General features: G+C 37.8%; 4 protein-coding genes across 8 annotated transcripts in view; 1 reads left to right on the top strand and 3 right to left on the bottom strand.

Annotated features, from left to right (window-relative positions):
* Positions 1-3: 3 nt before the first annotated feature.
* Positions 4-8,980, bottom strand: gmpr (guanosine monophosphate reductase). Its single transcript, XM_028461970.1, has 9 exons — positions 8,611-8,980; positions 5,847-5,966; positions 4,460-4,543; positions 4,194-4,367; positions 4,026-4,107; positions 2,798-2,904; positions 1,775-1,817; positions 1,549-1,708; positions 4-592 (listed from the first exon to the last, which is right to left on the bottom strand). The coding sequence occupies exons 1-9, from the start codon at positions 8,695-8,697 to the stop codon at positions 412-414; spliced, it is 1,038 nt and encodes a 345-aa protein (XP_028317771.1). The 5' UTR covers positions 8,698-8,980; the 3' UTR covers positions 4-411.
* Positions 8,981-11,360: 2,380 nt separating this feature from the next.
* On the top strand, positions 11,361-94,340 carry dtnbp1b (dystrobrevin binding protein 1b). 5 transcript variants are annotated; one of them, XM_028460944.1, is made up of 7 exons: positions 11,361-11,508; positions 13,351-13,407; positions 13,532-13,565; positions 42,377-42,457; positions 85,091-85,258; positions 90,347-90,490; positions 92,531-94,340. In XM_028460944.1, exons 5-7 carry the CDS (start codon positions 85,210-85,212, stop codon positions 92,893-92,895), a joined length of 558 nt encoding a protein of 185 aa, XP_028316745.1. In that variant the 5' UTR covers positions 11,361-11,508; positions 13,351-13,407; positions 13,532-13,565; positions 42,377-42,457; positions 85,091-85,209; the 3' UTR covers positions 92,896-94,340. The 5 variants fall into 5 exon arrangements, with proteins under 5 accessions (XP_028316745.1, XP_028316744.1, XP_028316742.1 ...); XM_028460943.1 differs by lacking the exon at positions 42,377-42,457; XM_028460941.1 differs by lacking the exons at positions 11,361-11,508; positions 13,351-13,407; positions 13,532-13,565; positions 42,377-42,457 and adding an exon at positions 57,362-57,786 and having other exon boundaries at positions 90,356-90,490.
* Positions 19,632-33,328, bottom strand: mylipa (myosin regulatory light chain interacting protein a). The gene is made up of 7 exons (XM_028460939.1): positions 33,083-33,328; positions 31,119-31,309; positions 24,123-24,308; positions 23,060-23,257; positions 22,804-22,968; positions 21,714-22,137; positions 19,632-21,016 (listed from the first exon to the last, which is right to left on the bottom strand). The coding sequence occupies exons 1-7, from the start codon at positions 33,167-33,169 to the stop codon at positions 20,819-20,821; spliced, it is 1,449 nt and encodes a 482-aa protein (XP_028316740.1). The 5' UTR covers positions 33,170-33,328; the 3' UTR covers positions 19,632-20,818.
* A 13,418-nt stretch (positions 94,341-107,758) lies between the features above and the next one.
* The window catches only part of jarid2b (jumonji and AT-rich interaction domain containing 2b), a 138,775-nt gene continuing 124,817 nt past the window's right edge, over positions 107,759-121,716 (bottom strand). Inside the window, exons 7-18 of the mRNA XM_028461162.1 lie at positions 119,671-121,117; positions 116,664-117,202; positions 115,523-115,615; positions 115,302-115,420; positions 115,139-115,209; positions 114,935-115,049; positions 114,238-114,343; positions 113,951-114,133; positions 112,489-112,619; positions 111,540-111,726; positions 111,358-111,465; positions 107,759-110,038 (exon numbers count right to left, since the gene is read on the bottom strand). Of these exons, the coding sequence (XP_028316963.1) occupies positions 109,808-110,038; positions 111,358-111,465; positions 111,540-111,726; positions 112,489-112,619; positions 113,951-114,133; positions 114,238-114,343; positions 114,935-115,049; positions 115,139-115,209; positions 115,302-115,420; positions 115,523-115,615; positions 116,664-117,202; positions 119,671-121,117 (3,330 nt within the window). The 3' untranslated portion in view covers positions 107,759-109,807. The remainder of the gene's footprint in view (positions 110,039-111,357; positions 111,466-111,539; positions 111,727-112,488; positions 112,620-113,950; positions 114,134-114,237; positions 114,344-114,934; positions 115,050-115,138; positions 115,210-115,301; positions 115,421-115,522; positions 115,616-116,663; positions 117,203-119,670; positions 121,118-121,716) is intronic.

Genomic DNA, 121,716 nt, shown 5'->3' with positions numbered 1-121,716 from the left:
CAATCAGCAGTTTGAACTTCTGCATGCATTTTATTGCAGCTCAATGTTGAGGTTAAAGGGACAGTCTCTGGATCTTGCATATTGAGGTGCACATTCAGTTTAAATCACAGTTTCACTGATTCTGTTTTCCATTTGTGATCTGACGATTAGCCTCAGACTAGAGACGGTTTACATGTAGTGTAACTTTGTGTCAAATCACACAAATTCACATTCCAGTTCCTTTAGACTGATTAAATATTAGAGGAAATTCCAGATGTTTGGTGGTCACCCTCCAGATGATAAAAACAGACTTACTGTGAGATAAAAATGCTACAATCATCGATCAGGTGGGAGAAAAAGTACAACTTTTAGTTAAAAGCAGAAACCTGAGAGAAACCGATCAGAGGTACATGCATGTGAGAATGTCTCGTCCTAGGTGAACATGTGGCTGGATTGTTGCGTGACACGAATGAAGGTGGTCCTCCTGCTCAACTCCTTGAGTTTGGCTGCTCCGACGTAGGTGCAGGTGGAGCGGAGTCCTCCCAGCACGTCACGGATGGTGTTCTCCACGTCTCCTCTGTATGGCACCTCCACGGTTCTCCCCTCAGACGCCCTGGGGCCCAGAGGCAAAGGTACAAAGGTAAGGACTTATGGAAGAAGACCCCTCAGGGTTAGATCAGCAAAATTGAACACAATTAATATATAATTATTGATGTTAGGTGTTTGATTAAGCCAGAGATGTTCTTTATCACATGGATGGGCACAAACATGTGATTGTCTAATCCAAGGGATACAGTATCATCATTATACATTAAAGATCAAAGGGTTTTGTTTTTGTTTTGTGTGTTTTTGGAGTCATTTTGACTTTGTGTAGTTTTGTTCTGAATTTTTTTTTCTTTTCTTGCGTTCTGTGTATTTTGATTGGTATACACTGTGTATGTCATCTGAATGTTATTAATAATAGTACATGAAACTTTATTTAAAAATATGTAAATCTAATGTTGTCATTGCATCATTTTAAATGTATATAAATGTAATTAAGAAAAAATATTTTGTTTATCATTTGTTCAAATTTTATCTAAGTTTTACTGGCTTTTAACTGAGTCTATCACTTAAAATGTGCCTAAAATATTCTGTAGCAAATGTGAAATATATTTCAATCTAATCTAGAAAGTTTTTTTGTTTTTTTTTAAATTAAGGCTTTTTAACTGATGTCATTAGTTTTTTTTATACTTTTTTTTTTTTTCAAGAGTAAGAATATTAACTTTATTTAGGTATTTGTTAAAATAAAAAAATAGCATAGAAAAATGTACTCTTTGATATAGATTTTTGTTCAAAATATTTTCTGATCTTTGTGTCCATGATTCTGTAGCCTGGTGATAAGACACTTCCTTACTTTTTGTAAGAAAGTGTTTAGACCTACAGGTTGAATTAAACGTTTAATAATATGGATGGATTCCAGGTTAATGTTTCTGGTCCTAAAAATAAAAACCCATTCACGTCGACTTTTCTGACACTGATATTTAGTGTTATAATAATAGTGTTATTGCCGCTGTCGGTCTCTCTCACCTGTACTCAGCCACTCCTCCCACATATTTCTTCATGGCTGTGTCGGAGCTCATGCCGTAGAACAGCTTGTATTTCTTCCCGTTCTTCTCTATGAGTTCTCCTGTACATTGGTCGTGACCTGCCAGCATGCCTCCCATCATCACAAAGTCAGCGCCCGCACCTGGAAATGGAAGCAGGTTATTCCCTGTGGCTTTAAACCAATCAATAACGGCCTTTGATTTCTCACCAAAGGCCTTTGCTACGTCTCCAGGGCAACTGCATCCTCCATCCTACACAGAGAACACACATTAGTCTCACGATGAGGTGATTCCGACCAGGGTTGGGGTCAATAATTAATTACAATTATGACGTAATAATAATTGTAATTGTGATTGACAAAATCTGTTGCTGTTGTAATCATAATTTAATTGCAATTGCGGTCAGATAATTGACTTTGAAATTGTAATTGCCTTGGACATTTTTAAAAATAAAATGTCATTTACTTTGTAATTAAACGTTAACCTGTGGAACCATGTTCCAGTTCTATGGCTTACACATATGTAGTTAATAATTATTAAAATATGTTTCATATCAACTTTTTCCAATACCTGTCAGTTCTCTTTAGGATCATTTTAGCATTTTTTAAAAAACATTTAAATCAAGGGGTATATTGACAGAAAAACAGCTCAAACCAAAAATAATAATACCCATATTTTCATGGATAAGGAAGCCTAACAAATACCAAGAGATGAAAAACAAACTGGATGATAGATTACATTTTTTCCCTATTTTTGGTCCATTTTTGCAAGTTCTTTTTGACACTTCAATACAATTTTTGTCCTTTTTTTATTTTTTGGGCCACTTTTCATCCAAATAAGCTACATTTTCCCCAATAATTACCACTTGTTGTCATTTTCCCTACATTTTGTGTTGCGCATTTTTGCCCTTTTTCACTATTGTTTGCCCATTTAAGCTAGCCTTTAACTTTACATACTGTACCACTTGGTTCCTCAAAACTGACCAGTTATCATAAGAGATGCTAACAGAAAGCTAACACAATTATAAAAGCCTCTGTGATTCTAAACTTTAGAAATTGAAAATGTAATTGTAATTTACTTTTAAGGGGAAAATAATAATTGTAATTTCAGTTGTGATTGGAAAAAAATGCCGGTCACCGTAATCATAATTGAGTTGTAATTGAACATGGATAATTGAAGACGTAATTGTAATTGACCCCAGCCCTGATTCTGACGTGTACCAAACTGCTCACAGAGATGATGTGTCCTTTGAGGCCGTGGGCGGAGTCTGCACACTCTATAACAGCACTGAGCTGAGGGTAACCCACACCGGTCTTAATCCTTGTCGTACACACTGATCCTGCAACAGATGATCAATCTCTTACTTCTCCACAATTCAAAGATTTCATTTGTGCATTATTTATTATTTGGTAACACTTTATTTGAAGTTTTGTACACAGTATAAGGCTGACATTATGCTGTCATCATTATGACATGACACCTGTCATTAGCATGTTTAAGGTGTCATGAAGGCTGTCGTTAAGTGTTGTTTGTTACCCGAGCCCAAAAAATGCCAACATAGCTGCCAAGGTTGACATAATTTTGAAAATGACACAGCGAACGACAGCCTCCAATGATACCTTGTTCATGCTAATGACACCTTGTTCATGCTAATGACAGGTGTCATGTCATAATAATGACATAATGCATAATGCAGGGGTGGACTGGGACTAAAATGCAGCCCTGGCATTTTCTATCCAGACCAGTCCACTACATTATCAGTGACACCACGTAGAAGCCGTTATGAAGTCAGTGATGCTCAAAACCTTAAAAGGGGGAAACTTTTTATCCCCTTTTTCCTTTGGCCCTTTTGCAACTTCCTTTGTCCCAATTTTGCCCTTTTTAGCTTCCTTTCGTCAATAAATATCCCTTGTCTTCCTACTTTTTCTCAATTTTTGCAAGTGCTTTTGACACTTGAATCCAATTTCTGTCTTTTCTTTAAATTTTTTGGCCCCTTTTCATCCAAATAACCTAACTTTTGCCCAATAAATACCACTTGTTTCCATATTTCCCTACATTTTGCTTCTTTGTGTTCCACAATGTTGCCCTTTTTCACTATTGTTTGCCACATTTTACTCATTTAAGCTACCCTTTGACTTTACATACCACCTGGTTCCTCTTTATTTGTCCATTTTTTTGGCCACTCTTGACAGCTTTTGGCTCATTTTAGTCACTTTTCACTCTTTTCTTGCCACTTTTGGACCATTTTTGGCCACATGCTAACATGTCTGCCTCCACTCGCTCGTCAAAAAAAAAAAAAAAAAAAACATAGCGGAGCGAACCGACCTACTTCGAGTCAACGGCCCACCGGGACGATTCCTGGTATGCCAGATGGCCAGTCCACCCCTGGCATAATGTCAGCCTTATGTGTACCCCTTCAAATAAAGTGTTACAATGTTTTGCTTCTATGTTTGACTATACCTGGCCCGATTCCCACTTTAATGATGTCAGCACCAGAAAGAATGAGTTCCTCCACCATCTCTCCTGTCACCACATTACCAGCCTGCAGACACATACACACACATACACACACCACATTAACACACTCGCTCCAGTGTCTGTCATAGTGTTGGCATGTTTATCTCTTACCATGATTGTGTGTTGGGGAAACTTTCCCCTCACTGACTTGACGAACTCCACAAAATACTCAGAATAGCCATTGGCAACATCCAGGCAGATGTATTTGAGGGCAGGAACGGCTTCCACAATGGAACAGAGCTTCTCGAAATCTGCGTTGCTGCTCCCAGAGCTTGCAGCTAAATGCTTGGTGGGAAAAAAAACCCCAAAAAGCACCATGAGGCACGGATAAAGACATAGGGGATCAGATTGAGCCTGCGAAACAACTACACACTTACCTCTAAACATTCTGGGTGACTTGCAGCAAAGTTCTTCCAGTCTTCAACAGAGTAGTGTTTGTGAATAGCAGTGAAGAGAGTGTGCTGAAAAAAAATATATAAAGGTTTCAAGAGATTGGTTTTCTTCCAACAAATAGCTCTGTCACTATTGTAAGCACACACCTTTTCCCTCTGTTCACTCTTATCTGTATAGTATCTGACCTTTGAAATGTTTTCCCTTTATATTCTCTCAACATTTGTCTCTTCAGTGAGACAGCAGATTTCACTCCTCTACACAATAGTAGCAGCTCATTATACCTACAGCATGACTCAAATACCTTCTCTTTTGTCCTCCATTTTACTGTCCTCCCTAACTCCCTTACCTGTGTTATCCCCCATTTCTTTTTGTATCTTTCCCACTAATAAAGTTAAGCTAACACTTTTTTAGTGAGGGATGGTGACGGTCACAATTATGCATTATATCAGTGGTTCACAGACCTTTTTGGCCCAAGTACCTGCTTTCTCTTATTTCTGAATTCAAGTACCCCCTTTTACCGACTACAACATTTTGCTTAGAAAACTATTTAAAAACTACTATAAAACATAATGATGGAATGATTGAGAATCTCATTTTGTAAATAAGTGGAAAGAAACAGTGTTTAGTGCAGTGGTTCCCAACATGTTTTTGGATCGTGACCCCATTTTGATATTAATAATTTTGGGCTACTCCAAATATATATATATATATATTTTTATCATGTTTAAACTCATTTTTTTTTTAATTTAATTTTAGTTGAACTAGATTCACAAAGTGAAAGTATTGAAATACAGTTGTTTAAGATTGTGTTTATTTTTCAGAAATTTCAGGTGACCCCAGTTAAACACTAGGTGACTCCATATGGGGTGCCGACCCCAAGGTTGAAAAATGCTGATTTAGTGGCTTCTGAATATATTTTTTTTTTATCACTTTCATCATCTCATGCCCGTAGTGGGCTCAAGACTGACACTTCATTTATTAATTTTCCACTCTATCTTTCAAGTACCCCCTGTAGTACCACCGCGTACCCCTCGGGACATGTAGCCCATTTAAGAAACACTCAAACCAAAAATATAAATACGTATATTTTCATGGATAAGGAAGCCTAAAAAGGTAACCAAGAGATGAAAAACAAATTGGATGATAGATTTATTTAGTTCTTTTTGACACTGTACTACAGTTTTTGTCTTTGTTTTTATTTTTTGGGCCACTTTTCATCCAAATATGCTACATTTTCACCAATAAATAATGAATTTAAGAAACACTGCATTAGAATAAACTTAGACATTCACAAACATTGTTAAATTGACTAAATTATTAAAATCAAGTCATTCATGAGGTCATAAATCACATTGTCTTGTTCAGACTCACTTTGCTGAGGACCTGTGCCATCTCAAACGTCCCTGTGGTGTCCATGTTGGCTGCGATGATGGGGATGCCATTGTACGTGTGTTTGGAATTGCGGAATGTAAAGGTCCTCTGAAGGTCCACCTGAGGGTGAGCAGTAGCACGTGTTACAGCAGAGCAAGGAGCTCACATTCAGACATTGTGCACTTCTCACAGTGCTGCACTATCAACTGGTTATGGAACAAATCAATATGGGTGTACAATATAATAAACAAATATTAAAAATTAAATACAATATTACAATATTACAATATACCCCTGCTGACCTACTTGGGGGCGTAGCTTTAGACGAAGTGCTGATAGGATCAAATCATTTAATTAAGAAAAAATATCATTTATAAATGTCAGTCTAGTTTTTTTAAAATGTAGTTTAGTCAACAAAATTAACTGTAGTAGACTACACTTTAAAGTGACATATTAATACAAATTGTGAAAATGGAAATAAAAATGGCAAAAGCTGAAACAGAACGTTTAATTATGCCTATTTTCTCTTTTTTTTTGTCTTTGAAAAGAGCTCCAAAATTTAGTATGCAGTAACTGGAGGCAGTGAGGCACAAACTCACTGCAGCAAATCAATATGGGTTGTACTACTTGGTCCTGTGCAAAAATGCTGAGTCAGGACTTAGTGTTTATAGACACTGTGGTTCACGCACGCATCTACTGGGAGCTGGGGTTGGATTTGTAGCACCGTGATATCTGTGGGATGCCTGGAATGTAGTTTACACACACACACACACACACACACACACACAGTCCTATTTTTGAACAGGTTTTCTGAGAAATCTGCATCTCATGTTGCTCGCCACCTCCCACTAATTCACCTTCCTACTGTCGAGGTACGACTACACAGTTGACTCATTATTACCTTCACACTGAGTCAGAATATTGTATGTCTCAAATTCAGTGACACACAGAGAAGGTTAAGAAGTTTTATAACAACACAGTATATCTTAGAGACCTATTAGGGCCCTATCTTCCAGGCCGATTACTCCGCTCTCAGTTTGCTGGTCTTCTGGAAGTTCCTAACATGTCCATAAGTAGAACAAGAGGCAGAACGTTCAGCTCCCAGGCTCCTCGCCTTTGGAACCAACTCCCAGTCTCAGTATGGGAGGCTGCTACTCTCTCCACCTTTAAAGCTAAACTCAAAACCTACTTATATGCTGAAGCATATACCGTATAATAGCATTAACTTAACCGATAGAACGGACATGGACTCGAACTTAAACGATTGCATTTACAGTCCTTGGAGTTGCTGTTAAATGTCATATAAACGGGAAAAGATTTAAATTCTGATGTAGCTGGTTATGATTTACATAAACAGGACTGAATAATAACATAACCTAACCACTAGAGCGGACATGGGCTCGTCTGTGAATGGTCCCATTTACAGACCTTGGAGTCGCTGTTAGCTTACCAATAAATGAGAAGAGATTCATTACCTTTATAATAAGTGCTGACTAGGCCACTGGGAGTGAGGCCCAAGCCAGGCTGACTTGATAATACTGTATCATGTTTTTCTGCAGTCAGTGCCTTCTCCCTTCTTCGCTCTTCTCTCTCTGCTCTGTTTCAGGTGTCGTGAAGCTGATGATGCAGTTCCTGATCTGTGGGCGCCACAAATGGCTGCTCCGGTGTGTTGATGTGTCTTCTTTCACTGCAACTACCAAGTCAAATTCCTCGTATTGTTCTAAACTGTACCTGGTCAATAAAGCTGATCCTGATCTGTGGTTCACGGCTCAACTAGTCTATTACACTCTGATGTTCTATCTCTCTATCCTGTTCTGTTGGTCCTTCTGTCCACTAACCCCAACCAGTCAAAGCAGAAGGCTGCCACCTCTGAACCTGGTTCTGCTGGAGATTTCTTCCTGTTAAAAGGGAGTTGTTTCTTCCCACTGTCGCTAAATACTTGTTCATGTGGGTCTTTTTGGGATTTTTCTTTTTTTATTAGGAATTTTAGATTTTGAAAAGCACATTGAGATGACTTTGTTGTAAATTGTGCTATACAAATAAAGTTGAATTGAATTGAATTGAATTAACATTAAACATACAGTTAAGTAACATCACACAATGAGACAAACATTAAACTGACTGATGACAGAAAACATGATACTACATATACTATTTACAATAAATAAAAAAAAACAACAATCAGTTAAAAGAGCCCAAGAAAAAAGTACTATATTATCTATGGGTGTATGACTGCTTTGTTTTCAACCAATTTTTGAGAATTGCTTTGAAGGTTGGGGAACTGCCACAGTTTCTAATGTTTTCTGGAATTTTGTGCCTCTGATAGACACGACTATTTTGCTAAATGTATCTATAGATCACTGTTTATTCATTTTAGTTGTTCATTTTTAATCCTAACTCTGTATTTTGTATGTTTCTTTCCATATTCTAAAATAACTTTGTGTATCTGCTCTCGGCCTAGCAGGCTGTCTTTGTTTTTGTCACCTTTAGAAGGTCACTGTGCACGTGTGAACACCTGATGACTCACTTTTACCAATCAGTAAAGGTAAAGTGTTACAATGTGAGACATTCTCTACTGTTAAAGCTGCTCTGAGTGTTTTTATTTCTTGTTTTTAGCCTTTACTTAAAATAAGAGGGAAGTAAAGTAAAGCTTCCCACACATGCATTATGTATGTTTGATGTTTTCACACCGTGGTGCTTCTTCTTATTCTGAATATATAGGAGAGGAAAGTGAGTACAGTCCCCCTGAGGCTTCAACACTGACCTCTGAGCGGCTCTTCAGGCTGCTCCTCTTGGGTCTGAAAAGGACATCCTTGAAGTCCAGCTTGAGATCTGCATCCACACGAGGCATCTTGGATGGCCACAAAACAGATAAACAGGAGAATGAGGATGAGGAGAATCCCCTGTGGAAAACTGAAACAGCAGCAGCAGCAGAGGTGGTCGTTCCACCCAAGACCCAACCACCAAACCCGAGCCTGCAGGCGGCCAGTGTATTTATAGCAAAGGGGGGTCCAGCCCAGCTCTGGCCTCCATCACTTTATTTGGGCCTGGATTCTCACACCTCCTCCTCCTCCTCCTCCTCCTCCAGCCTCGCTCTCCTCCAGAATCAAATCCTTCCCCTCCCTTTTCCCCTGCAGACTGGCAGCAGCAGCAGTTGCAGAGCTGTCACACATGCTGTCTTTACACACACACACACACACACACACACACACACACACACACACACACACACACACACACACACACACACACACACACACACACACACACACACACACACACACACACACACACAGTCAGGAGGGCTCTGCAGTGGAATGTCTGCTGCAGTGCTAAAGAGCACACCTGCTGTCCAGTTGGGGCATTGCTGTGTCTGTCATGTACGGACAAAAAGAGACAGTGTCATAAAATTAAATATTTTAGTCGACAAAACTTTTAATCAAAAGCTGAAGTAGAAAGTAACATTTAAAGAGAGGTTCAATTACGCCACTTCTTTTAATTGAAAAGAAAATCTGAAAACTAAAGAGAAAATTTGGGAGGGTTGCATGTTCTCACTAATCAATGCCTGCTTTTTCCACAGTCTAAAGACATACATGTTCAATGATTGGAAGCATTTGTATGGAGTGCCAAATGTAAAAACAGCGTCACTGTTTAATAGCCAACATTATTTGAACATTTTGCTCACTTCTCTTTCATTTGAGTCACATTCGTGTAAAACAGCATGTTCTAAATAAATTGTTAAAAATGTGTAAACATGAAAAAGAAATATACATGTTAAATATAATGTAAAAGTTAAATATAAATGTCAAATGTAAATCTAAATATTAAATCTAAATGTTAAATCGGTCGACAAGTGTAAAGCTAAATGTTTAGTTATACAAAGTGGGCAGGTCAGCGCCTGACGCCTATTAAGTTTGTCAGTTTGGAGCGATTCCGCAATGTCTCACTCTTCCCCTCTCTTCACTCAATGAGCTGAAGTCGGTGGTGTGGGCGGGGCCTTGTGATTGACAGGGGCTGACCTGTCCACTTTGAATAACTAAACATTTAGCTTTATACTTAGCAGCCAAGTTAACATTTAGGTTTAGATTTTACATTTAGATTTAGATATAAATTAAACATTTAGATTTACATTTAATATTAAGATTTAACATTGACATTTTGATTTAACATTTGCATTTGGATTTAACATTTACATTTAGATTTATTTTTCATTTAACAATGATATAAAACATGCTGTCTTACATTAATTCCTGTCTGAAATAAAAGAAAAAATTAGCTAAATGTGAGGAAAGTGAGCTCAATGTTCAAAATATGTTGGCTATGAAAAAGTGACAGAGTTTTTACATTCAGCACCCCATCGTGTGTGCATGTGTTTCAACTGTCTACAGTGTAGGCGTTTCTGGCTATAGGCGGACTACGAAATTGCAGGGAGCCCCATGAGCGCCAAGGCGGCCCCAAAGTCGAGTCCTTGTCCTCATTTCTAGAGAATATGCAACTGTCTGTGTCCGGAGTATTCTAATGACGGTCAGCCCATGGACTGTATAACAATGTGTTTTTAAGTGCACTGTATTACGGCGCAAAATTAACGTTTTTCTGTAATCTAAATGTTTCCTGATAATGACTTTGAGAATGTAAATCTGATAGTTTTTTTCTTCTGAGGCATGATCCAGTAAATGTTAGGAGTATATTTAATATTAGGTGGGACCCTCTTATAAGCCCTTATAAGCAAGTGCATCTTTTTCCTAAGGTCAAACCTTTCTGACCTGTAATTATCCTGTACTATTCTTTATACGACTATTAACTAACAAACCAGAAGATAGCTTTATTTATTTTAAGTGTAGTTGATTCTAAAGATTTTGTTGCTCATTAAGTCCAACCTATATTCTAAACATGAACTTACAAATATGTGGAGCGATGTCTATCAGAATGTGTATTTATTGTGTATACATTTGCATTGTTTTTACTGTAATACAAACCACATTATAGACATCCATACATTCAGTACAGTTTATTATATTTTCAGTGTTTACATTCAATTATGCCAGTCTCCAGTAGAATCATAAAAATGTGTATATTTTTGTAATGTATACAAACCCAATAGATAGTGAAAATTGATTTAAACCCTTTTTTTCTGTTTTTTTTTTTTTATAGGGTGTTCAAAAATAAACAAAATATCTTTATGAGACACCTGTATTATTATTATTATTATTGTTGTTACTGTTGTACTAATAAAAAGTGATTAAATGAAATTCAAACGCTTTAATTTAACAGTTCATATTTCTTAGAATAAGCTCATAGGAGTCGCTGTTCAGAGTTTGGCCGCATGGTGTCAGTATAGTCAAAGAAAGCAGCAGCTGATAATAACGCGGCCCGCTCTGTTAATTAAAGCGTTTCCGAGCAACCGAATTGGCGACTTTTCAGATCTTCTTGGCGACTGGATTTGTCAAAAGCTACTAGCTACAAATCTAGCTACTTTTCCCTGTGTTATTTGAGACTTTTCTGATGTTTTTTCAGACTGACGTGACGTGAAGGCACGTATTGCTCTGCAGTTACTCTCCTCAACCAGCAGTGGGTGCTGCCGTGAGCCCCTCCCTCCGTTCCAGAAACGTCATCACTCCCAGCTGCAGTCAGAGCAGAGGAGACCCGGACCCACATCACTCAGGTCCAGACCTACTTTCTGTGAGGTGTTTTGTGATAATACGTGTTATGAATTGATGCAATACAAATAAAGATCGATTGATTAGTGAAGTTCTTTTGATACGTAATAGCCTCTTTCAATGGCAAAGTAAAAAAAAAACAAGAATAAAAAGAAAAAAGTTCATTTGTAGTTCTAAATATACAGTATTTAAAAAGAAAAAAAAAATCGTCTCTCCAATGAGGTTATTCTTCTCCTGCACCGTCAATTACAATTACATGCAAATAAAAAATAAAAATTACGATTATATGCAAATAGAAAGTTAGGTGATGACGTAATTTAGTGACTTCTACCATGGGACAGGCAATAGAGGGTTTTCACGGCGCGCGTCATTAATCGCGTCATCAACCCGGAAGTAGCCATTTTGGCGGTATTGCAGCAGCAAAACAAATGCAAGCACACAAGCAAATCCAGGATTTTGTTGAGGAAATGGTGAATTATTGCCGTGTTTTTGGTTATACCAATCGGTCAGACCGTAAAAAAGATTTGGAGCTGTATAGACTGCCAAAAGTTATAACAAATCAGGGAGAACAATGTAAAAAACGATCAGAGGAAAGGAGGCGCTTGTGGTTAGCGAAGCTAAACCGGGATCTACGAAGCAAAAATCTGGACAACATACAAATTTGTTTGGCTCATTTCTTGTCAGGTAAGTGAATTGTTGATAGCAGCGGCTCATAACTAATTTTCTAGTGTGATTATGATAATATATTTCATATCAAGCTACTGCATGTGGCATTATCGACTTTATATAATCACATTTAATAGCCTGCTACAGTAGCAACACAGTTGTTAAAACGTAGAGCTAAAATGTGCTGTATTTCTTATTGTATTCCTGGTAAATTACTTACTTTGCTTGTGTGCATGCGGTTTGTTTTGCTGCTGCTTATCGCTAAAATGGCGACTTCTGGGTAGATGACGCGTCGCGAAAACCCTCTATAGCTACTTTTTTTACTGAGGTGTTGGCAACCATGATCAAGATGTTCCAATGTGATATATTTATGAGGAGAGCTGGAAGGTTAACTGCCTGCTTTTGTTTAATGAGAGGAAAGAGACAAACATAATAACACTTTTACAGCCCATGTAAAATGAGCACAAACGGTGCTAGGTGGGGAAAAAAAGCTCTTTAATTGAAGTCCAAAAACTTAGTTTAGACGTTATATAGTTATTATATTAGTTTAACTGTTAATAATGTCTGCATATGTTTTTATCTTGTTTTTCCCTGTCCTTCAAGATTTCCATTATACATTTCCTTCTAATTTCTTGGATAATATTTTCCAAAATTTAAAATTTTTTTTTTTTTTTTCATTGTGAAATGTATTTGTATGTTTTAAATGTAAGATGTCTCTGTCATATATATTGCTAGTTTTGTACATTTTCGGCAAAAAAAGTAGATATTTGATAACAGAAAGCAAAAAAGTCAGAGAAACCATGAATCATTGTGTAAATTACCAAATAGTTTAGTTGTCGATGTCTCCAAATTAATACTAAAATTCAATGAAACTCCATAATATTAGCAGGGTTCACATTTCCCCCATGCTTATATCACATGATAGCATTTTTCATCTCAAATTGTTATAATCCTGATATTTTCTATAAATTATTCCACCAAACTTCCCCAAATTACATAAAAATGGGTCAAATTCAAATAACATGAAAGTGAAGATACTGAGGGACTGATATCTGTCACTTACTGCTTTGATATTATCAGTGCCGTACATATTCTATAATTTATATATATACGTGGAAGTGCAAACTTAAGTTAAATCACCTGGATTAGAATCACACTGACTCATCTTCCTTCTATTGCAGTGCTGGATGTGCTTCACCAAAGCAGGGATTTGACCTCATGCATGGTTCCCAGCGCAGGTGAGTTCACTGAGCTGTAAACCCAGTGCTCTTTAACCTCTGGTGCTCGTCACTGTGACTGCTGTTAGGACTTGCTGCTTGCTTGCTGCTAAGGTCTGCACATTATGACTCTTTATTCCCACAGGACTGATAAGCAAACCATGACTTCTCCTCTGTGGGTGAGTTCTGTGTCGGCTTGTGCTAATCACAGCTTCACCTACAGGTGTTGGTCTGTGCACTCAGTCAGCATGAGGTCAAAGTGCAACCACAAGGTTTCTTCCACTGTGCACGTTTAGCCGCTTACAGAACAACACTCACTCACTGTTTTCCCTTCACAACACTTCCCTTATACAGTAAGTGTTTGAACTGTGCAGGAATGATCACACGCGTCAACACACCGCGTGTTATTGAGATGCTTTGTTGGTTTCACATTTTGTTGAGAAGCAGGTGGAGAACAATGCACTTTAGTGTGAATTTGAAGGTTGCACCAGTGATTCTCTAAAAAACACTTATTTTTAGGCCGGGTTACCGGACTCAAAACGCCTTGTTGTTCTTGTTGTGTACACTAGTTAAAATCACTACTCCTCTGTTATTCGTGAATGGATCGGGCTGGAATTTGATAGGTATAATCTATGGATGTGTACGCATCGACGCTCTGAGCCCGATTTTTGATTTCGGGGCCAGGGGGCCCACAAAAAAAATACATAATGAAAGTCAATTTCTCATTTATTTGCAAGTCAAATATTATGACGGTTGGTGGTACCAAATCATTGGCACATACCAATATATAAATAGGGCCCATTACCCCGTAATTTTTTAAATGACTACTCCTCCTTTAGTTCTCATTAGATAGTAATGCAGTTTGGTATGAATATGATGAGAAGGTCGGAGCCCTTTTTTTTGGTAGTTTCCAAATTTATGGGAACATATTCGTGTAATATATCGTTTCAAAGGTAATTTAACGTAGATTACGATTATGGCTCGCACAATTTGATTAGGGGCCTGTGGGGCCACCCCCCTTTTTTGGCAATTTCCATGAAAGTAATTTTCTCATTTATTTGTGAGTCAAATATTGCGACAGCTGGTGGTACCGAATAATTGACACATACCAATATATGAATGGGGCCCATTACTCAGTATGTGCCACGGGGTCGCCAATGCTTGTTGAATCGGGCTGTAATTTGACATGGATATTCTATGAGCGGTTGTCAAGAGCCTCTCGGAGACCTTTTTGAAAGGAGGTGGGGGTTTGATTTGTTTTACTCGGTGGAACCGAGTCATTTGACTGAATTCTCGGGAACGTGGTATGTGCTGTTCGGCGTGGAGACGTTCCGCGGGCCCGGCCGTAGTTCATCAGAACTTGTTTTCAATGTGGCTGCTTGAAGCACTAGCAGATAAATTGAATATGTTGATAAAAACCTGAGCCATCTGCTTCAAAATGATGCTGCAGCATCAAATTTAGTTTCTTGAACACCACACAGTTGGCACAAGATATTGGACACTGTCTTGTATTTGCTTCAACACATGAGCAGATGTAATAAGTACCAACACTGGAAAGAGTATTAGTTTTTATTTTAGATGGGATTTTTTTATTTCTTTCTTTGGCAACAGATGAAATGACAGGAACTTAAGAATTCTGCTTGTTTTCAGCTCAGGTGTGGAGGCAGAGGCAGAAATAGCGTCTGTTATATTTTATTCAACGTGTGAGATGAGAATTTGCATCCAAACCGATCAGTACACTTTTCTACGCTCTTAAGAAGGATGAGTTGCTGTTTTTAGAACAAAGTTAGGAGTTAAAAGGGCCCATAAAGTGAGAAGCTTTAGTAAAGTAGGTGAAAAGTCAGTTTGAATAATAACCACACCCTGGCATTAGCACACATACACAGTCTGACAGCCATAGAACATGTTTATTGTAACCTATTCTCAGACACACTCTTGTTAATTACATTCAATCGGGAATAAGAAGATGTTTTTTTCAAAATCGAAGAAAGATTATTATTCACAGTATTGAGGGTAATTTTGGCCCCTGTAGTCTAAAAAAATGGGAGCATTTTAAAAATAATTTGGGGCCATGAAAAAAACCCTGTTAAAGCTTTGATATTTTCATAGATTAAAATGTAAATAAAGGAAAAGAAGTTTGGAAGTACCATATAGCACGGTAGCTATTACAGACAGATGAAGATAGATGTAGGGAAACTACAGTTTTATTTAGCTTTTAACAGCCTGTAAATATTACACAAAAGAAAACCTTAAAAAAACAGAATTATAATAGAAGTTTATTAGGCCTATAGTTTCTAAAGAAATGTGTATATATACATTAGGGGGCGGATTCACTAAAGGATTAGGGGTATTAAAACATGTGCAAACGTCACTCCACGCGCTAATAAGGGGTACAAACCCCAGTGAATCAAGACTGCGCGTGTTCAGCGTGTCACAATGCGCCCACAATCCATTTAGTGTGTTTCCCTCTGATTAATAGTCCTTGTTTCAAAAATGATAATGCATTAAATTAAATTCTGCTATCAAATAATGACAAGGTCAAGGCTGTAATATTTTCATTAAAAATATTTCACTTTGGCCCTCATTTTTGGAAATACTGCATATTTAGTGTTTTTCCTGCTGAATAAAAATAGAGGTTCTCATGATAAAAAAGTCCATATGAACATAAAAAGGGATTGAAAATCATAATAAATGTTATATCTATGGATAGGTCAGAAGTAGTTGAAAAGATCTGTGACGTGGTGGAAGTAAAAAAAATAGATAAAAATTCATGGAGTATATTTTTATTGCACTTTTATGGACAGACCATTTGTGGCCAAGTGTATGTACATTTAAAGGAGTGCACGAGGGTTAAATGACCAATGGAAACAAGCAGGATTGTTTGTATGTTAATTATATCAAGTGTGTTCGGCCTACGCTAACTTACTTTGTAGCCCATAGTTTTGCATTTTTGCCCGCCTGTGTATACCATTTGCTTTGCGTCCACTGTTAGTCAGTGCTGGGTTTTACTAAAACTGCACACTTGCAGGAAAATGTCAGATTTCTGCATGCCTTCACTGAAAATATCGTCCACATTTTTAACCAGCTCGCCTTCTTCGCTCTGAATACTTATGACAAAGGAAGAATTTATGACTCCCTGCATTTACAGTGATCCATAAAAATACATGAACCCTGGGAAATGTCCTAGTTTTCTGGATGAACTAGATACACAACTTGTAGTAAACTTTGTACGTTCAATGTCTTTCTTTACTTCACACAGCAATAAATGGTTTACTTTAAGGTGTTGCTGGGAACAGTTGGCCTGAAATAAAAAAAAAAAAAACAATCAGGTCAGAGGTTAAAAAAACACTGAAGTTTCTTTACTAACATGCCCCAAAGCAGTTACTGAGTAACCTCCAAGAATTTACAAGATTTCCAGGTTCTGCTTGGTCTGACACATCACAAAGAATGCGGCCAAGCTTTGCATAGATCCAATTTTCCTGATTATCTTCAAAGTGGAACCCTTTCATTAAGAGGCCAGTGGAAGGAGTTACACAGATGGTTCATCATATCCTATATTACAACTTATAATAACTCATCTGTCAAATAAGGAGGAGGGAGCATCATGGTCTGGGGCTGCGTTGTTGCATGGTGTCATACGGTGTGCGTGCATGCGTACGTGTGGCTCAGTACTAGAAAGTGAGAATCCCTGCATGGTAATGTATATTTAGGTAATTTGAGTACTTTTTGAGTATGCCGGATATTACAATTGCTATTACAGGAAGTTTTAGTTTTTTTAATTTTATATTTTCTAGATTCATGCCTACAACAGAAAAAGGTAAAGGGACAGGTGATAAAGAGTTAGTAGATAATATCCAGTTAATAGTTTGCGTAAATTTGAAATGCATAATCATCTCATAACAGGAAATGAGAACAGACTTTACACCATTGTTCTTCTACATCGTCTTTCCTGATGACTATTCTAACTCACGTCTACATGTCAGTGGGTCAGGAACGGGCAGTGTTGCACGAGCACTACGTGACCTGTTGGATTGTTTATGGCCAAGCTTGCATGCAGAACTGTGCCATGAAAGTACATAACATGTTAACTATTGATACAAAAGGCAGCAGCACGTGAAACTGTTTTCTCCTGTTTGATTAATTTATAGTTTATAGTCTGCTCTGAATAGTGACACCTGTGCGAGCTTTAAGAATAGATAACAGTTTTTCATACAGTTCTATGGAGAACTCCTCTCTGAGCTTGTACATGTGCAGCCAGGAAGGATGAGGCTTTTTCAGGTAAAAGTTTATGATATACTTTATTGGGAGCAATTGTCGGTCTGAAGCTACTGTTTTATTGTGTTTTTCTTCCAACCTGAAGCAATACTGGAGCTCTGCATGACTGGCTAAATAGAAACCAGAGCCTTCTCCTCATCCCACGTCTCTTTTCCACCTGTCATCATTGTCCTTGAAAAGGAGTTTATGGCAGTGAAGCCTGAGAGCACGAAAACAAATCGAAGACGAAAGGAGGGGGGGGTGGGATCTCATCTTGAAGGTCACAAAGAGCCAGAGAGGAGAAAACTGGGATCAATCAAAGGTTTCTGTGCTTTGTAATCTTTGCATTTACACTCTGGATGTGCCTTTCAATTATAATCAGCAAAAAGAGCCTCTTTGCAGCACATTTTGTTGCTTTTATTGTTGCCTTGTAAAGAAAACATTAGGCTGACTTTTCAAACTTGAAGTGCGGATTACAAAAGGATTAGAAGAACAATTGGATAATTATTTTACTTTATTAGTGAGAATGCATGGCATAAATTATTGTTTTCCTGTTTTTTGTATATATATAGTATTCTATTCAGAGTTTCTATTAAGGAAACTGTTTTTAAAGTTCAAACTAAAGGATGGTACCTTTTCAGGTCTCGCCCACTCATAGTCTCATGGTTCGACAGGATTAAGATTTTTTTGTTTTTAGAAAAAAAAAAAACTGTAAATGTGCCTCTTGAAATCTGAAAATAGGGAACATTGATCCATGTTTCACTGAGCAGAACAGGTGTGGGCTTAGCAGTCGCCCAGAGAAAGTCAGAGCAGGTTCTTCCACAAAATATGGAGCTGGTGTCGGAGTGCAGCTCCTTTTCAATCGTCTTTGTGTCCTTAAGAAAAAAAAATCTGATTTTGTTTGATGTTGGTTTGCAAAGCCATTTGTGCAGATTGACAGCCAATCTCCAAAAAGACTGACATTTTATCCGTCAAAAAAAGCTCCATAAACGTTTGTTTTTGTGCTTTCTAAGTTAAATTTTTAATCCTGTTCTGTATTTTTATAGAATTTTAAATAAAAAGGAAAATCATCAAATGGAGTAAAGAATGATGGTGAATCATTTTACTATTTTTTTTTAAAAAATCTATTTCGAACAAACAAAAAAAAAAAAGGTAGATGAAAATGAATAAACAAATCTCAACAGAAAAAAATGCCAATTTCAATATAATACGTATTTGACTCGTTCGACAAGGGATAGGAAGAAGTCTAGGCTTGTCAAGTCCTTCCCCCATTCTTCATCATTAACAAATGCAAAAATCCAATAAAATAAACTAACTGGGAAATGTAAATAAATTCTTTAATCTTGCTATTGAGAAAAATTGAAAAGAAAAAAAACAAAACTTTGGGTTTTCAACATGCACTATCAACATCTGTCAGATTTACATTCTCCTTCATTTCTGTACTTTTCAAAGATATATCTTTTGTTTAAATAAAAATTAATGTACATTATATTCATACTTTGTTTAATCGTTTCACCAAGATCATCCCACAAAAGGAAATTCAAATACTTTTAAAATTGATCCAAGCAAGTTTAAGTTAACATCCCCCCCCCAAAAAATGTCCTCATTACCAAAAATATTAAGTGTTATCCACAAATAACACAATTTTAAGAGGTTTGACACTATACATATATAATCAGTATACAAAATAAAAAAATTTTGGACCCAAAACCGACCCGTGAAACTCCACAATTTATATCTAAGCATGTTGATTTGCAATCCCATATTTGCACAAACAAATGACGATCAATTGTGTCAAAAGCTTTTTTCAAATCTATAAAATACACTCAGCAAATTTATTATCGTCTATGGAACTGGAATGTCTTCAATTAACTCCATTAATGCACAAAAGCTCAAACATTTCACTCAAAAGACCAGTACATTCATTTGTATTTCCAGTGTTGTGTGTTGGAGCTTTGGGGATGAGTAAGAAACACATGACTCGCCAGTGTTTTTTTTTTACAAAACAGTTTTATTAATACTTTCTCTTCTGTTAAAAGCAGAATGATATAAAAAGGATTTTATTCCAAGAGTTTTCTCACAGAGCATAGTGGCTTTTGCTTCACAAAACAGAAACAAACCTCTATTTGTACAAAGTGGATAATAAAACAACAGCCTGTGTTGACTGAGCTCCACAGTGTCAGCCTGAGAGCGACAGCTTTCCTTTTCTTACCAGAAACAAACACTGTCTGTGGAACGTTTGTGACGATAAACATTTGTGGCTGCTACATTAAGGCCCAACCACGCCTCCCTGGTAAAGTGACAATGTCAGTTTAGTCCTGTTTAAATAGATGATTTGAAATTAAATAAAACTAAAAAAAAAAATAATTAACAGCTTGGCAGAAAGCAAGCAATTATTGCACACACTGATCTCAACTGAGATCATTAGTTTACTGCAGATAGGAACATGGCCGAGGTTTTCAGAGGAAGCAGCTGCTGCTCGACAAACCCAAGCTGACGTCTTGTTGTTTTGGACAAAGTAGGTGCTTTGAGGTGAGCGACCGCGGGCGTTGGTGAAAAAAAAAAAAAAGAGCCTTTCAGACCAGCTTCTTATTCAAGAGCAGCACTGCTCGCTCTCCAAAAAGCTCCACATTGGCATCGAAATGCAGAACACAAAGAGCTAAATATCCGATTTTAAAAAACGCAGTTCGATCCATTGCAAAGTAAAAGTTTAGATCTCAAATCCGAAATTTTAAAATAAGAGAAAGCTCTAAAGAAATAATAAGAATAAAGACTTGTTATGCACAGATCATCCCACAGTTCAGGACACAGGGCTGATATGAATCAAAACACAACTTTAAATGCACAATTCTGGATCAGGTCAACTGATGCAATAACTTAACAAAAACGTCATTTACAACCATGACAGAGGTTTAAAAACTGTTTAAAAGAGAGACAAAGTCTTGGACAGTGTTAAACAATAAACATAAAACACTAGGCACACTGATGGTCCAAAACAAACTATAAAACCACAGAAAAACTGAGTGGATTCAGAGTCAACCTTTGCTTAAGCTCAAGAGTCTATTTGGTAAGGTTACAAATCACACAGCAAAACCAAAAAAATAAAAAGATCCTTGGTTATGAAATCTGACGGCTGGTGCACACTAGAAATGGAGTTGTGTTGTTGCGGTGGAGCAGTCTATGTGTGGTAGAGTTTGTGTTCGTACTCGTTGTTGGAGCACGTGTGCGGGGAGGACAGGCCTCTGTGAATGGGGGTCGGGATGCTGCTGCCGCGTTGCCGGTGGTTGTCGGTCAGCGTCAGGTTGAGGAGGCTGGTGCACGTTGGCAGGTAGACGTGCTGCACATGGTCCACGTCCGACCGGCACACGGGACACAACTGAGGGAGAGGAAACAGGAAGATTTAGAATCCTAAAAACCCACTCGATGCTTTTCTCATTCTCATGTTCATTAGCCCAGTCATGTTTCCCAGAGATTAGACTGGCAGCTATAATCCCCTCATCTCACGCACACACACCATCTGTTTCCCCAAAGATGAGCTACATTTAGCTGATTAACTGTGGGAACGCTCAGGTCAGCAGAGTGTTTTGGCTTTGGATTTTGTTTAAAGTACCATAAAGAATGGGATAGTAGAACCGAAACTTAATTAAAGGGCTTTTAGTAAAACTGCCGACTCATCGCGTGAAAAGCCACCTGAAGCTAGGATCAAAGGGCGTTTTAACTCATCGTCCCTGCATTTATCATATGCAACATAACTATTTTTTAATACTATGTTATGGCAGCGTTTATTCAGACAAGACAAAAATAACTTTCTGGAACTGTTGCACAGATGTCAAGGACACATCAAAGCGATCAACAGACGCCTCTGAAGCAGACTGGCAATTGACAGTCGAAACATGTCAGGAGATCAAAGTAAACTTCCTGAGAAAAAAGTTGTCCAAATAAATGAAACCTTAATATATTATTCAAAAAGACAAAAATAACTTGGTGGAGTTATTACAGCTAATCTGTTTTTTTTTGTCTACGATGTGTGAGCTGCTGTGTCCTAACTAAACACAGACAGTTTGGAGTCTCACCTGAAGTTGATTGGCGCAGGCCTGGCAGCACACCATGTGTCCGCAGGGACAGAACGCGGCGTCGATCTCCTCCTCGCAGCACAGCATGCACAGCAGCGCCTCGCGCAGCTTCTGCAGACGCACCTCCAGGGCGCGGCTCTGCTGGCAGCTGCTGCAGTCCAGCTCCTCCACCTGCTGCTGGTCTCTGCTGGGGGAGCAGGAGGGAGAGGAGCGCTCACCACTCTCCGAGCGTGACATCAGGTCCACCACGCCGGAGTTGTAGAGCAAACGGCGAGCGTGGTCGTACACTTCCTTGGAGGTGCGGCGGATGTCGAAGACGTACTTTTTTCCCAGATTGATGTTCTCGTTGAGAAAGAGTGACGCAAGGTGTCCCTTAAAGTCTCTGCTGTACTGCATCATGACGGCATCGGTCACTGTGTCACACCTGGAAGAAAGACCAACAAGCACAGTTCAGTCAGCAAAGTCACTCATCTTGTGCTTCATGTGAATTAAGGACATCAACAGAAGCAAATAGCTTTGAAACTCTGCAGACTTGTCCCTGAAACAAAGGCTCAGCACTGTCTATTGTACCTTTGTACTACTGCGAATCACAACTATTTCATAGCTCAGCCATTTGAATTGTCTCCGCTGCCTGCCAACACATGTCAACCATGGACAGTCAATCCTGCTGCCTCGAAAAATTAAACTTCATCCATGTTTTCACAATCTCTCATTCAGGTAATGAGAAGAGCAAAAAATGCTTGAGCTATGACTTCTTTTCTTTAAGCATTCAATGTCAGGAAAAACTTTTTAAGCTTACAGGATTTAAAACTCTCCCAGCTGAAAATACTCAGTGCATTTGCAAAACCTTTGCTCGCACATGCGACCCGAACAGGAGAAGCAGGTTTACAGGACGGGATAGATTTTTAGCAAGTCTCTCAAAAATCTCCAAATGTGGGACTGAGTTTAAAAATGTTGCATCACACCATTGGTGAGTATTTGCAAGCTCTGTTTATGAAAAACTGTGTAGCCGCGTGTGAAATAAACCGTTTGAGCATTAATACAAGAAAGTATAGCTGCAGCATCAGATGCATCTTTGCATTTCTCTCACCTGTAGAACGCATGAGTCTCCGTGATGGCCCGGTACAAACCACTGGCTGCCCGGTTGCTGATTAGCTTGTATAGAAGAACCACGCTGTCATTCATGTCCTTGGTGACCGTCAAGTAGACGCTTTTTCCCGATTGTGTGGCAATCTGGATGATGGGGTAGCTTATCCTTTAACAAGACAATAATCCATAATCAGAAACTCATCAAAGATAGAAAAATGCAACAGTGGGACTGGAAGTGGACAGGAAGTGCTGCAAACCTGTTCACTAGGCTGAAGTCCTCCTTGCAAATAGTGAGGCCCTCAGGTCCGACTCCGATGGCCAGATGCTGACCATTCGCATCCCGAGCCCAGTGCCACTCCACACCGTAATGCTCCAGAGACGAGATCAGCTGCAGGGCCTGGTACTCCACCGAGCCCTGGCTCGCTCCCTCCAGAGCCTTGTGTCTGGAAATGATACTGCGGGGGAAATGAGGAGGGAAGAGAACTGCTTTAATGAGGATAGGAACCACACAAATGGGATGAAACAAACATGACTCGGGCAATGCAATCCGCTGCACTGAGCTCACACATTAAAATAGTAAGAAGAGCTTGGATTATTAAACCAATAAAAAACTAAAAGAAACTGTTCAATGAAACTTCAATCCAGTTGGGAATTACATCATCCTGCTTACACTTTTTTTGTTGTGGGGTGGAGTCAGAGGTGTAACTCGCTCTGCATGTTCGTCATATAGCACGTGTCAAATCAGTTAAGCTCCCTAGAGTTGATATGTGTGCATGAAACTTTGACACTAAAGGGCACGGCACGCTGCAAAACTGCCAGCAGCAAAATTAGAAAAAACAATTAGGGTTACATCTTAACAGCTGCATTGTAAAAAAGAAAAGTGAAGTAAACATGTGCCATTTACTTTTTCAGCTAAACACCTGATGATATTCTCAGGCTTTCTAAAGAACCCAGTCACCCCAATGTTGTTTACAGATAAAGGGCAGAGCCTGTACAGTGGCACGCTGCACACACATGCCATCTGATCCCTGACAGCTGCTCTGAAGGCTGATCTGTGCGTGTGCCCTTAAAGCAGGTGATAACACACATCGACCAATCTTCACTTGCGTGCCCTCAAATGAACCCAAAAAATATTAAAATCACACGCTGAAAGCTAATATTGTAATTAGAATGATTCATTTCTACAGTCACAGTAGGAAGGCAGGAAGCGCATCATCGCCGCAAAGTTTAAACAGTGTGTCACAAGGTTAGAGTCATTCAGCTTTGTGCAAACATACTGAAAAAGCCAATATGAGTTTGTATGGAGCCCTTTTTTTGTACCTGTCGATGGTTGTCGAACTGGGTTCCTCTCCACACAGCTCTGAATACCAGTACTGGGCTGTGTTTTGGTTGTAGTCGCCGAACTCGGCCTGAGCCAGCAGTGCACTCAGCTCCTCAGCTTGTTCTGAGCCCATACGCAAATGTCCTTGATGGAGGTCCTCCTTCACGTGCATGAAAAAGATGTGCCTGTTGGGACAGGGGAATTCCAGTTACTGGTGCAACAGAACCCACAGGGGCTCAAGTTTACCAATTCTATATAGAGAGCCACTGTACGATCAAATGTCATGTGGAGTTCGAACATTATGTAGATGGCCTAACTCTTCACCACAAAGTATGTGTCAAACTCTTTAATTGAAAATTCTCTTTGTTTTTTGTCTCTCCCTTGAATTGGACAAAAAAAAAAAAAAGTGATTTCCGTGGTTGTTCTAGAAACCTTGGAAGAGAAAGTCAGAGAAACTGAATGGCATGAATATAAAACCTAGCAAGAACTTTTAACCCAATGACTCAGTGGGCAAATGCACTCTACTACAACAGTTGCCCTGACAGTTGTTAGATGGGTGGATGGGTTACATTGAATGTATGGCCCTTTCTCTGCTGCTCAGTGTGAAAAGCACACACCACCAAATTAAAATCCACCGGGCCTGTTTTTGTCTGAAATGAAGAGAGAGTTTGTGCTGACATTTAGAAGATTTGTGGTATTATCCAACCAATAATTATAATTTAAAAAAACCCCAATTGTTATTGTTTAGACTGAATGCTGCTTACAATGAGAAGGCCGTGTTCGGGTGGCGTGGCCAAGTAAAACAGTTCATTTCTCCATAAAAGAAGCCAGTGCAGGTCTTTTCATTGTTTTGACCAGAAGATGTGAGGAATTCTTTCCTTCTGGCAGCGGGAGACAAGACGTCAACAAGGAGTAACACCCTTACTGTCTCAGCCCTGACATTAAGAAAAGCGTTGGACTCTAGTAACCACCGTGGACGGTTCATGGAGATGACCTATGGCACAGTAAACTTTTAAGGAGATTGTATGTAGAGGATTTCCCTGTACAAACCAGATGGGTAGCTTCTAAGTGGTTGTTTACATCTATATTTTTTTCTTTGTGACACCTTATCCTCAATACTAGCCAATTTTGTACTCTCTGACAGAGTAAAGTGACAGCACATCTCAGGAATCTGAATCTAATCTTAATTACATTTAAAGAAACATCTCTTGCATAGGAGTTTACTTTGAAGCCTGATTAAACGAGAAGCTATTTCATGTTTGCAAATGAGGTCAAATCATTACTTGAGGACACTTTAGGAGGGTTTGGATGTGGAGTGGTAGCATACATTACTCTTTTCATCAAGTTACAAACAAACAAACCGTTTCATCTTTAAATGAAATTTATTTTCTCAAGGCATCGTTTAAGAGAAGAAAAACAGATTGGTTCCTTCAGGAACAAAATAAGAGCCTTTGTTCATCTTAAACAGCAGTAGTTGGCTGTTACTGCTTGAGAATGCAACAACAGCGACACACCTCACCAAAGTTACACAGCTCCAAAACAGTATCAACATCAGCCCAGAGATCTGAGGTCCAAACAAAGTCGGTCTACACCACCCCTGATAAAGCCAGACTATCACAACGAAGCCCCATAGCTGACCGGCCCCTGCAATAACAAACTTGTGCTTTGATATGGTGTTAAACATCCCATTCCCTCAAACAGACACGCACAAACACTGCTCTCTATTGTGTCAGGCCCAGCAGGCATCATGTGATGGAGTTAGCTACCTGCCTGACGCAAACAATAGGGCTGATTTGACTGGGAGTTTTCTACAGGTTGCCGAGCGAGAGGTTACTACAGGGCATTCAGCAGAGGTTACTATAGTTCAGTCAGGGATTGGCAAGGGGTTAATATTGGTCACCTTACCACTGACAATAGCTTTAGGTTACATCCTGCACTCAGAGCAAGTCTGGGCCTGTTCATGTGGAACGGTGATGACAATATTAGAAACACAAGGAGAGAAACCCAGTTTGTGTCTGAGGTCATCGGTGACACAGCAAGCCATTACGTGCACTCATAAATAATCACTGGTAGAACTTTGCCGAGTCAAGGCAAGCAAACATGATTGGCATCTGTATATAGTGTTATAGGCTAATCAGTTAACTGATTGTCTCAACGCTCTTAATATTATCACTTACATCCAATACTACAAACTACTTTTAACACTGTGATATATACATCCTTGTGTATTGATCGATACCAATCTGATCATACATTGGCACGAATAATGCAGTTTTATTTAGAGCTGGGTATTGATTCAGATTTCCCAAATCAATTTGATTCACAAAGGCCCGATTCAATTCCACTCCAATTTTTGATTCAGTTAAGGATATTTCAGTCACAGTACGTACTTTACTTAAAGGTCCAGTGTTACGCTATTTTTCAACATCTCCATATGTTCTAAGAACCCTAACAACATAGTATTCAAGGTTTATTTTCGCCTGTTTTCTGGAGTTTTAGCCCTCTGAAAAACCCCTTTAATGACGTTTCTAAAAGCAGTCTGCTTTGGGGCCTTCATGCATATGCATGAGTGGCCGCGTCTGTAGACGCAGACTTCATGCCTCGCTCTTGCGAGGTTGATCAGTGATCACCAGAGCGATTGTATTTTGCTATCCACACGCTGTTATTGTTTTTAGCCCCAAAAAAAACATGCATAAATCATATGAATTGATATAGGGCCAATCTAGTTTTTCCCGACCCAGTTTCTTTTATAAGTTTTGTAAAATGTTTGATCAAGTTATATTCAAACAGAACAATAGTCAGCAACAGTAGGTATGAGAAAAACTGACCTATTTAGTATTAACCAATGGGTTGTATACATTTAAACTATAAATAAAAATAATTTAGAAAACCCTGAAAATAACCTGAATGAATCCAATAAAACCACTCTGTTATATTGAGGATTTAAGATACAGGCCAGTGTGACCAGATACACCCAATGACATTGTAATTTATCAACAGCTTCAATCGATCTAACTTTAGGACCAAAAAACAATAGTCATCCCAAATAAACTTGTCTTCTTTCCATTTAGTGCTTCCTGATAATGTGGTATAATATGAGAATATAATAAGTCCTACGACAAAGTTTATCTGCTATACTTTTACGTTTGTACACATTAATAAGGTAACCCGACTGTCCTTTTACCCTGGCCTCTTTTTTTTTTAAACATTAAACCATTTAAAATGATGCAGAGGTCATGTGGGAAGCGGCAGGAATGTTTGACTGCCCAGCTGGAATAATTCAATTAAAGCAGGCCTGAACAATAAGAAGGACCTGTTAAATATAGGTCAGCAGCTGCAGATGTGAGGAATTAAATATATAATATTTTTCTACCTGCCATTTAAAACATTTAAAAGACAAAAAAGATTAAATGAGAGGAATAAAACAGAGGTTTTGGGTTAAGTAACTACTACACTGCTACATTCCCTCCAGTTCCTTCAATAAAACTAGAGTGATAATTTAGGGTCTTCTGACCAACTCCAGAGCTAGGCAGAAAGTCAGGCAGTTCACTATGAAGGAACAAAACGTCCCCACAAACTGAAACCCAACACCTCTGCTCTGAGACCAAAACTCCTCTGTTGATTGGCTGTGGAAGGCGCAGACTTCATTGGCTGCACTCAACAATGTGGTTTGTAAGCTAGTCAAATAGCAGGCACGGCCAGAAGCTATGCACTGTGGGGTTACCATCAGTCGTTGAACTATAGTTACCTCTGAGACGCATCTTTTGTGTTTCGTTTAATTCAGTCTTACAAAGTGATAATTTTCCAGTAGCAAAATCTGCCTCTGCACTGGGACAAGTTGATCTGTAGGCTTTGCTGCAATAAAACAAAGAGGCCGTTTGTGAGCTACATTCCTCTGGATACAGGCTAGTGTTGTGTACAGGATGGCAAAACTGATTACAGCACAGCATCAATTCAGTTCAGGCTGCAAATAAATGCAACGGCATCAGAAACAATAGAGAGATGGAATGGGTTAACTTAAAAACACAACTAGAAAGAAAGATCTATCAATTTAGACACTAACAAGTGAATACTTTCAACTATGGGATATACTAATAACTCATCTGCATCATGTGCCACATGCAGTGAGATGATGAAGAACATGCAGAGGTACGACATGTAATATCTGTTCAAGTTGTAAAGCTTTCCTTTTTAATGCTTGTATGGATTGAAAATAGAAACATACCATAGATAACCAAAGGGTGAAGTGGTTCACAATCCAGCCTTTGCTTCAGTTTGTTCCCAGTAAAGGTACCTTATGTTCACATGAAGGGAATGCTACCAAAGGGGGCTAATGAAGAGGGAACATTCATGTATTTAAGCCACACGCTCCCCCCAGGCCAGTCGTGTTTAATGGCCCAGATATTAGTGGCCATTTTTAAGGCCTCGAGTTCAGTATCCTTTAACAAAAAAAAACTAAAAACATGTTGTTCCTCTGGTCAATGGCGAAAAAAAAAACCCACAGTTAAATCCTAATTAATGAAGTGAAAAGTTCAGTCCGTTTTTTGATTGATTTTACCTTTGATGGAAAAGAGGGCCACCTTGTATATAAATCAATTTTATGCATCTAGAAAAGATGCTATCAAGGAGTTTTAAGAAAAACCCAAATTTAAATTTGCGTGGGCAGTGAGATTAAAAAGAAAGGATACTTCAATCAGCTGTGGACTTAAAGCCCACGCAGCTGAAATTTATCTTATGGTTGGAAAATATGGCACAAAAAAGTGCTTAAAGGCGAGACATTGAAGAAGTCATTTGACTTCTTTGAGCTGTATGAACTTCTGAATGGATTTCTGCAAGAACACAAACCTCTCCTGCACACAAGTGCAAAAACTCTTAATTCCAAAATAATTCCCAAACAGCCAGCTGTGTGTGAGCATTAGCACTCAAATGGTCAGCCAGCTTTTTTTTTGCATAACGTTAAAGTACACAGTATCTTATATAAGCTGCTCCGTGCAGATCCAGCGGGTTATGTAATATGGCCTATAAAATGGATGTAGAAAGAGGGGGCCCAACCCCTCAGCGCATATGAAACGTGTGGCTCTGTCTAAGCCTTGGCTTTGTCTGCCAAGAACATTTACCACAGCTCGCACACATGTGTCATAAGAAGCTGTTGGAATTGAACACATGCATGGGCATGCCCCAACGGCCTGCAGACAGCAGTGTGTCATGTATCAATAAAAATGTGCAGAAGGGGAGTGTTTGGATGAGACATGCAGGGGGAACGACAGGTTGTGATAAATGGGTCAGAGTTGGTGGAAAGAGGAACCATCAATAAGTCACTCCAAGAGTAAACCTAGAGAGAGGTTTGTAGTTTTGATTGGCATGTTGTTGCTTTTATTGTAGCACCACCATTCCATCCACATCCTGCACCTCCAGAGAAAATAAAATCAAACCAAAGTAAATGCATGGCACTTAAATAAAACAACAGATATAATAAATTGGTGTTACAACCATTCACCAACATGCACCCCCTTACTATCTTTATCTTGTTTTTTTTTGCAACCCCACCCTCTACCCACCCAAAGCCAGCCATCTGCTGATAACCCCAGCTAATTCAGCAGAGGTCAGAGTGCAGGCAGACAAGTGTCCTCCACGCTCACCGTCATCCCCCACGTTCCTTTCACTTTTCCCTTTCAAAGGTTGCCAAATATGGGCCAGAGTAAGGGAGGTGGGGTGGGTGGAGGGTGCGAGGCAGACGGAGGGGAAGCGTGAGCAGGCAGTTCACTTCAAAGAGTGACAGGAAAGTCACAACACAGGGTAAACTGATATATTTGTGTTTGAATGTGGGAGCACTTGAGATGTGACGGATAGGACTCACAACATCCACAACCATGTTGTATGTATTAACACCTGGGGGCAATCACATCCACAATATTACAATAAAAACAGTTTTTGGACTGGCTCTGAATGGCTGAAAACTTTCTATTAATATCTTCAAATGGAGTTGGCTAAGGAGAATGCCGAGTCATGATCTTGGGTTTTGTTACGACTGCAAGTCTGTGTTGGTTCAGAAAATTACACGAGATTCCCTTGCAATACAGTCACTAGCTTATGTACGTTAGAGTTGTATTTTAGAGCCTCCGATTTTTCCTTTAGCCTTTTCACTAATTCCATCTCATAGTTTACCTACTTCAGGCTATTAAGCTTCTCAAAAATGTGCCAAACCACGCGTGTTAAGCACTTGTTTATGGGAAGAAAACTGCGAGTAAATGCATGATATAGTGTCAAAACATGCATGTGAGAGTATATCACGTGATAGATTGACATTTTCATTCTAGGAAGCAACTCTAAATGTGTTTTGGAACGCTGCCACACAGAACACACAAATTATTGTGGTGAATAAGATGTAAAACTTTGTAAGTGGATAAGTGGATGAAGGGGAGGTACTTTGTGCATAATCTAAACCACAAAACTGACTCACAATGATGACATATGTGTAGAGAATAGAAAACAACAACCTGTTCCCAAACAGCTTCTGCAAAAATGTCACGACTGCTTTTGTTTGGACAAAAATGGCCTCCAAACAATCGAAACAAAAAGTTATTTCCAGCTGAATGGGAGCAGTGTTGAGGGGTCCCTACATGTCACACGGAGGTCCCCCCCGGGGGCCGGCTCAAAGCAACACACATAGTCCCAGAGCTGCAGGATCACACTTCCTGCTTGGTGCTCCCCCATCAGAATGACCTATAGTAACCTCACACGCTGGAGGAAGAGGTTACTACAGTTCATTTGCAGCGCGTTGAAGTGATCAGATTAAAGTTATTAGTAGCTGGTAACAAAAGCCTGACTTTTCCGAGCACACGCCTCCAAACACAGGTCAAATGAACTCACGGGTGATTGAAATATTATGAGAAAAAGAATTTAGTTGTTGCAAAAAAATATCCCTTACTTTTAGGCTTGATATGAAGGTCACAACAACAACAACTGTGGAAAAATGTCAGAGCAAGTGAACACACCTTGTCTGTTCCTGCAGAATGAGATGAGGCTCCACAAAGAACTTGACTCGCAGTCGCAGTCGACACGGCGCCAAGTTATCCATCTGCTGGCAGATTCGATTCCTCAGATTCAACCACAGGTTCTCGCCTTTGCTGCCCGTGAACTGCAGCCCGAAATAGTCGACTTCAATCACACCCAACTTTCTGCAAACCTGGAAATAAAAAAAGGGTGAAATTTAAAACTTTAATAATACTAAAAAAGTGTCCATTTTAAGAAGTTTTGTATGCTGACCTAGGGCTGGGTGATATGGACCAAAACTGAAAGTGGCGATAAGTGCTGTAAATCTAAAAAAAAACTTTTTTAAAGTCAAATAAAGTCTGACCAGAAAAACAATTCTGAGTTGAATTTGCTGATGAAAAATGCCACACAGGCACATTCATTAACAAACAGCAGCACAATATGTGCCGCTTGTTACTTTTTCCGCCATTAGGGACAGCACGTGTGAGTGAGTTCTGTAATGTGGCTTGTTTAGGGGAAGATCTGGGTTAAAACACACTCAGTAATCCATCTAACTGTGCTTTTCATGCTGTTCTGAGAAGGAGCAAATGCAGCGACTCCTAAAACAAGTATTTTATTACAAAATAAGCTATAAAAAAAGATATATTAATATAGGCAATATTGTAATTTTTTATTAGGCCAAAATAGAAATCTTGACATATCTTTAATCTCAATATATTTCTTAGCCCTACGCTGACATTTTAAAACAAAGCAACTAGGAATTGCATTGCAAATTAGATTTAAAAAAAACCCAAAAAAGACCAAAAATTAAGTTCAAGGAGTTTGTTTTACTTGTTTTTGTTTTAGCATTTATGTCACATAACTACTTACAGGCCTGGAGTGATTGACACAGCATCTATAACATCTGATCAACATGCATATAAGAGTTTTAGGAGGCTGCAGGTCTCCATTAGTATGTAGTCATAGAAACCCTTCAGACAGCTTCACTAAGTAAGTGCGCAGGAAATGTGTGTGGATTAAAAAAAAAAGTTCACTTTTCAAAATAAGAGTGCATTTAGATTATCTTCCCCATTGTTCTAGTTTCTACCATCCTTCCCCTGAGATTGGAGTCTCGCCAGTATCCTTTCATTGACATGATGCAGATTTATCAACACTTTTCCCACACACACACACACATATATATATATATAAGCTCCATTCATATTCTAAAGCTCCCCATTGCCTGCAAAGCCAACTTGGAGCCTCTCCCGGGGTAAAGGGGCTCACCAAACCTCCAATCCCACGCCCCCTCAGCAGTACCCGGCCACGGCCTCATTACATAACCGTTAGTGCAGCCACTGGGAGGTTGGTATGAAACTAAGTCAATACTAATGCCAAAAATCTAAGTGCATTCAGACATTATTATTTCCTGGAGTTGAAAATATGTGAGTCACATTAAAGTTTCAGTCACAAATGCTGCGTTCAAAGACATAAGAATGAACTGAAGTAACCCCGGACAAAGCCGCTGCAGGTACAGGTCAGACAGGTACACGCGTTCTAAATATCACAGATTCACTTTGGATGTGCAAATGTCGGTTTAATAGTGAATTTCCACAGTTACTGTGTTATTGTTAGGATTTTGCAAACTTTTTTTCTGCGTGTAGCGCGCCAGACATAGTGTTTCCGAGGTTCTCGCGCGCACACGCACGTAACAATGAGGTTTTTCTTAATTTAATTTTTATTTATTATTAGCGCTGTGAAGCAAATGAGTGAAATATACCAATGATGAACCACAACGCACTCAAATGCACACACTAACCATATAGGTTCACTTTGTGTGTGTTTTTTTTTTTTTATTTTAGGGATGTGTCTATTGATACGGAAACGTCCTTTCTTAAGCACGTGAGTGGAGGCTAAACCTGAGCTAAAGGTGCATTAAAGTTGTCACTCCTCTGTCTGATAGTTGACTAAAACAAACGGAACCTACCTTATTTAGACAGTCTTCTCCATTCGCTTTCCCATCAACTTCCACTTCCATCACCACCGAGTCCGGACGAGTAACGTGGCAGAGCATTTTGGTGATTCTTTGGTGTGCCACTATTACAAACAAACAAACACAGCGACTCTTCTTCTACTTCTCCTTCTCCTTCAGTGTAAAAGCGTCCGACATCAAACCCTCATCACTTTCTCAGCTCCTTTCACTCCGTGCGGTGAATCTGGAAGCACCAGCTGGAAGGTCTTTCAATGAAATACTAGGCACAGCACCGCCCACAGTCACATGTCCAATGGCATTGCGTTTGACATCATCCCGGTCATATTCGGTCCAATCAGATGCCTTCTTACATTTCCACGCTGCTCTTCCAGAGTTGTAGGAGTGTAGTGCGCCCTCTTCTGGCTAATATATGACATGCTGCCTGGTCTTTTTTCCTCAAAACCTAAAAATCTAAATTGTACATAGTGCTGTATACTTGGTGTGCAACAAAAATAGCACACTACATTAACACTTTAATGAGTGCAATGGCATCCCCTCTTGCACAGTGTTTCTCAAAAGGGGCTACTTGAGAAAGAGAAATTGGAAATTAACGAACGAAAACATTAAAAATATGGGGTTGTATAATGTTTATTTTTAGTTAAATATGATTAACACAATAAAGATGATGGAAATGATCTTGACTAGAACATGAGTTGATAATACAAGGGTCAGTCTTGGTCTTACACCAAGCAGGAGTTGACTGGAAATCTATTCAGGAGGCATAACCATTGTTTCATTTTACTTATTTACAAAATGAGACTGTTTAAAATGTGTGTTATCATACTCATTCATTCCATTATTATGCTCTATAGTTGGTTTTTCATAATAATCTGAGCAAAATGTTGTTGTCGGACAAAAGGGGGTACTTGGACTCAGAAAAAAGAGAAAGGGGGTACTTCAACCCAAAAAGAAATAATGTTCCAGTAGAATATTTGAGGTCAGCTAAAATGGTTCGTTCCATTAAAACTAGTTGTTTAATTTCCATTAATACAAACTAACAATATTTCAATATAACACATCTTGTTTTTTTTTTTTTTTCTTGCAATTTGTATTGGATTTCTATTAGATTTAATCCCGATACATTTTGTTCTTTTTTTGTCTTGTTTTCTTTGTTAGCATGTTAATTGAGTTGTTTCTGTAACACAAAATCCAGAACGAAAGCACACAGAAACAGTTTCTGTCTAAATAAGGTAGGTTTCACATTTAAATGAATAAGTCAAACAGTGGTGTGAAGCTTTGAGCTCTCACCAAACATTTTTATTATTATTGTTAGGGTGATCGTTCTTATTTATTAGTGTGTCTTAGTACTTAAAAAAACAAAAAAAAAACATGTTTCTTTGTTTCAGCGTGACAGTGCGACACCACTAATTTCATTGTATATTCTATGAACTCTCTCTTGATTAAGTTTATCGAAGCATATACTAAAAATATTATTTGGATGTAAATTTATATGCAGCCTTTAGTTCTTGAACTGATCAGATACACAGTGGCAATGTACATCTTTTAAATGGGCTTTTTTTTAATTACTAAGGATAAATGTGTGTTTAGCACTGGTGTGTGATAAAAGTGTTAAAGCCATTTGGCTCCTGAGCACATTCCATATCTGTTCAGATCTGCCTTCAAAATATTTTATGTGACAGAAAGTGAAAAAAGGTCTCGATTAGGAAATAAATGCTTAGAAAGCATTGGTTTTAGTAAAATAGTGATATAAAAATATATGAATACACTTTTGTTCTGCCACTTTCACTAATATCCATTATATACTTTCTCAGCACAGGGATGGACTGGTCCTTAAGAGCTTGCAGAAAACTGCAGCAACACATTAACTCACAATAAGGATGCATGGAGGAACAATAACAAAGTCAAGCTGTAGTTCAGTGTACCAGGGGACATTTTAGAGCCAAAGCTTCATCCTCATCCATATTTGTGTGCTTTCCCAGTGCTGCATTATTGATGGAGCATCGGTGAGTCACAAAGAGCAGTAGGAGACCCTGGGCTGGCTCTAAACACGTTCACTGTATGACTGAGATGCTGTATGAAGAAGTTGTTCTTGTGATTGAATTTCACATGTCAACCTTTTTTTTTTTTAATATTTCACGTTGTTCAAAGTAAATATAGGATTCATCAGAAACAATCCACATTCAGACTTTGACTGAGTTTGTTTTGCTTGAATCTACTTTTTATTATGATTGTTTTTCCACTTCAAAATATGATGCATTCATCATAACACTAGTGCAAATACTATACAAAATATGGGCTATACCTATATTTATATCTAAACTTCACTTGGCATTTTTCTTCAATTTTTAAAGTTGTAAGGCACTAAAAATGTTAAATACAAGTGTATTCTAACTTTGTGCTTTAATATTACATAACATACCCTGTGTCAGCCTTGCGTAACATAACGCGCAAGGTTGCATTGTAATATTGTACATTAGTTCAGTTTCTCACTGTTATTGACAGGCATTATTATTCTCCGTGGTATGAAATTTACGTTTTGCTTCTCAGCATTTTTAGTCTCTTGCTTGGTATTGTTATTATGTGCATTACTTCACTGCTGTCCTCTGAAGTCCTGCAGCCTGTAACACTCAAGAGCTTTTATCAGCTATGGTGTCTGTGTGTCTTTCGCTGTGTGATAAGGTCAGTCACCCTGCAGTTGGAACTTGCTACTGTCCTTTTGCCCCGAGGTGATGTAAGAAAGTGCACCAAGAATGATCATAGAGTCATGTGGCCTGAGCAGCCAGCATAAAGCCATAAATGGGAAAGTGAGATAGTAAGTGACCTAACATCTTCTGCTGATGTGGGGCATGAGGTTCGTGTGTGTAACCAGCATGTACATGTCGTACGCTGCTGTGCTACTCAACGGGAGATAAAATGCATTTCTCTGATATGTTTACTAAATAAAGCATATCTGGCAGGTTAGGATGTAAGTTTATAACATGAAGCTATTTATAGCAAAAAAATAGTCAGGCAGTATCTTCAAAGAGTCATTCGTTGCTGTTCTTGAATTGAAGGCTCAATTTTTTCTTTTTAGATCCATTTTTAAGGGTTTGGTATAATTTCCTTCTCTGCCATCTGGGCTCCTTCTTGAACAAAGTTTATTTCCAGATCTCCGCTTTTTGGCTAGGTAAGACATCATGTGATCGGACATTGCTTCCCTAAGGCAAGTCAATGCTCACTCTGTTGCTGTGTGTGCGTTTCAGCCTGTGTGTGCATGACATCACAGCATCATCACTGCCCAACTCCACAGCCAAAGCTGTGCCTCTCCATGCAGAGATTATGTCAGAAAGTGCCACGCTAACAGAGCTGCTGCTGCTCTGGTTGTTGATGTTTTTGTCGCTCTGATGGCATCCGTTTGTTTACCGCCTGTCGCCATTAGGCCAAAAGACGAAAAGCATTGGAGCAATTGACGAATTGAGAAAAAAAGAGGAGTATTGTTTAAGGATGAGCAGAAGCCAGAGGACAAGCATCTCCTCCGGGTCTGCAGAGAGTCTACAACAATGGTCAGGTGATTCAGAAGATCAGACGTTGCCGTCTGAAACCTCCTCTGATGAAGACACTTTCTCGGTTTCAGACGTGGAGGCAGAAGGTGCGATGAAGAGAAGTCTGAGCTTCAGCAGTTCTTTTAGCCTTGAAGAGGATCAGAATCATCAGTCAACTACTAAGGGCAAAAAAGAAGAGCAGTTTCTGAGGCAACCGAGTGGAGTAAACCTTACAGAACCTAAGGGATGTGAGTTCAAAGTTGAATTCAGAGGAATGGAGAAGAGGAGCGTGTTGTTTGACACAAATCCATCAAGAGCAACCTTCTTCAAGCCTCAAGCTTTATGGTTAGCAGTGACGAAATGCCTGTCCCTCCGATGGCCACCTTGTCTATCCACCAACAGACAAAGTAGCCGGAAATTGACTTACCAAGAGAAAGTTGATCAATCAGAGGACACACAATCATCTGAAAGCTCTGAATCAACCAATGGGAGCTCTTCAAGTGCATCTTTTGCCAATAATCAAGATGTGCCATTGGTGAAACATGAGGAAGAGAAAGCCAGAAGTAAAGTAGTTATAGGTGGTCCACCTCCTGGAAGAGGGATATCTCAGTCGTCACCCAGATTACCACGGGCCAGACAGGCCACAGGCTCTGTGTTGGCTTCAATGATCTTGGAGAAAGAGATGTTTCTAACGGTTGAGCTGATAGATTCAGGGGGGGAGAGAGAGGATTTTCGCTACCATGCAGAATGGAAGTTGTCTGAGAGAACGAAAGAACTTGCAGAGGGAGTATGGCTCTCTAGAAGCCAAAACACTCTGGATTGACCTTTGAAATGAGAGATTTGATTACTTTTAATAGAAAGGCCTTGGTAGTCTGCACTCATCAAGCTCATTTTATGGGTACAAGCATCAGTTAATATAACCATATACCGTGACTGCTGATCCGGAATGACCTAGATTTCAGGAAATACTGACTTGTTAAGCGGGAAGACTGTAAACCAACATGTCCTGATATAAATGGGACTGTAGCTGACTACGGTAATTAGAATGGCTATTTTCAGAAGCACAGCACTGCACAGTGAGTGGTAATGGTTCTTTTCCACCTTTATTCATCTCTGAAAAGAACATTGTTTGCATGACTGGCTCCTGTTAACAAGAAGATGATGGAAATCTAAAGAGAATGTGCCATGCATTGATGTATTAAAATGTATTCATGGTAATATTAGTGGTTCTTTTTCCACTCATATTTTGTAGTAACTACATGTAAAATTGAATGACAAAAAGGTTGTGGAAATAGCACTTGCATGATGGGATTTATTCATTCATGTGTCAGAATTTCAGCTCTTTCATTACTGAATGGTATTGAAAAGTGAACATTTTACTTACCCATGGACCAAAAGAAACCCCAATAGATGCATATAGAATCTTGTTATTTTGTGCATATAGTAATAATATATAAATATATACATATTTTTATTCTTTATAGATTATGATGCTGTGCCTATATACAGTAGAGTTATTTCCACTGTGGCACATGGCTAACCTTTGTGTGCGATACTTTGAAAAAAGGCTCATGTATACTGCTATTTTTAGCACGTATGCAGTGCAGCTTACTAGTCCTGCTTCTTACCAATCAGGAGATTTACAGTCTTACGGCCTTTGTAGATCACTATGTTTTTGCTTCTACCTATACCATCTTGTTTTCGTCACATTTTTGTGGACATATATAAAAAGCTGGTAGAATAAAAACTGTGATGTAACATGAACCAAACCTTTCTTAACAGAAATATTTGTTTCTTTTTTTCATGTCCCTATGACTTTTAATGGAAGCTGCCTGAGAATGGCTTACTTGTTTACAGACCATAGCTAGCATGGGTTAGGGTTAGGTGTGAAGGGCTAAAGCTACTCGCTACGTCAGTATTAAGAAAGAGCCTTGGGTGAAAAAAATGACAAACGTTAATGCTCAAAGAAAAACAGTTACATTCTAATTCAAGAATGAAACACACACAGCTTTTGATGCTCGTAAATTAGCCTTGAATTACTAAATGTCCAGTTTAGCCTCGTTTGACTTTGTTTTCAATATGACTGAGCCTTGTATTCATACAGCTCTTGGACTCAGGAACAATCACAGGGATTTTGATGCATAATTTGAAAAAGTTATTGACCTTGATGTGAATCTGTAGTGATTACATTTGTTGTTTGTGAACATTTATTACCTCCATTAGCAAGCTAATGTGTGTAAATGACTGGACAAAAGCAGAAATCTCTTCTGTCATGAGTGAAGATCGAGTTTCCTTCATTGAAGCCAGATAACTGGCAACCCATCATTGTTAATGATTGTCTCATCAGGCAAATAATAGACTTACAGCAGACAAAGTTTCATATAATTTAATACATAATATAATTCTATTTGCTATGCTGTGATTATGCTTTGAATGAATACAGGTCATTTCGTAACAGAGTGATGGAAACTAATAAATACCCACTATTATAGACTATATGGACACCAAGGAATATATCAGCGTGACTTCTTATTAATACTTCTCTTGTTGTTGTCCTTGTATGAATTTTATAATGTTACATCAACATTTAGTCGGAATTTGTCATAATTTTATGTTTCACACATTTTATGGTTTTATAGACATTAGAGATATTTAGTCAGTATCAAAGCATTTTACTGGCCTGCCATAAAACAGGCAGAATTGTTGGAAGGGAAATGTAAGAACATCACATCATTGTACTCAATAATGATGATGAAAGTGGCTTCTTAAAGTTATTGAAGTTGCATTTTCTCGACAATTTACACAATTCTATTCCTAATAACTGCCATATACTGTGAACTTAGCCTGTGAAATTAGTGGCCTTTCCTACACATAAATAGTCTTTATGTCTACCATGTGCCTGTTTTTGGACAAAGTGTCCACAAAATGACCTTCAGGAAACATAGTTTGCCTCAAATATAATTGGGACATTGAGATGAGCAGCTGGACATTAAGTCCTTCTTATCCGGTTCATTTTTCACATTGATGCTAGCAATGTTTGTAAACTCTGCTACAAGGAGTGGATCTCAAATATAGTTATGTAACATGATGACGGACTGCAAATCCCAGCAGAGGACACACGTTCCTCTTGCCAGAGCACAAATGTGACTTCATAAACATTAAGGTCTTAGGATTCCAGCCTGCCAGTAATTTCTTCACCTTTTTGGCCTTTTGCTTATATTCTGGTCAGAGTTCAAAAGAAAAAAAAACCCACTATGTTCTCATGAAAATGGAAGACAGCTGCTTTGTGCTGCAACAGCTTCGTTTTTCCTCTTAAATTCAAAGCAATACTCAATAAAACAATATTCATCCACCAATATTCACCTAAAATAATAAAATGTATATTTTAGTGGGGTGGCAGTCACCCCAGTGGTATCTGTCATTGTGTCCTTGGGCAAGGCACTTCACCCACAATGCCTAGTATGAATGTAGGGTGTGAGGGAGTGTTGGTGGTCCGAAGGGCTGATGGCGCACTATGGCTGCCTTGTTTCTGTCAGTTTGCCCAAAGGCAGCTGTGACTACAACAGTGAAAGAATAATCCCTTAATTCTGTGAAGCGACTTTGAGTGTCTGTGATAAAGCGCTACATAAAAAAGAGTGCACCAGTCGAAGGTGAATAGTTTACAGATATAGACAGTATACAAAGACCATTTTGTGATGCATTGCATTTAAAAAAATCACTGAAGGCATTAGTTGCTGGTGCTGAACCAACCATATTAGCAGTTGTGTGATAAATATGTATCTATATAAGATTTTCTTCAAGATGACAAAATAATCTTCTGCTTGTTTTTTGTTATACTGGATAAAATGGTCCTTCCGTCCTGAGAGTAGTCAAAACATAATGTATTCTGAAAAAGGAACAAAAAGAATCAGACCTCTGTAGAAGCTCCAATCTTCTGTGACTAATCCCTGCCATTCAGTCCGAATGGAAATAACCAATCAGATTCCTTCACGTCTCAACTTTCCCATGCCCACCTCTGTCCCTCACTTCTGTGTGGACACGTCCCGCAAAAATATCGAGCACAAATGATCCAACTGAAGGGCCAGAAAAATTATTCAGAGGTTTCTATATTTCTGTTGAACAGAATGTTATTTGTTTTGCTTATGGTGGATTTATTTATATATAATATGTGTGTTCAAGATTGTGGAAGCATTGCTTTGGACGAAGCCCAGATGAAAGCATAAAAGTGGGGGAGGAGGGGGTGTTGCTAGCTGAAATCATACTAGCTTTCCAAGTTTGCAGACAGCAATAACCTATTGATTCATGTAAATAATTATATCATGGAATATGAATGTGGTATAAATGAGTTTTGCTACTGTTTAAGATTAGTCAAGCTAAACAAATGCAGCATATTTTAGTATTTTTAATAACATAATACCATGATTGAACAGATATTTGATAATTATTTTACAGTTTTAATTGTACAGCTGAAATCTGGGTTTTAATTCTATGTTGTTTCAGTTCTTACCATGATAAGATGTGTTCAACCATCTCATTGTTGCTCTCAAAGCTGTTAAAACTCTAGGACAGTGTCCTAGATGCATTAGGTGGTGTGGTGATGCAAACAGACGTGGCTGTGACTCAGCCTCAGCTGTGAGCTGCAGCTGAGCTAAAATAATGCAAACAGTCGCACGGAGCAATACGTGCACCTGACTCTGGATGATTTGACTCGATGTTGGAGGTTGCTGGAGTGTGCATGCATGCAGTGCACGCCTATGTGTTTGTAGAAAACAACAGATTGTGATGGGTAAACCTAGCTCTGCACATGTTTGACTGTGGGAAAGAAATGTATAGCAATGAGAGCTTTTGTGCACAGGCAGACCAAACAACATGAATACAACGTTCATTTGTCTTTCCTAAACAGTAGTTTGGGATGATGCATCAGCTGTTAATTTTAGTCCTCTGTGCGTTAGTGGACATTGCTGCTGAGAGCAGAATGGCCATGACTAATCTCTTCTAACTGTTTGCATTATTCTTCTTTCATCTTAGCCCAGAAATTTCATTAGCCTGAAGGGGCAGAGTTTGCTTTATAGTACGACATGCTTTCCCTTATCTAAGAGTCGTCAGCCAACTTAACTCATCAGAATTTTTTAAAGTAGTTTAAGATCAACATTGATATACATCCCACAACCCAGATCACAGAGATTTTTCATTTTTGTTCATTTAAATATTTTCAATACCCGTGGTTTGGTATTATATTTGCTCTGGAGAGACCCAGAGGATTGATTGTTAGATTATGTAATTATAATTCAAAAATATTATAACATAGTATGTTATTTCACTTCTGCACTTTCCACATAGCGGGCTTGAATGTTGTAATAGTGGCATATGTTGGATTTGGTTTTTGCTATACAAGATTATTGCACAAAAATGATTTAAACTTCAGTTATTAGGGTTAATTAAGCATGACCTATTAACAAACCATAAAAACAATCCCAAACTAGTAAATGGGTAAAAACTAAACGTACATCATCAGAGACAAGTTATATTAAAAAATGAAATAGCTTTATTTATAGGCACAGTACAGACAGAGATTAAAAAATATATATATATAAAAAAAAAACAGATTTCTAAGCACACAAAGCACTAACAGCAAGCACTGATTAAATTTAATGTCTCACAAAGCTAAGATTAATAATATGTTGGATTATATAAAAGTACATAAGAATTCTGAGAGAGGAGGGCTATTTCTGGATTGAATTGTGTAATGCCCGATCTTTCTCACAAGGACAAGAGAAAGCCTGCAGTGTTGAATCATGTGGAAGTCCTCGAGTCAGAAGCAGATAAAGACCAGATGGGGACGAATACGGTAATAACCCAGCAAACAGAAACTGTTTCATTTCATCTGCTGTCTTCTTCACAAACACAGCAAATGATGAAGTGTGCATCACTAAACCGTTTGCTGGAAAAGGGGGACTTAGCATAAACTGCATGCCTAAAAAAATTAGACAGGCCGCATGCAGAAAAAATACACTGAATCACTCCAAAAACACATAAAACAACATCAATAATAGACAAAGACCTCTGTTCTCTCCTGTATTAATGGTCATAATGCTGTAATGTGACCCTCAGATCAGATAATCACATATCTGTGGCCCTCAATGTGATTAAAGTTGCCGGTCTCTGTTGTAGATTAAAGGAGGTCATGACAAGGTTGACGGGAACAATCGCAGTTAATAACATAGTGATGAGTTGCTGTCATTCAGGATTTCCTTTTTAAACAACAGTCCTCTTTACTCTAAACATTATGTGGCAAAAGCTGTAATCCTGTTTTATTCCTCTGTTACAGGAAATTACAGGAAACAGAGACAATCAAAGGCAATCAAAGGATAACAAGAAAGTGACACATGTCATAACTGCTTCATACATGATAATGGAACTAAGATTATAGCTGCAAAGACAGGAATCTTCTTTTTAAGTGGTAAAATAACTGAAACATGCATATTAATGCTTCCCGTTTGGGTTTTTTGTTAAATGGGCTTCGACTTTTCAGCATGGTTTTGGTGCCATTTTTCCTGGAGTTTACAGTCACCACATTGCTACTTACCAACACACACACACGCACACACAAGGGGTACACAGACATAGAATCAGCGCAAACACTGCTGATAACATGAATAATTCTCTGCACAACAGGATTATACATATTAGCTGTCACCACCATGCTGTGCTGTGCTGTATACTGTTCGCCAGAAGTGTAGAGAGTACTAATATACGTTACTCAAGAAGAAGTACTGTTGCTTGATTGAAATTGTACTGAAGTACAAGTAAATCATACATGAAATACTCAGGTACAAGTAAAAAGCAGCTCAATTTAATAGTACTCAAAGTAAAAGTTACTAGTTACTTTCACCCCCCACGTTTATTTTTTAGTAATAAATCTTGCCACGGTTCCCTTGCATACAGTAAACATGTCATGTAGAAACTTAAAAAGGAAGAGACAAATTCTTGCACAATTGGAACTTTATGTTTAATCTGGTTGGTTGGCTTTGATGTGATGCATTTGATTGTTGTCTGGTCATTTCATCTTTTGTAGTTTCACAATGTCCGTTGATCATTTTAAAAGAAAAAATAATTTTATCAGTAACTGTTTTGTGTAGAAATGTCACAAATTACTTTACTTCTTTTAAAATATACTTAAGTACAAGCAAAAAGACTGATTTAGAAAACTACGTCCCCATAAAAGCAACTTAATTACAGTAACGTGAGTACTTGTAATCTGTTACTTTCACCTGTGCTGCTCGCAGTGCAGTTTAAGGTTGACATTGACAAAGGCAGAAAGTGGCAAATTTGAGCTTCATTTTTGAATCCAATGAATCTAATGTAATTCTGGTCAGCAGGCTCTTGTCTTTGGTTTGTTACAGAAGGTGAGAATGAACACTGTGAGCCAGATTTGAACATGCTGACTTGATTAAAAAAAAACCAATGCAAGAGTTTTTATGATGCTTATAAGAAAGTGAATCTCCGAATGCACTGGCGGAGGGGTTTATCTCTACAGACAGCCACAGTCTAGGCCTGAAGGCTCTGGTAAAACTCATTTTCTACCGAGTGAGTCACTCATTGTCAAAGTTTCCCTCCTCTTATCATCATTCCTGCTTCTGCTTCAGTCAGACTAATAATTTTCTACCTTAATTACTAATCATGCAGGGAATGGGTAATTTGGGGATGGGATGTTTTCTGAGGTACACCTGCTGATTTGTACCAGTGTACGTGTATCCTGAGAGGGAAGTGGGTTTGCGTTAAAGAGCAGAAATTGCTGAAAGGGGGCTTATCATAGAAAAGCCATTCAACTACTTGGTACTAAAAGCCACTGTCATGCATGCATCCATCCATCTGTCCAATTTCTATACCTACTTCCTCCTGCACGCATAGAATTAGTATTATATAGTCTGTTCAAAAAACCATGTTGGGAAACATAATGTTTTCATTTTCATTCAATATTTGCAAGAGGTGTAAAGAGCACTGATATATCCTACTCAAGTAGAAGTACTGTTAATTGATTAAAATTGTACTCAAGTACAAGTAAGTCATACATAAAATACTCAAGTACAAGTAGAAAGTAGCTCAATTAAATAGTACTCAAAGTAAAAGTTACTAGTTACTTTCACCCCCTCCATGTTTATTTTTGATAATTAATTTTGCCACAGTAAATGTCACGTATGAACTTAAAAAGGACAAGATGAAATCCTGCACAATTGAACAAAAAACACAAATGAATTCAATTCAAAATAAAATCAATTCTCAGAAAATAACCAGCACTCAATGCTGTTTTGGCACAGTGCTTTACGTTTAATCTGGCTATGATGTGATGTATTTGATTGTTGTCAAGTCATTTCATTTTTTTGTAGTTTCACAGTGTACGTTGATCATTTTAAAACAAAAAATAATAATTCACTCAGTAACGGTTGGGTATAGGAATGTAACGAATGACTTTACTTCTTTCAAAACATACTTAAGTACAAGTAAAATGACTGATTTAGAAATATACTCAAAAAATTACAAGTACCCATAAAAGCAACTCAATTACAGTAATGTGAGTACTGTTACTTTCACCTTTGATAATCAGTCAGTCAGCAGGTTAGAAAAAAGAAGAAAGGTTAGAAAGAACACTCTTGAAAAACTGTACAGGCATTTCCTCTCCATCTATACTGTAAAACATCCGCCCGCTCATATTTTGTCTTCTGATCCATCACCTCTTACACTCTCTCACATGCCCTGAGCAGTATCAGCCACTGCTTTGTTGCAGAGGACCTTTCCTTTCTTTCATTCTTTCTTGTTTTTTTTTTTTTCTTTATAGATCTTTGGTTCACAAAATCAATTTAGGAGAAGCATTTTCTCATGTTTGCTGATGGGCATGAAAAGATGGTCAGACAAGTGTAGTTCAAAGCTAACACGCCGGGTCTTGATTCACATTAAAGCTTATTCAGTGCTTTCTACATCACCTTGCCTGAGGCAGAGACAGAGTGAGGGCGAGTGAGTGACTTAAGGGAGAGATATTCATGAAGAGGGGGGGAAATAGGGCAAGTGTTATATGTGATAAAGAACGTCTATGGCTGGGACAAGCTAGTAAAACACACACACACAAAAATAGAATACTGGATTTCTAAAATAATATCACAGTAAACTGACGTCGTCAAACGCATTGCCACATCACATATCAGGATCCCCCTTTGTACCCTGCATGTATCCCAGCAGATGTTCTGAGGATCCAGAGCAGAACATCTGGAGCATCTTGTGTTTATGAGCTGCTGCATTACGAGCGCTCTTCCTGATTAAGGTTCTTGCCCAAGCTGGCTTGCATCCAACCTGGCAACCTTCCCACTCCTATTGACTCTGACAGCTACTGCACACAGGGGTGGGTAATATTCAATATAGATTTCACTAAACCATAGGGAAAATCTTTTACTCACTGTGTTGAAGGCCCCCCAGCAATTCCCATCAGGACCAGTATTGAATGAAAGGGGAAAGGCCGTCCTTATTTACTGGTGTTCCAGGAAGAAAATCCCTGCGGGCTAAAGCAGAGGTTCTCCAACTTTTTTGGCTCAAGTACCCCTTTTTTCTTATTTCTGAATCCAGGGGTACCCCCTATGTCTGACCACAACATTTCACACCTCTAGTATTTAGTGTCTCCTGAATAGATTTATATCTATAGTTTCTATTATTTCTTGTCATCTCATGCCTGGTGTGACCAAGACTGACTCTTGAATTTTCAGTTCATGTTGTAATCAAGATCATTTCTATTATCATTAAATTATAATTGTAATATAATAATAATATAATTATCATTGTAACTAAAAAACAAGCGTTATAATTCCCTATATTTTTATCTCTCCCTCTCTCTTCCCCCCTACAGTGTTGTTTTTCTGAAAAGCGCAGCAGAGGAAAATGTGAAATTTAACTGAATAAAACCTTGGGTTTTCTCACCTGCTTGAAAAGATGGGACAGAAGTAAGAAAACTAAGATGCAAGCAGAGCATTCAATTCCTAAATGATCAATGAAATTTAATATACATGGAATTTACTCTCATCAATCCTTGAGACATTGTTTAAGAGGTGATACACGTTCACTGTTACAGATATTACTGCAACTAATGTGAAACCCCAAGCGGTTGTGAGGTGGTCCTAACAGGAAGTTCTGTCCAGGTCCTGAGTGATGCTGTCGACTACATTTCACACTTCCCACATCAAGCACTAAAGTCCCCCTGACACTATTGGAGTAAAACTTTAGTTTGTCCAAGCTCACTGAGCTTTGCTGGTATTTCTAGGTCAAAACAAACATGTAATAAGTCTATATTTAAACCCTGTCAGCGTTGGAGGGTTATTCTTTATTTAGATAGAATAAATGTTAGCACCAGGAAGCAGACTTATTCTTGTTGTATGTCACTTTAATTATTGATATCTACGCCAGCATGCTACTGGTTAATGTTTAATGCTTTGAATTAGAAACAAGAATAAAGTCTATTTTTAGCTCCTCTGTAGAAAACAGCTTCTTCAAACCAACTCTACATTGATAACCAGTTTAATTTGAAAGATTTTAAAAAATCAAATTCCTTAATTTGTATTCTTTAAAAAAGAGGTTAATTTACTTTTAAAGCAAAAGAATGTAGTATTTACAGGTTTGGTACATATACATTCTGCATTAGTCTTTAGTAGACACACAAACTAAAATAATAATAGTGAAAAAAAGAATTATTATTATTTACATTTAAGTAAATTCAATCATCTATAAGTGTATATCTAATAAAAACAAAGCAGGTCAAAGCTGAGCTTCAAAACAACATTTTAGGTTATGCTGCCCTCATCAGACACAGTTGTGTAACTGTAACTATTACAAACAATGATGCTTAAATAGTTCTAGTTTAGCTTTAGAGCAATATTGTGAAATCATTTTTAGCATTACATCTTGAGTTTAATATATATATATATATATATATATATATATATATATATATATATATATATATATATATATTACAAAGAATTTTTTACATTTTTTGTGTATTATTGTAGTTATTTTGTTTTGGGGTTTTTTCCAACTTTGAATGGTGCATTTAGATTTTTTTTTCTGAGTTTGTACATGTAAATATACTTTACCTAATGCTGAAAGTATGTCCTTTTTGTTCTTTAACATGTTTTAGTTATGAAATTGCTTTAAAAATCAATATACATACTGTATAAAACACATACTGTAATGCCCCCATTAGTCCGCTAGAGGGAGACATACGCCCTTTAAAAACAATCTCTGAAGCTTTCCTCTGTCTGTTCAGACTGCATTGCCTGTTTTATTGATATAATACATTTAATATTTTGTAGAATGAAGATTAAACTAGATGTGACAATTATATTTCAAGCAAAACTATTTAGATTTTCTAAAACAGAGTCAAGGCTTCAAAGTTGGGTTGAAGTTTTGAAAATAATTTAGAAAAAGTGATGCTTTTTACCTGATTCAAAAAAAAAAAATACACCTATGAAGGAATTCTACAATGAATGTAGTAATGAGTTATATTACCTCTCTGTAAACCTTGGGATACTTTATCTTTTGAGAGTGGGTGTACAAAACATCTGGGTTAGCGAGGTTGAACATGTGTTTTTTAAGGCAAGGCAAGCCTTGTTGTTGACGTTTTCAGCAATAATTTCAGAAAAGTATAGCTGCCTCACTTTGAACAAGCCATCATTGAAACTTTACTCAGACTTATTTTGTACAGCTCTAGATGAATTTGGATTTTTGTTCTCTATTCACGCTCAGCTCTTCCACAATCAGATTTCAAATTCTGCATTATCTCAGTCCTCCTCCAAGGTGTTTTCTGTGTGTTTGGTTTTCTCTTCGTTTTGATTGGAGCCATCAAATCTATGACATTACATACTTTTGTATTAAACTCATCCAAGGCTCAAAGACTGTTTGCACATTTGTAATGTTTTCTTTCATGGACACTAAAACTGATGGCTTACAAATGTTTGAAAAAGACTGTTTAAGAGTTGACTGTAGCAGTAAATGGTGCAAACTGTAAAATCTATCAAAAGCTTCTGTATAGTCAGCTAAAAATTGGAAAATTTTAAAAAGAAATTGTAACTTTTTTGGGGTGTCATTTAATTCAGTGTGAAATCGCCCCACGATTGAGAGAATGTGTCTGTTATATGATGGACTGCGGTAAATAGTTTAATAAAACAACTGGTGGTGTGCATGTCAAAACCACATGAGCATGAAATGGCATTGGGATAGGAAATGATGAAAAGGAATGAAATGATGATCCTGTATTACAAAGGATGTGTCAGCAAGACCCCCTTACAATACAGATGAATCATGAATGTGTGTGTGTGAAACCTTGTGGATCAGACACGCACAGGGCCTTTGATTCAGAATGAGGCACAGCAGCCTCAGTGGAATACACTGTGACAGACCCTCTGCCAAACAAGAAAAGATGTATGTACGCAAACCCCAAGGGCTGGTGTTCTGTATTTTTATAACTGTACTCACATTTTTCCCTTTGTTCTTTTTGCTTTGTCACATAACTCCCACACACCATTGCAGTCTGCAAAGCTAACTGTTTTTTTTTTTTTTCCTGACATGTGAGCACGCGCACACATTCACACACTGTTTTTCCTTCATCTTTCATGCCTTGAGTGCTAATGTTATCTAATTTTTGAGTGTGAATTCCTGCACTTTCTTCTCACTCACTCAGTCAGTCTTAGTGCTCATATACTTTCTCTGTGGTGGGACAATTAGTGAGAAATGCACATTCTCTGCATGAAATAAGCCAAAAACACAAATCTTAGAACCACATGACATCAAGAAAACTTCCCTCGTCACCTGATATGAAAGGAAATAGCTCTCTGTGTACTACAGTGTACTCCAGATGTTCGGCCTGTACATGAATGCAACCTTTTGACACACAACATGACAGTGACACCTAATTAGTTGGACTAATGGCACTTTCATTACATACCTTAACGTGATTAATACAGTAACCTTCATGTGTTGCAGGCAGCAGCATGATTAATTCCCATCACAGTTTGCCAACATGTTTTCTTAATGCAGATGTTTCCATATTCTGACATATTTAACATGGGAACTATGCATTATTTATGTTATGTTGAAATATTGATTTCCATTCTAACTAAACTGATATTCTGCTCCAATATGCCATTTAAAATCATATAATATATATATATATATATATATATAAAAATTCACGGTGGACCCATAGCTAGTTTTCACTTATTTTCAAACTCATTGAAGATGATCTGAGTCTGGGTCGACTGGAGATGTTATTGGTAATATTGTTTTTTACTGACCTCTCATACTCTTGATCTAACTGTAGCATGTCTGTCCCAAAAAAAAAAACTGTGCATCGTGCACAACATTTGTGGAGGTTGTGCTATGTTTATTGATCAGCACTCAGAGCACTCTGGACAAAGAACAATAAGCACCTCATGCATTTTGCATGAGACTTTATAATTCTCATGATTGATTTATTTTATGTGTTTGGAAATTCAAAGCAGATCATCGATAACAGTCTGCGGTTGGAGCTGCAATGCATCACACTCAGACATGGCAAAACAGGGAAGTTTGGAAGTCTTAGTAATCACGCTTAATAACTAACTGGTGATCTGATTGAGCGCATTAAAAAAAAAGCCTTGAAAATGCAGGCGATCTGTCGTCAGAGTGGACTGGGACAGTCAAAAGCAAAGACTTCAACAACCCTTCTGACAACTGTAATCTGTGAACTCACAGGAAACAGCTGATCAGCTGACGTAACTGCTCAGTGTTTGGTGTTAACATATATGGACCACATAGCATTTACAAGTTGGACAATGATCTGCATTCCGACTTTGTAGAAAATTGCAAGTCATGCATAGAATAAATCGTGAAATTATTCAATTATGACGGCTCTTATGAGACGTAAAACCACAATCCAAAACCACACATTTACTGCTATTAACAGTCTAATAACCCCCAACCCTTCCAAAAAACCTTTCTTTGGAAACTAGAGCACATTACTCTACTACAACAACCATTTTATTCTTGGCTATTGTACTGTAATACCCTGGCTGCTCACCAAGCCATACTTTACCATCTAGGATAACTCTGTCTTTAAGAAAAGAACCATTGAATACAACAAGCTCCTGGGCCTCTCCAAAGAAATGGGATATAAAAGGGTAGAATAGCATATTACCAGCTTTAAAAGCTTTTTTTTTTGGTCTCAAAAAGGTTCCCTGTGGCAAGTAATGAGTAAAATGAAAAGTAATAACAGGAATAGGGGAAAGGTCTGACCATTGCCCCTGGCAGTAGTATTAGGTAGCTGAATCAAAAGATGAGAGTTTACAGGACAAGATGCTTTGACGGCAATTTTCTACGAAGAGACCACACCAATATACAAAACAAAAGCTTCACGCTTCAATAATTTGATTTATTTACACAAATTATTAGTATCATTATTGTTGTTGATGAGATTTTGTGTTAATGTTGCCCTCAGTGTACTAACATGATTGCGTATTATTGCACAAAATCCCCCTGTACACTTCCAAATATGAATTTCATTTCTTTCTCTCCTCACCTGCAAAAACATTCTTCTTTTTATGCATTCTCCACAATCCACCAAAGTGCTATGAAAATTGAACACCAATGTTGCATTCTTGAGCAGATTGTGAATAACAAAGAGGTCTGACTTCCCTGGCACTCACTGGCTAATGTTCAATGGAAATGACAAAGGATGGTGATTAACATGGGAGCCATATTGTATCCTTAATGATTCCTGAGTTTCTCTTCCCTCAAATTGGCCCATGCAAAAGCAGATGGCCCCATGGGTAAAAACAGTGGCAAACACAAAAGACTCTGTGACAATGTTGAAAACTGCATTTGTGAATCAGTTTTTTTTGCATTTGTCTCACAGGCGATTGCTTTGGAAAAAAAACATATTTGTAGCCAGTGAGTTTTTGTTTAATGTTTCTGTTTTTGTGCGTGTTCTGCGCTGCACTAATGTGACTCAGGGCTTTATCAACACCCTGACCCAATATGTGATAAGAGGGTACAAAGGATGAATGAATAAACCATAGTACAGTAGATAAAACAAGGTGAAAATGTATTCAGTTGACGAGCAGAGTTGCCTGGCAACAAATTTCTGCCTTTGATTGAGTTGGCCTTCATCATTTTGCAGTAATAAGATGACGCTTTTTGGTACCTCAGGATGAAAGTTGCTTTGTTGAGATGAAACACACACACATCCACACATAGAGTTCATTTCAAATGTTTATTTGCCCAATCATGTATGTTACTGAAACTGCAGGAAACTGTTACACCCTAACAACATGGACAGACACAGGGAGAACCTGTAAACCACCACTTAGCATCATGTTTGTTAATGTTGCGTTCAAATTCAAGTATTTTGTATTGTTAGGCACAAATGTGCAGTTTTTTATAATGTAAGGGAAAAGATAATCATCTTTAAGACACAAAATGTGGAAGAAGATTTGGGACATTGCGCCAAAACATCACATAAAAGTTCATCTCTCTCTCCTTTGTTGATGTGTTTTGTTCTTCTACAACTGGCGTTTGGCCTCCAGCATTTTGATGCATTGCCACCACTGGTTGAAATAGGAATTTGCATTGCAGAACTTGACCGACACATAAAGCCTGTGACCTGGTAATTTGAAAATTATCAGGTAATTTTGACAGTAATTTATCATGTCAAATTAGTATCCACAGGAATTACATCCTCAAATGCAGTTGAGATTTGGCTGCACAAAATTTTACCTGTGCAGCCAATTGAAAACCGTACAGGCCTCAGAGAGAACATGCAGTCTCCACACAGATAGGGCTAGGACTCATGAAACTAAATTGTAAACTAAAACCCACACTGATAATTCATTTATGTAGCTTTGTTGCACTTTCCCACTGCAATGTTCCCCCTAGCTCCTTCTGCCATCCTCAGGCCAGCTGGGAGGCGGATCCCTCTGGCGCCGCTCCAAGGTCGTTTCCACTTCACTCGCTCCATGTTCGCGCTGTATCTGTGGGGAAAACTAAGCCACTGAACGGTGCTCACTGTGAGGAAAAGCCGGGATTTGACACAAATATCTACTTTGCAGTGGAATGTTATGTCAACCCTCTGCTTGAGGATGTCAAAAAAGTGTCTGACATCAAGTGACTCACCAGTGTCACGGAGCGTTTTCATCTTACTGTAAATAATGACTGATATAATCAAATAGTTTGAACCATTCATCATTTGGAGTGAATGGGTTTGTAACTGCATTATAATAACTAAACAGCTGACTATTGTCCTGCTCAGGGTGTACCAGCACCAGATTACCCAAACAACCCTGTACAGGATGATGGCATACAGTGAATAAACCCTAATTCTCATCAATAGAGAACATGTTATGGGGCAACCTTTCACGCAAAATGCTAAGCTAACTAAGCTAAGGGCTAAATTAACTGAGAAGCAGAGAAGACAACAGTGTGCAGGTTTGCAGAGCGTAAATCAAAGATATCTGGAATGTTTGATTCCTAATTAGTTATTCCTCGCTTCCTGCAGATTGAATAAATAATAAAGCAAAAGTGCAGTCATCACTGTTATTCAGGGGTGACATCAAACTTTTATCAGCATGTCAGTAAAAGTAAATGGACACCCGTAATTTATCTTTACTTCCTGCATGTCTGTGTTTATAGCTGTGTTGCCATTACCCTTGGAAATGCACAAAATCTAAATAGTGCAATAAAAACTAGTAATGGAAACACCTGAATAACACTCAAATATTGCAAAATTTTTTTACGCTTTCATGAGGAGGAATTTCAGACGTTTCAATATAGAAATGTGTCATAAAAGCGCTATGGAAAAACACTTTCTCCGCAATTGTGACGTACCTGGTCACATGACCAGGTCTCTCCGAGAAAACATGGCGTGGTACGTGTAAACAGAAGATGAGACCGGGACTTTACTTAGAATTATACTTGAAAATGATTGCTACCACATTAGACGTGAAACAACAAAGAAATAACACAATACGTTCAAAGCGCAATTATACTTTGTCGACATTTACAAATATTGCTTTTATTTTGCAAAAATCTGTAATGGAAACCCAGCTTGAGATGAATGTTTAGTAGCAACAGATGTAGCCTACGGTAACATTTTATAGCACTGTTAAAAGTAGAATTAACTTTTTGTTGTACAATAGTTTAAGCAATCTTCTTGGGTTTTTTGTTACACAGTCCTTAAAATAACTAATTCATCCCTTGCCTCAAGGTCAAAGCAGCTTTTCATGCTGAATTATTGTCATTGTTCTTGTTAAAGTGTCTCAGAGGAGGAGGCAAGGACCAGATAAAAGCTTAAACTGAATGTTAGATCTGATCATTCTTTGCTGTTGAGACTTCCTTTCAGTCATAACTGTCAGACTCCAGCATCTGATGGTTGCTAAAGAAAGAAGCACTGCTCCCTCCTATATTCGCTGCGATTGAGTTGAAAAGTTTGTAGAGAATCTGGCATGTCTCTGCAGGGATTACATAAAACTGGAAAGCAGGCTGTCAGTTTCCAAGGCAACTGTTTTTTTTTTCCCTTTCATTTTTTTTTTTTTTGTGGCTTTTCTCCTTTTTTTCCATTTCCTCTCTGTCCCATTAGTTTTGTAAATTGTTACTTCTCAGTTCGCATTGGTAATGGGTGATTAACTTTCAAATGGTACAAGGCTACAACCTGGGCGACAACTAAAAAAAAAAAAAAAAAAAAAAAAAAAGCAGTAATAGTAGATGTTTTGGGAATACTGATGTGTGAAACAAATGATGTAATAAAAGGTAAAAGGAGTGAGGGGAGGTTTAACTATTGAGGTGCATTTATATTTATGTGTGGTTCCCACTGCAGGCATTTAGATTATTACTTGCAAAACAATGCTGTTTGATTAATACTGGAGTTGTTTTTTACCTGCCAACGAATGAATGGAAAACACCAGTAAAGATGTGTTTTTAATTCATTCCACTGATTCAGCCAGTCATCATGTTGTATCTCTTGGTATTGTTTCATCCACTGTTTAGCCACTTCAATATGCAGTGAAGTCCATATTTTTCTGTGCACCCACACAGTTTCAAACCACAGCATGTTGTGTTCAGTCTAAATTATTTATTTTATTTATTTATTTATTAAACAGACATTCTTCAATTTCTATATGGATAGAGAAATAGTCAGTGTCAGCAGCACCACCAAAATAATAATTCACAAGAGTCAAAATCAAACCATCCCAATTTCCCTGAGCTTCACTGTAGGAACACAGCTTTAATACACCTGAGAGAGATGACCCGATTAGTTGCAGCTGGGAGACACAGGTGAGTTGAGTGATAATGGATTCTACTCCTTTTGGTGAATGAGGTGTGTTTAAAAAGGCCTAGGCTTTGTTTCTAATATTTTTATACTGCTAAAATAGCATCTCGCTCACAAGACAGATATAATAGAAACTTAAAAGAATACAGTTGGCTCCCTCTTTTTAATCAAACCCTAGCTACAATTTGTGAGTGCTGCTTTTGAATAGAAAACCTTATTAGATTACATATACATACCTCATTATCATTGATCAGAGCTGAGCGGTGCCCAAATAAAGGCACTGAAAAAAAAAATGCTGGTTATATAAGCTTATTTTTAGCATGTGCAAAGAAAAGAAAAGGAGAGCAGGCTGGTCAGTGATGCTGAATCTAGGGTGTAGAATCCAGTATGCTCAGATTCAAGATCACACATGATTTGATAGTGAAGAAAACCAGAGTAATCTGAGAAAATCCATGCAGGCCCAGGAAAAGGGATATATGTATATATATATATATATATATATATATATATATACACTTAATTAATCTCCAAGTGAGACATTCAACAAACTATCGCTTTAAGGCCAAAAAATGCGAGCAAGTGCTGAAGCATGCACTCTCTGTTGTTGCTCATTTATGTTTTCGTTCAATGTTGCTTAAGTCCCAAAGCTCCCTATAACAGCAGCTAGAATCAAAGTGCTTTGTCCACCTCTCACTCCTCCCATGGTTGAATCAAGGGCTCAACTATAATCAGCCATAGCTAATTAGGCAGCTTATAAAATTTTCATTGAGCCATTGAGTCCTCTGCAAGTGTGACAAGCATCCATATCGAACGCTTATCGATAGCAGCTGCGGATGCTTCCATCCTCTTGTTTCTGGATGATGGTCCTTCAGTCAGTGAGGGTAATGATGGGGTCCTCATAGCCTGGGGCGGAAGTTATATGTGTGTGTGTTTGTGTGTGTGTTGGAAAAAGCTTCAGGGATCTGGTTTCTCTTCAGAATGATTCACTATCTTTCAGTGACTCTTGAGTTAAATGCAATTTGACTGCTGTAAAGCATTATTCTGATTTGCCTCTCAAGTGATTCTATGCTGGGCGCAGAAAAAAACCTTCACGTCATCTTCTCAACTCAACACAGCTTTACAAACAACACTTGTATGTTATGGTAGCTGCTGTTGTAAGGAATCCGTGTATCATTCCTTCTTCATTATGTAACAAAAACATGAAAAACAAAAAAACACTAATTATTTGATATTTGTTTCGTTAGCTCTGCAACACTTAGGAGTCTCTAAATCCTCCGAATTGTCCGTGAGGAGGTTCTGTGCCCCACACCAGCTAAAGCGAAAAGGACACGTTTCGGATGCACAGTTGGAAGCAGCGATCTTGTCATGCCGAACTGCCGTTAGCATAGCCGTTAGCGTCGGATGAGAGTACACTTCCGGTTCACGTACTTTGGCCAATCGGTAATGGAGAAAACGAATAAAGGTGTTCGTTTTTCATTCCTTTGTTTATTCACGTGTATCTTGGCAGCAATAATTTTTAAGTATAATGCTAAGAAATGTCTCGGTCTCCTCTTCTGTTTACAGGTACGCACCATGTTTTCTCGGAGAGAAGTGGTCATGTGACCAGGTACAACGCGTTCTGTGACCGTGTGTTTGCGGAAAAAGTGTTTCCATAACGCTATTGCGACCCATTTCAATATCGAAACGTCTAAAATTCCCCCTCATGGAAGCGTAAAAACTTTTTTTTCCAATATTTAAGTTTTTTTCAAAATTCAGGTGTTTCCATTACCAGTTTTTGTTGCGCTATTTAGATTTTACGCATTTCCAAGATAATGGAAACACAGCTAGAGAGGCTTTTGAGGGGAACAAAAAATAGGAGGGGTTTAGTGCAGGACATGAGAGAAGTAGACAAGAGGAGGTGGGTTTGTGTTGCTCTTCACAGCATCTTGCTAATGAGGAGGATCGTTATGTCCTCCCCTCAGGCAGTGGAGGCAGACAGAGTGGGTGTGGGCACAAGTACGTTTCACTCTGTATGTGGTCATGTGTGTGCAGCAGCAGATGGTAAGAGACCCTTTGAAAGACATTGTCTCATTGTGTTGACATGGGTTACACAGTACAGTCTGGTATATATTCAGCACTCACTCACTCCCAGCACGCTCCACCTGACACACAGTGTATAAATAACTGTCTAAAGTGTGTGGACTCCAACACCTGGCACTAGCACGAGTGTAACGCTCGGAACCCATTCGTGATTACCATTGTAGATCATGCACAGCTCCACAAAGAAAAACTTGCAATCATCTGTGATTCTTATTTCTCTTCCTGCTCCCACACACACACACACACACACACACATGGAAACACACACACTCCCACCATCCTTTCCCCCTCTCCTTTCTCTTCTCTCATCCAGTTCCCTCCTCCCTTACTCAGAAGCAGTGGTATGCTCCAATCATCTTAGCTCACAGTCTTTCTCTCTCTGCTGTCAGCCTTAGCAGTCTCCTCCACACTGATGCAGCTACAATCCATAAGTACATGTGCACATTTTGAGAATGCCAGGTGGATGCGTTTGAAAAGCACTGAATTGGATTGAGTGGAATATAGCGCACACCGAATCTGCTTGACAATGTGCGCATGAGTGTCTCTGGAGCATCTTTTCAATGGAGGGGAAGTGTGTGGACTGAGAGTCTTTACAAAGATGCATGGTGGGCAGGTGTCGTGATCGCTGGAGTTTTTTAGTATACTATCGTGCCGCTCTCCTCGTTTTGTCTTACTATAATCTGCTGATCCTGTTGGGGAAAAGCATCCAGCTGGGATGTCTACCTCTCCTGGTGCAAGAGACCAGAGCCAAAGGAACTCTTGTAAGTTATTATTTCTGTTTAAACCACTGACTGGTGATATATGCTTGTTTACATATGCTGAACGTGTGCGTCGTAAAGCTTTTGCTTTGAAACAGAGATTCACTGTTGGACAAGAGACCAAATTCCAGACAATGAAACATTCTGGTGAAAAAAATACACTCAATGCTATTACAATTGTTTGATATTTCATAGTATGCACTTAGACATAAATACTAAGAGCTCAACATCTGTTGTAAAATAATCACTGCAATAGGGCTGTAGTGTGTTTACATGCAAGAGAAAACTCATAGCTGTGTGTGCGACGTGCATACGTGTGTGTGTGTGTGTGTGTGTGTGTGGTGGGGGGGGGGTTTATGCAAGATAGTGTGTATGTCTTCTCTAGAGTGCCCCCAGCTGTCTAATCTAATGTAAAGGTGCTGTACATGGATCAATAAGCAGGCGAGTGTGATGGTTTCACTGGTAAAGATGAGTAGATATAATTTCCTTACAGTCAATGAGTGTTGTATTTATTTGCACAGCAGAGAGGAAAATAGGTTTTTACTACTACGGTACTTAGTCACATGGATGAATCCTTTTTACTGATTAAGGTAATGACTGATTAAAGATGCTAAAGTATTTGTTGTATGATGACAGCATTACTTATACAAGATAATGTACATGATTAGTTCTTACACTTAAAGGCTCAGCTATTAAAAGTATGCTTAATAAAGTGATAGTTAATATGCTATTCAAAGGAACAGAAGATGGTTTTTGTTTTTTGTTTTTATTACACGTATCGTTTCAGATTTTATGTTCGATAAGCTTGGGGAACTTTAGGAAGATTTAAAAGATGTAGCTGTTGCAATTGTAACGTTGAAGCATTGTCTGTATGGTAAAAGTGTGTGGGATGATTTCATTCTGGCCTCTGGTAATGGTAACACACACACACACACACACACACACACACACACACACACACAACACAGGTGGGTGATTGATAAGATGATATGACTCATTTTGACCAGCCAAGAACTCAGTATACACACACACACACACACACACACACACAGTATCACATCAAACGTCATATGAACTGCTTCGATTGAGGCTCAGATCACAGCTGGGTAAATATGTCTCCTTTTATTGCCTCCCCTATTATTACACCACCCCCTCTTCCTGGTTCCTTTCTTTTTCTCGCCCCCTATTTCCAGGATGTTATTTACAGCCCAGCCTCCCATAAAACACACCAGCAAACCAATTGACTGGGTGATGTCCTAATAATCACACACAGACGCACCCTCTTCCAGTAGCTCCTAAATGTGTGTTTGTAACCGTTTATTTCTTTATCAATTGGTTGATGTATTTTATCATCCTAACAGCACTGTGGGTTTTTTATTGTATAACTCATGTTGGCTCTTGGTCGTATGTGGCTCTCTACCAGTTTGTTCCCTGTCAGGACACATTCATCACATTACCTTCATATACAGACTCGCCTTCACATGAAAATATCAAGTAGCTGCAAGCAACAGCCATGGATTTACACAGCAAACGGTTACATAACTGTAACAGCATCTCAGACGAGTCCATAATGTCATAAGTGTAAAAACTGAAAGTGTACGGATAAGTCAAAGATAGCAAATAAAACTGTAATATGAATTCACATCATAACAAATAATATTTCTCTCCATTGTGTACTGAAGGAGGAAGTGGTTAGGAGAGGAAGAGGTTAGCACCTCTAAGTCTGAGATCAAGATATTTTCACAGAAAATGAAACTCTGCTCGCTTCTGGAAACTGATCACAAGCAAGTGGCTGCAGAGATGCTGCAGGCACTTTACGCTTCTGAAAAAATCCAAGAAAGCTGGAGTTAAAATAGTTATAACGCAACACATTCTCTCATTGTCGATAAAAGTTTTTACGCTTTCATGAGGAGGAATTTCAGACATTTTGATATTGAAATGTGTCACAAAAGCGACATGGAAACACTTTTTCCGCAAAAACACGTCACAGAACGTGACGTACCTGGTCACATGACCACTTCTCTCCCAGAAAACATGATGCGGTATGTGTAAACAGAAGAGGAGACGAGACCGGGACATTTCTTAGCATAATACTTAAAAATAATTACTTCCACATTATACGTGAAACAACAAAGAAATACAGAGTGTTATAAGGAGGTTTGGAGCGTCCACCTTCCTGCAGTGAAGTCTCTTAAGAGTTACGAGGCTCCTGCTTAAAACACAACCTTTAATGGAAACACATTCCAAGCGCAGTGATACTTTGTCGACATTTAGAAATGTAACTTTTGTTTTGGGAAAATCTGTAACGGAAACCCAGCTTGAGCGGCTTCCTGGTGAGCTTTGTTTGGACATTAACGGCCCTATGCTCAGCTCAGAACCTACTTGAGACATTTTTTCTTCTTTAGCCCCGGATTCCAGAAAAAGATCTAGAAGAACCTGCTGCTTCCAAAACTGACACTAAACCTCATTTAGATTAAGAAGGCATGAAGATTTGAAGTAATTATGATAATGATCTATTTTCAAATTAGGACCTTACATAATCCCAAATTAAACAAAGACACTGGTTAGATTTGTGTTTAAGGTTTCTCATGTGTTTAAAACGAGAGGTATTTTTAGATTAAAGAGGTATCAGTATGATTTTAATCTGAACTCCAGCAGTGTGAGTCAGAGAAGTATTAACTGACTGTAGTGTGGCTGTAAATCTCCTATTCTTTTTTCATTTGGTCCTCCGTAAAGGAGCAACAACAGGCAGCTGCCACGGAGATGGATGTGCTGTGTCATCACTTCCGCTGCCAAATGATGGGTAGCCTCACAAGTCCTCCCTGCTACACTCCATATCGACTCCTCCATTCCTTTTCATTTGTACCTTCTTTTCTCTCGCTGCCTGCTCCCTGCACACATCAGCTCTCCTTCTGGCTAATATTTCATTTTTTAAACTTAATCTCCTCTTCTCTGCATCCTGCACTTTTTCTCCTCGCCCTCTCCTTGATCTCTTTTCTACTCTCCATCTGTTTTATCTAGGTTCATATGAAACTTTAATTGCATGTAAATCAAAGCTCTGCAGAAATAACTTTCTTTTGTGCTGCTAAGAGAATTTAGATGACAGAAATATGGCAGAGAAGTTGACTTCTTCACTGCCTCTGATATGTAAAGCCACAGGATTAACCTGACGTGAGGGTGAATACTTGGATAGATCCACATAAGCAAGTTAAGTTCAAATCTAGTTCTTTTTTTTACTTAAAAAATCTCACAACACCCTACCAATCCAAAGCACTTATAATAACACGTGTCATACCAAAATAATGTCTGAATTTACTCATGGGAAACTCATGCTTGTTTAGATCAACATAAAGCTGATATCCTGATTGTATTGTATCATCAGTTTTGGACACAAACAAATTATACCAGTCTGTAAAAATAAAAGCAAAACTGTGTCTGTAAGGTGGTCACAGACCTGCCAACTGACACCGTGGTCTGAGCAGTTGAACCACTTATTTGTAGTACTTAGAGCAAGATTTGTTTCGTCTTCTTTATTTTAACAGACTGGCATTTGACAGTTGAAACATGTTGGGAGATAAACATTTCCTGAAAAACCTTGTCTGAATAAATTAAACCTCAACTTAACATACTGTTAAGAAAGAAGACAAAATGAATCTTGCTGGAACTATTGCGTGGAAGTCAAGTGAAACTTCAACTGAACCATCAAAGGCGATCAGCAGAACTCCTCTGACGAAGACTGGCAGTTGACAGTCGAAACATGTCGGGATAATAAAATTTCCAGAAAAAACTTGTCTGAATAAACAAAACCTCAACATAACATACTTATTTGTAGCTTCTGAACCAAACCAGTATTTCACATCCTGAGCCAAACTTTATTATCTGTCTGAACATGCAGGTTTAGAATTGGGTTCAGCAACTTGCACAGGCATGGAACACCGCTGGTCTGAGTGAAACTGTCCTCAGATTCATAACATGTGCCTTATGATTAGGATTAGGCACAAGTTGAATTTAAACACCACTTGTTCCTCATTGAAAAGATTAAATGAGACTTGAAGGCACACCGTGGATTTTTTAATGGTTAATGGTCCACTAATCGCAGCAATAGTTCAGTTAAACGGATACTTTAGTAAAGGAAGTCGGCAAGTCAGATCCGTAACTTTGGGATAAGGATTGGCTCTAAGGGATTGGCTCTAAGGGCTGGGCTCGCGCCGCAGCTACAGTCTTTGGGCTGGAGGAACAGCCGGCCCCCTTTACCGAGGGTCAGCGCGGCGGCCGGGGTCAGGTCGCCCGTCCCCTCCGAACCCCGGCAAGGGGGCCGACAATGGCGGTGAGGCCAGGGAGTCGGGGGGAAGCGCCACCGACACAGACCGAGCACCGGGTCTGCGACGCCGGGGAGAAGAGTGCGGCGGTGGGGGCTGCTCCTCCAGCCCATAGACTGTAGCTGCGGCACGAGCCCAGCCCTTAGAGCCAATCCTTATCCCAAAGTTACAGGTCAACTACTGTCTGCAAACACAATCAGAAGACAATTGAGGCTGGCCCGACTGTTTGATGATTTTTGCGACAGTGCTGCGGCGCTTGTGGCCACGACGGGCGCTTGCGTGAAAGTTACCGATCTAGCGCCCCTAGTTGCCCGAAGTTACATAGTGTGCCTTTAAAGTCCTACAGTTAGGCATCCTTTGTGTAAGTTTGCAAAAAAGTGTTTAATGTGGCTGAACACAAAACATTTAAAAGATGCAATAAATTGCAAGATTTCTAACAGGGGTTACGATGCATAATTAATGCTGTATTTTAAGACTGCAAGAATGCAGAAGCTGGAAGCGCTAACACCACATTGTCTGTGATACAGTAACAGCAACCATCGTGCTATTAAAGATTGACTTCCTCTCTCATATTATTGCTGAAAAACCCCTGCTCCGCTCATTACTCTCTAATTATACTATAATCTCTGTGACTTGACATGGGGCTAAATACTTTAACACATCTATACAGAGTGTAAAGTCACGAATAGTGACTGATCTGTTTTCCACTCACAGTCTTATGTCAGTTGACTTGTTTTACAAGCCTCCCCTTAGACACCATTGCAATGAGTGATTAGTCGGAGGAAGATTCATGAATTAAAGCTGTCATATCATCTCAGACTCCTCTAAATGAGTCATTGGAGGATATATTTTGCAGGGTAAAGATGAAAGTCTGCCAGTGATTTTACAGAAATTTTTGACATGCATAAACTACTTTAGCAAATGCCTGGAATTCAACATAAAAATTAATGAAAAAAGGAAGTCAAAAAATTCTTGGATAAATAAATTAAACATTAATTTGCTTAACTAATGTTTTGTTGCCTCACAGATGGTCTACAATTGCACCTTTTCCCACATGTGTTGTATCTCAGTAGGTGGGTTATTACCTCTTTCCCCCCCTCGCTCCTCCTGTCCCTCTGGGATGTGGAGAAGGAGGAGAAATGGCGTTTGGTTTGATAGCAGGAGCTGGTCTAATTAGCTCTGATGCAAAACCAACATTTGAGGGTTGACACAATAGACAGACTCATAGCTGAACTATTTTGCTCAGCATAAAAACCCCACCCCCCACTGTCTTATGTAAGGGTATGTAGTGGAACTAATGTCAGCTAGACCTCTCATTTGGACAGAGGTCATGCTGCATAGGCAATTGTCTTCATTCCTCTTAGTCTTTGCTTTTTCTTACCCATTGCAGATGCAGATGAATGTACGCATTAATGTTCACCATTGGGGTCATGTATCTTTGGTAATGTGTCACAAATGTAAAAAGATGATGGTTATCAGCTAGAAAAAACATTCTCAGATGCACATGCACCGCGGTTATCCTCCTGAGAATTAGGGAACAGGGTATATATAGAGTAAATGATTTATTTATTTTTTTTGTAATTTCCTGCAACTTCAAATCTGAAACAACAACGTTAAGGTCAGAATTTTACACAGATGTTTTTATTTTTTATCTTATGATATTTTTCCCACAGTGAACAACCAAAGGGTTTGACTGAAAAATGATAGCAAAGCATCAATGCCGTACAAAACTCTCACCATCTCCTGTGATTGTGAAATCCACTTAAGTATTCATTGTTACATTACCTACTTTTCTTAGAAAATACATCAAAAGTCTTCATTACCACCCAAAATGGGTGTGGAGTTTTGAATTTAAACAAAGAGCTATCAAGCTAGTAAAATATTAGCAAGCTAATAAATTATTTTAATGTCGGTCATATTAGGAACTGAGATTCGTTAGAAAAATGTGTTAATCGTTCTAAAAAGACTTACCTTACTCTGACACCAGATATATTACAGGTCATCTGTATATTTAAACAAACTAAAACACGATTGTTCTTGGTAAATAAAAGGGGAAAATATATAATAAATATAAACAGTATCTTAACAATAGTTGACTCTCTTTCCTGAAATTGACATTTTGCTAAATATATCCCAGCCTTAAAAAAATTGCTCCCATCATCCCATCCTATCACATAAGGTCTCATTAAAAAGTTTAGGATGTCATCTATAAAGCCCATCTGGAATGAATACTGTAGCTCAAAAGTGTGTAAAGCTCCAGACCAAAACTATAGTAGATTAAAAAAGAAAAACCTGGTTCTTATGAGGACAGTAGATAATAGAGAATACAGTTATCATTTGTATTTGGAACGAGTGGACTGCCGATGTGCCAACAACCTTTTTCTTACCTATTTAATGATGACAAATGTTGGGTTTCAAAATAAAATCCAGAGGAGAAACCTGAATCCTTGCCTTGGGACTTAAAATAGGATTTGAGTAAACCAAAATATAACCCAGTAAATTCATACTATCCATCCATCTATTTTCAGACCCGCTTATTTCTGTTTTTCAGAGTCTCGGGGTCTGCTGGTACCTATCTTTGGCTCACACTGGGCGCTATGTGGGGGTACACCCTGGAAAGGGCGTCAGTCCGTCGCAAAAACAGATTCAGAATTTTCCCTAACCCGAACCCTAACTATTGTGGAACATTTATGCATCATTGGACAAATCTGCCCTTTAACACCCATGAATGCTCTTTTCTGAACCCACGGGCCTGCTTTTAGCCTTTAAAGAAAGTTAACTGTTAAGAATTTTTAATTTTTTTTAAAGTACATAGTAAAATACTTTTTGCTGGCAGGAGCACCACTGTGAACAGGAGTGTGTGTGTGATAAGTTGCATCATCACTGAGCATAAAGCTCTTTGTGAGGAGCTATCCTCAGGCCTAGATTAGGCATCAGACTACGATTCATGCTGAAGCTACTAGAAGCCCTCACAAGTATGAGAGAGACAGAGAGAATCTGTAAAATATGCAGTGACAGGGTAAAACTAAGTCCTGGTTCAAAGAGAAATGCTACAGATAGCTTTTGTTATCTTTGTCGCGGTATAAGAAACACATTTGAAATATTTAGAGTCACACTCCAGCACAGAAGAGATGAAGAAGCTCTTGTTTTTCAATGCAGTGTTACATTCAAGAAGACAATTGGTACGACAGCGATGTAGCTGTGCTTTGATTCCCATCATTACCATGACATTTAAATGTGATAAGGAGAGAAGAGCTATGGAACTATTTCACATTTGTCATGATGAGAGAGTCTTTTCATTGTATACACAAAAGCTTTTCTTTTTTTTTTGCTTGAACTACTGTCATACGGCAGCTCACACTTTTTGCCAACAAACGCAGTGCAGTCAACTCGACATCAGAGCTTACTGCTTCACAATGGAAACCCAGGATGGAGTGTTTCTGAATGCTGAGTTTGACGTCTTCATTTGCAACTCGGTCTTTTTGGTGACACAGAAATGTGTGTAGGAGTCATTGTAGTCATACGACTGTATTCTTTATTTCTTCTTTCTGGCTTTCCCTTATTGCTATCTCTCTATGGAAGTAAGTCATCGCAACTGAATATGCTGCATTTCATAGTCAGTGGATTTTACAGCCCAGAGCGATGCCTTATATTTTTCAGATAATTTCAGATATTTAAGACCATTTTAGCACCGCAGCTGCTCGACCAGGGTCGAGTTAAGAGGATGAGTAAATTGCTCCACGTCTGTTTGAAGTGAACCCATTTATATCTTCTAGGCTAACACTTGGCTAACTCTCAAACTCCATTTATAAAAAGAAACAAAAAGTACCACACCTGCTCATTATCCATCACCCTTTTCGCTGCACTTTCTGGTGCCTGGCTGTGTTCAAAGTTATTACCTTCCCTATCTCAACAGTATACCTTGTTGTGACCTTTTCGCCACCTGTCTCATTCTTATTAAAGCAAATGTAGTCTGTACTGCCTCTGCTGACTTTATTTACTCTTTTCTCCACTGCAGAATTGCTAAAAGTCTGTGATAGTCAAGGTGATCTTCCTGCTTCTTTATCCTGATCTCATTTGGTTGTGTTTAATGCATTTCATGATGTCATTGGATATTAATTTGCCAAATATTTGCTCCACATGTAGTGTGATATACGTAGCTTTTTCTCAAACAAGGTTCTACTCATTGTGTCAGCATTCATGCTTGGGTTTGCAGGCACTTAAAAATACATAATGAAGCCAGAAAGAAGAAAGGCTCGTTTTTCACAACGCAGCTATGTACCAAAACAAATGCTGGATGTGGGACTCTGATTGCCTACAAGAATAACTAAAGGCCACCAGAGAAATACAAAGCCTCTTGAGGTAAAATGTATTCAAAGGAGAAAACTACCATAGAGTTCATTCAGCAATATCAATTTCAATTCCCAAAATACATCCTGAATCCAGTTTCCTCAGCGTTTGAAATAATAGTTGTTGTGAAAATGCATTATCACTTTCTAAGTACGTGCTGCTGGTAAACAGAAACAGGCTCGCCTCCAATATCAGAAATATACTCTTAGGGAACTTACAGATGGCTTGCAGTAGGAAAATTGGCACATAACATTCAAAGCATGCCAAATAATAGCAGGTGGGAGGGGTAAGGTTGGAGACACAATCAGATGTCATTATTGGCTATCAAACTTCCTAAAATCGTGCCAAACATGCTAATTAGGTTAACTGAGTTCATTATTATTTTAATATTCCTCCGCTGTAGAAGTTCCCCGAAGCAAGATTACGTAGCAGGATACAGATGAACACAAACGTGTTCATCTGTTTATGCTACACTTGCTAGAGATTAGACCACCCGTTTTATGGCGAAAAAATATTGTGGCAATTTGTGATATTGTCCCTAAACATGTAGGTGAGAGTTTAGTCCATGTCATAGCTATTTCCACTTCAGGAGACATGTCCAGTATATTGCGAGCTTTCTCAGCGCATTGTTCAAAAGATTGGGTATTACCGACTCTTTGCCCATATGTTTATGGAGACATATTGCATATAAAGTGTGATGTTGTCGCAAAACATGCATGTGAGGTTATATTCCGTGTCATATTGTTTTTTAAAACCAAAAAATAATAGAAAAATAATAATAATATTGCCATTTCTGTTTCAGGAAATACATTTTGTAATTTCCCTCCATTTTCTGCGATCTCAGAAAAGTGTTTATCCTGTGCCACTGTGGTAGATTAACCCTGAATCTATACATCATCCTCGATGGTAAAGATATCTTTGGCCGTTTCTTTTAACTTTTCTCAGTATTTCCATCATTTTGCTTATATATTGGTGGTCAAATTAAAAAAAAAAAATGTGTGTGGTTTCAAGGAGCGGCTGGACCTGTATCGCCAAGCTTTGTAGTGCTTGTGAAGAAAAAGGCTGGGGTTGTTCATCTTAGGCTAAAATAAGTACAGAGAACATGATGTGAAGTCTGTATAGTTCATCTGATCTTAACAAGGTAATTGAATGTTAACATCCTGCCAGATGGAGCTGACCAGCCCACTGTGGATGACAGACAACAGCAAGGTGCAGCACACACACTCACACACACACACACACACACACACACACACACACACACACACACACACACACACAGAGCGAGAGAGATAGAGGAGAGAGAAAATCAACAGGAAAACGAGCATCTAAGCACAGTCAGACGTACGTCAGCCGGAGATAATCGATCAACAACATATCTTTATTTTCCAAAAGCTCATTACTGTCCCAGCAGCACACAAAGGATTCACCTTATATTGAGCATCTATCCACACAATCCTTTGTTCTGCAGCAATGTCACAGGCTACTTTTTATTTTTTAGCACAAAATTCTTCTGTGCACTACAAAAAGGAACAAATTAGCTGCCTGTTACACTCTCATTTTCTCTTTTCTTTCAAACTCTGTGAGTTGAGTTTACTCCCTAGCTTCCATATGTGTAAAACAACTTTTTTCTTTACTTTGCTTTTATTTCAATCATTTGTACTTGTTACTTGTTTATTTCCCAGTACTTACAGTTTAGTCGGATTTTGGTGTTGGCCAGCTAAATCACGAGATGTAAATTTGAATGTGACATCATACAGTTGTGAATTAGGTCTCATTCCTAGCCAGATGTTTTGGAGCAAGTTTAAAACAAGCATAACAGTAATCCTTTAGCAATAGAGTTTGAGAGGCTGTTGGTGTTGTTGCTGTGCCTTTTATCGCCTTGTTAAAAATTCTTGTGCACTTTACACACAATGCAGACACTCTTAAAGGATTAATATGCTGCAATCAAAGTACAAATTCCACTCAATATTTAAATAGTTGTTTTTTTAACTGCTTCTCCAATCAATTAGCTCTACATAGCAAATCTGCCAAGTTTCACATATGTCACAACACCTGCAGGATGTGTTTACTTCAGAGCAAAACCTCTAATCTATCATTTATCAGCTTCCAGCTTCAGTCTCCCACACTAACATGACATGAGCACTAAAAAAGTGAATCAAAAGGAGCTCATTATGCTCTGTGGAAAAGGTTGCATGCTACATTAGAAAAAAAGTTCCCAGTTTGTCGTAGAGATTCAGAATTGAAAACACCACGGAACCTCTAACAAAGCTGTGTTGAAGAATGTAGGTATAATCTGACAGATTTTGTACAACTCGTGCAAATATGAGTTACTCAGCAGGGTTTTTTTTTTTTATGCAGGAGAGTCAAACGAGTGATGTACAAAGATGTGACAGACGTGCAGTGCGCCGTCTGCCGACCACTTTCTAAGTCTCCTCAGGTCATTGTGAGAGTGACGAGTTGGATTAAGTATGCCTCACACCCTGCAGAGAGTGTCATTCCACATTTCTGTCTCCTTTGCTCCTCTTTTGAATTTCCTTAGCTTTGGGATGTGGGGGTCCTCATCTTGCCCTGTCAGGCTGTGTTTGCATGTTCTTCATGGTTATGTATGAGTTTTCTCTGAGCTCAAGTGTTTTGTATGCGTGCCTGTGATTGCTTGTGTTGCACAGGTGCACAGGTCCCCCTATGTAATCTGGGATGGGCTTCAGCACCCTGTAGTCAGTAATCATAAAAACTACTGGACCTTTACTAATAGAGTTGGATGTTTGCACTAGCAAGTATATAGCACTTAGTATCTTAATACTAGCATTACGCTTTCATGCACTTATGTGTTGTCAATAAACACACCATAACTTTTGGTGTTAGTGCTGATCATTTTAACCAGGCTGTAGTCCAAACTTGATTTTTTTTTTTTCTAGCTTTTCTAGGCTGGAGAACTTTCCAAAGGCCATGTGTGCACATTGTGTATTAACAGTATATGTAGCTATGTCACAATTTTTAAATGCTTCACTTCTTATCAGGGTCACACTGGCCAGTTTTTCTAATTTGGAGGCTAGCACCCTATGAATACCCAACATTAAAAAAAGACATTATCCTTAAAGCGTGGGTTTAACCTCCTACAATGCAAGTAATTAACCCGTTAGAAAAATCCCTCCTCCCCCTGCCTTTCCTTAGCTTTCTGTTGTGCGTGCATTATATTTGTCCCCTAGGAAAAAGGCCAATTTCCCCCTCTTCTCAGCGGCGCATCATGACATAGCCATGCAATAATAGCAACAGCTTCATCTTTTATTTTTATCCAGCTGTGTCATTGTTTGATTACTCTCACGGTTTCTCGGAACAAATTTGCTGATCACGGTTTAATTTGGCAGTCTCAGGAAGTTGCTTTCTCCCGTATTTATCCCTGAGCAGAGACGAGTGAGTGGGAAAGTGTTTTTCATGATTCATTAGGTAACATTTAACAGGCATTAGAAAGGTTTTGCATCGAGGGATTAAAATGCCAAATTAATAAAAAAAAAAAACATTACGAACCACCATCAGTTGTGGTTTACTATATTGCTGTTTTTTCAATCAAACTTCAAGGGCCTGTACTATGAAGCTTGATAATTATATCCTGGATTTATCTCCGTTAGCGGGCTTCACCAAACCAAACATTCTCCATCAGAGAGCAGCTGGACAAAGAACGATATGAACTCGCTAATTTACCTCATTGGCTGCCAGCCATTTTCAGAGCAGCCAATCCCATATTGCCAGGCGTTTTAGATGATTTTCTCTGAACTTTCAAGACCCACAGAATATTGTGTGCTATGACTATGTAAACATAGAAACCACCAAAAGTAAGATTACACTCCTCTTTTTAATCGCGAAAAAAATAAATATTTCCACAGCAGTACAACATAGGCTGGTTTCACCTAAAACAGCTGTTTCTGACCAAAAAACAGAGAAAACAAGCTTTTTGTAAAAAGAAACATATCAAGCAAAACAGTGACTTTGACAGCAATATTTTAGTGACACCTCAAACATCTGAACAGTGGTTTCCTTCTATAAAACAGCAAAAAAAAAAAAAAAAAAAAAACTGAAAAAGGGCTTTTGATGGCAAAAATAACACCTGTCTGCTTCTTTGATACTCCTACTCCACCATGACCACCATCATCTCCTCCAACACTCTTACTATGAGAACCACCGCTAACTAAAACCTGTTCAAGTGTAAGTTGCCTGTATTTTTCCTGATCTGATTTTCTGAGTTTTGCTATTCTTTCTTGACCTTTCCTGGAATATGGGTAAGCCGCGGTTTCTACTTCTGCTACCTGTGATCGGCCATCCAAAGAGCACTGTTGCCACCTGCTGACTCAACAAAATATTCTCTCCAAGTAGGATATTTACAGGGAAGTTGCATAAGGCTTTACTGCAAACGTTTCCACTGAAAAATATAATTGATGTCATTGGCAGTCAATGTTACTAAACCAAGTGACATCTAAAGACGTCAATGGCAGTCAGTGAGTTGATTTCAGACAGCCTACTTGCGCTCTCTTGTGACAGGAGTGGAGATTGCAGCGTCAGACCAATCGCAAACATGGACAAACCGTGCAGAGCTACTTACGTCACAATTGAGGAATAATTCTTTAAAAATATGAAGAATTAAAATCCATAATTCAGACCAAAAACAACACTGTTGAATTAATGCAGGAATTGATGAATGTTAGTGCTTAAATTAGTGAGATTATAAACAGACACTTGCAGTTTCACTTTCACTTTTGCTTGTCCGTGGCTCTGATGCTGCGTTCATACAGTTCATCCTACATCATAAGGTGGATAATATTTGTATTTTATATTATCTTACAGGACCGCGGCTCTCTGCATCACCACTGAATACATGAATGAATGAATGAATTTATTTATTGGTCTGAAAGCGCCCGATGTACACAGGCTTTAACAGCTGACTAATGTAGGTCAGTCCATCAGAAAGGAAAGGATTGCATCGATTCCTAAATATTCTCTCTCTCCTGTCAGCGTCACATCATATCCACACAGTGACGTGTTCACACATTGATCCTCCTTTTATTGGGCAGGTTGTTTCCTATAAGAGAACAGATTGGTCAATAGGCGGGACTTTAGTACTCACTCAAATCCTAGCCAGAATAAAACCTAGTCCCAACAAGATTGGGCGTTCAGCCTAAGTTACCATGGTGATTTAACCCAGTAAGAAGTTAGCCAGCTTCGTACTCCAGCACACACTGATTAAATCCCAGAAGTTAGCGTAATAAGAAGAAATCCAGATTGGTAGTAGAGGCCCCAAGGATTAACATGTTATCTCCATGTGTCCATGTCAGTAACTTATTGTTTATTTTCCCAACATGAACACAGCTCCTGAGGCTCCATCACCCTACAAACGATGACTGTGTAAAGTAGGCTCAGTAAATTTATAGATGAATACAGTTTTTTTATCAACCTTGCTTTTATTGTTCCTGAGTTTGGAAAATGCAACACATTCAATATCCTAATATGGATCAACTCGTACCGCCAGACTCATTCAACTCACTGTGCTAAAGTGCAAAACACAAATTCAGAAACATTGACTGGAGTTTAAGATGTTTGCACCCTTTCCTGTGACTCTCTTGGATATATTATCTCATTGTTTGACACTGTGCTGTCAGATAAAAACGACCTGCTCCTCCTCTGACCCAGAAAACAAAACTGTTTCAAGGCCACAGACCCTTTTAGATTCATGTCACAGTGTTCCCATCTGACTAAAGGTCACATATCGGTTCATTTTGTCCCACGTGTACAATGTTTAAAGACATGTTGATCGTGAAACCTGCTGTAGTTCAGTGGTCATCCAATCGTAAACACCTTGAACTCACTAGCTTACAAAGCTGTGGTGTTCATAAATGAATAACAATATTTCTAAAAGACTGGCTTTACATTTTTAACCAATCAAACCTTTTGACTTAGATTTTCTAACTGACACAGACTCTGATGCTGTGCTTTTAACTGTTTTATCTATTTGATGCATTATCTGGCCATTTTTTAATTTGTTACCAAGTTTTACTTTTTGTGTTTCCTTTGACCTTTTTATCATCAGATACTGAGCACTAAAGCCATCCAGAAGGATTTAAGTATTAAGGTTCTTACTTGTATAAATTGGGGTGCATAGGTTCAGGTGATCCCTTTTATCGACTCTCACCCAGCTCACCTGCCAGTAATTGGATTCGCACCAACAACCGTGTAACAGCGTGCTTGTTTTTCTTTATAGGCTGTTTTCCTTTCGGGAGCTGTGCCTTTAGATTCACAGAATTACAAACACAGGCTTGATGTTTGATTTCTCTTATTTCTCTTCTGCTGCTGGGCCTTCCAACCACGAGCATCCATGAGCACTGTGTTATTTTCCATATACACGCATCACATTGAATGAATTCACGTAAAAGAAGGCCAGGAGCCCTGCAGCAAAGGGAGGACGGTACTTTGTAAATGTCAGCATTAAGGGGTAAGTAAAGAGCTCTAATATACATGCAATGCCTGCAGTCTGTCCGCTCATATCGTCCTGTTTCAGAAACATTTATTCACAGAATAAAACATTTACATTTGAACAAATTTGGACAAAATATCACCTCCTAACAACAAAGGCAGCACATTGAATCCTTTTCAAATCTAATACATAGAAAAAAGGTCAAAACATACAAATACTGTTGACTTGTTGTTTGCATCTTTGGGTTTGGGAAATTTTTTCAGTGGTAAGACGTAAGTATCAAATCCTAAAATAGTATGAACTACTGCTAGTTGATGCTGGATCCGTTGTACCATTTCATTTATTTTGTGATAAAGGTCGGGCTACAAGACTCAAAATGCCACTCACTTTGTTCTTGTTCTTGTTCTTCTTGTTGTTGTGTACACTAGTTAAAATCACCACTCCTCTGTTATTTGTGAACGGATCGAGCTGAAATTTGGTAGGAATCATCTATGGATGTCTACGCATCGACGCACAGAGCCCGATTTTTGATTTGGGCTCCCATGGGGGCCCGAAAAGAAAGAAAACAAAAGTCGATTTCTCATTTATTTGCGTGACGTAGGAGTAGTCATTTTCAAATGACTTTGTTGGTTCTCGTTAGATCGGAATGTAGTTTGGTATGAATTCTCTACGAATGAATGCTTGGAGCCCATTTTTTAAATAGGATAGGGGGCCCACCCCCCATTTCAGGTAATTTCCTAATTTATGGGAACATTGTCGTGTGATATATCGTTTATAAGATAATTCAACGTAGATTACAATTTTACGTTGCACAATTTCATTTTTTTTTCTCAGTGGAACCGAGTCATTTCACTGAATTCTTGGGAAGGTGGTACGTGCTACCCGCCGTGGAGACGTTTAGCGGGCCCGGCGGTAGTTAATCAGAACTGGTTTTATATATGAAATTGAGTTGGAATTTTTATTTAATCACTTTTTGTTCTTTTTTTAGCTTTATTTGCTGTATATTTTCTTAATCCTGTACATTTTAAGCACAGTCTATGCATATTTTTACAAAATGACACTGTTTTTAGTCCTTTCATTTATTTTCAAGAACATTTAGGAATCAGTAAAAAAAATTGACCTCCATGAAAATCATTTCTATTTGTCCTTTATGATGGGAGAGCTGTGTTGGGCCAGTGAGTCAGGGACGCTGCACCAGTAGACTTGGCTGACCCAGCTACACATACCTACCATGATGATGCTGATACAGTGTGAAAGCATGCTGAGTTAACCTGGCTTACAGATATTATCAAACATACCTGCATTATCTTCATGCATCATCACCAATGTTAAAACCACAGGAATCTATTCCCATGGCGACTGTTGATGTTACATTAAGATAATTAAAGAAAGCTAACAAAACCTAAAAAAAAAAACCGAGAAAACAAAGCCACTGCTGGGCCAGCTAGATGGAAAAATAAATACACCAGCAAGTGACTTTTGGTGGCTTACTTTTACACAATCAGGCTTTGGTGTCAAACTTATATATGTGATGATGTTACAGTTTAGACACCACACCAACAGTAAGTAAATTGCACTTGGAATGTAGCTAACAAGTACACGCCTCATTGTGCCACAACAAGAAAACTACTTGTAAGTTTTTTGCGGGGGTTAAAAATATCTTATTAGTAACAATTATCATTATTTAAAGTAGTACTGCAACTTAAACTAATTCCCAGTCTGTTTTTTTTAGAGGCTCTGCGTGTTTAGTATCTGCCTGACAGGCACAGCTACAGATGTGACCTTCACACCTCTCATATCTTATAGTGGTACGTTCCTTATACTGCCATGTGGGGTGGGGGGTGGGGGGTGGGAGTGACTTCTTATGCCGAAACTGACGCCTCCGATTTGCTGCAACGTGTGACTGTGTGTGACTGTGACTAACTGACAGGCGGTAAACCAGGTAAATAATAATGACAGCTTGTAGTTTTACCGCCATGACGAAGTGTGTTTATACATCAAATGCTGTCAAAAGTAATTAATCACATCACTCTGGGATTTGTAATTGACTCTTTCATTATGCTACGTCTCTGAAGATCCAGCTATACTATGTTTATCCAGATTAAGCAGTCTTTAGGGGCCGGGGTGTGTTTGCAGGACATATCAGCTTTTTTATCAAATGCAAATTACTCCTCCTGTTGTATCGATTTAAAAGTAACTTTACTTTACCACCTGAGCCATAGGACCTCCCTCGATCCATTGATTGAAGATGAACAAAAAGACAGAGGTCTAAATATGTCTTTATTATTTACAGGTACAAACAATGACTCTCATTACTCTACATGCTCACCCAGTGTTTTCCATTTCCTCCTAATGGCAGCCCCTCATTAGAGTCGTATGAATGCCTGTGGTGGCTGTATCACATCCCATTGCAACGCTCATTTCATTACAAACCTGTAAGAACTCGTTTTGCTCGACAGAATAAAATGGCCATTGTTTTTCTACATTGGTTTATTGCTAAGTCAGTGAAAACAAAACTGTTTTGATGTTGCTGTTTTTGATGTTGTTTTACAGTAATACAACCACATATCCATCCTATGTTCACAACCTTTTTAATGAATAAAATAATAATAATAATAATTAATGGTCCATTTTTCAAGGCTTGCTTTTTTGGGGGGGCAGCCTTTCATTTGTCATACAGTCGCATCTTTTTTATAATAATAAGACATGTTTATTTATTGTTTATTTTCATTTAGGATTATGTATTTTAAAAAAAACATTTATAACAATCTGCAGCTTCTATAATATTTTATTTGTAACACTTAAATTTGTCCCAATGTTTCAGTGAAAATAAACTTTAAAGATGGTTCATTTAATAAAAAAAAAACTGGTCAAGTGCAGCAGTACGTAACTCTACTACATCTGTCACCTGTATTTAGCTTTGTCAACTTGAAGCCTAAAGTAAATCAGATTTTATATGGAGCTCATTGGTTACTAGTGCTCCTATAAGAACAGGCCTGAGGACCCCTCTTGTGGTCCACGCGGGCTACCTGGTGCCTGCGGGCGCCATGTTTGTAACCACTGCCTTAAGGTGTCACTGCTTTTTTTAACGCAAAACATAGCAGATATTGCAACATATACATTATATATTATTATACTTATACATAATAAAGAGTGTGTTAATGATATTATTTTAGACATGCATTCAGACATTTCTGTTGTTTTCTTTAAATGCTGGTGTTTCATATAGGCAGAACACATTAATAGCTTAAACCTCACATTTCAGTCACAATCTGTAGCCTATTCCATACTCCCCATCACTTGTTTTGGGCTTGTGTTAAATACACAAAGTACTTCCTCTAGTCCCACTGACAATGTCTCTGTCATACATATTTGTCCTCCTGCTCAACAGTTACTTTCAAAAGGTGTGAGAGAGAGACAGCCGGGTAGAAAATGAAGCGATTATACGTGTGCGCGTTATTTACGGCACAGGGGCAGCCTTCGGTGGAAACCTGAACACGAACAGAATCTAAAAATACCACGGCTGAGTGAGTACGGCTTAAGAAGAAGCAGCAGTGGCTGTCTGCACTGTCGGTGCTGCTTCTCAGTCTTCGTGTTGTGTGTGTTGCTGTTTCAGAATAAAATATTAAGCCTTTATAGGTAACTGAAACAAATCCCTCTGAGCAGGGGTGGCCCTAAGCATTTTAGCATTCGAGGCAAGATTATAGGAGGCACCCCTTTGCATCAGAGAAGATTCCATCTCCAATTTATATATCTTTATACAACAACATGAATATGTTTGTCTTTGACCATTTATTTTTTTGTTTTTAGGAAACAAAAACCCAATCAAAATAATTACCTAAAAAATACACATAGAAATTACTTTAAAATAAACAAGAAGACACAGTCATCAACATCCCCTGCCAGATTGATTGTCATTATAACTCACAACCTTTAGCTAAATGTCCTAAGTCTAAGAACTTAGATGTATACATGAGAAAATATTATCACATCAGAATATAAAATTACTAAAATCTTAAACGGTTTCTAAGAAAAGCTGTCCTCTTTGGAGATGCCTCGAACAGAGTAAAAAAAAAAAACGGCACACGGGCAATAACTCTGGAAAAAATAATTGGGCACTTCTCATTTTCAAACTCCATCAAGGTATTTATACCCTGAAGCCACGCACCGAATTTGGTTATCCTATCTTAAACGGTTTTTAACAAAGCTGTCCCCTTTGAAGATACTTTGAAAAGAGTAAAGAAAAACGAAACAAAGGCAATAACTCAGGAAAAAATAATTGGGCACTTCTCATTTTCAAATTCCATCAAGGTATTTATACCCTGAAGCCACACACCAAATTTGATTATCCTATCTTAAACGGTTTCTGAGAAAACCTGTCCCCTTTAACTAGGACGGACAGACGCATGGACGGACGGATGGACGGAGCTCAAACCTATATCCCCCTTCCACACTTTTTGGCGGGGATAATAAAAATGAAATATTATTTAAAGCTTTGCGATGTAGTGCAGTTAATTTAATTTAATGTGGCCTTGTTTTTTCGTACTAACAAATAGTGCCAAATACTTTTAGTTTTAGAATACTATAAGATATAAGAAGAACACTATTTTCTTCCTCCATGTCCCCTGGATTCACGGTACCCTTAGCATTTCCATATGGTGCTTAATATTAATGTAAGGTGCCGTCTTTGTGTTTCCTTAACAAAGATGCCACAGCTGATGTAACGAACACAGCCTTCATTCCAGCACTATCTTCAAGGTCTTACCTCACCAGTGTGCCCTTGTCATCTGCTGTACCATGGAAGGATGCAACACAAGAAAACATTCACCCACAACACGTCGTGTATCTTACCGTGACTCACAGTTCACACTTCTGCAACTCTTTGTTTTTCTCTCTTATGATTCAACAAATACAAGCCTCTCAAATATTATCGCAGGCTTATATTTTCCACATAGAAAGACACATTGTAGATCTAGTTTGTGGCTTTTGGAAAGAAGTGAAAGTCGTTTTTTGCAAGGAAAATTTGGTGCCGATATCAATTCCCAGACTTGGTGTGTGATGTTGAAACATTTTCTGGCTAAACATTGAGTTGAATTGGCTGCTGATGACTCCAAAAAGGATAAAGTCTCTTGATAAAAGGGCCTGATAGTGTTGCTTGTTAGTGCTGCTAAGAGCAGCTCGTTACTGCTCCAAATATCCCTGCAAAAAGAGTCTGAAAATGTTTTGATTGATGGTAGTGATTCAAACCTTCTGTGGAAGAGGATTCTTGAATGTCTTTGATAGGATCACGTTGTTCCCAGAGCAGCATGAGCCTCACGGCCGAGGACCAGTGAACAACTTTGCAAAATTTATACTCAATAAAGCTTTTTTCTGTGGGTGCATGTTGGGAAATAACTAATTGTAGAAATGCAAAAGCACAATTGCTGTCCACTGTCTAATCTACAATTCTATGTACTTTGTAGAGTTTGCACTCTGACATAAGACATTTATATTGATCTTTTTAATTGACCGTTTGTCATGCTGAATGCAAATCTTAACCTATTCTTACTTTTATTGTAATTTAAGGTTTCATGCAAAATAGTGCTTGATTAGATCTGCTAGAATGTGACAGCTGTTTCTCACGAACTTTGTAAAAAACTGCTGTTAAAGCTTCAATCCTGCAGCTACAGCCACAATTTGTAACTTACAGTAAAATGTTGCTACAACCTTTAGCAACTTTAGCTCAGCGTGATCAGAGCCTGGTTCTACCTTCCTTCGAGCAATGTTGCCCTGCACAATGTGCAGCAATGCATATTTGTCTTGTTTGATTCAAAATGCAAAAACAAAAGCTGATTCACGAGGAGATAAATTGCCTTTGATGGTACCTTTTCTAACTCCTCTCCACCAGGACTTTTCAAACACCACATTTAAAGGGCAGGACTCGTGAAGCTTGTGAGGTTTGGCCTTTATGCTTCTGTATGAACGTGAATGCCATCTTACAGAATGACATTCACTGAGCCTGCAGGCAGATCCACACACTCGTGTAAACAATAGCAGCTGGGAAATAGACTTTGTGTTTATGAGAAGGTGTAAATGGCAAAGTGCATTAGCAGATAAAGGGTGTTTCGCTCATTTTTCTTCTTTTTTTTGCTGACAAAACACATGCCAAATTATCCACACAAGCTATACTTTCTTTATGGTGCAGCCAGCCTCCTGCATTGGGACAGCTTTATCCCAGTCATCCGTCCTTCCAGAGCCAGTTATGCTAATCAGGTGCTCTGACCAGGATGCATTGATGGATGGATGAATGTTTATACATTAAGTATTTGGCATGTTTTGTTAAACAGTAAAACCCTGAGGTTTTGGCTAACTCGGCTGATAATTTAAAAAAAACAGCTTAATTATGAACGGCGCTCCTGGAGCAGTTAAGACATGCCCAGTCTTTTCTATAAAATCTCTAAAGAACAATTTATGCTATGCTATTCAGTTCTCATTATGCCTCTCTATTCACAATCCTCTCAATCCAACCTCATCGCCACAGATATCAGAGTTTACATGTGCTAGTTTGAACAGAAGGGGTGGGGCCAACAGTGGTGGTTACTCACATAAAAAACCAACCACCAGTCTCAACCAATGGCAAAATTCAATTAAAATAGCCAGGTTTCAACCCACAGAGGGCAGTCACTCTTACATTTTTACAACAAAATACTTCAATTTGAAATACTTTGACTAAAATGTTGGACAAGAATCAATCAACAACAATACTTCATACCTAAGTGGAATTTTGTGTCGATTATGTTTTTTTCATCATGCAATATCTAATGTCACAAGATTTCTTTCAGATGAAGTCTTTCAACGAGTATCATAACAAATGATTTGCGTCTTTATTACGATTGTTTTTCCTTCATTTATTCAACGTCTGCTGTGACTGACTTAATGCAGTTTGTCACTATGAGTCATTGCCTGATGTGGATCTCTGCATGATAACGCAGTATGAATCATGGTCAATGCGTGTGTGGCAGGCGGTGGATAGGAGTTTGTGTGTGAGCTCTACTGTTTGTGATGTACTTTAGTGTAGTATCCTTAAACTTGTAGTTTTGTGTGTAAAGTTGGAGAAAACAGCTAAAATCAATGACAACTGCTTAAAAGTTAGCATAACTGAACCATAAAGGCTAATCCATAGAGTGATTGAAAAATAGTTTTATTAATTTATTTATCTATAGGTGACAGATGACGATACACATTATTATTTGTACAACACTAAAGCCACATTTATCAAAACGTGACTGTATAAAATGTACCACAAAAGGAGAATTGCAAGATAACCCATTTACTTTAACAGATGTACAGTATCTGTTTAGGGCCACCATTGCACCACAGTATTAGAGAAGACTTCTAGTCCACTGTATTCAAGTGAACGTTGCAACACAATAGAATAGCAGACAGTAAGAACAAAAATAAATACCATGATTGTGTTTAAAGCTGTAAAACAGCTTGAATAAAGAAAAGTTGGTCACAACGATGGATGCATTCACAAAGGTGGGCCTAGATGATGCAAATACCGTAAAGGGTCAGCGGGGGCTGATAATGGAGTGAGAATTAGATTACAGACTAAGAGACAAAATAACAGGACCTAATTCAATTTTTGGCTCATCTGTCTACAAGCTTTATTTAGGCCTGAGCACGACGCCCTGGTTCTTATTCCCTGCTGTATTAGTCAGCTGCTACCAAGCCCACACTGTGCCCCCTAACACGAACGGAGCCTCCCTTAGGCCCTGATCTAATAGAGCCATCTCTAAATGACATCACTGGATGCACAAGTACAGTGGGTGAGTCCATGAGGACGGCTTATAAAAGTGAGTGCTCCACTGGGATGTTATTGTTCTTTTTAGTTTTTGTCTCTGTCTGATCAAAGCACCATATGGATCAATAGTGAGCGGCCTGTAGAGTAGAGAATGAATGCCTGAGCAAAATCAGATACCATATGTGGTTATATGAAAGCCTTGTTATATTAAACTTTAAATTTGATCAAACTGTAAGTAATATGTTACATTTATGTAGCTCTCTCTAGTTTTTCTTTGTGGTTTGAACAGTTAGAAGAAAAGGAACTCTGATGATCTGCGGTATTAAATTAACCTCGCGGTCAGTTGTCTCTTCAGTTTAAATCCTTAGACGCTTTGTTCACTAAAATCTCTCATTTGAGTCGCATCAGATTCATGATTTGCTGCCTGTGCTCTTGTCATTAGGCCACATGCAGCCCGGCATCAAAACAGCAGTGGCTTGTGAGGTCCATCAAGAAAGCTGAGAGAAAACTAAGACATTAAAAATACATCAAAAATTTGACCAGTTAAAGTTTTGTCTTTTTTTTTATATATATATATATAACTGCAAAAAAGTATTTATATTGTTAGAACTGGACAAGCCCCCAATTTGTCGTAACCTAGCAAACTAGCGGGAAACAACGTAGTTTCCAATTTAGCTAATTATTATTATAGCGAAAAGACCAACTTAAGCAATGAGGCGTGGTTGCCTAGATATTATTTACATTAACTGAATATTTTCTAAATATCTGTTTACAACTGAACAAAATCATATTGTATTTTACATTCCACATATGTGGAGATGGTGTCGAAAACGTGAGGCCAGTAGTTGTTGGTTTAAAAGTCTGGCCCAAGTTAAACGAACATGTAACTAAATAGCCATGGTATACATTGGTAGATAGAATACATGGTTTCTATATTATCTAGTGATGTCCAAAACCACTTTTTCCACAATGAGTACAAATATGAGTTATCAGATTTCTATACTCAGTGATAACAAGTACCGTATTTTTCGGACTATGAGGCGCACTTAAAATCCTTTAATTTTCTCAAAAATTGACAGTGCGCCTTATAATCAGGTGCGCCTTATGTATGAAATTAACTACTGTGCTTCAACATACTGAACTGAAAAAGTGAGTGTATTGTTCTGTATTTTAAGTGTTAATCCTGAACAATGTTGAGAGTTATTGTTAATGAGTTGAATAAAGTTTGACTTATCTGACTATTTTATTTCGCTTAATGCGTCTTAATAATAATAATAATAATAACAAACCGGTGTGCCTTATAGTCCGGTGCGCCTTTTGTATGAAAATAGACCCAGTCAGACCCATTCATTGATAGTGCGCCTTATAATCCAGTGCGCCTTATAGTCCGAAAAATACGGTACCACTAATTGGATAACTTACTATTTTTTTCTTACATTGTTCTTTTAATGCACTTTTATTGTCACTCTTAGAAACCTTACATTATTTCCACACAGCCATTATTGTTCTTTTGTGACCAAACTGCGTTATTGATAAATCATGTTTTTTCTAAGCCTGTTTATTGAGTACCAGCAGGTGTACTCACCTTGGCATTACGCCTGATACTGTTTTTTAAAAAAGGTGAAAAAACAGAGAATGAATAAGACTCAAGTTTATCAAAGTTATAACTAATTTGTATTATAGCTTCCCTTGTTTGGTCCTCAAACATTTCATTCTCACACATGCATGAGAAAATTTTTGGCTTTTTTTTCTTTTGAAGAATAATCGTCTATGTCTTTGCTGTCAGCACAGGCCAGTCAGTGTCTGCCTGTAGCCTTCAAAAAGTCATACGTTCATTCAGTGACAAAACCCTTTCATCTTCATTGTGATGAAATGTCAAATTCAGGTCAACAAACATAGAGGTCTCTTGTATTCCTCCTGCTGTGACAGGTTTATGTCCTGAACTTGGATGTCACTTCGCCCAGTGAGAATGCAGGTAGCTGAGGAGAGATCATAGGTAGCTGAAGGTGTAGAATTCAAGATGTTGTCCTTTCTGTGGAGAGAGTTTGCTTAAAAATGGAATAGTGTGAATAGTTCAAATGCTTTGGGACGTTCATTTTCTCATGAGTGTTGAATCAACTCCTAGTATTGTACTCAAGACCACACTATCAAAGACCGAGATTTACCCAAGACCAGAATGCATCAAGACCAAGACAAGGCCAAGGCTTTAGGGAGTCAAGACCAAGACAATGAAAATCAATTTTAAAAACTATGACAAGGTTGAACAGTTAAAGAGCATTTCCTTTTTAACTTGAGTTTTCTTTGGAATTAATTCGAGAGAGAAAAAAAAACATGTCTGCAACGCTTTCAAAGCACAACATGCAAATCTTGAAGTATTTGCTCAACTACCGTAAATTCTTGCAAAATAAAATAAGTCCTTCATGTATTTAAAAGCTATGTGCTAATAAGTCCAGAATCATTTTGAACATCTGAAAATTAGATGTTTATTTGTGGTGAATGACACTTACCTAAGTAAGTGTTCAGAGGTATTTCTGTCTAGAAATTAAATGGAATAATATCTGACATATGAGGCACTAAAGATTTCCAAGGAGGGCAGAACAATCAGTGAGCTAACGTCAAGTTAGTTTTATGTCTAATTACAGCACTATTTAATCAGGAACAGTTCTAAGTGCTTCTCCTTATTATCATATTAATGTAGTTGAATATCAGAACAGTACTGGTCTTGACTGGTCTTGATGGAAAACCCTGTATCCAGCCAGTCTGAGATAGAGAAAAAGGCCAAGACCTCCAAAATGTGATCTCAAGACCAAGACTGTCGCCACTACTAAAACACAAAAGAATACTTACAGGTACTACATATCACACATGCTGTTGTTTCAGGCTTAGGATACTGCCAGGAAATTCCAGGTTTGCATCCTTTTCTGAGCCTCTATCCATTTTGGACCCCGAGAGAGAATAATCCTATTATATGATTGGAGTCTCTACAATGGTGCTATAATAGACTAGTGACCTGTTTCTGTCTCGTTGCCCCCGCGCACCAAGAAAAGGCTTCAGTGACTGCATGGATTATTGGATGGATAGATGGATGCAGAGCTGGCCTGAGGCATGGATAGTATAAGAAGATACTATGGGCAATGTCCATCCAGGGGGAGCCTCAGATGGAGGAAGAAAAAGAGTTTGCTTGTTTTTTATCTTTTCTGGTAGTATTTTTAAATTAAATTTAGTTGGTAGGATTTGATAATATGGAGAAAACAATGCCACTAATAACTACCAGAGGTGCAAAGGTACTAGTCTTCAGTACTCAAGTATTGAAGTTGCTCCCTTACTTGAGTAAAAGTAATAAGTACCTGCCACTAAATGTACTAAAGTAAAAAAAGTAAAAAGTAAAACAAATCTCCCTTCAATAATAAGACAGGGTTTTTAAACCAGCAAATTCCATATATTTTATATTTGAAGAACTTGTGGAATACTGGTACATGTAAACAAGTTAAATCTCTTAACCTTTATGAACTACTGGAGAATTTAGCACTCATTATAGGTACAATTTGTAAATAAAATGTTTTAAGAAAAAAAAATGCAAATGCTCAAAGAAACCCAGAGCAACTTTGAGTTTAACATTTTAAAAAAACTTGAAAATGTTATTCATAAAACTAAGAGAAAAAAGCTCAAAATACCAACATTTTGCATCTTTTTACCTTGTGATGTCATCTTTGAAGGTCTTAAAGGTAACAAGCTCATTTTTAAAAGGCAGTGGCTATCCGTATGGTTGCTGTATCAATATACCGACATTCTATCCATACGCAGCGCACCTATTTGGCCAGTCTCATGATAGGTCAGTCATTTGTCAGTTTAGGTCACGTGACTAATTCTTAACCTAACCATAACTCTGACCCTAACCTAAGAATTGTTGCGATATTGGGTTGTAGCCTAACCCTAAACCTAATCCTTCCTCTAACCTTAAGACGCTACGTACGTGTACTTCGGTAACCGTACCAATAGCACCGGCGGCTGTCCGTACGGCAACCGCACAATAGACACTTTCTTTTTAAAATGTAAGGAGTAGAAAGTACAGATGTTTGTTTGAAAAAATAAATACTCAAGTAAAGTACAGATGCCAGAAAAAACTACTTAAGTACAGTAACGAAGTATTTGTACCTTGTTAACTACACAACATAAGCAAAGCTTATAAAATGACAAAAACTTGAAAAAGCCTGGGGTGCTAAATGGCTGTTCTTCATCTGTTTGCTTCGATATAATAATACGTTGATTTTAAAATAATTTGGACTCTTTGTTAGACTTTACTTAAACGTACACCCTGTCTGTGTATTTTATTCACAGCTGTACAGCGGTTGTAAATAATGGTCTCATTTCAACTGGTGTGTGTTTCTGTAGTGGAGCCGGATGCAGAGCAACCGCAGAGAGTCCCCGGTGCCGAGCAGGGGGGTGGGGCCCCGCCACAAGTCAAGCTAAAAGACAGGCAGAAGTTCTTTGAGGAGGCCTTTCAGCAAGACATGGAGCAGTACCTGTCCACTGGCTACCTGCAGATTGCAGAGAGGAGAGGTGAGAAGTGCTGATTAATAATTTGTTTTTGGTCTGATGCCTTCAGAGTAAAAGTAAACCACAAACAGGAAATGAAGTTTAAGTGGTTTTTGTGTTATTGAGTGTACCCAGACCTGTAATAGCTTCTCACTCCTGTCGTCTATCACAAGATCAAGTTGTTGTAGAGGGTTCTGTGGTGGAGCACATCTCTCCATTTGCCTGTTGATTAACAAACAAAAAAAGTGATTAATTTAAAATAGACATTTACTCCTGGGGGCGGTTATAACAGAAGCTGCTGTGGTTTATCCTGCAAATGCACCCAAAGGATGCATGACCAGTGCTTCCATTTTGCCCTATTTTTACTCCTCCATCCTACTTTAATCCGTTGAGAATGGCTTATTAGAGAATATTGTGGAGCTGTGAGGTAGAAGGCAGGAGAGCGAGAGTGAGATGAAAGGGATTTACGGGTGGGAGAGGAAGAGAATGTGTTAGGCTTAAGTCCTCCATGTCACTCAAAATAGCTTTTTATTTCTCTCTTTTTTTTAAATATGCCTCATACCAAAAGTAGCCTTGAGGGTCTACTCGAGGCTAGTTTTAGATTACTCACACCCACCCAAAAATACTGAGAAATGCACAAAAAGACCACTAAATTACTCAAACAGCACACAACATGACAACAAAATGACAAAGAAAAAAAAAAACCCAGACAGAATTATAGAGAAATACACACAAAAAGGTGACAAAATTGACAAAAAGAACACCAAAAAACATACAAGATTATACAAAATTACACAAAAAACCACATGATAACCTTAAAAACACAAAAACGACAACAGAAATACTCAAAATAACCTCAGAAACATACAAAAATACGACAAAAAACAACGTAAAAGTAACATAAGTAACATAAAATCTCAGATTGGTCATTATTCTAAATACTGGCATGAATGTTGATAATATGACACATGTTTGTGTCTCTTTCAAATGTATTTGTTTTAAAAAGAAATCTTCCTAAATTAATCTAAGTTAAGAAAATGTCAATTTTCATTGATAGTCCCTCAAATATCAATGTACATGTATGTATACTGGATTTCAAATCAAGAACCAACACTATCACTTTTAATGAAATAAACACTTTCACTTTCACTGAAGGTTATCTGGTAATACTTTTTATTATGGTGCTCGTAATAAGCCTTCATAAGGAGTAAAAAGTTGAATAATGCCTTCTTAAATTCTTATTAACATTAATAAGGCTATATAAGTGTTGATAAAGAAGCTTCATAAATATATTTATTAATGTTATTAACACACGGAAGCTGCTTGTAATAGGCAGTAATTATATGCATGTATTATATATTACAAATTTGGCCTGCATAATTAAATACTTCTTCATACCTGTAGGGGGCAGTAAGTAGCCCAGTGAGGCTGCCATTGTGCTGTAAATTGATATTGTGCAGCAGCACTTTTGTCCTTGAAAAATATTGAGTCTTGGTTCACAAAAGCTAGAGGAACACAGCAGTAGCGTATTATACAAATCCTGTTAATACTTAATATTCATGAACTGTTTGTACATCCATACAGCAGGACGGCACCACTGCAAAGTAAAGCCACCTCTGAATGCACTTGAGTGACCCAAGGCTGTGTTTGAAATGACATACTACGTACTATACACTACAAACTCAATGAATTTATACCATCTACTATATACTATAAGTTAGGTTTGGAGGAATGGATGATGACTGTTCCCAGTGAAGTATACTTCCAAGTTTCCCAAGATGCGTTTAGAACCTACAACGACAAAAACCTGAAAGTTCTGAAAGCATTTTAAGTGAGATAGTGACCAAGTAGGATATCAACATGTGGTCATTTGATCCATAAAACTCACGGAAACACATTTCATGCCGACATTTTGGAGTATTTCAGAGATTGTGCTACTGACAAAACTTTCGGTTAACTTCAAAACAAGAGCCTTATTTACAAAAGTGTTAAAGATGTCATCGGCATGCACCGCAGAGACGTTGCTACGACAACAAGGCTCTGCTTTGCCCTCTTTACTGTTCAAAAATGCACAAAGCACCTCTCGCTGTTACTCTTTCAAAAAGGAAATGCTGGATTTTTCTAAAACTGAGTTTATAGCAGCTTCCACATGTTCATCCTCCTGCGTCGACATCTTTCTATTTCAATTCAGAGCTATGCTAATAGCGGTAGCCCAGCTAGTTCCTCTCCCCGCAACTATGCATGATCCAGTTTTGCTTCGGCGCTTCTGCCTTCGTCACACCCGGATATCCCGCCCTAAACCACAACACTGCCTCATGATTGGTTCGAACCGTTTCAGTTTGGGTTCGAAAGGCAAATGCTGGAGTGACACAAGATGGATTCTGGTGTTAGTGAACACCAGAATCCATCTTGCAGGCAAGATTACCAGGAACCAGCTAGTAAGGTCCAGTATGTTACGGTTTCGTTTATTCAGACAAAGTTTCTGAAAAACCTTGTCCGAATAAACGAAACCTTAACATATATTTCAAAAAAGAAGACAAAATGAACTTACTGGAATTAGGAAGCTAGGGATGTAACGATTAATCGTAAGGCAGTTAAAAATCGATTCATAGGTACCACGGTTCACATCGATGCTCTGAAAATTGAATCGCAGTACTTTTTTTAAACAGCAGAGGGCGATATATATATTAATCCTTCCAGAAGCGGACGTGACGGGTGGAATCTGCTACTATTTTCTTTCTGGCCACCATTTACTGTTAAACATGCTCATAAATGATTCTTTACTCCTTTAGCACCGAAAGAATATCTGTAATATTACGTGAATATCTGTAAAAGTCACGTTTTTCTATTAGCTCTGTCTGCTAGCATAGCTTCTCTTCTTCACTGGTGGAATAACTGCATGCCAACCGACCACTGGGTTACCAGCGCCCTCTGCTGGTCTAAACAAATATCTGACGTAAATACAGTAAAATTACTGTTTTTTTTTTTTTTTAAAGTCCAATTGTTAAGGCACAAAATACATTTTCAGTTGCACTTTTAAAAAGAAAAAGAACTATTATGCAGTTTTGAATTGTTTACTATAGAACCAGAATTTAAATTAATAGGTTTCTTCTTCATTTGTATTATTCCTTTATTTATTTCATTCAAGATTTATTTTTAGTTAAATTGCATCATTTTGAATAGTTTATCAAGGGATTCTTTTGACAATGAAAAATAAAAGGAAAATAGTATAGTATTTTCCCCAAAAAAATAAAGGAATATTTTTTAGTCATTTGTCAACATTCCCATTTTGTAAAATAAATCGTGAGAAAATCGTATCGTGAACCCAGTATCGTGAATCGAATCGTATCGGGAGTTGAGTGAATCGTTACATCCCTATAGGAAGCTGATGATTTGGTCAACCACTGAAAGCTACGCTAAAGCACATGGACACACAAGTAGCAGATGTACAGATGCTCTGCAGGCAAAATCAGCTCCATCCAGCAGGAAACAGTCAATGCAAGGTCACAGAGAGGCTGTCATAGAACAACACCAAGCCTTTGTATAGTTTCATGAGCTGCTTTAGGATGCAGATCTGTGTGCACATTCTCTCTTTTTGTGTAGCTGAAAACCTCAAATGTGCAAAGCAATTAAATGGCTGATGAATGACGAGGAGAACAAACGCACATGAGAAGAAGGCTGAATGCAGCGCAGGCTTTGAAGGACTCAAAGCAGCACTGAAGGAAACGTCCATATCTCCAGGAGTTCTTGTAACACTTTAACCTTTCAGAATTTAAGAATCACCCAACACTTCAGATGAACCTCCAAAACCTGCAGCAACCTTGTCGCATGCGTGTGTGTGTTTGTGTGTGATTTTTCAGTATTTGTAGGAGGAGTTCAAGGACAGAGAAACATTCAGGGTGTCTCTGTGGGAAATAACATATAACAACCCTTTCCTTCTCTCTTTCTTCACTCTTTATTCTGCTCTCCTTCCCCGTGCCGCCCTCCTCTGCTCTCCTCATTTCCTGAGGTACGGTAGCCAACAGCACCTTCTCTTACTGCTGTGTAACCACCAATCACACCGCTTCTTCCTCTTGTGCTCCCACCTCCTCCCCTTTGTGCACTCACTGGCTGTTTGTGACGCATGCAGCACATCATGTTGGTGAACAGAGGGGGGGTTATTCGTACCCCTGCAAGGAGGTGAATCCAGGAGTCCATTAGCTGCTGTGGCCAGTTCACCCATTATCTCTGACAAAAATACAGGAGATTAGATGATATTTGGGGCTTTAAAATGTTGCTTTTGCTGATTTGTGGCATTTAATGTGTACATCATGAGTACAATAATAAAAGCATCACATCCCTGAAAATGGATATTATAGTTTGAAAATGACCAGGTCAAAAAATACACTTAAGTAATTATTATAGAAGAATACAAAGGACAAGCAAACAATCCCAATATTAAAGTATTGATAATACTCAGGCTTTAGGTAAAAAAAACAGGTAGATTTCGTTTCTATTTCTGATCTTACTGAAAGGCTCTTACCAGGAATAAAGAATAACGATTGTATGTAGAAAACCAGTGTATGCATTTTTAATTGAGATAATGATAACAAGCTAACAATAAGGTTTAGTGCTGGAAATAAATCATCAGAAAAAAAACATTTAGTTTGTGTATTGTTCAGGCTCACAATGAATAAACTAGCTTAAATAACTTTTCCATAAACATGTCCTATGTGAAAGCTTTGAAATATAAAGTTGTATCTAATGTACTTGTATGTAATGATGTAACTTTTGTACAACATTAACTTTCAAGGGATTTTAAACATTGTAAGCTCTACATTTTAAACAAATGCACAATTGTCATTTAGTAGCTACAAAAAGAAGCACTTTTAGAGCTTCTAACCAGACTTTTGATATTAACACCAATATTACTTTATATTATTCCAAACTCAACTGAAAGTCTTCTTCAAATACAGCTTCACAACGAACATACCTTCAACAATGTGTCCATTCGCTTCATCTTCATCCTGCCTTTGTTTTTGGAGGCTCACTTCCTGGACTCAGCCCCTTGCTGCTGTGTACTCCATGATTCAGTGGTTTTATTTTGATCGTATGATCCCTTATTGTGTCCAGAGCCAATAGGTAGCATGTCGTCTATGGAGGTGAACGTGGACATGCTGGAGCAGATGGACCTGATGGACATGTCTGACCACGAGGCCCTGGACGTGTTCCTGCATTCTGGAGGGGAAGACAACAGCGCCGCGTCACCAGTCGCAGGTCCCAGAGTACAACACGCACACCCATATCTTCTTTTTCATGTTTTTCTCCAATCCATATATTTTAAGATGTTCAGCTCCTTTAGTTATAGCAGCATGAAATTGCTCTCCTCTTCCACTCATCAAACTACTTCTTCTGGGGACAGTTGCAGGAAGAAAAAGTGGTGCATGAGCTGAGAATGGAGCTAATGACTACATGCACTATTAGCTTTATTGACAAAGGAAATATCTGAGTGTGATAATCAAGCCACGGATTGTCCGTTTCCAGCTGAGCTAACAGGTTACATCCATCTAAAAATCAATTTACTATATTGGACTAAGCCATTTATTGAGTTTTCTCCAGCTAAACCCCCCCCCCCAAAAAAAACACTAAGTGTAGCTAATAATCCTATGGTGGGCTAACAAGTTCATTTTTTTTTTTTTTTAGTAAATTTAAGCAAGTTTTAATCAGATGGGGAACATTTTAATTCCAAAACCATGAAAGTTACCATGTTACCTCACAGACCACTAGGGGGTGATCATGGACCATAAGTGGTCCACAAACCATACCTTGAGAAATACTGTTCTTGCTGGACTTTAGTTTTCCGTGTACTTTATTATAGGACAGATTGTTGTCTAATAACTCCTCCTCCAAATGTAGTCTGATTTTACCGACCAGGTTACCCCAGCGTACAGAATATTAAAGACACTCAATTTAACGTTTAGTGATTATTTTTCAAAATTAAATTAATTATTTTCCTATTCAAACTTAATGGACCACTGAAGTTATAGGACAGTTCTTTTGAATGGAAAGATTTTTGAATGCCTGCTGTTATCCATCCATCTGTTTTCTGACCCGCTTGCTCCTTTTTTCAGGGTGGCGGGGGTCTGCTCGTGCTTATCTCTGGCTCTCATTGGGCGTCAGGCGGGGGTACACCCTGGACACGGCGCCAGTCCATCGCAGAGCAAATGTCTGCTATTATTACAGTCTATATTGGCTCCACAATGCCACATACTGTTATACTGACTCCAAGGGGTTACATACGTATACTGACTCTGGGGATTAAACTGACTCAGACTATGAGGGGTAATTCTGACTGCAATGGTTTATACTGACTCCGAGGGGTTTAGTCTATCCATCCTTATTTGCATTTTCTTTGGGTAGGGCTGTTTGTAGTTGCATTTGATTCCTCACTCTGGTATTTGAAATGATTCCATTACTTCAGTGTAAAACCAGAATGCTAAATGTAATGGAGTCCTATTATGCATATAACACTGCATTAAAGCAGCTTGTTAGAGTTCAGTTTGACAGCGCTTCATTTAGCACATGACGTCCTTGCACTATCTGTTCATATCTATTTGAGAAACTTCCTGATCCAGTGAGGCGTCGACAGCTTTCAACTGACAGCTTCCTTTAACTAATAATAAATTGATGCATGTTCATTTCTCTCAGTGCTTTTAAAGCTCTGGAGCTCCACCCCGCACAGAAAAAATAGAAGAGTTGCTTTTTTTTATATAGTTTTACCTCTTTTTTTCTTTTTTTTTTAACTGTATATTCCAAAATTATAAATGACTGTTGAAAGTGTCTTAGATCATAGGTTCCCAAAGTGGGGTACGTGAAATTTCATAGGGGGTACATGAATATAATGCATGCATTGCTACAAATTTCACATTGGCCTCTCGTGGTGTAAGTATTACTGCTATATGTTCAATCAACAAATGTTTGGTAGATTTCTTTGTCCAAATAAATTGGTTTTTCACTGAAAATGCCAGTAGGATAATTAATGAAATAATGTGATACTTCTGAATAAGATGTTTTCTTTTGTCCTTACAGTTTATTATTATATATTATTCCTCAACAGGATAGGTAAAATTCAGCAACAAATGTCAATGTCGAGCTATATTGCATCTGACATTCCATTATTATGTTTTTAAAGTGTGCAGGAGTAAGCGGTACGTGGCTTCAGGTTTAATGTCTGAAGTTTGGGAACCAAAGTCTTAGATGAAACTCAAAGTCATCTGGCCGACCCACTTCTTCCTTCTTATTGCTTTGATCTTTCAGGTCCAGACATTGAATCGTTCACCACAGAGATCAGCCTTCAGGTTCCCACCCAGGCTGAGCTACGACACAAACTCTCCTCTCTGTCCTCCACCTGCACCGACTCAGCCAGCCAGGACACAGAGGCCGGGGAGGAGGAGGAAGAGGAGGAGGAGGAGGAGGAGGAGGAGGGGACTGAAAGAGGAGGAGGAGGAGGTGGTGGTAGTGGAGGTGTGGTGGGCTCAGCAGCAGGAGCAGGAAGGAGGAGAAGGCCTCCTGTGGTGGTGACCCTGGATGATGAGGACGTGCACGCTGACACAGCGTTAGTGGACTTAGAGGAGCAGGAGGAGGCTGTTGCTAAAGACTCTGAGATCAAAGCCAAAGTGTGAGAGTGAAGTTCAAAAATGCCAAACGCCCACAGCTGCCCAATCACACCCAACGATATTGGCTTTGTTGTTGTTCTTCTTCTTCGTCTCCTCCTTTCTGATACATTGAGGTTGCACTAACTGCCACGTGACCTTGCCTTAAAGACCCTCTGATGTTGGTTTTCAACTCTGACTGAATCTTGCACAACGGAATTAAATTCTCTGTTAGCATAACGACACTTAATGGCATAACATGCACATCATTGTTTTACTGTTTCTCAGAGAAACTCCAGTATTTAATTTGATGCACATCAAGGCAGGGAGACACTCATTATCATCAGTTATCACCTATTAAATACATCCATATGACCACGTACGGTATTTACTGTTTGTTAGCGTCTCCTGTGTCTAGCTTTACTGTTCAAACCTGTGATTGACGGTGCATTTATAAAAACTGTATTATATAATTTTACCTGATAATCATATTCCCTATCTGAAAAATCCTGTTTGTGACTAGTTTGCATTTGAATATTGGCAATTTTACTCATTTATAAAAATGTTTGCAATCTGTTCATGTGTTGTTACAAATTGTGTGAACAAAGAAACATGAATTGCAATTGAAATTGGGTCAATAACCAAACAAAATATAGCTACAATTAGATACATGAATAAGTCAGTGTTGCAAAATCTAAATATTCTGAAGTGTTTTAAACGGAAAAACATTTTCTGGGTAGATATGATGGGTGTATTTTCTCCCGATGTTCCCCATGCGGTGTCTCCATGAGGACTCGAGCGTCAGTTAAGGAACCACTGCTCTGTGTGTGTTACATTTAATAACACCTCATAAAACCATTTAGATTTACAGTTCATTGCTATTTGCTTAAAATAGATGAACATAAAGTTCATAGAACAAGTTGTGGAGGAAGCACAAACAGGAATTGTTGAAACTTGTAATAATTAATCAACCTTTAGAAGCTTCTATTTAGTGGTTCATCTGCTAGTTTCTGAAATATTTAAAGATCGGATGAATAGTTGGATATTTTTAGCCAATGAGTTCCAGGCGGAACCTTTTTTTGTGACAGTTCCATGGTATGTTTACTTCTGAACAAGGACCAAATCCATCCCACACCCACGTCCAAACTCTATCCAGCCCTTGTTTGTCAGAAGTTGTTGACATTTGTGTAATATGACGACGTTAAGCCCTTCCTTTTCTTTCCTTGGTCTATACTCTGATGTGTTGGTCACGCTTGTTCCTAACCAGGTTTGGTTGGACATGGACAGTCTCTGTCAGCTGACTATGGATGAATGAACTGTTAGTGAACGAATGGACGGAAGCACAATCGAGCCCTGAAATGGCAGTATTTTTCTTTGGAACGACAGAGAGCCTCCATTTGTGTAAAAATGAATACAGTTATGTGTTTTAACTGGGATATTGAAAAAGCAATACACTGCATAAAAGAGTTTTTGGAGGCTGTGAGAGGATGAGTTTTGTCTGTTGTGTAGGTGGGTGTGTAGATGCTTAACAGTCACATCCAGGCCAATCTGCTCACCAAGTGTGCGCACACGAACTCAAGTTTTTTCAAAATTTACACAATTTTAATTAAGGCTTTAGTTACAAAAACTTGTGAGGAAAATAACCTGACAGAAAGATAGATGGATAATTTATTTATATTTATTCCCGAATATTAGAATAAATACAACAAAATTTAGACAAGTTGAGCCCACACATAAAAACAGAAACAATGGCAACAAACAATATTTACAAGAGAAAGGGAGAGAGAACACCCTAAAGCAGAGGTAAGTCTACAAGAAGTGAGGCATTAAAGTGAAAAAGGGCAGTGGTGGCAAAACGGTTAAGTAAGTGGGTTTGTAATCAAAGGGTCACTGTTGCTTTGAATAAAACAAAATGTATTTTAACAACAGCATTTTGTTATAACTTTCCTCGTATTTTACAATTTTTTGTGGCCTTATGTCATTTATTTTGCCTTATCTCAATTCATTTTTTTTTTTAAAGGCAAAAGGCAATAAAAAATGTGAAAAAATTTCCGAAAAAGGGCGAAACAGCTTGAAATGCCAAAAAAAAAGAAGGTAAGGTTATAGTAAGGCATTGAAAAAGGGTGGAGGTAAGGCATAAAAAAAGGCAAAACATTTTCAGATGGCAAAAAATGGAGGTAAGGCTATAGTATGGCATAAAGAAAGAGCGACAACATTTTTAGACCCCTAAAAATTGGAATTTTTTGCCCTTTTTTAAGGTATAAAAGAGGGCAAAAAATATTTCAAATGTCAAAAATAGGAGGTAAAGTAAGTAAGGCATGAATAAAATATTTTATAGTAAGGCATAAAAACTGAAAATTTAGATTTTTTTTTTTTGACAAAAGGTTATCACAAGACCCTAAAAACTAGTTTATTTATGATGTGCACAATTAAACAGTGATGAAAATGCAGTAGGGCATGAAAAATTACAAAAATTGGAAAATGAGGAAAAAAATGACGAATACCCCAAATCAAAGGTAACAAGACCCTAAACGTAGTCTAAATATGAACCGGACACTTAAACTAGAATAAAAATCCAGTAGGGTATGAAAAATTAGAAAAATTCAAAAATGAGGAAAAAAAAAGGCTAACGCCCTAAATCAAAGGTAAGGCTATAGTAAGGCATAAAATTTTAAAATTTATGATAGTTTTTTATTTTTTTTTTTTTTTTTTGACAAAAAATGAGGAAAAAAAAAGGCTAACGCCCTAAATCAAAGGTAAGGCTATAGTAAGGCATAAAATTTGAAAATTTAGGATTTTTTTTTTTTTTTTGTTTTTGACAAAAGGTCATCACAAGACCCTAAAACCTAATCTATTTATGATGTGCACACTTAAACTGGGATAAAAATGCAGTAGGGCATGAAAAATTAGAAAAAGTGGAAAATGAGGAAAAAAATGGCAAACACCCCAAATCAAAGGTAAGGCTATAGTAAGGCATAAAATTTAAAAATGCTAATTTTTTTTTTTTTTTTTTTTTTGACAAAAGGTTATCAAAAGACCCTCAAACTGGTCAAAACAGGATGTGCACACTTAAACTGTGATGAAAATGCAGTAGGGCATGAAAAATTACAAAACTTGGAAAATAAGGAAAAAAATGACGAACACCCTAAATCAAAGGTAAGGCTATAGTAAGGCATAAAATTTAAAAATTTTAAATTTTTTTTTTTTTTTTTTTTTGACTAAAGGTTTATCAAAAGACCCTAAAACTGGTCAAAACAGGTTGTGCACACTTAAACTGTGATGAAAATGCAGTAGGGCATGAAAAATTACAAAAATTGGAAAATGAGGGAAAAAAAAGACTAACACCCCAAATCAAAGGTAAGGCTATAGTAAGGCATAAAAAATGAAAATTTTCAGTTTTTTTTTTTTTTTTTTGACAAAGGGTTATCACAAGACCCTAAAACTGGTCTAAATACGTTGTCCACACTTAAACTGGGATAAAAATGCAGTAGGGCATGAAAAATTACAAAAATTGGAAAATGAGGGAAAAAAAAGACTAACACCCCAAATCAAAGGTAAGGCTATAGTAAGGCATAAAAAATGAAAATTTTCAGTTTTTTTTTTTTTTTTTTTTTTTTGACAAAAGGTTATCACAAGACCCTAAAACTAGTCTAAATATGAACCGGACACTTAAACTAGAATAAGAATCCAGTAGGGCATGAAAAATTAGAAAAATTAAAAAATGAGGAAAAAAAAGGCTAACGCCCTAAATCAAAGGTAAGGCTATAGTAGGGCATAAAATTTGAAAATTTAGGATTTTTTTTTTTTTTTTTGTTTTTTGACAAAAGGTCATCACAAGACCCTAAAACCTAATCTATTTATGATGTGCACACTTAAACTGGGATAAAAATGCAGTAGGGCATGAAAAATTAGAAAAAGTGGAAAATGAGGAAAAAAATGGCCAACACCCCAAATCAAAGGTAAGGCTATAGTAAGGCATAAAATTTAAAAATGTTAAATTTTTTTTTTTTTTTTTTTTTGACAAAAGTTTATCAAAAGACCCTCAAATTGGTCAAAACAGGTTGTGCACACTTAAACCGTGATGAAAATGCAGTAGGGCATGAAAAATTACAAAAATTGGAAAATGAGGGGAAAAAATGACTAACACTTCAAATCAAAGGTAAGGCTATAGTAAGGCATAAAAAATGAAAATTTTAGTTTTTTTTTTTTTTTTTTTTTGACAAAAGGTTATCACAAGACCCTAAAGCCTAATCTATTTATGATGTGCACACTTAAACTGGGATAAAAATGCAGTAGGGCATGAAAAATTAGAAAAAGTGGAAAATGAGGAAAAAAATGGCAAACACCCCAAATCAAACGTAAGGCTATAGTAAGGCATAAAAAATGAAAAGTTTCAGTTTTTTTTTTTTTTTTTTTTTTTTTGACAAAAGGTTATCACAAGACCCTAAAACTAGTCTAAATATGAACCGGACACTTAAACTAGAATAAGAATCCAGTATTGCATGAAAAATTAGAAAAATTAAAAAATGAGGAAAAAAAAGGCTAACGCCCTAAATCAAAGGTAAGGCATAAAATTTAAAAATGATAATTTTTTTTTTTTTTTTTTTTTTTGACAAAAGGTTATCAAAAGACCCTCAAACTGGTCAAAACAGGATGTGCACACTTAAACTGTGATGAAAATGCAGTAGGACATGAAAAATTACAAAACTTGGAAAATAAGGAAAAAAATGACGAACACCCTAAATCAAAGGTAAGGCTATAGTAAGGCATAAAATTTAAAAATTTTAAATTTTTTTTTTTTTTTTTTTTGACTAAAGGTTTATCAAAAGACCCTAAAACTGGTCAAAACAGGTTGTGCACACTTAAACCGTGATGAAAATGCAGTAGGGCATGAAAAAATACAAAAATTGGAAAATGAGGGGAAAAAATGACTAACACCCCAAATCAAAGGTAAGGCTATAGTAAGGCATAAAAAATGAAAATTTTCAGTTTTTTTTTTGTTTTTTTTTTTTTTTTTTGACAAAAGGTTATCACAAGACCCTAAAACCTAGTCTATTTATGATGTGCACACTTAAACTGGGATAAAAATGCAGTAGGGCATGAAAAAATTAGAAAAAGAAAAAAAAAATGACAAACACCCCAAATTAAAGGTAAGGCTATAGTAAGGCATAAAATTTAAAAATTTTGATTTTTTTTTTTTTTTTTTTTGACAAAGGGTTATCACAAGACCCTAAAACTGGTCTAAATAGGTTGTGCACACTTAAAATGGGATAAAAATGCAGTAGGGCATGAAAAATTACAAAAATTGGAAAATGAGGGAAAAAAAAGACTACCACCCCAAATCAAAGGTAAGGCTATAGTAAGGCATAAAAAATGAAAAGTTTCAGTTTTTTTTTTTTTTTTTTTTTTTTTGACAAAAGGTTATCACAAGACCCTAAAACTAGTCTAAATATGAACCGGACACTTAAACTAGAATAAGAATCCAGTAGGGCATGAAAAATTAGAAAAATTAAAAAATGAGGAAAAAAAAGGCTAACGCCCTAAATCAAAGGTAAGGCTATAGTAAGGCATAAAATTTGAAAATTTAGGATTTTTTTTTTTTTTTTTCTTTGACAAAAGGTCATCACAAGACCCTAAAACCTAATCTATTTATGATGTGCACACTTAAACTGGGATAAAAAAGCAGTAGGGCATGAAAAAGTAGAAAAAGTGGAAAATGAGGAAAAAAATGGCAAACACCCCAAATCAAAGGTAAGGCTATAGTAAGGCATAAAATTTAAAAATGTTAAATTTTTTTTTTTTTTTTTTTTTTTTGACAAAAGGTTATCAAAAGACCCTCAAACTGGTCAAAACAGGATGTGCACACTTAAACCGTGATGAAAATGCAGTAGGGCATGAAAAATTACAAAAATTGGAAAATGAGGGAAAAAAAAGACTAACACCCCAAATCAAAGGTAAGGCTATAGTAAGGCATAAAAAATAAAAAATTTCAGTTTTTTTTTTTTTTTTTTTTTTTTTTTGACAAAAGGTTTTCACAAGACCCTAAAACCTAGTCTATTTATGATGTGCACACTTAAACTGGGATAAAAATGAAGTAGGGCATGAAAAAATTAGAAAAAGTGGAAAATGAAAAAAAAATGACAAACACCCCAAATTAAAGGTAAGGCTATAGTAAGGCATAAAATTTAAAAATTTTGATTTTTTTTTTTTTTTTTTTTTTTGACAAAGGGTTATCACAAGACCCTAAAACTGGTCTAAATAGGTTGTCCACACTTAAACTGGGATAAAAATGCAGTAGGGCATGAAAAATTACAAAAATTGGAAAATGAGGGAAAAAAAAGACTAACACCCCAAATTAAAGGTAAGGCTATAGTAAGGCATAAAAAATGAAAATTTTCAGTTTTTTTTTTTTTTTTTTTTTTTTGACAAAAGGTTATCACAAGACCCTAAAACTAGTCTAAATATGAACCGGACACTTAAACTAGAATAAGAATCCAGTAGGGCATGAAAAATTAGAAAAATTAAAAAATGAGGAAAAAAAAGGCTAACGCCCTAAATCAAAGGTAAGGCTATAGTAAGGCATAAAATTTGAAAATTTAGGATTTTTTTTTTTTTTTTGTTTTTTGACAAAAGGTCATCACAAGACCCTAAAACCTAATCTATTTATGATGTGCACACTTAAACTGGGATAAAAATGCAGTAGGGCATGAAAAATTAGAAAAAGTGGAAAATGAGGAAAAAAAATGGCAAACACCCCAAATCAAAGGTAAGGCTATAGTAAGGCATAAAATTTAAAAATGTTAAATTTTTTTTTTTTTTTTTTTTTTTTTACAAAAGGTTATCAAAAGACCCTCAAACTGGTCAAAACAGGATGTGCACACTTAAACCGTGATGAAAATGCAGTAGGGCATGAAAAATTACAAAAATTGGAAAATGAGGGAAAAAAAAGACTAACACCCCAAATCAAAGGTAAGGCTATAGTAAGGCATAAAAAATGAAAAGTTTCAGTTTTTTTTTTTTTTTTTTTTTTTTTTTGACAAAAGGTTATCACAAGACCCTAAAACTAGTCTAAATATGAACCGGACACTTAAATTAGAATAAGAATCCAGTATTGCATGAAAAATTAGAAAAATTAAAAAATGAGGAAAAAAAAAGGCTAACGCCCTAAATCAAAGGTCATTTTTTCCCCTCATTTTCCAATTTTTGTAATTTTTCATGCCCTACTGCATTTTCATCACGGTTTAAGTGTGCACAACCTGTTTTGACCAGTTTTAGGGTCTTTTGATAAACCTTTTGTCAAAAAAAAAAAATAAATAAATAATTTAAAATTTTTAAATTTTATGCCTTACTATAGCCTTACCTTTGATTTGGGGTGTTAGTCTTTTTTTTCCCTCATTTTCCACTTTTTCTAATTTTTCATGCCCTACTGCATTTTTATCCCAGTTTAAGTGTGCACATCATAAATAGATTAGGTTTTAGGGTCTTGTGATGACCTTTTGTCAAAAAACAAAAAAAAAAAAAAAATCCTAAATTTTCAAATTTTATGCCTTACTATAGCCTTACCTTTGATTTAGGGCGTTAGCCTTTTTTTTCCTCATTTTTTAATTTTTCTAATTTTTCATGCCCTACTGGATTCTTATTCTAGTTTAAGTGTCCGGTTCATATTTAGACTAGTTTTAGGGTCTTTGTGATAACCTTTTGTCAAAAAAAAAAAAAAAAAAAAAACTGAAAATTTTATAGTAAGGCATAAAATTTGAAAATTTAGGATTTTTTTTTTTTTTTGTTTTTGACAAAAGGTCATCACAAGACCCTAAAACCTAATCTATTTATGATGTGCACACTTAAACTGGGATAAAAATGCAGAAGGGCATGAAAAATTAGAAAAAGTGGAAAATGAGGAAAAAAATGGCAAACACACCAAATCAAAGGTAAGGCTATAGTAAGGCATAAAAAATGAAAATTTTCAGTTTTTTTTTTTTTTTTTTTTTTTTTACAAAAGGTTATCACAAGACCCTAAAACTAGTCTAAATATGAACCGGACACTTAAACTAGAATAAGAATCCAGTAGGGCATGAAAAATTAGAAAAATTAAAAAATGAGGAAAAAAAAGGCTAACGCCCTAAATCAAAGGTAAGGCTATAGTAGGGCATAAAATTTGAAAATTTAGGATTTTTTTTTTTTTTTTTTGTTTTTTGACAAAAGGTCATCACAAGACCCTAAAACCTAATCTATTTATGATGTGCACACTTAAACTGGGATAAAAATGCAGTAGGGCATGAAAAATTAGAAAAAGTGGAAAATGAGGGGAAAAAATGACTAACACCCCAAATCAAAGGTAAGGCTATAGTAAGGCATAAAAAATGAAAATTTTCAGTTTTTTTTTTGTTTTTTTTTTTTTTTTTGACAAAAGGTTATCACAAGACCCTAAAACCTAGTCTATTTATGATGTGCACACTTAAACTGGGATAAAAATGCAGTAGGGCATGAAAAAATTAGAAAAAGTGGAAAAAGAAAAAAAAAATGACAAACACCCCAAATTAAAGGTAAGGCTATAGTAAGGCATAAAATTTAAAAATTTTGATTTTTTTTTTTTTTTTTTTTTACAAAGGGTTATCACAAGACCCTAAAACTGGTCTAAATAGGTTGTGCACACTTAAAATGGGATAAAAATGCAGTAGGGCATGAAAAATTACAAAAATTGGAAAATGAGGGAAAAAAAAGACTACCACCCCAAATCAAAGGTAAGGCTATAGTAAGGCATAAAAAATGAAAAGTTTCAGTTTTTTTTTTTTTTTTTTTTTTTGACAAAAGGTTATCACAAGACCCTAAAACTAGTCTAAATATGAACCGGACACTTAAACTAGAATAAGAATCCAGTAGGGCATGAAAAATTAGAAAAATTAAAAAATGAGGAAAAAAAAGGCTAACGCCCTAAATAGTAAGGCATAAAATTTGAAAATTTAGGATTTTTTTTTTGTTTTTGTTTTTTGACAAAAGGTCATCACAAGACCCTAAAACCTAATCTATTTATGATGTGCACACTTAAACTGGGATAAAAAAGCAGTAGGGCATGAAAAATTAGAAAAAGTGGAAAATGAGGAAAAAAATGGCAAACACCCCAAATCAAAGGTAAGGCTATAGTAAGGCATAAAAAATGAAAATTTTCAGTTTTTTTTTTTTTTTTTTTTTTTTTGACAAAAGGTTTTCACAAGACCCTAAAACCTAGTCTATTTATGATGTGCACACTTAAACTGGGATAAAAATGAAGTAGGGCATGAAAAAATTAGAAAAAGTGGAAAATGAAAAAAAAATGACAAACACCCCAAATTAAAGGTAAGGCTATAGTAAGGCATAAAATTTAAAAATTTTGATTTTTTTTTTTTTTTTTTTTTTGACAAAGGGTTATCACAAGACCCTAAAACTGGTCTAAATAGGTTGTCCACACTTAAACTGGGATAAAAATGCAGTAGGGCATGAAAAATTACAAAAATTGGAAAATGAGGGAAAAAAAAGACTAACACCCCAAATCAAAGGTAAGGCTATAGTAAGGCATAAAAAATGAAAAGTTTCAGTTTTTTTTTTTTTTTTTTTTTTTGACAAAAGGTTATCACAAGACCCTAAAACTAGTCTAAATATGAACCGGACACTTAAACTAGAATAAGAATCCAGTAGGGCATGAAAAAATAGAAAAATTAAAAAATGAGGAAAAAAAAGGCTAACGCCCTAAATCAAAGGTAAGGCTATAGTAAGGCATAAAATTTGAAAATTTAGGATTTTTTTTTTTTGTTTGTTTTTTGACAAAAGGTCATCACAAGACCCTAAAACCTAATCTATTTATGATGTGCACACTTAAACTGGGATAAAAATGCAGTAGGGCATGAAAAATTAGAAAAAGTGGAAAATTAGGAAAAAAATGGCCAACACCCCAAATCAAAGGTAAGGATATAGTAAGGCATAAAATTTAAAAATGTTAAATTTTTTTTTTTTTTTTTTTTTACAAAAGTTTATCAAAAGACCCTCAAACTGGTCAAAACAGGATGTGCACACTTAAACTGTGATGAAAATGCAGTAGGGCATGAAAAATTACAAAAATTGGAAAATAAGGAAAAAAATGACGAACACCCCAAATCAAAGGTAAGGCTATAGTAAGGCATAAAATTTAAAAATGTAAAATTTTTTTTTTTTTTTTTTTTTTGACAAAAGGTTTATCAAAAGACCCTAAAACTGGTCAAAACAGGTTGTGCACACTTAAACCGTGATGAAAATGCAGTAGGGCATGAAAAATTACAAAAATTGGAAAATGAGGGGAAAAAATTATTAACACCCCAAATCAAAGGTAAGGCTATAGTAAGGCATAAAAAATGAAAATTTTAGTTTTTTTTTTTTTTTTTTTTTTTGACAAAAGGTTATCACAAGACCCTAAAACCTAATCTATTTATGATGTGCACACTTAAACTGGGATAAAAATGCAGTAGGGCATGAAAAATTAGAAAAAGTGGAAAATGAGGAAAAAAATGGCAAACACCCCAAATCAAAGGTAAGGCTATAGTAAGGCATAAAATTTAAAAATGTAAAATTTTTTTTTTTTTTTTTTTTTTTTTTTTTTTTGACAAAAGGTTATCAAAAGACCCTCAAACTGGTCAAAACAGGATGTGCACACCTAAACTGTGATGAAAATGCAGTAGGGCATGAAAAATTACAAAACTTGGAAAATAAGGAAAAAAATGACGAACACCCTAAATCAAAGGTAAGGCTATAGTAAGGCATAAAATTTAAAAATTTAAAAAATTTTTTTTTTTTTTGACAAAAGGTTTATCAAAAGACCCTAAAACTGGTCAAAACAGGTTGTGCACACTTAAACCGTGATGAAAATACAGTAGGGCATGAAAAATTACAAAAATTGGAAAAAGAGGGGAAAAAATGACTAACACCCCAAATCAAAGGTAAGGCTATAGTAAGGCATAAAAATTGAAAATTTTCAGTTTTTTCTTTTTTTTTTTTTTTTTTTTTTTTTTTTGACAAAAAGTTTTCAAAAGACCCTAAAACTGGTCAAAACAGGTTGTGCACACTTAAACCGTGATGAAAATGCAGTAGGGCATGAAAAATTCCAAAAATTGGAAAATAAGGAAAAAAATGACTAACACCCCAAATCAAAGGTAAGGCTATAGTAAGGCATAAAATTTGAAAATTTAGGATTTTTTTTTTTTTTTTTTTTTTTTGACAAAAGGTTATCACAAGACCCTAAAACCTGGAGAAAAAAAATGACAAACAACTCAAATCAAAGGTAAGGCATCAAAGGTAAGGCTATAGTAAGGCGTAAAATTTAATTTTTTTAATTTTTTAATTTTTTTTTTTCCAGGAGAAAGGGTTATCACAAGACCCTAAAACTAGTCTAATATGAATCGGACACTTAAACTAGAATAATAATCAAGTAGGGAATGAAAAATTAGAAAAATTCAAAAATGAGGAAAAAAAAGGCTAACGCCCTAAATCAAAGGTAAGACTATAGTAAGGCATAAAACTTGAAAATGTAGGATTTTTTTTTTTTTGACAAAAGGTTATCACAAGACCCTAAAACCTAGTCTATTTATGATGTGCACACGTAAACTGGGATAAAATTGCAGTAGGGCATGAAAAAATTAGAAAAAGTGGAAAATGAGAAAAAAAATGACAAACTCAAATCAAAGGTAAGGCTATAGTAAGGCAATTTAAAATTTTCAGTTTTTTTTTTTTTTTTTTTTTTTTTACAAAAGGTTATCACAAGACCTTAAAACTAGTCTAAATAGGTTGTGCACACTTAAACTGTGATGAAAATGCAGTAGGGCATGAAAAATTACAAAAATTGGAAAATGAGGAAAAAAATAACAAACATCCCAAATCAACGGTAAGGCTATAGTAAAGCATAAAATTTAAAGTTTTCAGATTTTTTTTTTTTTTTTTTTTTTGACAAAAGGTTATCACAAGACCCTAAAAACTAGTTTAAACAGGTTGTGCACACTTAAATTGGGATAGAAATGCAGTAGGGAATGAAAAAATTAACAAAAGTGGAAAATGAACAAAAAAAAAAAGAGAAACGCCCCAAATCAAAGGTAAGGCTATATTAAGGCATAAAATTTAAAAACTTCAGATTTTTTTTTTTTTTTTTTGACAAAAGGTTTTCACAAGACCCTAAAACCTAATCTATTTATGATGTGCACACTTAAACTGGGATAAAAATGCAGTAGGGCATGAAAAAATTAGAAAAAGTGGAAAATGAGGAAAAAAATGACTAACACCCCAAATCAAAGGTGAGGCTATAGTAAGGCGTAAAATTTTAATTTTTTAATTTTTTAATTTTTTTTTTTTCCCAGGAGAAAGGGTTATCACAAGACCCTAAAACTAGTCTAAATATGAACCGGACACTAAAACTAGAATAATAATCCAGTAGGGCATGAAAAATTAGAAAATTCAAAAATGAGGAAAAAAAAGGCTAACGCCCTAAATCAAAGGTAAGACTATAGTAAGGCATAAAATTTAAAATTTTCAGATTTTTCTTTTTTTTTTTTTTTCAACAAAAGGTTATCGCAAGACCCTAAAAACGAGTCTAAATATGATCCTGACACTTAAACTGAGATTAAAAAAATTGCAGTAAGGCATGAAAAGTTAGGGGGAAAAATGACTATCACCCCATGCCAGAGGTAAGGCTATAATAGTAAGGCATAAAATTTAAAAATTTCAGATTTCTTTTTTTTTGACCAAAGGTTACCACAAGACCCTAAAAACTGGTCTAAATAGGTTGTGCACACTTAAACTGTGATGAAACTGCAGTAGGGCATGAAATATTACAAAAATTGGAAAATGAGGAAAAAAAATGACTATCACCCCAAATCAAAGGTAATGCTATAGTAAGGCATAAAATTTAAAATTTTCAGATTTTTTTTTTTTTTTTTTTTTTGGGAAAAGGTTATCACAAGACCCTAAAAACTAGTCTCAATAGCATGTGCACACTTAAACTGTGATGAAAATGCAGTAGGCCATGAAAATTTAGAAAAAGTGGAAAATTAAGAAAAAAAATGACAAACACTCTGCAAAATCAGAGGTAAGGTTATAGTAAGGCATGAAATGTAAAATCTTTAGATTTTTTTTTTGTCAAATTTTATGCCTTACCTCCGTTTTGATATTTTTTCACACTTTTTATGCCTTACTATTGCCTTACCTCCCTTTTGAGGCGTTTTAATTTTTTTCGTCTTTTTTTTTTTTTTTTTTGCTTTACCTCCATTTTTTGGCATCTGATTTTTTTTTGCCTTTTTTTGCTTTACTAGTCTTATCTACACGCGTTTACATTTTTTTCATTAAATTTTGACTTACTATAGCCATACCTCCATTTTGAGGCGTTTGAATTTTTTTGTCAAATTTTTATGCCTTACTATAGCCTTTCTTCGGTTTTGAGGCGTTTGACATTTTTTAGTCCATTTTTATGCCTTACTATCGCCTTACCTTCCTTTACAGGCTTTTTAAAATGTTTCGCCCATTTCAATGCCTTCATTTTGAGGAGTTACATTTTTTTCTAATTTTTTTATGCCTTACTGTAGTCTTACTTTTGTTTTGAGGCATTTGAAATTTTTTCACCCGTTTTTAATACTTTACTAGCCTTACCTCCGTTTAGACGCGTTTGATATTTTTTTCATCAAATTTTATGCCTTACTATTGCTTATCTCCTTTTTGAGGCAAACTTGCTGTCAGTGTCTGATCTCATCAGATCTCAATAACTAAACAGTGCTGGACCTGGTTCGTCTTTGAATGGGAGACCACTGAGAACTCCAGTGGAAAAGCAGTTGCATAAAAAGGAGAAGGTTTGGAATATTTTTTTTTTAGTGAAGGCAATAGTCAGGAACAAAATTGGAAATATTTGGCGTTTGACTATATTTTCCGCCCTGTTTTATGCCTTACCTTTATTTTGTGGCTTTTGACATTTTTTCACACTTTTTAATGCCTTACCTTAATTTTTTTGGTGTTTGAAATGTTTTCATAAATTTGTATGCCTTTGAGGTGTATTAACTGTACCATATCCTTACCTCTATTTCGTGGCATTTGATAATTTTTTGTCAAATTTTATGCCTTACTATGTAACTTTTCCTCCATTTTGAGGCGTTTGAAAGTCAAGCAGCAGTTGGTCCATTGTGAGGAATTTTTATTTATTTTTTTACCATAGCCTTACCTCCATTTTGAAGTGTTTGAATTTTTCTCATCCTTTTTTATGCCTTACTATAGCCTTTCCTTCGTTTTGAGGCGTTTTTATGCCTTGCTATGGCCTTACCTCTCTTTTTTGGCATCTGAATTGTTTGCCATCTTATATGTTCCACGATAGCTTTACCTTCATTCTAGGGTGTTTACCATATTTTCGCTATTCATCATATTTCCTATTTTCAATAGTCTTTATGCTGACCTTACCTATAGACTGTTTATCATAAATAACTAGATTTCTGTGTCTAGTACTGGTTGTTGTGCAACAGTTTAGGAAACGGGCAGAAAATGAGTTAACTTAGTGTTAAATAACAGACTTGAAGAAAATTCTAAATTAAATGAGTGTTTTAAGAATTTCTAACACAAAGAAACACAGAAGCATCATGAAAAGAAATGCGAGTGAGTTGTCGATAAGTTTTTATTAAACCTTAAGTACAAACTGCAAAAGTAAAAAACTGTCCAGATAACCAACATGAGACTCTTTCTTTCTGAATGGAGGAAAAGGTCGAGACCCGACCCTAATAAATAAAGTTACCGGAGACCCTACTGTGAGCAAGATGATACTGTAGAAAAAAATGGAAGGAAACAACAAAGACAACCGAGCAACAAACAAAAAGAGTCCCACCCGAGAACAAGAGATTGTAAGGCCATAAAAACTTGACAACCACTTTTTTTTTTTTAAATGTTGAAAACACCCGACTTGGCGTTTCATTAAATAATCCTAAAACAGTTCAGTCTTCTGAAGGGGACGACAACCAACAAACTGGATTATAGGATTCTCCTTGACAGTCACCACTGGCAAGCTCAGTGCAACATGAGTAGCTACTACATAGTTGTTGAATTTTCAGTAATGAAAATGTAAAAACCCATTTTTTTCATCAACATATCATGTGTTTTTTTTCCCTTTTCTTTAAAAAAGTAAAGCTAAACAAACAAAACTAGGTCAAAGGGGGGACGGGGGTGTGGGGGGGGGGGGGGGGGGGGGGGGGGGGGGCAGTCATTGGCTACTTGGTATCCTCTTCCTTGGTGATATAAGCAGCACTTAGAAATTTTTATACACATTTGACCAGAGCGACCCTGTAAGCGTAAAAACTCACATGGATGAAGAAAGGGAAATGTAAGGCTTTTTCTTCATCGCGCACTCTCTTCTGGAACATTTCTCTCGTCCCTATTTCCTTCTTTTTCTGTCTCGACGTTCTCATTTCACCGCAGGAAAAAAAAACAAACAAAAAGAAAAAGGCTCAAGTATATAAAGACATTTACAGGATTATGTACAAAAAAAGGTTTTGTGGTGCGCTTTTCGTGATAAGATGTGTGAAGAAGGGAGGAAACGAAAGGAGGAGGATGAAAAACGTGTTGCGTTTGGATATTTCACATTTTACACTCTTTGACTAGTGGCTCTACTTGAAATAACACATCAGACCAACAAAAGTAAAAAAAAAAAAAAAAAAGAAAGCATAATAATATTATAATATAATAATTAATGTTTACTGGTACAGATGAAACAGGAGGACTGGAAGAATGGAATGTTAACACGATTGCACATCTAGAACCAGAAAAGCCCTGGAGCTTTCCTGCCCTGCGGAGCCGGCAGCAAGGCGACATCAGGCGCTAGCCCCTCCCCCCCAGGATTAGTTTTTTTGTTTTTTTTTTTTTTTTTTTACTTTTCTAACTTTTGTGTCATTTTACAGTAATTATAACCAACAGCACCAATAAAAAGGGATCTTCTCGCAAAGTTTCAGGCACCGTTTTTCACTCACTAGCGAAGAAGGGATCCCTCCATAGGAGCAGAAAGCGAGGCGAGCGAGAACCTCTCACAGGTCAAGCAGCAGTCGGTCCGCCCCCATTTCACATCCCACCACTCAACACAAAAAAAACATCAACAATGAGCACAACAACAACAACAACAATAATAACAACAACCCAAATAAAAGGATAAATGCACACAAGAAAAACATCTTAAAACACAAAGAAACTAGCAAAAAACAAAGCTATATTTAAAAAAAAGAAATGAGGAAAAACAAAAAAAAAGTAGCCGACCGACAGTAAACCAACATCACTTTGTGTCTTTCAAGTTTCTACCTTGCATCATCAACTCATCCCCCCCATGCAGGAGCTGCATTATTACAGAAACGACTCCTATTCCTCAGATAAAGGACAGGAAGTGACTTTGGGGAAATATTTGATGTCTTAGTTTCACAAATCTGGGGAGGAATATTATTCTGAAAGGTGTTCCATGTTCACAGCTGAGTGAATTGTGAGAGGTTGGCCCTCATTGGTGGAAAGAGTGATGCAAGAAAAGGTAACAGATGAGCACAGTGGAGAGACGAGGGCAGGGGGCGGGGCTAAAGGGTCAAACAGGGCCGTACGTGACGCTTAATGCTTTCAATGCAGAATATGGAACTTTAAATCACCCAGATTATTAGAAACTAAACCATCTTTCCCTTTAGTGCAAAAATGACCTCATCATTTACTCCGTTATTTTATACAAACAAGTGTGGGGGGGGGACTTTATTTTTTTTGGCTGAGGTTTGCTGGGTTTTCTTCAAAGCTCAGAAACATTGTGTAACATCTGGTGATGGTGGGCGGGGCCTGGGGGCCTGACAGTGATCCTGTGTTGGCAGGAAAAAAAAAACTACACAGAAAAGAAAGGAGTGTTCAGGAAGCCGGAGGTCAAGTGGATGTGAACACCATCATGTGACACCGTCATGTGATGTCCTCAGGAGACGGCGGCGGTCTTGGGCAAGTGGCTGGAGGGCAGGCGGGGGAGGGGCACGTCCACCGTGGGCCGTTTCCGAGGACCCCGCTTGGCTGGCGACGCTTTGGCCGGGCTAACGGCGTGGCAGGAGTCCTCATCCCCGTTGTTGATGATGACTCCTCCTCCTCCACCGCCTCCGTTCTTTAACATGGCCCGCCCACACACCTGGTTCACCAAACTGTTGATTTGCTCCTGAAGAAAGGAAACAGAAAAGACCATTTTAAAAATATTAGTTTCTACATCTCACAACCATGTAAAAGTGACTTTTTATGTTTGTTAAGAGATAAAATCCATCTCTATTTCACTGTAAACCAATAGCCTTCATGTTTGGATGGATTAGGACTTTAAAACTCTAGACATTGGCCAGTTACATGATGTTTTTTAATTCGAAATTCTGCTTCGTGTTTACGTGGAGATAGTAATTCCGAATTGAGGTTTACATGGAAACACATTTATTCGCCTTTATTCAATTTTGCTTTAGGTCTGGGGACTGGGAAGGGCTTTGATTGGACAGGGGGTGAACGTGCCTGTGGAAGAAGAACTTTCAGAGGACCTGAAGCTGTGTGGTCTGGTGCAGGCAGGGCTTAATGTCCCCAGATGAAGCCTGTTCTGTTTGCCAATGTCTGTGAATGTCCTCATGTTTATGCTTCCGCCCATCCATTCTTTTCATTATATCAATATCTTCTAAGGCTGTTGTTAAATAAAAAGTCTTGGCTCTAGTCCAACACTTGCTTCGGGCAGCCATCTTGGATTATGTCGTTACCGCGCATCATCGCGACAGGACAAGCATGAATAGAATTAAAGTGAAATGAAACATTTATAAGATCAAGGAATTATTCTATTTGGAATTAAAATCAGAATAAACCAGCCACTGAATTTGGATTTAAGTTTAATTTGGAATTAGGTGTTTACAAGCTGTTTTTTTAATCTTTTTAAAGAGGATTTAACTTTAATTCTGAATTAAAGGAGAATAAAAAGCTCTCATATAAACGTAGCCATTGTAGGAATAAGAACACAGCGGCTGGTTGCAGGATTGAAGACTAACGCTATGAAAAAAGATGAAAAGAGAGACGAGCTGAAAGATGTCAGTGCTCTCTGACGACTCAGGTCTTTAATATGCGATTATAAATATACATAATTATCTATATTTCCTCCTCACAGCCTTTTGGCTCCTTCTGAGGGTGTCAATGACTGACACATTTAAAAATATAAGGTATTTATAAAGATTTGAGCAGATTACAATATAAAATCCTATATTCTGGATGATACACCACAGAAGTAATCAGCATCTAAAACATTAGAGGTGAAATCTAAAATTGAGAAAGTTACATAACCAAATCGCAATAATAAAAATAAATGTAATTTTTTTTAATCTGTAAAGCTTTTTCTATCATTTTATGTGACCTCAGACAGAATTGATGCTGTTGAATCAGCAGAATAAATCAATGTAAACTAGGCCGATGTCGCCCCCCTGTGGAAGAACAGAAAACTGCCTCCCTGAGCCTGCTCACCTCATCGTATCGATACATCATCTTGAGGCCTCTGCAGGACTTGTGTTTCTCTACGTATCGCAGCGCACACTCCAGGCAGAACACCACGTTGTCCGTCTCCTGGACCACCTGCCAACACATGAAACCAAGTCAACTCTGCGACCAAGTGGGAGTGTGAGGTGACCCACTGCACCCACTCTCACCATGGACAGGTAGCACAGGTGCTGACAGATTTGGCAGCGTCTCTCCGAGGACTCCAGTGCCAGCCACTTCCCACGAGGCTTCTTGCGTCCCTCGCCGGGCCCCATGCTGCTGTCGTGGGTTCCGTAACGAGCAGAGGAGAGCAAACCTGCCGTGTAAAGTTCCTGACGTTGGCGCATCTCTATGTTCCTGTAGGATGAGGAAGACACTTTTTTTAGGATTTCTGAGAAGAAACACTCGCTGTGCAGGGAAACTTTAGTTTGTGCAGGGTTCCTATTGCTTCAATAAAATCAACTCATTACTTTTTAAGACTTTTTATTGCAATTTGAAATTAAATTTAAGCCCTAACAGGACACACCATTGAGGGACAAAAATGCCACACCAATTACAAAGGCTTGGGGTCATATTTTCCAGTGTTTAGTGCAGACGTGCAACTGGCAGCCCTCAAAGTAAACACACACAAAAAAAACAAAAATCTATGAAACAAAAATATTTAAAAAAAAAAAAAACTATTAAGAAAAACCTTTGTTGGACAGGCAATTTTCTTTAAATCTGCATTTCCCAATGTTTCCAAGCATGACAAACTGAGTCCTGCTGCAACCACGTCATTGTTTGGTAGTTGGTTCCATTGTCGTGATTGTGTGACATTACGGTAGATTATGTACTTTTTTTTTTTAAAACAAATGTTACCATTTATTTTGAAATGTGAGACTTATTACTATCATGAAATCATATTTATTATGTGTTAAAATGTAAGACTTTTAAAACATTGATTTAAGGCATTTTAATGACAATTAAGGACTCATTAGATTCATGAACCCTTTTAAGACTTTTTGCTTTTTAAGGACTTGCGGGAACCCTGCTGTGTGTGTGTGTGTGTGTGTGTGTGTGTGTGTGCGTGCGTGTGTGCGTGTGTGCGTGTGTGCGTGTGTCTGTGTGTGTGTCTCCTACCTGAGGTCTTTGAGAAGGGCAGAGATGGTTGTGAGGAGAAGGCCGTTGTCCCTCTTAGATTCAGCAGTGGCGATTTGATACAGCAGCTTCTCCATGGAGAAGGGTTTGGCTATGCAGCGACATTTTAGGTCCTGTGCACAACAAAAGCAAACCAGTTACAATCAATTAAGACCATTTTCTCGTAGATATTAACAATAACAGACTATAGAAAATAGTGTTTGTTGACTTTCAGACATGAGTTTTGTCCTCCTGAGTGCAGTCAAAGCACGAATGAGCAACTTTTATCACAGCGGGGGCCACAAAGATGTGATTATCTCTTCCAAGCGCTGCTTTACCAACATTCATGTCAGCATTTAGAATAATGGCTAATGTGAGCATTACCACAGGAAAGAACAAAGGCTTTGTGTATTTTTGAGCTGATTTTGTATATTCATGTTGTTGTATTGTGTGTTATTGGAATCCTGCCATTTTGTATATATTTCTTTGTTTGTTTTGTCTATGCTTGTAGTATTGAATATTTGAATAATTCCACACATTTTGTTGTCCTCTGGTGTATTTTCCTTTAATTTTATTTTGTGTATTTTTGAATATATTTTTGTTGTCATCTGGGATTTTAGAATTTTGGAGGAATTTCTTTCTGTATTTTGTTGTCGTTTTGTGTGTTTTTGGAAGTGATGGCTTTGTGAATTTGTGTAGCCATCTTCTGTGCTTGAGTCATTTTGTGTATTTTTGTTGTCTTTTTGTGTATTCAATGTTTTTTTGTAGTAATTCTGTGTATTTTTGTTGACACATTCTGGTTTTGGAGTCATTTCGTTATTTTTGTCTGTTTTTATAGTATTGTAAACTTGAATAATTCTGCATATTTTGTTGTCCTTTGGTCTATGTTCCTGTAATTTTGTATGGGTTTTAGAGACTTTTTTGGGTATATTTGTTGTCATCTGGGATTTTTGGAGTAATTTGTTGTCGTTTTGCGTTTTTGTATTCTTTTCTTTGTGTATCCTTGTAGTAATTTTATATATAATATATCTTTCTGTGATTTTTGTCTATTTTTGTAGTCATCTTGTGTGTTTCAGTTATTTTGTGTATTCGTGTTGTCCCTTTGTGTATGTTTCTATAATTTTACGTGTCATTTTGTGTATTTTTGTTGTTGTTTTGTGCGTTTAGACAGAGGGCCACATGTGGCCCCTTGGCCACCAGTTTCCTATGTGTTAATCAGCGCATGTGTGAATACAGTGGTGAGGCAGTGTGTTTAGAATCATGGCAGTAAGACGTATTTTGCCTTTTCTTTTGAGGCAGATAAAATAAGATTAATGAAACAACTAAATACACTCCTGGAAAAAGAGATGTAGCTCCAATTAGTCTGTAATAGTCCCTATTACTGCGTGCTTGTCATGCACTTACATCCACATTAACTGTTGCTTTTGGGTGCATTAATGCAGTTAATCTAACATAGTTGTCTGACCTTGGCAGCCTGGTAACCCAGGTTCATCCAGTGCGGTGTGGCAAAGTGCACCGTCTCCGACACACTGTAGCCACAGCACACTTTGGACACAAAGGCACCGGGGAAGCAGACCACAAACTGGCCACTGCGCTGGACTGTACGGTAAACCCTGATGCCTTCACGGCAAAGCACCTCTGGAGAAATCTGGGAAGAAGAAAAAAAATCCACAAATACTTCATTTCTGTAACTGCAGTCAGAGTTTTTAGAAGCTTTAATTCTATTCCAAGACTCTGCTAACAAACACTCACCATTATATTCTTCTCCAGCATTTCTAGTCCTGGGGTTCCGTTGGCCTGAAGCAGTGTATGGACCACTTTGTCCAGCTTTGCCTTCTCCTCAGCAGGGACAGAATACCTGTAGGAGACACAGGTACAATCAGTAAACACACGCACACACTGCTTGGAACAATAAGTTTGGAATAACGGTGTAATGATTCATCCATTATGATCAGTGTTTGGCTCTAGTACCCCCTTTCTCTTATTTCTGAAACCAAGTACCCCCTTTGTCCGACTGCAACATTTTGCTTAGAAAACTATTTAAAAACAACAATAGAGACTAATGATGAAATGAACGAGTGATAACAAATTTTAACGTATCTCATTTTGTAAATAAGTGGAATGAAACAGTATTTAATCCAGTCGTTCTCAACCTTTTTTGGATCGTGACCCCATTTTGATATCAAGAATTTCTGGCGACTATTTGAGTCTTTAATCATGTTTGAGCTCAGATATATAACTATATATATATATATATATATATATGGTTGAATTATTATTTATTATTATTTATTTATTTTGGCTAAAAAATTACTGAATCAATTTTCAGGCAATGAATTGTTTTGGATCGAATCGTTCTAAATTAACCCATATCATTCATGAATCATGATTCAAATTGTTTCTAAAATGAATCGTTACACCCCTAGTTTGGAATCCCACTCAGACGTACCAAATGCAATCAGCACCAGTGTGTAAGTAATCAATATATGGAAGGCGGTTTTGGTCTCGAGACCAGCATGAGGTAGAAAAGACCATGCCGATGTTTAGCCAGGGAATGGTGACCCCTGAGGAAAGATGGGGACAACAGTGAGAATAATATCCAAAAGCATTTTGTTTTTTCTTTATTTTTGGAGCGGAGATGCTGCGTTCTCACCAGGCACAGCACCCAGATGCCTCAGAATGGATCCAGAGTTATTGGGGAGGACGGTGAGGTTCCATCCATGTCTAAAGGAGGAAGAAAACCAAGCACATGCAGGTAAATACCAGCAGACGGAGACACTCTCAGCTTCTCTCTCTGTGTGTGGTGAGCTGCTTACTTTGAAAATGGCTCTGATTTTCCTGTGGGGAAACCGCTGCCATGTGTGCTGGTGTCCACCTTCCCACAATGCACGGCTACGTGGCTGTCCCTCTGCTCCACAATCCTCCAGTATTCTTGCTACAAGACAAACAAACAACAGAGAGAGTTTAACAACACCATACCACAGGCACAGCAGTTTGATTTGTACTGAAATGACGGATGAATTGTGTGCATGCTAACCTCAACTTCAGCAGCTCCTGGTTCCTTGTTGAAACACATGGTCATGGTGTTTCGGGCTATCCTGAAAAAGTTGGTCAGAGACACTGACTTTCCCTGCAAAGAGAAAGAGACATCAACATGATTCCCAATGAGAAACAGATGGAGAAAAGGTAGAGGAATGTAATGTTTAGATGGTGAGAAAGAGCCGCATTATTAACATTTATGAAAGCATTTGGAAAAATGACCAATCTGAGCATTATTACATTCAAGAAAAAAGGCTTTTGTTTGATTTTATTGCCTTATTTTCTGTCATTTCTGTTGATATTTTGTATTTTTTTGTTGTCATTTTGTTATTTTTTATCTTCACTATTTTTGCTGTTGTTTTGTATGTTTTTTGAAGTCATTTTTTGCATTTCAGCAATTTTGTCTATTTTTTTTGTCCTATTGTGTGTTTTGCAGTCACCTTGTGTATTTTTGACGTTTTTTTTTTAAATCAGTCAGAGAGCCACATTACTAGTCTAAAAAAAATGCAATCGATCCAATAATTTGAGTTGTGGTACAAAGTCTGAGGTCGTCAACAATCGAACTACTATTACTGTTAAAGTCGGGCTCTATCCAAAACAGGCAGGCCAGCAGCCCTTTAGGACTTCAACTGGAAACCTCAGCGTTAAACCTGCAAAATCACATCAATAGCTTTGGATAATTTTAGTTATTCAAAATTTATAGGTGCTTCTGCTGCAGGTTTCTTGTTGTCAAAATGTTTTTTTGGATAAAAAATATCTTTAATTTTGATATAATAAGTGCCATGAGAAGACATTGCATTTTGCTCTAATAAATACATGTGAATTAAATTGAAAATAAATGATAATGTTAGTTCTTTATGATGTGAAACCTTATAAAACAGTGATTTTAAAACTGTGAACATTTCTGCTCTAGTGGAAATGACACTATGCAACAGAAAAGAAAAACAAGAATCTATAAAAAGTAATGGAGTAAATATTTAGGAGAAACAATAATTTCATGTTTTACTGTTTATGCTGCTGTCTACAGCAGCATAAACAGTGTTAATGTTCAAAATCATCGAACAAAAAGAAAAATTGCTTATTCCACGTCTGTGTGTTTAAATGTATGGCATTAGCAGCAGATAGCTCCGCCCCCTCACCTTGTAAATACATTTGTGCTGGTCACTGAGAACGCCCCGTTCCTCCTCCTGCTCCGCCCCGTGCTGCTTCTCCTCTTTGCTTTGCTTTTCCTGAGCGAAGAGCCGACGGCGGCCCGCCTTCACCTGAGCCTCCAACTCCTTCAGATGGTGAAGCACTCCATTGGTGCGGTGGTGTCCTGTAGCCCCTCCCACAATCCCACCAACCAGGCCATTTTTCGGCTCATAACGAGGCAGTGACAGCGGGCTGGCCGCTGAAAAATCAGTCAAACCCTCCAGGGGTCCCCGACGGGACTCCAGACTCTTTTTCTCCTGCAGCACTTCAGTTTGCAGTCGGAGGCGCTCGTCAGCGCTGAGCGAGTCGTAGGAGAGGATGTACTGGAGGTACGCCTCTTGCAACTTGGCCAGCCGGTCCTGTGCTGACTTGGGGATGCGTAGAAGATCGGCGAGCTTGGTCCACTTCTTCAGGTCCATCACCTGCTGCATGCCACCCATGTCATTGATGAGCTGGAAAAAACACGACAGGTCCACTTCACAGCCACCTGTACGAAGCAGAAGAAAAGTCAACTCAACCACAGGACGATAAGAAGACTAACAGTAGTGTCTGTCAGCGCCCGATCCTTTCAACGCATGAACGTAGACTACGTCCCTTTATTCACTCACAATCCTTACGACAGAGCTCCTGGGACTTGATATTTGAATGTAAACCTACCATACAACATTTGTTAAATATTTTAATAGCACACGTGTAATATGTGACTGTTTTTGTGGTGTTTTTATTTGTTAATTAAAAAAAAGACAAAAAGGAAAAACCAACGCATGACGATATATACAAAACGAATCGCAACACAATACGCAACAATGACAATCAAAAACCAAACAAAAAATTTAATAAAAACCCAAATAAATTGGAATTCACTCAAAACATAAATTTTTAACTTTTTAAATAGCAGAGTTTCAACCTAATAACTAGTACATGAACTGCAGTAAAATAGGCCGACTGCATGTAGACGCGTATTGAGCATGAAAGGACCGGCACTGACAGTGTCACGTATCTAATGGATACGGTGTAAAACTGTCCCACTCTTACACAAAAATGAGGTAATGCCCATAAAATGACCTCAATGTAAAAAAAAAAAAAAAAAGCAATTTTAAACTCCATTAGCACCAGTGAAAGTCATTTTAAAAAGAGTTGCTACTTGCTAGCATTTGTTGCAGTGTTTCCCACCACACACAGCAAACACAAGGAGCTCTGTCAACATTTAGTTACATTATTACACTAAAATAAACCACTTCAACAAACATTAAACAGAACAGCAGCACCAGAAACTGTTACCGTGATATTGGATTATGTTATGCTAGTTGTTGTTTTGATGTCATGAGCAAATAAAAAAAAATTGGAACACCACCTTACACTACACAACATGTTTGTAAAATAGCATTTTAATTACTTGATCTAGAATGAAACTATTTTCGCTAATTTTCTGCTAAAGAGCTAGCGGTATATGCTACAGGGCAACAATGGCTAATTCTGCTGTTATGCTAGTAACATCTATCGTGGGTTATTATTGACATATGAAGTTATTTACATGATATAGATAACAACCACATTTGATCTTATTTTATTTTATCGTGCGTTTTCCCTCCTAAAATAGATATAGTCAAGTTTCTAATAATGACCTCACGCTGTTAAGGAAGCTGGCGTTAGCAGCTAGCAACCAACTAACTGTATTATAATCAAGTTGATTTTGTCACTAATCCATCTTTCTAACAAGAGTTCTGGCACCAATGTTTATTAATTTATATTAACACCGCCAAATTAATAAACTGGAAGCCTTGGAAGACAACATGGACGACTTCCTTGCCCATTTGTGCATCAATTTCAGCAAATACGCCTTAGATCCAACTAACACTTCCTCTATAAGAGAGTCTGCACACGCACACACACACACACACACACACGCACACAAACCTTTAGACAAAATTTGCTTTACATACTGTATATAGGGACAAATCTGTTTCTGAAGTCATATTTTCAAAAGATATCTATAATTAAATAACATTAAAGACTTTCATTGAGGATCATCTGCTGCTCTGGCTAAACGTGCCATCTCTTCCAGCCCAGTTCATTACGTTGGAATTGGCCAATTCACTTCTAGCAAATAATTTGAACCGCCATTGTGCCAAACAGAAACACAAATTGCCGTTAGCGTCGAACAAATCTGCTGGGGACAGTAAAGGAAGTGATTTGGAGCGGTGGCATCCTGCTTGGCTGAGGCTGTGATGCTGTTGGATGACGCTGCCAAGTCTCTCTGGCTGACAGACGCAGACCAGAGCACAGCACTCACAGTGGGCTGAACTCATGCAACATCTCTGTGACATGGGTGTACTCTATGTGTAAATGCTCCTTAAAGGCTGGTGTTTCATTGAGGAATTTCTGGTAACAGTTCATTCTGGGAGGAGTGTTGTTTTTATTGTCACTTTTTCTTTTCTGTGTTTCCCCTGTTGTTACTGCCATCCATAAACAGGAGGATAAAAACAAGTAAAAGTCTCTGAAGCTTTTTGGAGGCAATGTGTAATAGCAATATTTAGGGTAAAAGGAAGGTTTGAACACCAATGATTACTTCTCTTTTACCCTTTATGATCATTGAAATCATAAAGTAGATTACAATAAAATGTTGCACAAATGCATAAATTGCAGTGTTGCAGTGATTATCGCAGCAGTTCTGTGTTATGTCACACAGAGAAAGGCTCTAAAGTCATTACAGAGATAAAGTGCTTGCCACTGTGAATAGCAGGGTGTAAACAGCAGTTTTTGTAATTGCCCCTGATTTTCTTGTTGTGCTATAACAAGTTTATCAACTTTATGTCTGTGTAGGAATAGGAAAATGGAAGAATTTCTCCGGATTTGATTTGAGCGACTCCAGTGAGCTAAATCGCTTCGGCCACTCCGTTCACTTTTTCAGGGTCATTGTGGGAATATTTTGGCTCTACTGAGTGGATCACTTACCAATGACAGGTGGCTCGTCCATGGCAATGCCCTGAGAATTAAGATGCTTGCGGATGCATGCCAGCCGCTGCACATTGGGCCCCCATCGCCTGCCAAGCATATGGACCCTCTGCACCTGCGTAACAAAGCGCATCTCCTCACTCAGCTTGCACTCAGGGCGCCAGTCTGGTGGTGGCACCACTCGGCACATGCCAGCCACCTCGGCTTGTTCCCTCACTGCATCCAAGTACAACAGGGGGTCCGGGAACTCCCTCGGCGCGGGCCGAAAGACAGGCGCCTCTCCCAGGGCTGCCCAACCCTCTGGCTTGCTCCGCTGATGCTCCCACTCCTTCTCCTGTTCACGTTCTTTCTGGCGCGTTAGCTCTTTCTCGCGGTCCCACTCTTTGTCACGGTCTGCGGCTCGCACCAATGCTGGTTTGAGCGGTCCAGGGTTGTTGGTGGAAGGAAGAGGGGAAGTAGTGGAGGAGACAAAGGTTTGGTGGGGGTTTGAGGTAGTGCTTGCACGACTGGGGTTCGGGGACTGATTGTGGCCTGAAGCGGGGGAGGAAGATGCAGAGCTCCGGCAGTGTGACCTGTTCTGCTGCTGCTGTGCTTGTCGTATCAACATCAGCTTGCCAGCCGATGCTCGCTTAGGTCGTTGGTTCACCAGCTCCACGGTGGTTGCTGGTGTAGAAGGAGGCTGCATTTTCTGAGTTGGGGGAGTTGGAGGTGGAGTAACGGGCTGGGTTTGTTTAGGAGGGCTAGCTTCCGATGCTTGTCCATTAGAAGCTGGAGGGCTTGAGGTGCTGTTTTTTGTAGTAGCTTTCTCCTGATTGGCCACCTTCTTGCTGCTACTGCGTGTCTCCAAAGGAGTGGATAGAATCTTAGCCTTCTTAGTTTCAGTGCCGCTTGTTTTGGCTCTTGACTCCAAATCCCCAACCTCCACCGATTTAAGCACCACCTCTAGACGCCGTTTGGAGTTACGCAGTCCTTCTCGACCGGGGCAGTCAACCTGTCGCTGTTGGCACTGTTTCAGTCCTTCCTCCCTGGCCACAGTATTGTGCCTCTGCCCATTCAACCTACCATTGAGTCGGGCGTTGGCAGCAACCTTGTGCAGCGCATTGGATAGTAGCACCTGTTTGCGGGTTTTTGCATTGCTGTGATGGGCTGGCGCCGCTGCTTTTCCTGAGTTGGCCAGACCGTTGCTGGCTGCTGGCTGGCTGTGCTGATTGTGATTGTTCGCTAACGATAATACCGAGGCGGTGTTGTTGTGTTTGTTGTTGCCGCTGAGTTTGGTTTTCTTGCCCAGTTCTTTTTGTTTGGCTTTGGTGTAGGTGACGTGGCCCTTGGACACGGTGGCTGTGTACTTCTTCACAGTTTTGGACGGCAGTCTTAAGTCGCGGCTCTTTTTGGCACTACTGACAGATTGTGCCAAGCCCCCTCGCATCAACCCGTTCACTTTAGAGACCTTTAGAGAGAGAGAGAGAGAAGACAGGCTTAATGAACACAGTGCTTGTAGACATTCATTGTAATAGTCTTTTTTTTAAATGAATGACCTTTATTAGTTGTATAGCTATGACATGCCTCTTAGATCAATGAATAGAACATCATCTACTCCAAAAAGAAAGGAAAAAGACAGAAATTGGTCCTTTGTTTTCATCTCCACCCTAAACACTGCATTACAATGCATTGTGGGACGTTAACGATACATAAAAGTGTTTTTACTTCATTTTTGATTTTTTTTCGCCAGACAAGAAGGTCAGAGATTGCCTCTAGTTTGTTTCCGGTATTCCTCAAGATATCAGAATTAAGTAAAAACACTTCAATGCACGTGCCCCTTCGACTACACATCCCACAATGCAATGCATGAAACTTTCAGTGTTAATGGTGGAGATGAAAACAAACTTTCGAGCGGCAATTGTGACCTTTTTCCTTTATTTTTTGGAGTAAATTATGTTTGATTCATTGATCTATGAGGCACACACTACAATTTTATCTAATAAAACATTTTTGGCGGTAGCAGCTGTGGGAGCATCCACATTAGACAATGAGGTGGGGTCAGTATTA

The sequence above is a fragment of the Gouania willdenowi genome, chromosome 11, assembly GCF_900634775.1.
Source record: "Gouania willdenowi chromosome 11, fGouWil2.1, whole genome shotgun sequence".
Lineage (NCBI taxonomy): Eukaryota > Metazoa > Chordata > Actinopteri > Blenniiformes > Gobiesocidae > Gouania > Gouania willdenowi.
The sequence above is the reverse complement of the archived record's forward strand: the minus strand, read 5'-3'. Positions and strand labels throughout refer to the sequence as shown.

What these genes read in the sequence shown, in the direction of transcription:
- gmpr (XM_028461970.1), bottom strand. Translation starts at nt 8,697, where the DNA reads ATGCCTCGTGTGGATGCAGATCTCAAGCTGGACTTCAAGGATGTCCTT. An exon ending in GTCACCCAGAATGTTTAGAG is followed by an intron (nt 4,368 to 4,459) that starts GTAAGTGTGTAG and finishes TTTCCCACCAAG; the next exon opens with CATTTAGCTGCAAGCTCTGG. An exon ending in GGAGGAGTGGCTGAGTACAG is followed by an intron (nt 593 to 1,548) that starts GTGAGAGAGACC and finishes TCTGGGCCCCAG; the next exon opens with GGCGTCTGAGGGGAGAACCG.
- mylipa (XM_028460939.1), bottom strand. Translation starts at nt 33,169, where the DNA reads ATGCTCTGCCACGTTACTCGTCCGGACTCGGTGGTGATGGAAGTGGAA. An exon ending in GAGAAGACTGTCTAAATAAG is followed by an intron (nt 31,310 to 33,082) that starts GTAGGTTCCGTT and finishes TTTTATTTCCAG; the next exon opens with GTTTGCAGAAAGTTGGGTGT. An exon ending in ATTCTGCAGGAACAGACAAG is followed by an intron (nt 24,309 to 31,118) that starts GTGTGTTCACTT and finishes CTGTCCCAACAG; the next exon opens with GCACATCTTTTTCATGCACG.
- dtnbp1b (XM_028460940.1), top strand. Translation starts at nt 57,741, where the DNA reads ATGTCTACCTCTCCTGGTGCAAGAGACCAGAGCCAAAGGAACTCTT. An exon ending in GCAGATTGCAGAGAGGAGAG is followed by an intron (nt 85,259 to 90,346) that starts GTGAGAAGTGCT and finishes TATTGTGTCCAG; the next exon opens with AGCCAATAGGTAGCATGTCG. An exon ending in CGCCGCGTCACCAGTCGCAG is followed by an intron (nt 90,491 to 92,530) that starts GTCCCAGAGTAC and finishes TTGATCTTTCAG; the next exon opens with GTCCAGACATTGAATCGTTC.